At 45.8% G+C, this 144,179-nt stretch overlaps 2 protein-coding genes across 2 annotated transcripts in view; both read right to left on the reverse strand.

Annotated features, from left to right (window-relative positions):
- Positions 1-10,137: 10,137 nt before the first annotated feature.
- Positions 10,138-111,700, reverse strand: LOC119179557 (protein halfway). Its single transcript, XM_037430660.2, has 9 exons — positions 111,418-111,700; positions 99,565-100,028; positions 90,416-90,706; positions 88,930-89,059; positions 77,834-77,979; positions 68,151-68,341; positions 56,706-56,769; positions 29,306-29,497; positions 10,138-21,188 (listed from the first exon to the last, which is right to left on the reverse strand). Exons 2-9 carry the CDS (start codon positions 99,958-99,960, stop codon positions 20,946-20,948), a joined length of 1,653 nt encoding a protein of 550 aa, XP_037286557.2. The 5' UTR covers positions 99,961-100,028; positions 111,418-111,700; the 3' UTR covers positions 10,138-20,945.
- An 11,804-nt stretch (positions 111,701-123,504) lies between these two features.
- The window catches only part of LOC119180190 (uncharacterized), a 22,873-nt gene continuing 2,198 nt past the window's right edge, over positions 123,505-144,179 (reverse strand). Inside the window, exons 2-3 of the mRNA XM_037431332.2 lie at positions 141,351-141,465; positions 123,505-124,033 (exon numbers count right to left, since the gene is read on the reverse strand). Of these exons, the coding sequence (XP_037287229.1) occupies positions 123,911-124,033; positions 141,351-141,465 (238 nt within the window). The 3' untranslated portion in view covers positions 123,505-123,910. The remainder of the gene's footprint in view (positions 124,034-141,350; positions 141,466-144,179) is intronic.

Raw genomic sequence — 144,179 nt, forward strand, 5'->3', positions numbered from 1 at the left:
CCTCAAATGATGTCCATCCCATATCACCTTGTACTCCCTGATTTGGTGTATTCCCGTGAGCTCCTAAAGCAAGCCTACCTATTCCACGTTGCTTAATTTCTAATCTTGCTTGAACTTCTGATCTCATGCACAAGACCGCATTGCCGAACGTCAGCCCAGGAACCATGACCCCTTTCCATATTCCTCTCACAACATCATACCTATTGTAATTCCACAGTGCCCTATTTTTCATGACTGCTGCATTCCTGTTACCTTTAGTCATCACGTATATTTCGTGTTCCCTCAGATACTCGGTCCCATTGCTTATCCATACGCCCAGATATTTGTATTTATGTGTAATCTCTAGCGTGACCTCCTGTATTCAAAGCTCACTACCTTCGTTGTCATTGAAAATCATGACTGCTGATTTTTCCTTACTGAATCTAAAATCTAACCTATCTCCCTCATTACCGCAGATGTCCATCAATCTCTGCAAATCTTCCTTGTTGTTGGCCATTAGCACTATATCATCTGCGTACATTAATGCTGGTAGTGCCTGATCAATAAGTTTTCCTTGTTTGACTAAAGAGAGGTTGAAGCCCAGCCCACTTCCCTCTAATTTTGCTTCTAATCCTTGTAGGTACATCATGAATAATAAGGGTGACAGGGGGCACCCCTGCCTAAGCCCCCGTTTTACCTCTGCAGGCTTGGATACCTGTTTTTCCCACTTTATAACTACCTTGTTACCTTTATAGATACCCTTTAAAAGATTATTGACTACATGTTCCACGCCTAGTGTGTCCAGTATTCCCCACAATTCCTCTTGAACCACGCTATCATACGCTCCCTTGATATCCAAAAATGCTAGCCACAGAGGCCTGTGTTCCTTTTCTGCTATTTCGATGCACTGCGTCAGTGAGAACAGATTGTCTTCCAACCTCCTGTGTTTCCGAAACCCATTCTGCAGTTCCCCCAGCACCCCCTCATCATCTATCCACGCCTGCAGTCTTTCCTTTATAACCTGCATCGCCAGCCTGTAGACCACTGATGTCACTGTTATAGGACGGTAGTTGTTTATGTCAGCTTTGTCCCCCTTTCCTTTATAGATCATGCTCATCCTGCTAAGTTTCCATCCATCGGGAACTTCACCATCGATTATTATTGTGCTCACTGCCTCTCTCAAAGCCTGCTTAGACTTCGGACCTAATGTCTTTATCAGCCTAATTGGAATGCCATCTGGGCCTGTTGATGTACTACTAGGGACCCTTTTCTCAGCCCTTTCCCACTCTCGTTGTGAAAATGGAGCCATTGCACCACTTGATTCGTCCTTGTCTATTGTGGTGCATAAAGTACTTTGTTGAAATTTTTCTGTCACCCTTGTTCTTATATATTCAATAGCTTCGTCCCCTTCTAGCCTAGCACCTTGGGCTGTAGTTATAAAACTCTGCTCTAGGCTCGTCTCATTTCTTAGGGAGTTTAGATGGTTCCAAAATTTCGCAGCTGCCTTTTTATCTTTTTTATGTACTTCTGCCAGCCACTGAGCTCCGTTCCTTCTAATCTTTTCATTGATCAGAAGGGATGCATCCCTTCTACAGCTTAGAAAGGTTGCCCATTTTCTTTCAACTTCATCTGTCGGTTCACCCCGCTGCTTGGCATGTCTGTGTTCCCTAGAGGCTTCCTGACGTTTTGCTATGGCTCTCTTAACTTCCTCATCCCACTAACTTTTGGGTTTGTGTCTTCTTTTCCGGGGTGACTTCTCACGCGTCTTAGCAAGCTCTAACTCAAAGAGTCTAATTAGATTCGTGTATGTCCACACTGTCTTATTATCCTCCGTGATTACTTTCTCAATTTGTTTAGTGGCTATTTCAATTTGCCTTTCTGAATAAAAATTTTCCTGTAGTTGCTCATCTTGTCTCCTTCCCACTTTCACTGCTCTTCCAAAACTTAGCTTGATACGTTTGTGATCACTACCAAGACTTCTGGAGCCACCTTCATCTATGTGCATTCCCCTGAGCTTATCATACATCCTATGTGACATCAGTGCATAATCTATCGTCGACTGAAGCCTTCCTACCTCCCATGTTATTTGCCCTTCGCACTTCTCGGTACTGTTGCAAATGATCAAATCAAGCATTTCACACATATCCATGATCATTTTGCCTGTCGGGTCGGTATACCCATCTATATCTTCTATGTGCGCATTCATGTCTCCTAGTATAATTATCTCGCACTCTCTTCCTAACTCCTGAATGTCCTTTGATATACACTCTACCATCGCCTGGTTTCCCTCTCTGGCCTTTGCTCCCGTCCACAAGTACACGAAACCAAGGAGTGTCATTTGACCTGCCACTTTCCCTTTTAGCCATAAATGTTCCTTGCACTCCTGCTTGACACTTTGCCAGTCTGTACTTTTATGAATGAATGCCCCAATACCACCCCCCTTTCTGCTGCCTTCTGTTCTATTACAATATTCCCACGCGTAGTCCGGATTATTCGGAGGTTGTTCCATGTCCCTGAGATGTGTTTCTACAAAACCGTATACCATCGGCCTCTCTTCCCTTAGCTGTTCTTCTATCTCTTCCCACTTCAGCCTGTTCCTACCACCCTGCATGTTAATATACCCTATGTCTGAATTGGCTCGGCGCTCGTGGCTACGTCTATTTATGCCCCGGACTCTACCTTTTTTAGATATTGGTGCCACTTTGGAATCGTATCTGTCCATACCACCTGTCGAAGAGTCTCCCTGGTTGTTTTCCTCGTTACTAGCTATCCTGCACCCCGAAGGGCTCGCTTGCCCCCCAAAAAAGCTACTGCGCGTCCTGCAAGTCGCCAACCCACCTCATGACCTAGCCGCCCATCGAAGTGAATTCTGTCTCGTTGAAAACCCCCCCACCTATGCACCTCTCTGTTTATTTCCACCACCTCAAAACCTTTCTCTCGACTCATCCGCCACATCTCTTGGTTTGCGTTGACCACCGCTCTTTGCAGGTTGCTATCACGCACCGGTACCTCCGGTATCGTGCATATCACTATCTGTACCTTAGGAGAAGTGGCGCGCATGTCATCGACGCCTTTCGCCAGTGTGGCTGCTAGTCCTGCTGCATCTTCATTGAGGACATCGTTTAAACCGCCTGAAATTATCACGAGGTTTCGTCTATCAGCTGTCGTTTTGAGCTTTGCGCTCGCTTGCCTCATGACTGCTTCCAGCTTGCGTCCTGGGAACGCCCCTACTGCAACCCTCTTGTCACCTCTTACCCTCTCTTTGATGGCTTCTGTGCATCGATTTAAATCCGAGTTCCCGGCGATTATCACATGCTGTGACTTTTCAGCTGGATCGTTCTGCACCTGTGGGCTACTTGCACCTGTGACGCCGGCTGCTTTGTTCCCTCCCTGCCCCACCACTACCTCGCTGAAGCCTTGCTACAGTTGAACCGGCTAAACCTGTTTTTTCCAAACTTGCTCGCTTTTCCTTCTCCACCGTTCTGTTTGCCGGTTCCCTACTGTTCTCTCGGTAGGTCACTTCTTTGTTCAGCTTCGCTAGCGCTTCCTCGGCGGACTTCAGTCGTTCTCCCATTGCCCTCGCTTTCTCTTGCTCTGTCGCCAATGCAGTCTCGAGCTCGGCGATTCTCACCAGCAGTTCACTCTGGGCAACCATCATTTTCTCCATTTTTTCCTCGACCTCACATTGCCTACACTTCGCGTCAGCCTCTTCTCCATCCGCTTTCACGCTTGGGTCCACTTTCAAACCCACTCCACATCCTGAACACTTTACAGTCTTTTTAACCATGTCTTTCTGACACCAATTGTCCCTATACTCGATAATTACTAAACTCGAGCCCTGCACTTCGAAAAAAAAAAGAAAGTCTATGCTCTACTACAAAAATTTGCGTGTTCAATGTACGCGCACCTCCCCCACGGGGTGGCAAAAGAAAAAAAACAACAAAAAAATTTCGAACACACACACCCGCACTAACTAATAAATACCTGGTGTCTGGCCCCGAAAAAGCCGTACCATAAAATAAGTGCTACGAAGACTTTAACCGCTGCCTTATAATTATAAAGACAAGCTCAAAACATGCAAAAACACTTATCTGCGCAGTCGATCCGGAGCGCTCCAAAAGCACGCGTCCATGCGTACAGCGCCCCTTGCGGCATCGGTGCACTTCGGGGGCCGGTTTCCGTGAGTGCTTTTCACACCTCCCATTTTAGACAATCTAACGAAAGCGCTGGAAGCTAAGCAGGGAGGGATGGCAGGGGAAGAAAAATATACGTCACGCGCGCGTGATGACATTGAACGCTTTTTTTTTTCTTTTTTTTTTCGAATGCGTGGATTTCTCAGTGATCGCAGGCGTACGCGCGGACAAGTGGCGGCCTCCCGTGGCGATCTCTGTAATGACCGAGTGTGCCACACGGCCGGGCTAGAGAGCGACCATGTGGCACACTCGGTCGCTCTAGCCCGGCCGTGTGTGCCACGCTCAAATTAGCCAAGGGCTGATAGATGGGCTTTTTACGAGTGATTTTTTTAGCGTCTTCCGTCGTTTGTCGAGAGAAGGCAAATCAATTTTTAGTGGACTTTGATAATCTATTGTGAATTCGAGGCTATGCGCTGCGCTACATTTGGCTCGTGTGTTGCCGGGAGCCTCTACTACTGATCGGCAGCGTTTTCTGACCGTGCTCAAAAAGTGAAGCAGGTCCCCTTTAAAGCGGATATCGCGAGTAGCCACGAACGAAGGTGCATTTGCGAGAAAGGGTGAAAACGTTAAGGGTATTCATTGAATAGTTTCGTAAAAGAGTACGTTTCATAGAGGACTGTGCATGCGCAGATTTGTTCGGGTACCGGAACCCCGGTAACATAAAGTAGTATACGCACAAACTAAAAGCCTCTACTGTCCCCGATTCCTGTTCATTACTGTGGCTCAGAGTTGTGTTTCCGATGTAGAGCCATCAACGCAAAAGTTTTTCTGGGTGGAAAGAGAAGTGTTTACAACAATAGAAAAGAGTTTCATGTCACAAAAAGGAGTCGAAACTAATGGAGGCTACATTTATTCGACATCCCTCTGCGACGGACATCAATGACTCTGAGCGGAACCCACAGTTGATCATAAGCTGTAACCGATTCACCGTAGGCCCTCTTGGGTGACTACCACCATCACCTAACGTTCCTCACGGGCTGGTTCATAGGGGAACTACGTTGTTTTTTTATATTTGCTGATTTGAATAAAACTTTGATTATGTGTACTTGTTGGTGCCGTGGTAATATGTGCCAAATTATACAGCCGTAACTCATTTAGTTTTTTTTAAAAAACAAGTTTTAAAATTTGTAGCTGATTTCGGAATCACACTTGTGAACGCGGGCCATCCTGTGTATGTGGCTTCAGGGCCTACTCTTTTTCAAAAACCTCCACCGTTCCACATGGACGTATGCAGCGCGCACTTTCTTCTAGAAAGCGATGACAACGCCAGCACATTTCAGTTTTGTCAGCTGCATACAACGTGTTAGCCGTCCTTGACGTCGACCTTTACAATATTGAGCAACGAGGAAATCAATTCCAGGCATGTCAGATGCTTCACGCGCCGGTGGGTCGCAAGCAAGAAGCGACACTTACGCGCTCAGATAGCAGCTGTAATCATCGTTCAACGTGTCACTAGTAAGTTCAGACGAGCTATCACAGCTTCATTTCGGGTCGGATGACATCGCCAACTTGCTTTTCGCGCTATGTTTACGCTCTCTCCAGCCGTGGCTGGGTGCAGCGGATCTCGTGACGTCATCGGCGATTGATCTCATGACGTCATCCGATACCCACCGTGGATTATGGAGCCGCTCCCGGTTTCGGTTTCCGTTTCAACTCGCCGTTTATTTTCTCATTAAAAATTTCTGACGAGTGCCTGGGCAAAAGGAACCACCCTAGCTTTTAAAGGACTGTCAATACCATTTGAAAGCAGCATTACCTCAATATGGTCGAAAATGCACCGCAGTTTCCTTTTAAGCAGATCGCTTTTCCCTCCTGTAGTTGATCAAAAGATCTCCCCAATACCTTAACAAAACTATCAGTTTGAAGCACTGGCCGAAATTGATAAGGCGTAATCAATTATTTCACGTTCATATTTTCTTTTTTGATAAGACAACATACCTTAATCCGTAGAGCTTACTTATATGCTAGCGCATGGTTCCGCACTACAATTCGGTTTTCTAATACCTAAATATGTCAGGCGATTGGATTAGCGTTCATTATAAGGAAATCATTTCGTTACCTAAATATAAAGTCTCTGCTGGTGTACCAAAGCAGCCGTCTGCATTTCATCTATTTAGAAACGGCTATGCTGTTGCACAGAACTGGGATTTGTAACTACACGGCGACATGTTATCCTTGCGTAGAATTAATTTTTTTGGTGTAGAGGGTGTTCGGGAACAGGTTATATTTGGCTAGCTGCACTGTTTGGATGAACCATCACCTGCATACGAATCGCCTGTGTTTTAACAACGTATCAGACACTCAGGAAAAACTCGTTATGAAATAAAGGCACTTTTGCCACTCCTAAACGGTCCAGTCGACAACAGTAGTTTGGTTGGAGGCACCAACAAGTTTCACCAAACCCCAGTTCCTTCGCTTGGTTTCTCTCATTGTGAACCATGAGCGCCTTGCTTCAGCGTCCAATTTGGCGCCGCTGTACAGGTGGACTTCCAGTAGGTTATAGTTGTCACTAGTATTCTCAAATAACGACACAACGAAGCTGGTAAGGTCGAATACCGATTGAAATCGGGATCACGACACTCGCGTAATGCACTTGTTGAGCCCAACGGTGTGAGCGAAGCAGCTAGAATAAGAAAAATTGCCAGTGGTGTCAATGTCGAGATCTGATATGCTGGTGTTGGCCGAGATGAACTCGAAGAGAAGCGCCCAACACGATGAGGTTGCAGCTTCCGTTGCTTGTGTGACGTGCAGCCCGAGTTTGCGAAGCATTGTCGTTGCTCGGATGTAGTGGGTGGCAGAGTAGAACAAACGCTGATCCGGCTCGGATAAAAGTGAACCAACGAACGCAGGCATTGTTTAGCGCAAACTTGCGCGCTCGTCTCTTGACAAATATAGATCTCTGCATAGGCTCAGAAGTGAACTAGGCCTACAACCGTGGTGCTGGGTATGTAACACCCAAAGAAAACGCGTCCCGATGTATCCATCTGCGACAATGCTTTGACTTCAGGTGGAAGAGTTTGTTAGACAAAACTAGAGATACCGAAAACTTCTAGCTTCTTAAGGCGCTTGTTCTTAGTTAGGAACGCCAAGAAAGCTACCCAGTTTGTTGGGTACCACAAGGAGTACAAAATCGTGAATTCTTCCAATATTTCATCCTCTCCCAGTGCTTGCACGCAGCGGTTCAATATTGCCTCCAATACAATTTTAAAGCCATCCTGCGACTCACCAAGAGTGAGTTTCTTTAGGCCGACGCATTGCGAGAAAATCCGAGTCATGAAATGTGCAGTTCTTTTACCGCCACAAACCGTATCAATTATCAGAGTAGAGAGAGTATGATTGCACACGAGGGCCTTTTCGAGCAGCAGCGCTTCCCGATCTGCTCCATCACCGAAAAGGTGAAGATTTGTGAGCAATGGATTGCTCCCCACGTATTTCCTGAGCGTACCGGGTAGTCCATCTGTATTCCAGTTAGTCCATGTCTCAAGAGACTTCAGTGCCCTGTTTGCAGCCAAAGCATCAATAAATACTTAGACGGCTAGCTGTTCTCGAAACATGCATGAACACAGAGGGATGTAAAGTGCGTCGTAGTTCTTAGCAGTGTTGACACCGCGGCTACAAGAGTGTCTGAACTTGGATTTATCCAGCGATACAGCTCTTCCAGATATCGAAGCCTGAGAAGGAGCGTCTCCAATGTGATCTAGAGTGGAGTGCCATTTAAACGACACTCCACTCTAGAGCTTTTGTTGGTGGTGTTCTGGGGCAGTTGTTCAAGGAGTCCACGGATGTGTGCCGTCACCCAGCTATATCGCAGTGTGAGGCTGGTGACACACAGGTGGTTTCTGAGCAGCTATCGAAGAAAAACGTTAGACCGCTGAAAGTCTTCGTGTAGAGAAGTGACACATAAGATTCATTTGACTGAAACGAGACCAAGGACAGCGTGCCTCCACGTTGTTCCCGAAGCTGTATACCCGTGTCGGAGAGTAGCACATTGCAGATATGAAGGTAATTGTTAATCAGGCAAGCTCGATTATTGTGTATGGCTGTGGTCAGAGTAGCTGTGCATCTCAGTGAGAAATGTTCCTGTTTGTGTTTATCGGAAAAGTTATCTATCCTTTCTCCAAATTATCGTAACAATGGTTGCTCACTTTTCACAGAAAGGTTCTTCATTGTCTTCGTCTAACACTTTCCAAGCCGGCTTTCAGGCGAAGCCTGCAAGAGAGGATTGATAAACCGTATGTTTATTGCGTGCTCAGGGCTCACCCCAGGCAAATGCGATTGGAAAATTAATTTTAGAAGAGATGGAAATAGACTGACATGAAAATTTAGGTGGTCGTCAAACGAGTTTTTGCAGGCTGCGTTTTAAAAATCAGAACTACTCAATTCTCACGAGTTTATAAATTACGTCTCAATAAATGCCGTCGTGAGGCCACAGATAGCCTTAATTTGTGACACAAAAGTGACATCCTTACGAGGCGAATGGGGAGACAGTGCAAAGCCATGTGATCTAGAAAATGCTTGCAATGATTCCGATCCTGAGGCAGTGCAAGCCCCATGAAGTTCAGAAAGCTGTAGCATGAAAGAATGATTGTAACGCGAATTAAAAAAATGTGCTTATGTAGAGTTATGCACGCACTGATGTTGGCGCACGCACTGATGTTGATTTCTGGTGCATACCGCTGTAGTTACTTTGGGCACTGAAATGTCAATTACTTCTAAAATAGTCTAAACTGTGGTGGTTGAAGCACTATCAAGTTGTTAACGTGTTCTCATATCCTCTAAAACATACATTCCCGCTCCAGTTGAGAACCTGCCATTCTGTGCTGAACTTGGACAGTTCTAAGCCAAAAGATCAAGCAACATTGTGCATCGGCCTTGGACGCGGGGGCGTCAACGCGGTCGACGCGTGCCAGTAGTTGCTCGCCCTTTTCCTCCACAGGCGCGACTAGACGCTTTTGACGCGTAGGCGCGTGCATATACGCGTGCCAGTGGTTGGCACTTTGCGCTCCGTAGGCGCCGCTTGCCGCTCACCACACTTCCCTTGTCTAACCACTGTAGTGGAAACAACAGCGTTGTCTGCTAAATCGCCCATCATTATGATGCCCTGTCCGCAAACCACGTCGGGCAGCCAACGGGTTTCGCGTGGTTCCATACAGAGTATGTTGTGTCGAACCATGTGGTACTCGAAGAACATAGGAGAAATGCGAAGTTTTCACATCTGGAGTGTGAAAGTCTCACATTTCTATTCTCTATTATTTATTTTTAGAGCGACATAAGGAGCCAGAATTGCTCACTGCAAAAAAAAAAAAAACCTTCCATCCACGCCAACCCCGTTAACACTTTCAATTAGCACCTTCTTGGACTAGTCGGCAACTACTTACATAGGTTGAAGATGTCAAGCACATGCACCCAAGTCCCATTACCTTTTATTGTATCTGTGTGTTGTGTGCTTTCCACAAAAGCTTGCCCGTCGGCTGAAATAAAAGAAATAAAAAAAAAACCATGCTGTCGTGAGAAAAGAGATGATAGATTGATATGTGGGGTTTAACTTCCCAAAACCACTATGTGATTACGACAGATGCCGTAGTAGAGGCGCCAGAACTTCCGACCGCCTGGAGTACTTCAACGTGCACCCAAATATGAGCACACGGGCCTACAACATTCTCGCCTCCATCGAAAATTCCGCCACCGCAGCCGAGATTTCATCCCGCGAGCATCGCGAGGAAAGAGAAAAACTGTGATTGTGTCCTATATTTTCACATGTTTTCGAATTATTCATAAACTAACCCGTTCACAGACAGCACCCTGCAACACAAAGTATATTGGATTTTTTTTTCATCACTTTTACCTTACTGTTACTGCGTACAGCAGATTCACAAAAAACTTATAACCAAGTATGTCTTGGCCATAACTGGCTTCGTTTTGTGAAAGTGTAGAATAATAGAAGATCAAAAATGTCACTCCAAAATTAGGAACAAGGACATATGCTTTTATTTTTTCACAAAACAGGCAGCAATGCTAAACTTCAAGTGCACGTGGTCAAAAACAAACAAAAAAGACTCGCTAAAGGCAAATTTCAGAGCCCTGATGGAGCTAAAAGAGGAAACGACAGAAAACAATAGCTTTCTTGCAGCACGTGCTGAACGTGAGGTGCTGTGAGCAACTTCAAATTTGACTTTAACACACAATATAAGGAAAAAGAGAGCTACCCTTCGATTAAAAAAGGTTTAAACAAACTGAAAGGAACACTAGAAAGCTGAGCAATTAGCAAATAGCATACTTGTAAGAGGCTGTAGACAAAATGTACACAATTTTCTTGCAAGGTCGCATAGAAGGCGTTTTTTGTTTTTTTTTTTTTTCAGAATAAAAGTTGCCGTCATTTTGCGCTGCATGTTATTTTTTCAAATTTTACTTGTTCCACCATAAATTTACTGCATTTGTGCCACTACAGAAGCCACTGTAAGATGACTCTGATGGTCACAAACAACTACCAATACCTTGCATGAGCAATTACAGCAACAAGATCCTTGTTAACAGTGACAAATTAAAGCTTTTATGAAAAAATATTGACAGAAGCATAACAAGAAGTCAAACCATAAGAACTAACTTGAGCTAACTTACATGAAGGCAATATTCATACATGCTCAATCATACATGAATAACTTCTTCATAAAGCTTTTTGTGCAAGCTTACATATGGACTAATTCCCATGCACTCCATGTTCCAATGTGAGAGGATGAGACATGAACTATGTATCACAAAAGCAAAAAGCTTATGGGAGCAACTTGTTTCTGGAAATGACAGGGCTGTTCATGAAGGCTGCAAAAGTTAGGTACTAAAGAAAGAAAGGGTTTTTATCAGTAAATAACATCTTTCAGAGCCCAAGCGATGCCAAAACACATCACAGGGCACAGAAGAAATGAAATTACAAACTGTCATTACCTAACAACTGAGCAAACGAAACTTCCTCTTCGCGCTCAGAAATTAAACCTTCCCAACAAACACCATACCAGAAGTTTTGTTCACAAAATGCACCACCTTTTTCTACCATTACACCGGGCAAATGAAATGAAGTGAAGGTGTTAACAAGCCGCAGATATAAACAGTGCAAAAAAAAAAAAAGACAAAGAGGCCTTTCAAACAACACGATTTTTGTACCGCAGCGCTATCCTTAGCTGCAACTTTTTTTGGCACTGAAGCGAAGGCTGCTGAGCGAAATCACGTGCATCCTACCGCCAGTGAATGTAGTTTTACAATAGTGCCTGCATTTTCAACGTGAAGAATGAAAGTACCTCCTTTATTTTATCCGTGGAGCTATTTGAGACAAAACGCAGCACAGGCCAGCAAGACAGTTGTGTTTTTACAGTGAAAGCTGTTATGAGATCAAAACTCTGGTCCCGCACGGCGCCGTAGTTGTCCCCCGCCGCCACCGGTGTCTGTAACCACCATCACGAAATAAGAAAAAAACATAGCACCAATGGCACAGTGAGGCTCGAACGCGGGTCCGCTGGGTGCCAGCCCAGTATTCTACCACTGAGCCACGCCGGTGCTTGGGACTTGTTCGCAAACTTGCCTTGGACAGGCTTGATGTCAAGAAAGAAATTGCGTTGATATGAGTAATAAGGTCTTTTAGAACAGCAAGAGAACAACGAGGCGTCACACAATGTGAATAGCGTAACGAGTAGGTCGTCCAATGCTCAAACCCATTACAGAAGCTTGTTCTTGATCACCTATTAACTGTAACGCATACCCACTTTAGGCATAATTCTTCATCCTCGTCAGCCACTGCATGAACAATTGACACGTATTTCTTTCCAAGTGTTTAGCGGATACAAAGCTTCTCAGAAGAATAACAAAAAATACCATAGCGAATGCTGGTCTACTATCTAAAAATTATTATTAATGCCATAATGGGTACCCAGCAACTGTGCTTGCAGCAGTTACCGAATGCACACCGTTATGAGACATGCGCCAAATCGGACTACTTTGCGGAGGGCTACATGCGTAGAAGCTCTGCTCCCGTAGCTTTCTCTTCAATGCCAAGAAAAGTTGAAGCTGAGCATAGCCCATCAAATACCATTCATTTAAAACCAGAAAAACCTTGTTGGGCAAGTACCACTGATGTGGCTGCCCTACTTGCATTGTGCTCAACTGAGCACGACTATGTCATGGTTCTCTGAAAAACTTGAGCCTTTCTAGGCAGCCAGATTTTTCTTGAGCTGTCACGTGACGTGACATGCAAGAAATCTTTCTAACTAGCAAATACTTTGTACTGCTTCCACACCCGCAACAAATACGGCTGCCAGTTGAGTGTCTAAAACATATCACACACAGACGACCACTCGCAGTGCAGGGCCGTAAAAGTCCCACTTTCTCGAATTTGCTGTACAGCAAGATTTCGTTTCCAGAGAATACCAAGTTCAAATTCACGGCAGGAAATGTTGGTAAAGTGAAATGAAATCTTGATACATATAACTGACACAAACTTTACACACAAATGACCAGTCGCAATGCAGGGCTGTCAAAGTCACACTTTTTCAAATTTGCTGTACAGCCACACTTGTTTCCAGATAACACCAAGTTCACATTCACAGTAGAAAATGTTGGTAACCAAATAATAAAACTTGGATACACATAACTCACACGAACATGACAAATGATGCATACACACTGGGCACTGACATCAGTGTATAACAAAATATATATGTTTACTACAAAAGGTCTTTCATACTGAGTAAGGCTTCACTAAAAATGTTTTCCCACACAACAGTGGAAGGAAGACAAACAAAACTAAATTTTGCACCTTCAGAATGAATAGAACAAAAAAGAAATGAAAAATGATGATAGATAGCAAGTGACTGCACTGAGCCAAATTTGAACACAGCACAAGTAAGCAAATGAATGACTTAAGGCAAACCCTGTACACAGTGACACACAATGTCCTAGATTTCCTATAGTCATAATAAAGGTTAGAGTGCCATATTTACATGCAAAGAAAGAATTAAATCTGTGGTGACTGCTATCAACATTTCAATGATTTCTTAAACTTTGTTAGATTACCATGTTAAACCCACATCCCTCAGCACGAAGCCCGTCCGGTGCACTTTTGCACCGTCACGAACTATGTGCTTGTTGTGATTGTGCGTCACAACCACATGCTGATGCTAAGCAACAAAAGCATTCCTTTTAGTCAGAAAAGCACAAGCAGTGTATCGTGCCTATCTAGCATAACACACATAATGCGCTGCCTATTTAAGCTGTGCGGCTAGGAGCGAAATATTCTAATGAATTCACGGCCCAAATATTGTCACCCACTAGAGTGGAGCTCGAGCCGCAAATTGCGGCCAAGTGAACAAAGCAACAACTTCTTGAACTGTTGGCATGGCTTTGAACACCTGTCTCTTGAAAGAGTTATCTTGGAAAAAAAACAACAACAAAAACATCGCTGCATGCGAAGATGAATCTTTTGATGCTTCTGTAATAATCGGGGTCAGTGACATACAGCACAACAGGCACTCTGGACTAGACAATCACGCCACAATTATGAGAATGGCTTACATTTTCTTGAAACGAATGTGCATTCTTTAGTTTATAGTTTTTTTGTACATACTCAAGGTGAAGTAAAACTGAGCAGCTTTGATAATTCTGCCAACATCAATGCAATGTGCGGGAAACACATCCTTGAAAAAACGATCACTACTCTCAACTAAGGCGAAATCCTATACTTTCAAAGTAACATGGTGTGTGTTTTGTATGCTTTAATGGCACTATGGTGCCTTGATGAGCGTCTGTGAAGGTATGGACGCATCACAAAAAGGTGGCTCAAGTAACGATTTCATAAATCTAAATGAATTGCTTTAGAAAAAATAAAACCACTCGATTTTTACTTATTGGTTTTACATTCTGCCCATTTCAATATGCTTCTCACAGCCAGCATGAGCTAATTAGATAACAATTTAAAAAACAAACACGTCAAAAGACAGTGCTTACTCAAGGCAATTACGCCAACATGTATCAGTAATTGAATGCAAACAGACCCAAACAAAAAAAAGTGAGACATCTAACCTACAACACCTGCATATGGCAATCACATCAGTTTATTACAAGTACGAAAACAAGGATCGCTGTTTGCCATAAATGTAAGCCCATGACTGACAAAGGCCTTCAGTCGGTGAACTTGGCTCTACGTAACACGTCATCATGCATGGGCACCCGCACTTTCTAATCTTATCCCCACAGTCGCAACTAATGATGAAGTTGGCTGCCATGTGGTGCCCTATTGCTGTTCGCCCAAGTTCTCACTGAGAGCCGTGTGCCGATTTCATGTTAGGCCACTAACATGTACACTGAAAAAGTATGAGCACGAAACTTAACTAATAGTTTGAAGCACTGAGAGAGGTACATCCTAACGTTTGGTGTAAAAAATGGTGACAGTAGACTGTAACCGTTTGTAACAAAAACAGTGACAACAATACTAACACAATACAACATTCAGTACCAGAAACTGGCATGCTGCCATGCTTGGTACTAAAGGAATCAACAAGAGTGTTAGCAAATTGCAACGTTCAGAACAACTCACGACCACGGCACTGAGGCCATGCTTTGCATTGATTCGATTTTAAAAGTACTCGCTTTTCCAGTACACGATTTGTCACCATTAAGGTAACGCCATCAGTGTGCCTGATTGCTTCAGCATCAGCCAACTGTAAGCTGTCAAAGCGAACTCTGGGTAAACCAAATATTTACAGAATAAAGCCCTTGATGTGCTGTAAGCATTAGCACCACAAATGACGACAGCCATGCGACCACATTGTTGCAGACAGCACAAGAAATATCGACAGCAATACATCGTAGCACATCAAATGCTTAGTACAACAAAACACAACAGTGACAGCACCGTGATGTGTTTCTTAGCATGTAGAGCTAGGGGTGGCAATACCAATACATTGATACACGAACAACAAGCAGCTTCAACATAGTTGATAACTATTGTCAAATGCAACTTCAGAGAGCAGTACTGGCATTCCCTCCTCAAAAAGAGGGAATAGGATGATGACTCCACCAGCCAGCTCATGAACAAGAATATTCAATTGCAAAGACAGTCAAACACCTTGGGGTGTCTTCTCGTGACTTGAAGTGTCAGACTGTAGCTCATTACTATCTAAGGGACTGTTTGACATGTTCTGCACCGTCAACACTGGCAAGACGAATTCATGGGCCAGTATGGTAAAAAAGAACACAGATCTTGTGGCTTCTTCTATTCTGTGATATGCACTCATTCATACTGCTGACAGGAGTGAGTGCGATGAATTTCTGTAAACTGGAAGCCTTAGCTAGATTTCATCGACTGTCCTGCATTGAACAAATATCACGAGAGCCCCTCACATATTCAACGCCATTGACTCGCCAGTATCATACATGTGGCACAGTTGACTGAAGTGCCAATTATCAGAAAGAGAAATTCGAGGCTCAATCATACTTATATGAAGCTAATAAACAAAAGACAGAAAAACTGTACAATCTAAATAACACTCTACATAAAGGTACTGGGGGTGTTTCCTGTGTGTTCTTGGTGACAACATCCACACAACCGACACTGAACCATTATGCTATCAGGGTACAGTCACACAAAGTTGTAGCTGGCCTTAGGGTTAACAAACTGCTACATGACAAAAAACAAATTGTATGAATCGCCAGCCAAAAATAACCCGAAAAACAACATCATGGCTAGAAGAACAAGTTAAAGAACTTTTATAATTAGCAATAATTGTCTTCTAAAACAATAAAGTGAGACTCGCTCTGTTATTTGACAAACATTTCACACCGAGCATTTCTTTATAGAGAGGTAATCGCAAATGTCCAAAAGATGGCTGCAGAACTCTCCTAAGCAGGCTCCCTGCTAGGAGCAGCAATGCAGATGTCGATATCCACTGCGGCTATCGTGCATGTCTTTCTTGAACATGATGTCGCAACACCTGCCAATATTGCTCGTACAGTCGACTCTCAATAAATCGAACTTGAAGGGATCAGGAAAACGTGTTCCATTTAACAGGAGTTCCATTTACGGAGTGAACAGGGTTACAGCATTCAAGTAGAGAATCCATCATATTGGGGGCAGTTGATCCATTTAAGCAGCAGTTTCGTATAAGAGACTTTCTATTTACCGAGAGTCCACTGTACACTGCTGAAAAAAAGACGTCAAACACAACACCTCCACGGCCGCGTAAAAATGAATTGGCTGCATATCTCCGTGCTTTGCTGCAAAAAACATCGAAAGACGCTGGTCTTCTGCCTGAAGGCGCTGCGTGAGATATGGCACCATGTGGCAGTAGTGCAAAGAAACAAAAGTTCTTTAGAACACAGGGCCCCTGGTAGGTAACAACACCGCATCGTTTTAGTTAAGGGGAATGCGGCACATCAAGACCGAAAATCGGCAAAAAAATCCAGTTCTTGTGGACCTTCTTTTCCCGTTCCTCACATCATTGCGCACATACTTACAAAATTTCATACCCGAATATCATTAGCTTTTATCGTTATTCAACTTTAAAAAAACGAGAACGGGCGTCCTGCCCTTTAAATTGAGGGCGAATAGCGCAGATTTCGGCTCTATGATACGCGCGAACTACGCGCTCAATCGGTGCCATTTTGGTCCTTGTCTGAAAGGGCACATTTTCAGCCGTTTTTTTTATTCAGTAAGCAACATTGAGCATTTCCCCCAGCTCGAAAAAGAGGGCCTCATAGACAAAGAGCCACGCTCACTGCCATTGACTAAACGGCGTACGTGACTAAAATGGCGCTTCCCGGTTGGCTGGAAGCTCGTGGCTCACACCTGCATATGCATCCAGACGCCATTTTGAAAGGGTTACTGCTGTGACGCCTCGAAATCGGCAGAGCCTTCAAAAGCTTCTAATCGTATCGGCATGCCGAGAAATGCAAAGAAGTATCACACTGTGCACGCATTTGGTCTCCGAAAACGCAAAGGTCGTGGGAGAAAGTCTACGAAGTCATCAAAGCTCTCGGTTGACTCCGACGAACGATGTGGTGACGCTCTGCGGCCGTTCAGCAATGGTGCGACCGAGCGCGTTGCCTTTGACAACGATGACGGTGAAGCAAACTCTGGGCACCTACGAATTGATGCCAATGTAGTGACAGACGCGGAAGTCGAAGAAAATCGTGCCCGTGAGGAAGCGACGCTTGAGCGGCTATCATCGGCACCAGAAACAGCACGGAAAATTGACTCTTTCACCTCAAGTTGCAGTGTGGCAACTGCCCAGGACTAGGACGACGGTGCTCCTTATCTGCTTATGCATCTAGATATGCTACACACGATAATGGGAGCCTTTTGCTGCAAAACTTGCCACAGACCAGCCACAATCGTCAGAGGAGATCAGAACTATGGACTTGCTGCGAAAGTGTTAGTGTAGCGTGAAAGGTGCGGCGAAATTGCGAATGAATGGACTTCGCCCCGCGTGAAGGGCACGATAACATGTTATCCGTTTAAAGTGAATCTTCTCGTTTCGAGGGCGACAGTGGCTACCCGCAATGGCCAAATGAAAATGAATGATATTTTCGTGACAATGGGCATTTCACACTGCGGTATGCACCACAAGATATTTCAGCAGCATTTGAAGAATACGTTGATGCCGGCTGCAATGCGAGCGGCTGAGTCCGCTATGAGCGAATGTGTGGAAAAGGTTGCTACAATTTATGATGTGTTGTGCTTCGGCCGCCGGGGCAATATTACCATTAGCTATGATGGCATGTGCAAGACACGAGGCCATTCTTTCCACATCAGCGTCGGCACAGTCATTGAATTATTTAGTGGCTACGTGTTGCACTACATGGTTCTTTCAAGCTTCTGCCTAGGCTGTGAGGTGGGCCCAAAGCCACTATAGCCGAGAGGGCTATCAAGAATGAAAGGCTAACCATAAATACCAAAAAAATACGAACAGTAAAGTAGGGTGAATGGAAGTGGAGGTGGCTCTGATTCTTTTTGAAAGGTCGCTTGAACACCATGGCCTGCACTACACCACTATGCTGTCTGATGGAGACTCTCGGACCTTTTGTGCCATACAAGACGCCAAGGTGCAGAAGGAAGACTGCATAAATCATGCGCAGAAGAAGCGGATGGGCAGGCCGTTAAGAAACCTGGTGCAGAAACAAAAGTGCAATGGAAAAAGAGGCCTTGGTGGGAAAGGCAGGCTCACAGCTGAGCTGATCACAAGACTTAGCACATATTATGGCCTGGTTCTGAAATCGACGAAGGTGACGAGGGCGAGATGCCAAAGGCTGTGACGGCCACATACCATCACGTGACTTCTACTGACGAATGCTCGAACCACAGTCTGTGCCCAGCTGGTGAAAGTTCATGGTGTCGGCACAATGCCGCAAAAGCAAAAGGTGAGCCCGACCCCAGGCATGCTCACAATCTACCGAAAGAGCATGCCAGAGGCATTACTACCAGTTTATACCCGGCTTTCTCAAAGGGCCCTGCTTGAAAGGTGCGAATGGGGCAAGACACAAAACTCCAACAAGAGCCTGCATTCGGTAACCTGGAGTTTGGCCCCCAAGGAGCAGCATGCGTCCCTGTTCGCTGTTGAAGCAGCCCTTGCAGAAGCAGTGTTGCGCTTCAACACGGGCAATTTGAGTTGTGCAACGGCAAACTTAGGTCAAATGGACATTAATGCGACAAGCACTGCTGCAAGGAGAACGAGAAAAAAAAGACCACCGTCGCAGCATCGTCTGCAACATGAAAAGAACAGCCTCATTGGAACTCTGGAAGCTAGTGAAGAGGAGGCATGAGCACAGAATGCATTCAGACTATGCTTCTGGTGTGTTTTAAGGTTGTCTTGTTGCATCTTCTGCAATAAAAATGTGTGCCTACGTTTTTTCTTGATTTCTGAAAACAACAATTTTCATGTGCTTGCCGTTATGCCAGAGCAATATCTCTTGTTCTATCTAGATTATCATTACGATTTTTTTTTTCGTTTCAAAGTTAAATGGAGGGGATGTCGTCAAGTAAGTTCTATTATAATCATTTTCTGAGAAAAATCTCTAAAGAAATCTCTTGTTTCAAGTGTAGTTGGGAAATTTTTCATGTCATATTCAACATCCCACAACTTTGCTTCAAAATAGCCCAGAACAACTATTTATACCTTACTGAACACTGTGAACATCCTGAATTGGTTTTATGAGTTGCACATCAATCTGCAAGTTACTGTTAAATAGCTAATTAGACCTTAATTGAAAAATGATAGTTCAATATATCTTTAAAACTTTTTGTCGCAGCAAAAAAATAGATTTTTGAAATCAGCAGTAAAATCTACATAAGTTCTCGAACTTTGACTGAGGTACTCGAAAAAATAAAAGTTTTTGGAAAGTGTGGCATCCCCCCTTAAAGCTCCCGAATTGTTCAGCGAAGTGTAGGAAACACCCACTCTGTCATTATAGCATCGCACTGTCAGCATAGTGTGAACACTTTGTTCTCAAGGATTAGGTATTTATGCATTCAATAAATAAAAAGACACTGCCTAGCACTTGCATTGATGTTGCACCTCAGATATGTGTAATATTAACTTTTTGACTGACAATGTTCACACATATAAATGCAGCCACTAGATCAAAATAGGTGGGCATTGAGCTAGGGATTCAAATGAATAGTTCAACAGAAAGATCAACAGAAAGACAGAGGGACCAAAATTTCTGCATTGAAGTATCTCGATAAAGACTATGGTCTTTAAAACTCTCTCCAAGGGCACTTTCTCACAGGTCTCACAGTTGCCAACGATGCCTGTGAAAAAAAAAAAGGCTTTGACAGCTGAGGCATTGGCACCATGTCCATGGCAGGTCATCGTTATGCAGTGGTGCAGAATGACTCTAGGAGCACAGCTTTAAAAAAAACTCTCTCGGAGAATGAGTTCCCGCGTGCTGCATCATTATTAGCGAGTGAAACACACATCCCCAAAACAGCAACACCGTTGCACACCATGAATTAGACAATGCTTCGGAGGAGCATCTAGGGAGCCGATGTTGAGACTGGTGGTTGAATCTTGTCCCTACAACACAACTGCAACAGAGTGCAAAATCCATGTGGCTCAACGACACTGGTGCTATCCATGTCACTGCAGGTATGTTAAGCCATGCGACAGTGTTCTGGATCTTCTTAAGTTAAGTGTGTTGCAGCTAACACTACCGGCGTGTTTTGCAACATGTTCATGAACAATAGTCCTGCCTTGTCCTCGGGAACGACTCCTGGCACGAAGCCCCATTTAGATGGAGCGCATCTTCCTTGCACAGCAGTTTCCTGGTTAACAATCAGCTGACCAGCCTTCCAGATGACGAATCAGAGATGCTTGCTCACATTGTACACAGTTGGAATGGAAAGTTAGTGACTGCCCAATGTTAGAGATAAGAAAAGGACTCAATTTCAGTACTTTCGAAGCACATCTGCGGTCAACGATGATAGACTTCGCATCGTTCTTGCTACACATTGCAAGGATTCGCAAAGAATACCACAATGCCATCAGGACATAACAACCACAAAGGAGACCGACACAACAAAACATGTCATGAAGACATCACCATGAAGGCTACCCATGTGCAGTGTTGATTCATGGCACAAAGCAAAGACGACACAGCGTGCAGACACAGTGTTGAGACTTTCTGCTTTGGTGATTCTTTGCCGTCTTCTCATCTGGCTGAAAGCAATGCATGAATCTTCTGTAGGCACAACTGCACCTCACTTGGCGAAAATTCAAAGCAGCTTCCAGACTTTGCTCACACGAAGCTGAAGAAGGTGGGCAGCTTGCCTGTCCGCTTCTGGCGCCAATAGTCACGGGCCAGCTTGGCAAGGATGGCGATGATGGCAATGGCCATGAGGACGCTCAGTGCATCTAGCAAGCCCTGTGTCCAGTCCGTGGGCTGCGGGCACAAGTCCGACTTGGGCAGCGAGTAGATGGTCCTGCCCGCAAGGACATTAGGACTGCCATCCGAGCAGCGGATCTCCTCCACGTCCTTGACCTGGTCAAAGTGCACAACACATGTCGTAGACACTCAGGTTAATTGTCCAAAAATGTCACAGTCTCATATGTCACATCAAAGCAACAATAATAATAACATCTCGGGTTCAACGTCCCAAAACAAATATTTAGTTATGAGAGACACCGTAGTGCAGGGCTCTGGAAATTTCAACCACCTGGAATTTTTCAACGTGCACCTGAATCTAAGCACACGGGCTTGAAACATCTTTGCCTCCATCGAAAACGCAGCTACCGATGCCAAAATTCGATCTTGCGACCTTCTGGTTTAGTAGAGTGCCATAACCACAACACTACTGCGATGGGATGTCAAAGCAACGATATTTAACCAATATAAAGTTTGCAACATAGCATGTAGGTTGAGTTAAAATTTAGCACAGTCTCAGTGACACGAACCTGGCTGATATGAATTTCGGTCTCATATGAATTTCTGATACAATAAAAGCTCATTAATAAGTCACTTCTTACTTTGAAAGATGAAGTAATTCTAACATGTTCTTCAGTCTTGGACTTCAAATGCTTTGTTTAGTGGCATTAAACTCTCGTTAATTTGGCAGCAACTAGGTCAATTCGGACTACCCTGAGATCGCACTGAGCACTCAGCACAAGGTATGGTGGCACATAAGGCCGAAAACGACGTTCACCACCAACCAAAATGAGATGGCGCAGTCCACATTGCCATTGTCACCGTTGAGAATCGTACAGTATGACAAGAAAGCCCGAACGATTATTAACTACTAGCATTTACCACCATGTGCGGCATCTCATGCAGGCATTCAAAAAGCCGTGGTCGGTATCCACAATCGCATTCTTGGTGACCATGGCTTTAGTAGCTGCTTTGACTCTATTTCATTTACCAGCGAAAAAAAAAAATATATCATCACATGCACATAACGACGGTACATAATAAGGTCAGAACAATTTTCAAAGTAATTAACACCCAAGCGTTTTGCACCACGAAACCACTGTGAAAGAAGTTGAAGATAACGAAAATTGCGTACTTTTTGGCTACTCTTGTACAAAATGAATACCACTTTAATGTATCTAACAAGAAATTGAAATTGTGTTGGTATAATAGAAGTTTGGTTATTGCTTTCTTCAAGCTATGAATTACTCTGAACTTAGTTAATTTAGACATTTCTGCTGGTCCTGTGAAATCTCAGAGTTCGTTGTAGCAAACCTCAGATTAAAACTTTTTGCAGATTAGTGACTATTTCGAAAATTCCGCTTGATATGTCCATTGGTTTCATGCGAAAATTTTTCACTACTACAAAATTCAGAATACCGAATGTTTCAGAATATCTTATTGAATAATACTGCCCTCGTATTTCTGCAATACTTCTAAAAATAATGAATAGTGAATTTTTTAAAAACTTGGACGAATAGTGAATTTAAAAAGTGGCACTGGAAACAATGCCCAGTTCTGTCGTGCCACTACCATCATTAGAATGCCAGCATTTCTCTATGTGCCTGCCCTATTCAAATGTACAACAGCCCTATCGCTGTCACCTTCGCCTGTACTTGTTTCTCTCGTTGCCTTGGTTTTTGTGGTATCCGCCGCCATGCCCTGCAGAACTATGTTGGACAGCCACGGGACCGCTAACTAACTACACCGACTAGGTATCTCAAACAACTCTGTTTATTCTTAGTCCATGATGGTTAATATACACTGATGTCGGCTGACATCATAGGGCACGTGCACATGCGTCTGTGCATGCCTAGGGCTATTTATATTGTAACAGACATGCTGAATACAATATTCTCCCTCCATTCAAAACTTGAACAATCACTTGGAAAGAGTTACAATAAGCAGATACTACATAACACTCAATATCGTTCATAGTCTTTTAATCACGATGGTAATCTTTCTTATATCGTTGACTGCCTCAGTTCTGTAAGGTACCATGAAACTGAGACCCAAAGGTTTGACTGCTGGGGCGCATCATCGGAATCATTTGGCAAGTCACAACAGGCAGATGCTACAGGAGTAGCAGGCGACGGCAGGGTACCAGCCAATTCCAGGTTCGACCATCAGTTAGTTCGTAAGTGCCTTGACCACATTGGTCAATGACTATGAATGGGCTTGAGTAGCTGACAGCACCCTTAGACACATGGTCTGGCAGCCTGATTCGTGCCGGTTGACCTGTTGTTAGCAGAGAATGGTTTTTAACTTGTTGATGGTCCGTGTAGGTCTTAAGAAGCAGTTTATCTTGTGCTCCTAATAGATCTAGTTTAGTTCTGCAATGACAGGGGCGCAGGAAAATGGAAGGCTTCACTCCTGTAGTGGCATGCGGCGTGAAGCGGTAAACTTCTAGACATTCGTTGATGGCTTCCTTGAGAGGCCAACGTTCGTGTGTGCAGACCTAAACATACTCTTTGAGCACCCGATTAAATCTTTCCAGCCAGCCGTTCACTTGGGGGTGGTGAACTGCTGAATATATATGAGTGGTGCTGCGTTCCTTCAGAAAACTGTTAAGCTCGGTCTGTAGACTGAGGACCATGGTCCCTCATGATCTCGTCTTGGTATCCTTCCCTGCTGAAAATGCTTCGTAGGAAGAAAATAATTATTGACGCAGTTGCTCTCACAGTGAAGCAAACCTCTGGCCACTCGCTGTAGTAATCAACGGTCGTAATGGCGAAGCGGCAATCTGCATACACGTTCGCAAAAGGACCAACAATATTTATTCATGGCCTCTGCCATGGTGCTGATGGAAATGCAACTGTCTGCAATGGTGATGTCACTGGTTCTGCAGACTTGTCAACTTATTGGCATACACCACAAGATCCAATCAACTGCTCTACTTGTTTGCATATAGCAGGCCACCAGTGTTGCTCACATAGTCACTGTATGTCCTTGTTATTCCTAGTTGAGACTCGTGGGCTGCGTAAAGCAGTCATCCTAAGAGACATGAAGGTGCGATGAACTTATCTTCAGAAAGTAGGAGGTCTCCAATGACTGAGACCCCAGTCTGCACCCTGTAGAATGAAACTGCATCCACAGGCAACGTCTTTGCTGCAGGCCACGTCGAAGTCACCCACTTTATGACCTGTTGCAGCAGCTGGTCCTGCATTGTTTCAGCGACAAACTCTCCATGGGTAACGCATGGCGAGGCCACACGAACAGTCTCCCCAGTCTCTTCCTCCTCCATCTGAACTGGGAGAGGCATCCTTGAAAAAGCATCAGCAACTATATTCTTGTCAGCCTTTTGGAATTCAATTGTGAAGTTGTATGCCAGTAGTCTTGCGTGCCATCTTGCTATTAGGAACCGACGACGACCTACTTCCTTTGTACTTGGGAGTGTTGCCATAGCCTGGCGGTCGGTGCACAGAGTGAATAGATGGCCCCAAAGGTGCACTCTTTAGTGTTCGCATCGTCACAAGCATGCAAGGGCCTCTAGCTCCCTAACGGCGCACTTCTGTTCCTGTGGAGTAAGCCTGTGAGAAGCAAATGAAATCGTTATTGGCTCATCATTTCTTGTCTGTTCCAACACTGCTCCTAGCCCGATAGATGAGGCATTGGTGGCAATGATAATGCCACCCACAGGATCAGAAAGCTGTAAACATCTTATGGACAAGGTACTTTTTAGCTGCTCAAAACAAGCTTTTCTTGCAGGATTTCAAGTAAATGCAGAATGCTCATGTAAGAGCTCAAGAAGAGGCTTAACAAGCACTACATAGTCGGGTACGAACTTTGCATAATAGCCAACCATGTATAAGAATGAGCGCAGAGTACTGATATCCGTCGGTGCTGGTGCAGCCTTGATGGTGTCAATGGTGCTTTGCAGCGGCCTTATAGACTTATCAGAGAGCCAAGAAATTTCATTTCTTGAACATCGAAAATGCATTTGTCATTCAGCTTCAATCTAGACTTTGCAATCAAGTGCAACATTTACTTCAGGTTCTTGAAATGCTCCTCAGGTGTTCTGTCAAACACAATCACATCATCTACGTAGCACAAAATCTTTTTGCACTCTGCAAGATAGTGACCATCATTCTCTAAAACACAGAGGTGCCGATGCAAGGCCAAGGCAGACACTTTTGTATAGATACAATTCACTATCAGTTATGAAGGTATGCAGCTGTTGAATCAATCTTGCAAAAATACTTTGCACCGTTAAGTTTGTGCAGCAGTTCTTCCGTGTGAGGCAATGGAAACTTGTCAATGACAACCCCTTAGTTCTGTTCGCAGAGATCGATGCGAACTCTTATCTTGGTATTTTTTTCTTTGCCACTACTATGATTGGCGATACCCATTTTGATGTATCCACCATTTTTATCACATTATTCTGCTCAAGGTGTTGCAGCTCTTCACGCACCGCGTCTCGCACTGAAAAAGGCAAATGGTGTCACTTAACAGCGACAGGCGAGAACCCTTGTCTGATCTTGACCTTATAAATGAAATTTGCTGCCAGTCCTAGTTTTCTATCAAACAAGTTCGAAAATTCCCAGAAATCTTCAGTTTCAAAGCCTCGTGGCACTTGCATAATGTTAGCGCATTGCAGAGATATACCATTGATGTGCAGCAGCAAGGTTTCGATAGCGTCGACACAGAGGATGCCCGTATCGCCTTTGACGACACAGAAGAGTATCTCGGCGTGCCGGCATTGGAAGATGACTGCCGCCGTAAAACACCCCTAAATGCTTATTCTGCGGTTAGAAAATCGTACAGTGTCAATGTGGTCGGCTGCACAGGAGGGTATTTCAAACTCGAATACGTGACAGACAACATAATCGAGACAGCAGAGCTTGTGTCTATGAGGAGACATACGGGTACTTTTTGCACGAGAGCGTCCACATGTATTGGTGTTTTGTTCGGCCTGACGAGAAGCAACACGGTGAGGTCCTTGGATATTAGTGTCAACCTCTCGGACAGCAAGTGCCCGCTCGTCTGGCATGCCGCTCCGACATACACGCTGGAAATGTCCCTGTCAGCCACATTTGCTGAATGTTTTATCCCGCGCCTTGCATGTTTTGGAATTTGCGAGGTGCCGCAAAGACCCACAACGAAAACACGCTTTGTGCTGGAGAGATGGCATTTGTGCTTCTGTACGTTTTGTCGAGCTGCCTAAGAACACCGTCTGCTCGTTTGTTACACAGCTGTTTTTTTGCCATGAACTTAGTGGTCGTACACCAACGACGAGCTCCAGAAGCAGCACAAAAGGAATGTATACCCAGCACAGGCAGGCGACTCATTTGGTTGCATTTACAACTTTTGTGTGAATTTTTCATCTTTTACCTATAACGGCTTTTCGAAATAACAAATTATTTTTACCAGTTCAAAATATCAATTTATTTTTAGCAGTACCTTGAGATTAGTTGTATCACGATTTGACTATAACAAGCTTTCAACTATATTCCCAAGCTAACGGCCTGAATTTGAATGTTGCAAACACTTCTGTGCATTGCAACCATGTGATTTGAAACCGTCGTGCGGCTGCTGACAGCAGCGTGCTCTGGAAGTAAACACACAAGCACTGCACACGGAAACGAAACTACCCTGCTGCACACGATACCATGGCTGTCAACGCAATTATGCATCAGAGCTTCATAACAATAATGCAGCTACGATGGTATGTGGTTAACGCAGAGGTACACTAAAGGCACTAAAGTGGTAAAGGGCTTGAACCACTTCATGTTCCTGTTGTTCACTTATGACTATGGTGAAGTAGACATTTAGACTAAGTTTTCAGTTAGCAAAGATTCCATGTCTGATAGTGGCAATCAAGTACACCATCCCTCTCTGATTGCATGTTCCATGTAGGCCAGTACATTTTCTGTGGAAATAATATTGTTAAGTGCATACAGTAGAGCCTCCGAAAAAATTTAAAAGAAACTGCAGCTTCAACAGAAAAGCTATGCCTAGTTTTAATGGATTCTCATCAGAATACAAGAACGCTGTTCGTTTCCCGGTATACGAAACTTCTGTTAAGGGGATCACACGAGGGTGGTCCGATAAGTACTTCGCCTCACCACGAGAGCGTGAGGCCATCGCATGAGACATGTACTGACGTTGCGTACTCTTTCTTAGAGGGAACACATGCAAAGACCCAGTCCGATCGGGCTCACAGTTTTGTTTTGGCCACTTCAGTGAGTAGGTAATGTTCCTGTGTTCGCTTAAAATGAAAAAAGAGCAATATCGGTTGGTTATTATATTTTTATTTTCGGAAGAGACATCACACAGCGAAATCAAAGAGCAGCTGGATGCCTTCTGCGGTGAGTCTTCTCCTTCAATGGCAACCTTCAAAAACTGGTTTAACAAGTCTAAACGTGGTGAAACGTTGGTTTTTGATGAATGCGCCCAGAGCCCCGCAAACGGCTACAATGGCAGATAACGTGCCAAAAATCTGCGACCTCGTTAAGAAGTTATCGCCGCCACGTAAGCCTACTTTGCAGAACAGAAGAAAACTAGGCTTGTGAGAATATTCGAATGCTTCGAATATTTGAACAAACAGTAGAGTATTCGAATTCGCTTTGATTCGAATTTAAATGATAGAATATTTCGAAGTATTCGTCATGAACGAACAGGTGTACTGTACTAAACTGCATGTAACCACCTGTAAAGGTGGTTTCACTGCAGTATAGCGTTGCAAAGCCGTTAAAGCACCTCTTAAAAAAAATTTGCTCTGCCGCGAAGCCCTATTTCAAATTTAAAAGGGTTTCGATGAGGCGAAAATGCTGGAGGCCTGTGTGCTGAAATTCGGGTGCACGTCGAAAAACCCCAGGTGGTCGAAATATCCAGAGCCCTCCATTACGGCGTCTCTCATAATCATATGGTGGTTTTGGGATGTTAAACTACACATATCAATCAATCAAATTTAAATGGGCACTGCAACCCTTTTTGAGCATGGTCAGCAAACGTTGCCAATCTGTAGTTGAGGCTACCGAGGACACAGATGCTAAATATTATAGCACAGCACATGACCTGGAATTCGCAATAAATTTTCAAAGTAAGATAAAAAATTGCTCAATTCTCTTGGCAAATGACGCCACAATGTCAAAAAACGCTCGCCACAGCCATCGTACCAGCCATTGGCTGATTTGAGCATGGGGCGCTCAGTTGTTACGGGTGCCGCTGCGGGTTGCCACGACATGTCCACCCGTACATGCGAATTGCACTGAAAAGCCACATATTTCAATGCTTGCAAAGAAAAAAAGAGAAAGAGTGCTCAAAGTCATGGCACGCACATGTCGTATTTTCTTTTCCAATGCCATCTCCTGGCTTTCCTTCAAGCGCTTCCATCGCGACGAGAAAAGAAAATGCAATTGCAGCATGTGGTAAATCTTTGCGACTCCGCTCACATTGGACAGATTCTAAAAACTTTTGCGGCAGTTAATTCATAAGGCAATAAGTTTTTTTTAGTGAATCCATTTCATGAGTACTTGAAGAACTGTTGCAGGGTCCCTTTAAATGAACATATTATCCTCAAATCGATTGATCATTTGTAAGCTTAACGCTTGTTTTGCCGGGTTAGACAATCTAGCTGTAATGAAGAATGTTACGTATTTTACAGGTTATCACTTGCATCCTACTGAAAGTCAAATCTTACTTCTTCTCAAAGTTGTTTGGACTTCGTTTGAATGGAAGAAAATAAATAAAGCTCTTGCATAGAGGCCTTCTTTAAAATAAAATATTGCAGGTTAATAAGGTCTTCATAAATATGCCCATTATATTTTTACACAGCATATACTTTATTCCAACTCAATTTGAAATTATTTGACCAAAATCACTATTCCTTAGAATTTGCTTTGAACCTAAAATTCACTATTCGCACAAGCCTAAAGAAAACATTTTTTTTTTTTGACGGGATGAAGACGTTCGAGCACCGCCGGATCAAGTATATAGAGTTGAAAGGAAACAGGTAGAAAAGTAAACCAGCACCATTCCAAAAATTTTGTATTTATTTTCAAGGCTAAGTACTCATCGGACCTCCCTCATATTTTCTTGATTCTTCAGCTTTCAGTAAACGAGTCTACTGTTTATTGTAGTTAAAAAACAAACAATGCTAGTTTGCTGCTGATACAAAATCTAGAGCGATATGAATATTTCGACTTTGCCTTGAGATTAGTATCATTGCCTGGTATCACTGTATTGCCACCCACCTTTTTGTTGTCTTGAAGCCAAGTGGCAAAGCTGACGGTATCGCAGCTGCAGAGCCAGGGATTGCCACTCAGGCGCAGGTCGTCCATCTTGTGGCCGCTCAGCTGTTGGAGCACATGCGAGGCCAGTCGACTGAGACGGTTGTTCGTCAGGTGGAGCGCCATCAGCGACCGCAGAGAGCATGTGCCCACCACCTGAAATCGATAGTTGAACGGAAACCCGTCTGGTCAGGAACAGACATGAAGACAATTAAAACAACACACTGACCACGAAAAGAGGCAACTGAAAGCACACCATTTTGGCCCCCATAGGGGAGCCTTGTTCACAAATGAAAAATTACTGTGTGAGCAGTCTGGTTATGTAGCTTATAAAATGCGACCTAAGCAATGTGTGTAGGTGTGTGAAAAGTTTCCAATTACCACTTGCACAGAGAGATGCATGCGAGAGCAACTTTAGTCTAGTCTTAATTTTGAAAAGTGTCTTTGAAGAAAAATAAACGAATAAATGCGTGAAGTACACACTGAGTTGTACGAAGCTTGGCACAGCAAAGCTGGCTTATCCTCAGGTCGTCGTGCTGCAGCAAGTGAGTCACGACGTCAATGGCAATTGAATACGGCATGCTCGGCTGAGGAAATGAAAATCAAGAAACGGCGATAACGAATACAGAATACTTTTTTTATTTGCACACTGCCTACAGGCCACACTGCCTACAGGCCACACTGCCTACGGGCCAGAATGCCTATATGGCATATAGGATGGCCATATAGGCATTTTGTAGGAGGGGAGAAATCATAACCAGTAAAAAGATCGCGTTGCAGTGTTATATACAGGGCTTCACGTCTCCCTTGATTGATAGAAGGAGGGGCCTCTGATAGAATGGTGATCTCTCTCTCTTTCTCTGCCTGCCTGCCTGCCTGCCTGCCTGCCTGCCTGCCTGCCCGCCCGCCGGTGCGTCGGTGATTATGCCTATGTTCTTCGACGGACCAAGTTGTTCTCCCAACGCAAGCGCCGTTCCTTCCCAGCCGTGGCTGAATCTACACATGGACAGTGCCCACCGCCCATCATCTTCGGGCACCCTGTTGTCACCAGGAAAGGACTGGCATGGCTGGCTATTGAATTTAAAAACAGCAGCGACAGCGACGGTCTTCAATGGACACCGTGGCACGGCCGTGACAACGATGGCTTATGCCCCTTTATATATGCAGATTCTACTCCGCTGCCTTTCATCAGCGTCGGATCGGCAGGACAATTTATATATATATATATATATATATATATATATATATATATATATATATATATATATATATATATATATATATATATATATATATATATATATATATATGTGCAGGTTAGTGAAAAGAAATATGGTATTCGTAGCGATTACGTTTGTCTTGTCGTGCTGCCGTGTTCACATAACATTATATAATGTATCAGCGAATGTTTTTCCTTCGTAGGAATGTTATCATTATCGGGAGACGTTGAAAAATATACCGGGCCTACAAATGCGGAAATGATTAAGAAACTTCTTCAGACACAGAAGGAAATCTTGAGCAAACTTTTTGGAGTCAGGCCTCTTCTGAAGCAAGATTGGTTCAAAGGAATATTAGAATATCAACTATAAAAGAAAATCTGAATGAATTAGAAGCTGTCAAAAACGGACTAAACACGCTGAGGGCAATCTAAATGAAACATACAGAAATATAGATTCACTCAACTGGAAGGTAGATGATCTAGAAGATAGATACAGGTGAAATAACCTAATAATAAGAGACATTAGAGAAGAGGGACGTGAAACTGATGAGATTTTGATGGAAAAGTTGAATGATGATGCGTTTAGTGGCATCCTGAAACTCAAAATAAATTCAGTTGAAAGCTTACATCGCCTGAGTAAAAGAACTGGAGGTAGAGACTGTCCTAAACATCAGATTAGCTAACTTACGAGATAAAACTAAAATCTTGGGTCATTGTTCCATGCTTAAGGGGGGATGCTACACCTTCCAAAAACTCTTTTATTTTTGCGAGTACCTCAGTCGAATTTGGAGGGCCTATGTAGATTTTACTGCTGATTTCAAAAATCTAATTCTTTTTTTGCTGTGACAATTAGTTTTAAAGATATAATGAACTGCGACTTTTTCAATTAAGGCCTAATTAGCTAATTAACTGTAACTTGGATATTGATGTGCAACCTATAGAACCAATTCGGAATGTTCACAGTGTGCAATAAAGTATAAATCATTGTTCTGGGCTATTTCGAAGCAAAGTTGTGGGATGTTGAATATGACATGAAAAATTTCCCCATCTACACTTGAAACAAAAGATCCATTTAGAGAATTTTCTCCAAAAATTATTACAATAAAACTTACTTTACGACACATCCCCTGCATTTATCTTCGAAACAAAAAAGAAATCGTAATGATAACCCAGATAGAACAAGAGATATTGCTCCGGCATAATGGGAAGCACATGAAAATTGTCGTTTTGAGAAATCGAGAAAAAACGTGGGCACACATTTTTATTGCAGATGATGCAACAAGACAACCTTAAAACGCACCAGAAGCATAGTCTGAATGCATTCTGTGCTCATGCCTCCTCTTCACTAGCTTCCGGAGTTCCAATGAGGCTGTTCTTTTCTTGTTGGAGACAATGCTGCGACGGTGGTCTTTTTCTCTCGCTCTCCTGGCACCAGTACTTGTCGCATTCATGTCCATTTCACCTAAGATTGCCGTTGCAGAATTCAAATTGCCCGTGTTGAAGCGCAGCACTGCTTCTGCAACAGCTGCTTCAACAGCGAACAGGGACGCATGGTGCTCCTTGGGGGCCAAACTCCAGATTACCGAATGTAGGCTCTCGTTGGAGTTCTGCGTTTTGCCGCGTTCGCACCTCTGAAGCAGGGCTCTTTCCGAAAGCCGGGTATAAACCGGTAGTAATGCCTCTGCCACGTCTTTCGGTAGATTGTAGGCATGCCTGGGGTCGGGCTCACCCTTTGCTTTTGCGGCATTGTGCCGACACCATGAAGTTTCACCAGCTGGGCACAGACTGTGGTCCGAGCATTCATCAGTGGAGGTGACGTGGCGGTATGTGGCCATCACAGCCTTTTGCATCTCGCCCACGTCACCTTCATGCGATTTCAGAGCCCGGCCATAATATGTGCTCAGCCTGGTGATCAGCTCACCTGTGAGCCTGCCTTTCCCACCAAGGCCTCTTTTCCCATCGCACTTTTGTTTCTGCACCAGGTTTCTCAATGCGGTGCCCATCTGTTTCTGTACATGATTAATACAGTCTTCCTTCTGCACGTCAATGTAACCATACACCTTGGCGTCTTGTATGGCGCAAAATGTCCTAGAGTCTCCATCAGACAGCATAGTTGTGTAGCGCAGGCCATGGCGTTCAAGCGACCTCTGAAATAGAATTAGAGCCGCCTCCACTTCCATTTGCCCCGCTTTGCTGTTCGTATTTTTTTGGCATTTGTGGTTAGCCTTCCATTCTTGATAGCCCTCACTACTAGGCTTTGGGCCCACCTCCCAGCCTAGGCAAAAGTTGGAAAGAACGACGTAGTCCAACACGTAGCCACTAAATAATTCGATAACTGTGCCCACGCCGATGTGGGAAGAATGGCCTCGCGTCTTCCACGTGCCGTCGTAGCTAACGGCAATATTGCCCGGTGGCCGAAGCACAAGTCATCATAAATTGTTCTAACCTTTTCCGCACATTCGCTCATAGCGGACTCAGCCGCTCGCGTTGCAGCGGATGCCAGCGTGTTCTTCAAATGCCGCTGAAACGTCTTGTGGTGCATACCGCGGTGTGAGATGCCCATTGTTGCGAAAATATAGTTCATTTTCGTTTGTGGCCGTTGCCTGTAGCCACCATCGCCCTCGAAGCGAGAAGATTTACTTCAAACGGATTGCACGTTTTCGTGCCGTTCGCGCGGGGCGAAGTCCATTCATTCGCGATCTCGCCGCACCTTTCACACTGCACTAGCACTTTCACGGCAAGTCCGTAGTCCCGATCCCCTCTGACGATCGTAGCCGGTCCGTGGCAGGCTTTGCAACACAAGGCACCCATTATCGCGTTTAGGATATCTAGATGCATAAGCAGATAAGGAGCAGCGTGGTCCGAGTCCTGTGCGGTTGCCTCGCTACAACTTGCGGTGAAAAAGTCAATTTTCCGTGCAGTTGCTGGCGCCGATGAAAGCCGGTCGAGCGTCGCTTTCTCCCGGGCATGATTTTCTTCAACTTCGGCGTTTGTCACCACCTTGGCGTCAATTCGTAGTCGTCCGGAGTTCGCTTCACCGTCATCGGCGTCGGAGGCAACGCGCTCGGTCGCACCATCGCTGAACGGCCGCGGAGCGTCGACACATCGTTCGTCGGAGTCAACCAAGGGCTCTGATGACTTCGTAGACTTTCTCCCACGACCTTTGCGTTTCCTGCGACCAAATGCGTACACGGTCCGATACTTTTTTGCGTTTCCAGGCATGGCGATACGATCAGAAGCTTCAGAGTGCTCTGCCGATTTCGAGGCGTCACAGCGGTAACCCTTTCAAAATGGCGTCGGGTCGCGTATGCAGGCGCAAGCCGCGAGCTTCCAGCCAACCGGAAAGCGCCATTTCAGTCACGTGCGCCGTTTAGCCAATGGCAGTGAGCGCGGCTTTTCGTCTTTGAGGCCCCGTTTTTCGAGCCGGGGAAACGCTCAATGTTGCTTACTGAATAAAAAAAACAGCTGAAAATGCGTTCTTTCAAACAAGACCAAAATGGCGCCGATCGAGCGCGTAGTTCCCGCGTATCGTAGAGCCGAAACCTGCGCTATTCGCCCTCAATTTAAAGGGCAGGACGCCCGTTTTCGGTTTTTTAAAGTTGAATAACGATAAAAGTTGATGGTATTCGGCTATGAAATTTTGTAAATAGGTGCGCAATGATGTCGGGAACGCGAAAAGAAGGTCCGCGAAAACTCGATTTTTTGGCTGATTTTCGGTCCCGAAGTGCCGCGTCCCCCCTTAAGAGATCGAACATAAGCGTCAGTGAGGATTATTTTAAGAGGATTTTTGAAATATGAAAAAGTCTTTGGGCGTCTTCGCAAGAGGAGCGATCAAAGGGAGCAAAGGTTAAACTAATACATGATAAAATCAAAATCAACAATGTCCTTTGCGCATGTAATGAAGACACGAACGAGCGCTTCGAGTGTCGTGCTCGTCAACACAGTGATTCCTTTTGAATTTTTGAAAGTATTGAATGTGAATGCTAGGAGCATTTTAAATAAGGTCGAGAATGATGAAGCGCTAATTTTAGAACATGAACCGGACATTATGAATATTACGGAGACATCCCCAGTATTCCCCAGTGCATTTCAGCGCGCTGGGTGATGCTGGAAACGCTGTACAGTGTGTCCCAGTGTACTACAGCGCGCTGCGAGGCACTGGAACACACTGTAGAGCGTGGCCAGTGATGCCCATTGCGCTGAAACGCACTGAGCCACACTGTACAGCGTAGCCCAGTGTCTTAAACCACGCTAGGAGGCACTGGTCACGCTGCACTGTCTCTACCGCACACTGATAATGTTAGCGGCATATTGGTAGAAACTAGGCGAGATCGGCGCACTTTCTGTAAGACTTCATAGTGAATTGCGACATGTCGAGCGTAAAATTTACCGAATATGATGGTATTCTCATCTATGTGCTACACATATATAGCTTCAGTTTCTTTAGGCAATGAATGCGAGTAGGCTAAAGCATTCATATTGCCACGTTCCATTTTCCAAGTTTTTGTTATCGTCCGAAAACACCGCACGATTCTCAGCGCAAACCGCGCCTGCAGTTTTCTAGAAGGTTCCGGACTGTAGTAGATCATTTCGATAAGGTCACGCCCACTGTGCGAACGGTACAGATTGTTCTGGAACCTACGCCACCGCCAGCGATAACGCTAGAACATTCGGCGGCAAGAGTATAAATGCCGACGCGCTTCGCCGCTTGTCAGTAGTTGATCGAAGGCCGACGCTCCGTTCGCCGCTATCAGTCCGAGACTGCTATCTGTGCGAGACTGCTACTGTAATTGGACTTTCCTTTTACTGGGCACAGGTTCGCCCAAATAAATAATTAAATCCCCCACACGAAGTCTCCTGTCTTCGGCCACGTCACGACCCCGTGACATCTGGTGGAGGTGCTGCTTCGTTCATGTACCGGACGCCCCCGTCAAGCCGTGAACCCAGCCCACGTCGCGGAGAAGACACCGACACCAACCAGGAGCAGCGAACAAGCCGCCGACAGCAAGGGCTACCACCAGAGTACGGGCTTCTACCAGACAAGGCGCGGAAGACGAAGGCCATGACCGCGACTGCAGCGACAATGACAACCGCAGCGTCCCAGCCAACGATGGTCATGCACCAACCCAGGGAACCACCAATTTTCCATGGGTCATCGTTCGAAGACCCGGAGTCCTGGCTGGAGACATACGACCGTGTGGCCGCCCTCAACCACTGGGACCATGACGAAAAGCTGCGTCGTGTGTTCTTCTATTTGGAAGACACCGCAAGGACTTGGCTTGAAAATCGGGAGTCCACGCTCCGAACGTGGGATGTTTTCTGCGGCGCATTCCTTCAAACGTTCGCGAGCGTCGCTCGCAAAGAGAGGGCCGCTGCTTTATTAGAGACTCGGGTTCAGCTGCCAAATGAAAATGTCGCCATTTTCACAGAAGAAATGACCCGACTATTCCGTCACGCTGATCCAGACATGCCTGAGGAGAAAAAAAGTTCGTTTCCTCATGCGAGGGGTCAAACAGGAGCTCTTCGCGGGACTGATGAGAAACCCACCGATAACCGTCCAAGAATTTGTAGCAGAAGCGACCACTATCGAAAAGACCCTGGACATGCGCACCAGACAGTATAATCGTCGCCTGACTGCAGACTGCGCTGCTGCTCAAGCCAGTAACTCCGGAGACCTGCGTGAAACGATCCGAGCGATCGTGAGGGAAGAGCTGCGCAAGCTGTTGCCTTCGGCCCAGACTCAAGTGGATTCAATTGCCGACATTGTGCGAGAAGAAGTTCGGCAATCGCTTCAAATTCCCCACGCACCGCTGCCCGAGCCGGAAGCTATGAGCTACGCCGCTGCACTGCGCCACAACGCTCCTCCCCGTCCACGCCAAAACGCCGCCATATCGCACTTCCGTCGACAGGCGCCACCGCCGCCACCAACCCCACCGACGTCATACCGTTCGCCAGAGGCCCAGCGCAGTGCACCGAGGAAGACTGACGTCTGGCGCACCCCTGACCATCGCCCGCTCTGCTACCACTGCGGCGAGGCCGGACACACATACCGCCGTTGCCAGTACCGACAGATGGGACTGCGTGGCTTCGCCGTCAATGCACCGCGTCCACAGCCAGGAGAACAACCACGTGACATCGCCGACTACCTGACAGGAACTCGGTGGACACCACGAACCCCTTCGCGTTCGCCGTCACCCAGACGCCGCACGTCACCTTACCACCGGCAGTACTCTGGGCGGGGCCGGTCTCCTAGCCCGTATCCGGGAAACTAAGGGCAGCAACTGGTGGAGGTGCGGTTGCTGTGCGACGAACTACCGAAGATCCTCCGACGACGACGACGCCGTGACGGAGCTTTCCGAACACAACGCCAGCCAGGCAAAGCCCTGACGGCGAAAGCTCATTTACCGAAGGTGGCCTGACGACGCAGCATGGAAGCAGCGGAACAAGCCGACGCAGCCGTGACCCGACGCCACGCCCTAACTGTAATGCGAGACGGCGAACTAGCGACCTCGACGTTCTTATCGACGGCCACAGTGTGACTGCTCTCGTCGATACTGGAGCCGACTATTCTGTCATCAGTGGGTCGTTCGCCGCGAAGTTAAAGAAAGTTAGGACAGCTTGGAAAGGCCCTGAGATCCGCACAGCCGGAGGTCATCTCGTAACGCCTGCAGGAATCTGCACAGCGAGAGTCACCATTAACGGCCGTATTTATCCTACAGACTTCGTAGTCCTACAGCGTTGCTCGAGAGATGTCATCCTTGGCATGGACTTCTTATGCCTCCATGGTGCTGTCATCAACCTAAAAACAAAGTCGATAACGTTATCCACAGAAGAAGCACTACCGCCGCGCACACCGTCAGGACACCATGCCTTGAATGTGCTGGAAGAACAAGTCACCATTCCGCCTCGCTCAAGCGTCATTATTTCAGTCGGCGCTCCTAAATCACCTGACTTGGAAGGCGTCGTTGAAGGCAGTCAGCATCTGTTGGTCACCCGAAATATTTGCGTCGCAAGAGGAATTGCAGAGCTGCGGGGAGGCAAAGCAACGGTTTTGCTCACGAATTTCAGCAATGAGTACAAACATGTGAACAAAGGAACAACGGTCGCATATATCGAAGAAATTGTCAAAGCCACCAGTGCTTTCGCCCTCGCCGATTCTGCGGAACCTGCTCAGAGGAACCAAGCCCCTCCCATAGCTTTCGACGTCAATCCCAGTCTTCCGAACGATAAGCAAGAACAGCTCAAGACCCTGCTCCTGCAATACGAAGATTGCTTTTCGTCGTCATCGAAAATTCGGCAGACCCCAATCACGAAACATCGCATCATAACCGAAGAAAATGCCAGACCACTCCGTCAGAGTTCGTACAGGGTTTCGACGCGAGAACGTGAGGCCATGAAGAGACAAGTTGATGAAATGCTGCGGGATGACATTATCCAGCCGTCCAAGAGTCCATGGGCATCCCCCGTGGTGTTAGTGAAGAAAAAGGATGGGACCCTACGTTTCTGCGTCGATTATCGCCGCCTGAACAAAATCACAAGAAAGGACGTGTATACCCTCCCACGAATAGACGACGCACTTGATCGGCTCCATAACGCCAAGTACTTTTCGTCAATGGACCTTAAGACTGGCTATTGGCAAATCGAAGTCGACGAAAGAGACCGAGAGAAGACGGCGTTCATAACACCGGACGGCCTCTTCGAGTTTAAGGTGATGCCCTTCGGCCTTTGCTCAGCGCCTGCAACGTTTCAACGCCTTATGGATACAGTACTGGCAGGATTGAAGTGGCAGACTTGCCTTGTGTACTTGGACGACGTCGTCGTGTTTTCCTCGAGTTTCGACGAGCATCTTCGGCGCCTTGAAGCTGTACTTCAAGCCATCAAGACTTCCGGACTCACACTGAAGCCAGAAAAGTGCAGATTTGCGTATGAGGAGCTCTTGTTTCTGGGGCACGTTATCAGCAAGTCTGGAGTTCGTCCCGATCCACGGAAAACAGCCGCCATCGCCGACTTCCCGCCGCCCACTGACAAGAAAGCCGTGCGCCGATTTCTGGGCCTGTGTGCCTATTATAGGCGGTTCGTGAAAAACTTCGCCCGCATCGCCGATCCTCTCACTAACCTTACCAAGGCCGACGTGGAGTTTAAGTGGGAAACGCCGCAGGAACACGCTTTCCAGGAGCTTAAACATCGCCTCCAGACGCCTCCGTTACTTGCCCATTTCGACGAATTCGCCGAGACAGAAATACATACTGACGCAAGCAGCGTAGGTCTTGGCGCCGTTCTTGTGCAGAGGGCTGACGGACTTGAAAGGGTTATTAGTTACGCCAGCCGATCGCTATCCAAAGCAGAAGCAAATTATTCCACAACAGAAAAGGAGTGCCTCGCCATCATCTGGGATACGTCGAAATTTCGCCCCTACCTCTACGGCAGGCCCTTCAAAGTTGTGAGCGACCACCACGCATTGTGTTGGCTAGCCACCTTGAAGGACCCCTCAGGTCGCCTCGCACGATGGAGCCTGAGACTTCAAGAATATGACATTACTGTCATTTACAAGTCCGGCAAAAAACACTCCGACGCCGACTGTCTCTCTCGTGCGCCTGTCGACCAACCGCTACCCGACGACCCGGATGACGACTACTTCTTAGGAACGATAACTACCGACGACTTCGCTGAACGACAGAGGGCCGACCCGGAACTTAAGGCCCTAATAGAATACCTCGAAGGCAGGACCGCCGAAGTCCCGAAGATATTCAAGCGCGCACTTGCGTCGTTCTTTCTACGAAACGGTCTTCTACAAAAGAAAAACTTTTCACCGCTTCGAGCTAAGTACCTTCTTGTGGTGCCTTCAGCTCTGCGACCAGAACTCCTGCAGGCCCTTCACGACGATCCGACGGCAGGGCACCTCGGTGTTTCTCGCACGCTCGCGAGGATACAAGAAAGGTACTACTGGCCACGTCTTACCACCGACGTCACTCGTTATGTGAGAACATGCCGGGACTGTCAGCGACGCAAGACACCGCCAACAAGGCCAGCGGGACTTCTGCAGCCAATTGATCCACCTTGCCGACCTTTCCAGCAGATTGGTATGGACCTACTGGGGCCGTTCCCGACATCGGCTTTCGGAAACAAGTGGATTGTGGTAGCTACCGACTACCTCACCCGCTACGCCGAGACAAAAGCCCTGCCAAAAGGCAGTGCATCCGAAGTAGCTAAATTCTTCGTCGAAAATATCGTCCTACGTCATGGCGCCCCAGAGGTCCTTATCACCGACAGAGGAACGGCATTCACTGCCGACTTAACTCAAGCAATCTTGGCATACAGCCAAACAAACCACCGCCGGACGACAGCGTACCACCCACAGACCAACGGCCTCACCGAGCGGCTTAACAAGACGATCGCCGACATGCTGTCAATGTACGTCGATGTCGAACACAAGACGTGGGACGCCATTCTTCCGTATGTGACCTTCGCATACAACACGGCGGTGCAGGAGACGACGCAGATATCTCCATACAAATTGGTCTACGGAAGGAGCCCGGCAACGACGCTCGATGCCATGTTACCCAACGTCACCGACGAAGAAAACCTCGATGTGAGCGAGTACCTTCAACGCGCCGAAGAAGCCCGACAACTTGCGCGTCTCCGTATCAAGAATCAACAGACGACCGACAGCCACCGTTACAACCTTCGACGACGCTTCGTGGAATACCAGCCCGGTGAACGTGTTTGGGTGTGGACGCCGATACGCCGACGTGGACTAAGTGAAAAGCTTCTGCGACGGTACTTCGGACCGTACAGGGTGGTTCGACGGCTCGACCCACTTGATTACGAGGTTGTCCCCGACGGCATCACGAACTCTCAACGACGCCGATCGCGACCTGAAGTCGTCCATGTCGCGCGCCTCAAGCCGTTTCATGCGCGTTAACAAACTGAACTAGTGTTTTTTTTTGTATTATTGTTGTATCGTAATTTATTCATTGTACTTTCTTGCAATATTATTGTACTTTCATCTTTAGTTAAAGCATCGGGACGATGCCTTTTTTCAGAGGGGGGCAATGCCACGTTCCATTTCCCAAGTTTTTGTTATCGTCCGAAAACACCGCACGATTCTCAGCGCAAACCGTGCCTGCAGTTTTCTAGAAGGTTCCGGACTGTAGTAGATCATTTCGATAACATCACGCCCACTGTGCGAACGGTACAGATTGTTCTGGAACCTACGCCACCGCCAGCGATAACGCTAGAACATTCGGCGGCAAGAGTATAAATGCCGACGCGCTTCGCCGCTTGTCAGTAGTTGATCGAAGGCCGACGCTCCGTTCGCCGCTATCAGTCCGAGACTGCTATCTGTGCGAGACTGCTGCTGTAATTGGACTTTCCTTTTACTGGGCACAGGTTCGCCCAAATAAATAATTAAATCCCCCACACGAAGTCTCCTGTCTTCAGCCACGTCACGACCCCGTGACAATATGTTGACCGCGCGGGTCAGAGGCGCTGCCAGAACTTTTCTTGGGGGGAAAAACGACAACTTTGTTCCTGCAGGGGGGCAGGGAGCACAGAACTTATGCATCATGTTTTACCTATGCTTGCTCCTGAATGTAGGGGGCAAAGGTAGGGCATGCAAGAATTTCGGGGAAAAAGGTTCCAGCCCACCCATGGATGCCCCCCTTGGCGCGGGTGCGCTTTCCTTGAATTTTGATTGAGTTTTGTCAATGTACTTCATAAATGGCATCGATAGAACTGAGAATTCGCAACACAAAATGACAGCAATATCAGTCTGATAATCAAGACCAACCTACTCTAGCAGTGAGTCGTTGCGGCTCGTACCATAGAAAGCCGCACGTCCCCAGCCGCAGTTATCCACTGCATTGCCCAATCTTAGTGTTTTTAGGTTCCGATTTGTGTAATCGAAGGTGAAAATATGACCATTCATGGGTCAGTTATGATCAAAACTACATTGTAACGATTATTATTTTTTCTAACTGAATATCTACGATCTTTACAGCAACCGTGGCACAAGAAGTACGGCCGTAAGCCTAGTGGTCGTTTCGGCTAGAGCGAACTGCTGCGCTTGTCGTTCGCGGAACGTAAACAAGGAGGACAGAAAATACTTCCAAACTATCGAGGGGTGAAATCTACAGTGTTTAGAGAGCAGTTCAGATGAACGCTGTTTTATACATAAGTATGGCTAACCGCATAGCGAGCCACTACGATTGCCGTAACACATCTGCAGCTACGCTAACAAGCTTTGCAGCAAAACGTGCCAGATGGATGTGATCCAAGGCAACCCGCAAAGAATGAGCTAACAATCGCAAGTTTGGCGCGAGCACAAAGAGACGAAACACTGCGTAAGTAAACGACAAGTTCAAGATATAGGATAACTGAATTACTTTTAAGATGAAAAAAAAATAAGCTCACTCTCGTGTTTCAGGTGTGTAGCAGTGGGCAGCGTGTCTGGCTCAGAATACTTGATGTGTTAAGGTAATAGGTACGACTTCGGCTTACTTAGTTTTTTTTCCATTTTTTTTCTTTTTTCACTGCGTGCGTGTTCCAGCCTTAATTACAATGTGCACATGACCACAAATTTTAAACACAATTTGAAAGCCAGATTTCGGCCGATATTGGGTGTCCCAGCGTGCAGCGCCAGCGTGTCTCGTGGAGCGTGGCACTGTCCCAGTGACAGCACCACACTGGATACTGGTCCAGTAATCAGGTATGGCCCTGGGCCAGTGCCACTGGTTTTTGCGATAGGAATGGCTTAATAAAGACATATTAGACAGTGAGATAACTTCCAAATCATATAATATAGTTAGGAAAGACCGTAATAGTAGAGGTGGGGGGGTCGCATTGCCGATTCATGACAATATCGAATTTACTGTGCTTCCTGATCCTTAAGACATAGAGGCAGTCTGGATTAAGGCAGTTTTTAAAAATCGTGTAATCCACATAGGTGGTTTATATAGGTGACCAAATTCACCAGTCAAAGTTCTTTCCAGTCTCCAGTGCTATATGAATAGAAATATGCAATATAGTGATAATATTATACTTTGGGGTGACTTCAACCTGCCAGCCATAAACTGAAACGACTACTCTCCCGGAACGACAGAAATTTGGAATAGTGAAGCACTCCTTGAGCTGGCTTTCTGCTTTGTTTTAAGCCAGGTAGTGAACGACTATACAAGAGTCAGTACGCGTAGCTCATCCATCCTCAACCTTGTTTTAGTGTATAATCAATTGTTGCCCACACTTCGGGACTGTGAAAGTTGTGATGGTATCTCTAGTCACAAACTGGTAGTGTTGCCTTTGACTGTTTTGCCCACTGCTGTCAATCATCCCTCAAAATATGTTTTTGAGGGATGATTGCACATGATGTTGAAGTACTGGAATTGTTAGAAGACTCCTGTGAGTCTTTCTGTGAGTACTATAGGCATAATCGGAGCCCAGATTATCTCAGGAAATATTTTTCTAATTTGGTAATGTCTCGCATTGAACGCTTTATACCAAAGTGACTTAAAAAAACTAATGAAAGAAGTCCTTGGATAACAATTCACTTAAAAAGGCAAGTACAATAAAAACACAAGAACAATAAAATTAATCCTAGTGTACAAAACCAATCAGCCATTCGAAATCTTGGAAAGGATCTTAGTTTTTAAAAAAATCTAAACAAAGGTTTTTTTCACATCACACTTAAGGAAGGCACCTGATAAATTTTGTAGATATGTTAACCCATCAACAAAAGCTCGATCAATGACTCAGGGTGCGTAGTTCCCCACCGCAGTGATGACAATGGCGTTTTGCCTAACATTGTTTCACCATTCGACAGGCCACCTATAATAGACTTGGAAGAAAAAAGCCCAGGGCACGATGCTTTCCCTAATGAATTTCTGTACAGATACGCTGAATGGAATTCCAAATATCTCTCATTAATTTTTACGTCTTCCCTTCTCCAGGGTTCCTTACCCAAAGAATGCTAAATAGCTAAAGTGATCCCTATTCCTAGAAGCAGTAGTTCTGACAATGTAACAATTTATCGGCCTGTTTCAATTATCAGTACTTGCTCAAAACTGCTTGGACATATCATTTCCAAACATTTATTAAACTATATGAGTGAGCATAATATTTTATCCAACTGCCAACATGGATTTTGACAAGGTTTGTCTACAACAACCCAGCTCATCGAATTAGTCCATGACCTTTTGAAAAATATTAACTCACATGCTCAGACGGGTATGATTTTCATGGATTTCGCAAAAGCTTTTGATAAAGTGTCCCACAGTAAATTAATTAGAAAACTTGATGTTACATTCCAAAATCTTACAATCACAAACTGGTTTTCATCCTATTTTATTTCTGGTGAGCAATTTGTGGAAATCAATGGCACTAAGTCTCCTGTGTCAGCTGTTAAGTCGGGAGTACTCCAAGGCAGTGTCTTGGGCCCACTTCTGTTTCTTAGTTTTTTTATTTATAAATAACCTTCCGAATAAAATTGACGTTTCTATTAGGCTATTTGCAGATTATTGCATCATATACAATAAGGTCGGCACAATAGGCGACCAGATAAAATTACTCGAAAATTTACAGGAAATAAAAAAATAGTGTGATGAATGGCAAATGGTGCTGAACCCCCTGAAAACAGTAGTTATGACAGTCACTAGGAAGAAAAATTACTTAAATTATAATATTACACTGATAATCATGAACTAAAAAGAGTTGAACAACAGAGGTATCTTGCTTTCAATTTTACAAGTGATCTTCGCTGGAATCATCGCATAGATTATGTGTGCGCAAGAGCCACTGGAGTCCTATGGAGTCTTAGGCACCATTTGCCGTTTGGGACACAAGAAACTAAATGTTTAGCTTACAAAAATTTGAATGAACTAATATTTGAATACGTAAAAATTGTCTGGGATCCATTCTTGGTTAAAAACATATTAAAAATTTGAAAAAATTCAGCGTTTAGTAGTCCGGTTTACGTTTAATAAATATCGGTGGACAGATTCCCCATCTCAACTGTGTGCACTAGCGGAGCTACCCATGACTTAAGCTAGAACAAAACACAAATGACTTAAGTATTTTTACCTCATTATTAATGACCGTGTTTATATAAGATATGCTGAATATTTCGATATTTTTCATACTGAAACTTCTAGACATCGCCATTCAATGTTTATTCCTGCACCTTCTGTTTCCACCGATTGCTTTAATTATAGCTCCCAAGAGCTATCAATGAATAAAATTCGTTGAGTGATGAAGCAGTTTCAAGCTCATCTATAAATATGTTTTTTAAAACACCTAGTACATATTCTCGTTTGTAATTATTAATGCTTTATTTGTCTCTGCATGCTCTAGTGCATTGAATGATTAAGTTATTGGTTGCATTTTTTTTATGAATTCATCCTTGTCCCCTAATTTGTCACTTCCGATATTATTTGTTAACTATGTTCTCTTTTTAGAAGGATTGCTATGTTTTCATGTACTTTTTTTTCCACTCCTGTATTAGCCCTATGTAAAGGCTGACAGTCTCCCTAAGTAAATAAATAAATTTGTTAACTATGTTCTCTTTTTAGAAGGATTGCTATGTTTTCATGTACTTCTTTTTCCACTCCTGTAATAGCCCTATGTAAAGGCTGACAGTCTCCATAAGTAAATAAATAAATAAATAAATAAATAAATAAAAATAGATATGGCAGCATAATCGGTGGAAACAATAAATGGTCCTTCATGGAGAAATCAGTGCCACTTCTCAACAGCGTCAACAATAGTGAGGCATTTGAGCTCTGCAATGGCATAATTTAATTCATGGGTGAGTAGCTTACACGAGTGATAGGCAACCGCATGTTCTTCACCATTATCATCCCGTTGCTTCAAGACTGCACCGATGCCCACATTAGATACGTCTCAATAAAAAGTGCATAGCTTCTCGCAATAAAATATTTGTAAAATTGGCTTTTTAGTCAGACAATGTTTCATTTCCTGAAATGCTTGTTCACATGAGGAATCCCATTCCCATGGTGTGTTCGTCTTAGACAGTTTAGTAAGTGAGAAAACTATGTCACTGAAATGTGGCATAAACTTGTAGAAAACCCTGATGGTGCCTAAAAAGCGGTGAAGATCTTTCGGAGATTTTGGTCTTGGGAATCGCAATATAGGCGATACTGCACCGTGTGACACTCTGTGAGTCAGATATCCAATAAAATTTTGGGAAAAGTGGCACTTCTTCAGGTTGTGTTTTATATTCTGCATTTCTAGAGCCCAATAGAGCTTAGGTAGATACTCAAAAAATGTGTTGGAATACTTCGATATTTTCAAAGTAATTAACGACATTCTTCAAGTTTCTGATCACTAATTTCAAAGCTCTTTCGAATGTAGCAGGAGCATTTCTTAAACCGAAAGGTATAACAAGCCGCTCATATTGGCCATTCGGCGTGACGAAAGCTGTTTTTAGGATGTCCTCTGGGTTAATTTGGACATGCCAATAGTCTGAGATAATATCTAATGTCGAAAAATGTTTCGATTTTCCCAAGTAGTCCAGCACATCATATATAGGCGGAATAGGTTGGTAGTCGGGCACAGTGGTAGCATTATAGTTTTGATAATCAATGCATAAACGAGTACGTCCTTTGCCTTTTTTCTCCGCCAGAATGACAGAAGCCGCGTATGGTGAAAAAGATGGGCCCACTCCACCTTGCTAGAGAAATAAGACCACTTGCTTGGCAGTTTCCTCCTTGTCTGCAGGGGAGCATCGATACGGTGGTCTGTCCATAGAAACGTTGCTGCTGAAGACAATGCAATGTCGTTCATCCTCGATATATCCAAAGTCCATCCGAGACTTTGAGAAAATGTCCTCATAACTGTGAAGTACCACTCTCAAAGCAGCTTGTTGTGATGGTGGAAGATGCGGGATGTCAACGGATTGGAGCGGGGTAGTATTGGCGCTGAAGACACATTCAAGTTGAGTGAAAGGTTGAAAAAGTAGCCATTGTCCAGGCCTAGTAAGAAATCAGTCTTCATGCCTGGCAGAAGGTGTGCTTGGACTGCTCACTTTATGCTTCCTATTTCCAACTGTGTGTGTACAAGGCCCAAACTTTTTGTGGTTGAGGTGACTTGTTGGAACCTTATGCATGGATCCTTGAGCAACTACAGCTTGAATTTGCTGAACACAGCTTGAACACAACGTCACTGATACAAGTGATAGTGGCTCCTTTATCCAGAGTTACATTCACCAAGTGTCCATTCCCAAGTGCACTAAAACGTATCAATGAAGCTTTGGGCCGCCCTCTTCGTTTCCTTGCTCATCAGCTAGACCAGACACCATTTGACGAGGAGACTCATTGAGCCAGTGAAACTGATTTGGCAAATTACCAGATGGACAACTTCGACGCCCACTATGAGGAGTGCGCATCGAATCTGCGGGGATCCATCGTCGCGTAGGATAAGGCTCTCTTTGCTTTGACGAATGCTGGGAAGCATTTCTGTGGACAGAATCTTCCGTTTCAAGTGTAGCAGCAAGCTACTTGGCCGGGGTGGCAAGCGTTAATCCAGTGAGGCACCTTTCAATCTCCTCAGGTACACCGACGGTCAAGCCTGATACAAGACGGTTAAGCCTGATACTATTCGAATGTCCTTCAAGTCTGCGAGAAAACCTAGGCACATCTTCTCTTCAAAAAGTGGTGCCTGCTGTGCTGTTCTCTTCTGAGTCCGCAGTGTATGAACAAGCGGAACGGGTCACTGACTGGTGCAGCGAATCATGCTATCATGTTTGTTTTAATGCCTTCCCACGTATCTTCGGAAGCGAAAATCTCAATGAGGTACCAGCGAAATACTTGGAAGGTACCTTCCAAGTACTCGCTGATGCAGTCGATGCAATCTCGATCGGATCAGCTAGCGTTGTTTGCTTTCGTTTTTAAGAGACGCAACAACTTGTCCACAGGGACGTCATCTTCAGCCCCGGTATATTTCGACTGGCTGATCATCTTCTTTGATGGCCTCATGATACTGCTGAGATAGACCCTGTTGACTTACTGTAACGGATGATACATGGCGTAAGCCAGAACACCAGTTTGTTTTGACTTCTCGTCTTCCTCATCTTCCTTTCCTCCATTCACTTGTGAACTAGATATATATATATATATATTGCTGCATCCGAGTCTCGCTCAGTACGATGGCACAGTTGTCGAAAATGAAGCATTAAGGCAAGCACCACTTGTACTCATGCATCTTCAGCGTTACGTACCCGCCACCCAAGTAAAGCCGTTCATGCTTCTTTGGCCATGAAACCCACCTATCTGCCACCTCACCAATGACAGACCAGGGACGACGTCTTTGCCACCTTGTCATCTCACAACCTCCAAGTCCTTCGAATGCCGTCCAGGCCTCCTCAGCCGCTCAACATTCCTTCATCAGCACTGCGACGCCTGTTCACGCCAAGGCGTCGCATGGGCTTTTCTCGTCCGGGACCGCTATTAATGCTGCCATCTGTGTGGATCCTGTGAACTTGATTCTATCATCCTATCAGCCTCCCAGGGATGCCGTCCACCCGTCCTTGGCTATATGTTATGCCACCGTGAGTTCCAGAGCCACTGTGTCCTCCGCAGATGCCGGCTTTAGCTCGTCGTGCAGATCACCAACAGCACTGCGGAGCTGCTGCATATCATCGTGGAACTCAGCATCAGGACTAACATGTTGATAGAGTCGAGCTCCAGGCTGTCTCCAGCCCCCTTGCCAGCATTGTGCGCAATCAATGCCTAGTTGGCTAAGGCCATCTCAAAAATCTTTGAGGCCAGCCCACCCAAAAACCACCGCGAGCTTTGATGTTCTCTCACACAGCCCTCAGACCAACTGGGCTACTTGGTGTCGGCACACTCCGAGTTCTCGCCTGACGTTTCGCCTTCAGCCGCTTTTTTGGCAGTAATGAAATTCTGGGGCTTCCAAGACGACGTCTTCACATGGACTGAGACAGTCAACTACATGGACACCCCCCATGCTTGGCTGGGAGTCTGAAAATGAATAATTGCCATTGACCACCTTCGTGGTGTGGCCAAGGTATGGCATGCCAACGAAACCATCCGGTAGCTATCTTAGCCTAAATGGTGTGCCAAATCTCTTTCGCCCTCTTTCACATACCGGCGACCTTATCTCCCCAGATACAATCTCTACTGCGGATGAGGGCTTAGAGGCACATCGCCTAGACGATGTAGATCGGGCGTCCACCAACCTGCCCTCCTTTGGAGATCAAGCTCACACCTACTTCGACTCAGTCTTTACGACTGACAACTTGGACATTCCTGCTTTTCATTCTGAATTTCAGCCTGGAATTAACGATGTGTCAGTGTCTTTTGACGGCGTGCTCAATCTTATTTTAAACTTACATGACACCAAAAAATGATGCAGTCCCGATGGCATTCCGACAGCTTTCCTAGTTAGATATGCTCCTTGGTGTAGCTGATATCTTACACTTATTTTTAATAAATCTCTTTCCTCAGAGACACTTCCGTCCTCGTGCGAACGTGCTTCCATCCTTCTCTTATTTAAGTCGGGTAATGCTCAATTATTAAGCAATTATAGACCCATCTCTTTAACAACACATTCTTGTAAAATGCTAGAACATATTATTTTCAAACATATCATAGAATTCCTTGAAACGAACAATATTTTGAGCACTTTCCAGCACGGTTTTAGACGTGGTTTTAGCACCATTACTCAACTGACAGAATACGTTCATGACATCAGCAGCTGTTTAGACATAGCTGACCATGTTGATACCATATTCATCGATTTTGCCAAGGCCTTTGACACTGTATCTCATACTAAACTACAGTTGAGCCCGCTTATAACAAACCTGAGCCTGGCGTGGCATTCGTTCGCTGTATCCCGAAGTTCGTAGTAAATGAAACAAATTTTTAAAAAACTTGCGAGTGAAAACACACTTTCCTGCCCAAAACGGCCGTGATGCACGTGTTTCGAAGAGCAGAAGCAATAAGGGCGGTCTCGAGTTCAACTAAAACGGCAGGTTCCTCGTTCACCGAGGTCCGTGGCATAACCTGCATGAGGCACTGGCTCCAAAGTTTCGTCCTTCTCGCAATTCGATTCCTCCTAATCGCTCTAGCCGCGTATTTCATTCACAATGCCCTAATCCGTGCACGGTTCCACGGTGTCGGCATCATCATCCGCCATAATAAAATCATCGCAACAGATGTCCCACCTGCTCTCCCATGTCGAAGTCGATGGCGCGCTGCCACAAATCACCACTGCAGTGGCTCTGTTCGGAAGCTTCAGGCTCGGCATCGGGCCTGACATCGACGACGAAGTCGGCTTCGTGAAAACAGTTTCACATGCATGTAGCTGTCACCGCTGCCCATGAAATATTCATCATCTCCACAGCTGAATACCGGAACGTCCGAAGCGGCAAGTTGGCTGCCACGTGGTCAACAGCTATAAGCAAGCACTCCGCAACATGGCACCTAACGCGCGGATTATGCTCAAACCAAGCAGTCACATTTTCAACGTTTTGTTCAGAAGCAGGAAAAAGCGTGCAAGTCCTCCCGTCTGCCATCGTGAGCACACACGCACACCAAGTGCGAGCAAGATGTGCACACGCGACGCATATACCAGAACGCGTGGAACAGCTCTGGGCCCATTACTAGTCGGAAAACGAAACTAATTCGAGCCAGCGTGGCTGGCGTCGCAGAGCAGTGAAGACGGGCGAAGGGGTTGCGATCAAGAGAGGAGAGAAGATTTGCAAGAGAAGGGCAAGGAGTTGCGATAGAGTGAAGAAAGGGGAGGATACGGCGGGAGGGCGAGCTTGAAAACCAAACATGCGGGAACAGACAGGTCGGGTGGCTTGCTTGAAAGGTCCGCGAAACGCGCAACTCAAGCGTAGAAAAACATGAAAGAGTGCCATCGCGCGCAGAAGTCAAAGCACGACGGCCTGGATCAGCGCGCGCATCGGTGTTTAAGAAATCGGCGGCCGTAGTCAAAATATCGTTTTGGTGCGCTGGCGGGTTTGCGCGGCCCCACGATCTTTGATATTTCATGATTCATTGCCAGCAAATTAACAGCCATTTTTGCTTTTCGTGCTTTTGAATGTGTGCGGAGGGCATGCTGAGCCGAGTGCGAAGTGAGCGAGAACAAGTCCTCAACATGAAGCGAATTGCAAACTATCAGAGTCAGTGGGGTAGAGTACGTGCATGCACTAGACGCAGGCGATCAGATACAGCCGGTGGCCGATGATGTTGGCACATGGTCTGGTCCCTCTGGGCCGGCGATGCTAACGACAGTACCAGCGATTAAAAACAGGGTAGATGGCCGACCGGTCTTCAAAAGATCGGTGGCAGTGTGAAAACACGGGCCTCGCCTGGCGATGCGGGGTGCTCAGAGTAGCGGGGGGACAAAAAACGGGGAGGTGGGTAACAAAAAGCGGTCGGAGAGAGGGGCAACCAAAGGGGCGCGGAAGCAGGGTCAGCGTTTAAACGGAACCTGAAGGGACCAGGAAAATGTGTTCCGTTTACCAGGAGTTCCATTCACTGAGAGATGAACAAGTGTGGAGAATCCAAAAGTGAAACCAATTGAGTGAGTGGGCATAGTGGCAGCAACGAGGACACTATGCTAAAACGATGCCTTTTTTTGACGCAGCTCCTTGTCAGCCTGATCGGACCCTCGCTCTGCGCAAGTGCCGTTCCTGGTTTCAGCGCTGCATCGCCTTCTGACGTGCCATTCTGCCTGGAGGGTCATGTGGTCTTCGGTGGCGGCACGCCCCTGGACTTTCCTATCGCCCCCGTGCGCGATAGTTGCGACGTGTCCACCCGTGTGCCTTATCGAAGATTCCACTCCGCGCCCTTCTTCAACGCAGTCATCGATCTTCCAATCATCGCCAACGCAAGACATGCGACGTCCCGCAGCGAGGCTATAAAGGAACTGGCCATCAGCTTCAGCTTCAGTGGGCATAGTGGCAGCAACGAGGACACTATGCTAAAACGATGCCTTTTTTTGACGCAGGTATGTTACTTTTCTGACACGTACGTAGTCCGTAGCGATGACCGTTTTTTATTGCTGCTGCTCTGCCCACAAGTGTTTGTTTTGTCATGTTCGGATGCAGTGTTTTCCTTTAACAGTATTTTACTGTGTGGTGATGTCGAACCTAATCCCGGCCCCCCCAAAACTGCACCTGGAACTAATAACCGGCCGCATAGCACTCGTCCCGCTACTCGTTCATTCGGGAATTCTATTTCGACCCCTGAGCTCGGTGCACGTTCCCGAATAGCTGATTGTTCTATATCAGACAAACCCGATGTCGCTGCTTTGTTTTCACAACTGCTGGCTACTCAGCAGCAAATCGTAAGTGATATTGCTGACATTAAGCTCCGTTTCGACAACCAATTTGATGCACTCGAGTCTCGGGTATGTGCTTTGGAAAAAGCTTCCACGGGTTCCAACTCCAATTCTGCTTCTGTTGGGTCGCCTAACGCATGCATTGCCGAACTCGCTTCCAAGATTGATGATCTTGAGAATCGTTCACGGCGCAACAATATTGTAATTTATGGACTGGAAGTGGAAGCCTTCGAAGACGGTGGTTGCTTGGCAACTAAGATTGAGGCGTTTTTTACCGAAAGCTGCAGATTGAATGTCCTCAGATTGAACGTTGTCACAGACTCAGTAGACAGCAACTAGATCGTTCCCGTCCTGTTATACTTAAGCTTCTTGATTATCGGGATAAAATGACCATATTTAAGAACGTTGCAAAGCTTAAAGGTACTAAAATTTATATTAACGAAGATTTCTCTCCGCGAGTTCGCGCTCTGCGTAAAAAAATGTGGGACGCCGCAGCTCCTTTTCGTGATATAGGGTGTTCTACTAGTTTGAGGTTTGATTACATTCTAATAAACAAAGCTCGGTACTACTGGGATGAAACACTGAATTCCCTTGTCAAAGCACCTAGTCTTCCAAATAATTCCGATGCAATGCCCTTCCCGGCTGCATCCGGTTCGGAACTACGATCTTCTCCTGGTGAACCTTCCCCGGCAGCAGCGCCTGCTGTCTCCGGTTGACGTCGTCCCGGCAGGAATTAAAATTTCGTCCTTCTAAACTTAAACGCTAGGAGCGTAATAAAGAAATTGCCTAGCCTTCTCTCCTTTGTCTCAGTGTATTCGCCTCACGTCATCGGCATTACTGAAACGTGGCTACATGATGGTATCCTCGATTCCGAGTTCACTCCCCCAGGGTACACAGCAGTTCGCACCGATAGACTCGTGGAGAAAGGGGGTGGTGTTGCTCTTCTTATCCGTTCGGACTTAAAATTTGCTGTGATTACAGGCCCAGCCGACACCGAGTCTGTTTGGTGCAAGATTTGCCTCGAAAAATGTGCAATTGTTGTTTGCGTTTTCTATCGGCCTCCTGCCTCGAGTATTGAAACATTACAGATTCTTAATAACTTCATGTACGAGCGCAATTTTAGTGCGTCGAACTTCATTTGCATGGGCGATTTTAACGCCTCAGGTATCCTCTGGCCTTCCCTTACGTGTGATGGTCGCGAAAGTAATATTTGCAAGGAACTTATAGACTTTACAGTATCTTTTGGCTTAACTCAAATTGTTCATGGTGCCACCAGGTTGAATGCTGTTCTCGATCTTGTATTTTTAAGCTCCGACCTTTCGGATAAAGGCTTTGACTATGAAATAATTGATGGCCTGTCTGACCATCAGGCTGTTCTCGTTTCCCTCGCATGCGTAATCAGTAAATCGCGATATGTTTTCACTTCGTTTCCTGACTTTGAACGTGCGGATGACCTTTCTGTTTTAGACGCTTTGGCGGATGCGTACGATGACTTAGTGCTACTCAGCGCTTCAGGAGACATTGATACACTAACTACTACTTTTGAAAATCTAGTAAAATCATGCATTTTAGAGTTTATCCCTACAAAGACTAAAAAGAAAAACACTGATGTTCCCTGGATGTCCCGCGATCTTTTACACTTATCTCATAAAGTCCGAAGACTTCGGCGCTGCAAATCATCGAGCAATCCAGAAAGCATTATCAGGTTTGCTGAGGCCAAGAGAGAACTTCGAGAGCAGCAAAATATAGCTAAAGATTTCTTTTTTCGTGTTCAACTTCAAAGTTTACTATCCGACAATCCCCGCAAGTTCTGGCGCTCGGTCCTGCCTCGCGATGCTTCTTGTAATTCTTTCAAAATAAACGATAGAATCATTGATGATCCGGCGGAAATTTCGAAAAATTTTAACTCGTTCTTTCAGTCTGTCTTTACAGTCGACAATCTGGTTGTTCCTTCTTTTTCCACCTTGAACCCAACGTCTCCAATCAGTGATGTAGTGATCACTGAAGAGGGCGTGCTAAATCTCGTACTTAATTTGGACACTAAAAAGTGTAATGGACCCGATGGTATCCCCAACATGTTTCTCGTTTGCTACTCCCTTTGGACCTCTCAATACCTTACAATAATTTTCAATAAATCCGTAAAATCTGGAACCGTTCCCAGACCTTGGAAAAACGGCAAAATAGTACCTTTACATAAATCTGGTGACAAGCAAGTTTTCAGCAATTACAGGCCCATCTCTCTTACCCCTCATTCCTGCAAGCTATTAGAGCATATTATATACAAACATATTATTGCATTTCTCGAATCTAACAATTTGTTGTCTAGCTTCCAACATGGATTCAGACGAAGTTATAGTACTGTTACGCAGCTAACCGATTTCGTGCACGACATTTCTAGTAATATGGACATTGGTAATCAGGTTGACGCACTATTCATCGACTTTTCGAAAGCGTTCGACACTGTACTTCACTCTAAATTACTATGCAAATTAAATGCCATATTAAACAACCCGCAACTAGTTACCTGGATTTCTAATTTTCTTTCTGAGCGCTCGCAATACGTTTGTTATAACTCAACTGACTCCGACATTGTTAGTGTTAATTCAGGCGTTCCACAAGGTTCTGTACTTGGCCCGTTACTGTTTCTACTGTACATAAACGGTTTACCTAATAACGTCACCTGTAAAATTCGTCTGTACGCGGATGATTGTGTTTTGTATGAACCCATCGACTCTCCTGAAGCCCATTATCGTCTAAATGACTCATTTACTAAATTTTGTGAATGGTGTGCAACCTGGCAAATGAGTATAAATTTTAACAAATCTGTGCTTATGTCTTTCACGAATAGTAAGTCCCCTTCCTGCTTCACGTACTCGTTTAACGGATCCACCTTAAGAAAAGTAACAGAATACAAATATTTTGGTGTTGTTCTTTCTAGCAATTTATCTTGGTCTCAGCATATTAACCTTATCTGCACAAAATCTTTAAAAAAGTTAGGTTAATTAAGGCGAACACTGTCCCAATCCCCCAAAAGCACTATATTACTAATGTATAAAACACTGATTCGTCCTATACTTGACTACGCATGCCCCGTATGGAATCCACACAAGCAGGGTGAAATCGATAGAATGGAGGCCATTCAAAAAAAAGCTATCAGACTTATTTGTAACCGCTATGCTCGCTACTTTTCACCTTCCCTTGCCCTGTCTTCTCTTGAACTAACCACATTACGCATGCGCCGTCTAAAGGATTCTATGAAACTGCTTTACTGTTTTATTAACTCGGTCTATCGCATGTCCCACAATACCTACATCTCATTTGCCTCGCCGTCCACAACTAGAAGTAATCACCACCTTAATATCAAGCCTTACCATTGTCGAACTAACACATTCAAATTTAGTTTTTTTCCTTTCACTGCCGAAATGTGGAATCAACTGTCCGGTGATATTTGCTCCCTTCCACTGGAAAATTTTTTACTTGCCCTTGCTGATTTGCGTTAAGTGTTTTTTTGTTTTATTGCTCTGTTGATCTGTTTGTTTGTTTCATTCTGTAAATGCTCACTCCTGCCATAGCCCCAAATTGGGGGCTGCAGTATGTATAAATAAAAAAAAAAATAAATAATTATGCTGGAGGCAGTTGTTCCATTTAAGCAGCAGTTTCCTTTAATACATTTTCGTTTACCGAGAGTCTACTGTACTGACGCCTTCTCGCACTCTCCCCCGAGCATGCTGCTTTTGCCATCACCTCCACAACACAGTAAAGGCCGGCCACCAGAAACACATTTCACAGTCCATCAGATCAAGTGGCTGCGCAGTCGATTGTGTCCGGTGTGCAACAACCAAGGCTGCTCTCCTGACACATTTGAAGGGTTCATAGTGCTAAACAACATAAATACGAACAAATGCCCGTCTAACCAGCAGGCCAGCAATGCGTTTTTGTGGACCTACAGAGACCATTAATGGCAGTTTCCCATGCAATTTAGCAGTGTGGCCAAGAGTAATGTGGATGAAACGATGCTCGGGTGCAGGTGCATGCTCGGGTGCAGGCGCATGCTCGGGTGTAGGAGCATGCTCGGCTAGCATGGAGAGAGGGGAGAACAAAGTCAGATAAAGATCAGCCGACGACGCGAACAGATACTGTGTCTGAGTCTCGTTAATCACCTATATATATGTATGTATGTGTGTGTGTGTGTGTGTGTGTGTGTGTGTGTGTGATTAAGCATTGATCACAAAGTGAACTGTCTCTGAAATTGAATAAATACTTCTGAATACCATACAAATAAATATATTAGTTATATTTTTTCTCCTCACAAGACACCACTGCCATACAGTGGACCTGTCAAGCTAACAGAGCCCTTCCTTAAAAACTGAAATAGGGGCGGGCATCCCTGCCCTCCCCTCCCCCTTGATTTTAAACCCTGGATATATGCACCTTTACACACACAGTTTCAAGACACACAGTACATTCATTTGTTAATGCAAAAAGAATTTACCAACATAAAAAAATGAACCATTATCTCGTACATTTACTATGTTGTCATTTAAGGGCACAAGGTAATCCCCATACTGCCCATGCTTTTTTGGTCAATTTGAGGTACCGTTTCCTCAGTGACAAAAAGAGATATTCACATATTCCATACATCATTTTCTTCCAAATTTTCCAGCCAGCTTTTGCCAGAGAGTAAATATGGCATTTGTGGGTTTACAGAGTTGATGTTTAATCAACCCTACACACCTTTTAAGTTCACTGACCCAGCAGAAAAATTGCATGTGCAGTCTGCTCACATAAGCCTCTTTGACCTTTCAGTGGGAAGACGACCCTTACTTGATCAATAGATGAAATCTCATTGCCATGAACATCAAGCATCAGCAAACTGTCCCAGCCTTCCCTGCACAAAGGAAAGAAAAATAAGCAAGAAAATTAGGCATGTCGAGGCCTAAACATTCAAATATATTAAGTGACAATCAAAAGATAGTAAAAACAAGAACTCACGGCATATCCATGAAGTGAATGATGATGAGTGGGCTAAGCAGGGAGATCCTTTAGTGTTACCATAAACCACCCGTGACACTGACCACTCACACATGCAAAGGTATGACAAAGCTGTTTACAAGGCCTATCAGTTACAAATGGTTTGTTTTGTTGAGTTGTGAATTTCACTTTGCCTTCATTATTACTGCATTGTGGTATCGGATCTAGTCTAAAGTTGGTAGAGACGAGGTCTGGGCCCGTTCCCCTGATGGTTGTTTCCAATCATGCGATGTCCATCGTAGAACACATCAAGACCTCATGTACTCCACAAGGCAGTCGTTGTCCGTGATCATCATTGCCATAATCTTCATCGTCATCAACATCATCGCATATAGTGGGTGCCTTGAATGTGCTCAGATATGGGGAACAATGCCAACGCCGATGAACAAACCTCGACCTTAAGGAGGTTCGCCCCTAAGAAAAGATGATGGAGAACCCATTGCAACCAAACAATGCGACTTCAACAATAGTTGCATTTCAATTAAACACTGCTGCAACCTGATTAATATAATATATTCTGGTATCCTTTTAACCACCACTGCCATGATTCCTGCTTTCATTCTTGACAGCAGCATGGTTTTTGCAGAACGTCGTATTTGACATGAATTTATATCTGTATAGTTCTGTAGCTATTCTGACAAGCTGGGCAAGTTGAGCGGATTGGTAAAGTTAGTTGTTAGTGGCTGCACAGGGCTAAAAAGAGTCTCAGCTTCGCCACAGTAAGGGTACAATAAATTGTAACGAATGCAATATTGCAATGAATGTAATAGCAAAGCATTTGAATGTTATACAGTCGAGCACGCTTACAGCGAACCTGAGCATGACGCGGCATCCATTTGCTGTATCCCAAAGTTCATAGTAAATGAAACACAGCTTTTAAAAAAAGTTGCGAGGGAAAACACAAACTTTTTTGCCCCAAAAAGTCCATGATGCACGTGTTTCGAAGAGCAGAAGCGATAAGGGCAGTCTCGAGTTCATTTAAAACGGCAGGTTGCTTGTTCGCCGAGGCCCGTGGCATAAGATGCATGAGGCACTGGCTCCAAGGTTTCGTCGTTCTCGCAATCAGATTCCTCCAAATCGCTCTCGCCACGTACTTCATTCACAATGCCCCAATCCATGCTTGGTTCCGCAGTGTCAGCATCATCATCGGCGTAATTAAACCATCGCAACATAAGCCCCACTCGCTCTCCCAGGTCGAAGTCGACAACGCACTGCCATTACAAATCGCCGCCGCAGTTCGGAAGCTTCAGGCTCGGCATCGGGCCCGACGTCGACGAAGTCGGCCTCGCGAAAATAGTTTCACGTGCATGTAGTCGTCACTGCCACCCACAAAATATTCACCATCACCACAGCTGAATACCGGGATGCCTGAAACGGCAAGTTGACTGCCGGGTGGTCAACAGCTATGAGCAAGCGCTCCGCAACGTGGCACCTAACGAGCAGATTACGCTCAACCCAAGCAGTCACACTTTTGACGTTTTGTTGAGCGGCAGGAAAAAGCGTGCTAGTCCTCCCATCGGCCATCATGGCCACACATGCACACCAAGAGCGAGCAAGACGCGCACCCGCGACACACATTCCAAAACACGTGGAACAGCTTTGGGCCCTTTCCAGTCAGAAAACGAAACTAACTCGAGCCAGCGTGGCGGGTGTCGCGGAGCGGTGGAGACGGTCAAAAGGGTTGTGATCAAGAGAGGAGAGCAGATTTGCAAGAGAGGGCCAAGGAGTGGCAATGAAGAGACGGGAGGATGCGGTGGGAGGACGACCTTGAAAACCAAAACACACGGGAAGGAGGCAGGTTGGGTAGCTTGCTTGAAAGGTCCGGGAAACTCGCACGTAGAAAAACTTGGAAAGAGTGCCTGCACGCGCAGAAGTCAAAGCATGGCAGCCTGGATCGGTGCACACGGCGGTGTTCGAAGAATTGGCGGCCGTGGACAAAAAATTGTTTTGTTGCGCAGGCGGGTTTGCGTGGCTTCACAAACTTCGATATTTCGCTATTCGTTCCGCACAAACTAACAGCCGTTTTTCGGGCTTCCGCACGCGCGCGGAAGGCATGCTGAGCCGAGTGCTAAGTGAGGGAGAACAAGTCCTAAACACGAAATTAATCACAAATTATCACAGCTTGTGGGGTAGCGTACGCGCGTGCACTAGACGCAGACTATCGGATACAGTCGGTGGCTGACGATTGTGGCAAATGGTCTGGTCACTCTAGGCCGGCGACGCCAACGACAGTACCAGCGATCGAAAACAGGGTAGATGGCCGACCTGTCTTCGAAAGATAGGTGGCAGTGTGAATACACGGGCCTCGTCTGGCGATGCAGGGTGCTCAGAGTAGCGGGAGGACAAAGGACGGAGGGGTGCGTAACAAAAAGCAGTCGGAGCATAGAGGAAGGAAACAGCTTTTCTTCCTCCATGGGTTGGGGAGAGTGGCCACTAGAGGGTCGCAGAGGCAGGGTCAGCGTTTAACAATAAGAATGTACGGACAACTCGCTGATGCCTAATCGGTGGTCGAAATTGGTTTCTGGGGAAGTCGGCAGACCGCTGACTCCATTCTTTCTAATCGATCAGCGGCACCCGGAGATGTTAGTTGTAAGTGCGATTTTGTGTCATTTAACCAATGTATATTTTCACGGTCATGCGAATATTGTTCGATTTAAGCGAAAGGTCGTTTCAAGTGGGGCCGTTACATGTGGGCTTGACTGCATATAGTAAGGCGAGAAGCTAACTCCTTTAACACCCAACTTGGTATACCTGTGTAAAATATCAGTGTAATGAAACCTGCGCAAGCTAACCTAACGTGCTGTCCATCACTTCCGTGCCAACAGCGTATACACAGGTATAAGCTGTCTGTTAATGCCTGTCAACATACTGCATGTGCAAATGCACTTGGCTTATCAAAATACATACATTCAAACCTCATTATAACAATCAAAGCTTCCATGAAAATGTTTTGTTATACCCAAAAATGCATTATAAACGTATATTCCTAAATTGTACTTATAGAAAGCTTGTCTTCACTTGCTTTGTTATAACCGGTAATTCGTTACAACGGTGTTCCCTATGTAGAGATTTGGGTGCAAACAGTTCTGCCAGAGTCCCGTGACCCTCCTTTCATGGACTTGCCATAGGTCTTTTGAACAATAGAGAACTATCGATGGATTTCGTGTGCATGAGTCATGATTGTCGGCAGCGCTCACGTGCTTTCACTCACACCTTTTAAAAGATATGCCATTTGGAGCAATGTTATCAGCTGCAGGGCTTCATATCAAACCTTCACAATATCGGACATGGCAGAAACACTCTTCCGCTTGACTGTTCTCTTCTTGTCCTTTATCTTAACTTGCCTGCATGCAGCAGAGAAGAGATGGAGCAACGTTACCTCAACAGTACACACTGCCTTGACAATGGCAGTGTCCATTGTTGCCAATGCCAGCATGCTCTACAGCTCACTTTGCTCTCGCAGGCAACAATGCGGCAGAGCACAACACCAAAAGATGTTTTGTAGAGTGTCGAGCAAGCAACCACATCCCTTTTACGGGAGATCTGAAAAAAGCACCAAATAATAAGTGGCAATAGATGGTCCAGGACCAAGCAAATGCTCCCTTGACCAATCTGGTCTGGGGGGCAGGCACTTGTTCGGCATTATACGGCAGAGGAATTCAAGTGAAGGTTATGATAAAGACAACAGGACAGCGATGTTTCAAAAAGAAAAAAAAATCACAGCCTATTCACAAGGTCAATGATGATGAGTGAGCGAAGTGTCCGTCCGTGCATGCATTTGTCTGTTCCTGCATCTGTCCATCCGTGTGTCCGTCTGTCTGTCCATCCGTGCGTCCATCTGTCAGTCTGCCTGTCCATTCGTCCGTCCATCCCTGTACTGAACACTTTAAGTACCGCCATCTCTCATCTTTTCATTATATATTCATCATATACAAGTACCGCCATCCAGCAGACATTCTATGGACAAACCGGGAAGTGGCTACTACGACAACGATACAGGACATTCGACCTACGGCGTAAGGAGCTCCGCCCCTAAAAATAGCACCTGAGCCACATTCAGCAGCAACTTGACGGGGAATATGTGGCGACTGTTGTGGGCTCCCAGTAACAACAGCTCATCACTTGTGTAGTAGTTGAAATCGAATTACTCTGATGTGCTAACCCTTTCTGCAATATAGAATGATTGCTTCACAGATCAATTATACGATTGATTGAATGATCTGGCTTATCGGTGAAGGGGTAGAGCATGTTTCCGTGCTACGGTTGAAACCTGCTCGTCCGCACGTTTCTGGTAAAATGTGAGCACATGTGAGCATGAGACGCTGTGTGCGAGTTTCACGGACACTATATGAGTTCGCACACAGCGAGTTCACATAGTGAACATAGGAACACGAGTGAACATTTTTTAAAATTTATTAGCACCATTTTTCGTTCAACCAAACCCTCATTTAATCTACGAGTCCCGGCATTTTCTACATTTCTTTCCTTCCTTCCATTACATTCCACGATGCTTCCTCCAATCTGTTTCTTCCCTCTAGCCCAGAAACGCGATCTTGATCCATGTGTTCAGCAGTGCAACACTTTAGTTGCTACATGCAACAATGATGATTGTGCATTCATAGCCGAGCAATAATGTGCAAACGTGAATGACGGGTTACCTCAAGAACCTCGGTCATAAATAACCCTGCCATATAAAAAAGAACTGGTTGTTCACAAGCCCGTGACCGAGAGAGCACCAATAATTGGAGGAAGGCGAGTACATATACGCATGTGACCAGCGTACATTTGAGGACCTTATTCTTGCACATCAAAATTTCTTTCCTGTACTTTCCCTACCATCGCTTGCTCATCAACTGGCTTCTTGCGTATCAGTTTATGCCTTTGGTTTTTTAAATCTAGGTGAACTCGAGCTCTTGCCATACTACAGTCACTGTATCGGATCTTGCCAACGGCAAGATTCTGTTTGGCATCTCATACCCCAGTTGCTAGACTTTGGTGTAGTTGTTGCGAGACTGCCGCCAAAGTTGGCAGAAAAGTGTGCCCCTGTAGTTGTGGCTTCTCCGTGAGGGTTTGGTGTCATCCGTGATGCATTTCACGAGGGCGTGAGCTACGTTGGCCGTTTTAACTAACGAAATGAACGTAAAACGCGTGCTGTGTGCACTGCTGTGCAGTTAAGAGATCGTGTCTCAGAGCTGGGAAATCAACGACGCGTCATCCGTCGTGCATTTCGCGAGTGCGTGTGTGACGTAATTAACAGAATAAACCATACGTTGCAGAGATCAGGGTGCATTCTCTTGCTGTGTGTGCAGCTGTGCACTCAAGAGATTGTGTCTCAGTATTAGGGACAATGGGGAAACTGAAAAGAGTCGCAGCAAGCAATGTGCTGCCCCCCTCCCCCGCCCCCTTTTTCTTTTTTCACAGCTGATCATGCCGCGTCGATACCGCTCCACAACGGGGACGCTACGCTTCCCCTAGCTGTGTCAGCACAAGACATATCGTTCAGACTTGTGCACCTATGAAGAATAAACGTGGCGAGGCTGGATAATTGGGATACGTCGGATATGCTACAGCTATATACGTCTGGAAGGCTGCTTCATCGCCGCAGTTGGAGCGAATTAAACGTGACTCGCGCGTACCGCAAACCTGGACTGGCACAGCAGCGCACAGAGAAAAGTGATAGTGCCCCGACTTCTGCAACACGTTTTTCACATTCATTCCAGTAATCAAAATGACCAACATAGCTAACGCACTTGCGAAATGCGCCACAAACAACGCCAAACCCTCATGAAAAAGCCACAACTACAGGGGCAAATTTCTTTGCAAAATCTGTCAGCCATCTGGCAAAAGCCACGCCAAAGTCTGGCAACTGAAATATGAGACGCCAAACAGAACCTTGCCTTTGCCAACTACTTCTACATCTTGTACAATCAATGCCTGGGTGTGCGCACAGAATGAAGCCTACTCATTTTTAGTTTTTCCATTAGGACTCCGTCACGTCCACTTACGGTTAGCTCATTTTCTGAAGAAGGAGTTCAAGATCGGTAAGTTATTAATGTATTTACTCGCATAATCCTCGCACTTTTTTTAGCAGAAAACCGTTGCAAAGTTGGGGGGCGCGAGAACTACGTGGGGAAAACTTTTCACAGAAATGTACAAAGTGAAAAAGAAAACGAAGTGGCCGCAAATCAGAATTTTCAGGCCAGCAACTAACAGCAAGCTTTGAGAAGTACTAATTAACTCTTTCCTTACCGCGCCTATTCAATTTCGATCAATCTGATCGATGGGTTCAATTTGAAATTCCCGCGCCCCAACGCGCCGTATGGACATGAGGCGCCATCTGAAATGAAGCTCAGGAAGCACGCAACCCGTGTCAGTTTCCGTTTTGGTTTCCGGACACCCGCTGATTTTTGACCTTGCTTGGAAGATAAGCGAGCGCCTGGCGATAGCGGCAGCCATGGCGTCGTCGTCGCGCGCCGGGTCTGAAAGGAATCGTCGTATTTCTCGTGATTCTAGTGTTGTTACAGTAGATTTTTCGGATGAAAGTGGTAGCAGTGGCTCTGAAGAAGATTCCCTATCATCGGAGTTTAGCACCGACAGCGATGAGGCCCTCAACACACCGGGAACGTCATCGTCAGCTCGACGGTGAGTTTTTTTACGGGATTTATCGCGTTGTTGAGCGCCTGCGAGGGGACCGAGCGTGTTGTCACAGTTATTATCTCTATCCGCAGGGTCTCTACGTCCTATGGGCGCGATTCAATGCCTCCCGCTGCACAGCGCGTGCAGTTTTGTCCAAGACAGAAACCGGGAGTCGATCTGGGCATGGCGCGATGGAGCAGCGCTAGTCGGTTTCTTCGAGCCCTGGATTTCTTCTTGCTGTTTTTCTCAACGGAACTCGTCACAGCGATGTGCGAGATCACAAATAAATACGCCTGGGTGCACATTCTCGAGGAACCAACGTACTCGGAACGCGACGGATCGTGGAAAAATGTTTCCCCAGATGAAATGATGAAATTCATCGGACTCCTCATCTACATGGGGATAGTGCAACTGCCTCGCCTGCACCTCTATTGGAGCACAGCAGAGTTGTTTTCTGGGCTAATCCCACGTGGGGTTATACCAAGAAAACGTTTTTTCTCCTTCCTCGGTATGCTGAGCGTGACGGATCATGAAGCTACCATTCCCGCTACAGACGGCAAGCTGCATTGAATTGCTTTTTTACTTCGGCACATCAATGATGTATCTGCGCTCCATTTCCAGCCAGACCGTTACATTTCCGTCGACGAAAGAATGGTGAAATCCAAAGGCCGTTCGGGAATACGACAGTATCTTCGCGACAAGATTGTCAAGTGGGGATACAAGCTGTGGGTCCTCGCCGACTCCGATTCCGGCTACACAGTGCAGTTTAGTGTCTACACCGGGAAGCGTGAGACACCGAGCGTAAATGGACTCGCATTTGATGTCGTGACTAGCCTGTGTGAAATGTATTTTGACCAGGGATACACACTATCCATGGACAATTTTTACACGTCCACGTCTCTTTTTTTATACCTCCTGGAGCGGAAGACTCTTGCTTGTGGAACGACACGGAAGGATCGTCGCACGTTCTCTGCGGAATTGAAGGACTCCACATGGGAGAAAAAGGCCAAGAGGGGAGATGTTCGCTGGCTGCGGCATCAAGGCGTCCTGTATCTTCAATGGAAGGACAGACGCGTGGTGCACATGATGAGCACCGCCCATACTGCGAACAGCCATGTGACTGCAACAAGAAAACTAAAGGTCGCTGGCCAATGGAAGAAGGTCCCAATTAGGAAACCAAGACTAGTTGAAGAATATAATGCAGGCATGCTTGGAGTAGACAGGTCAGACCAGCTCATCGCATCGTACAATGTGTTGATGAAGTGCGTCAGGTGGTGGAAAACTTTGTTCTTCCCCTGCATCGACATCGCTGTTGTGAACAGTTTTATTCTTTTTGAGGCCCATAGGAGAGAGCACCCCGAAATTCTAGAACTGCACCGAGCGCCTCGTTACGACCAGCTTGCCTTCCGAATGGAGCTTGTGAAGCAGCTACTGGAAATTGAAGCCACAGGTTTTGGCAGCGCCCCTCCCCCTCGAGAGTCTGCGCACAAGCCAAAAGTGATGGAAACTAGGCGCAACTGCAAGTTCTGCTATGCGAGCCGCAAGGTTGAGCACAAGACGAGCATCTTTTGTGAAACGTGTGGCGTTTACTTGTGCTTCATCGCGACCAGAGACTGTTTTGGTGAGTGGCACCGCCACCACAAGAGATAAAACATTTTTGTGTGGTCTCACAGTTATTTACGTGTACTCTTGTAACCTCTGTGGTCTTTAGAAGCAACTACTACCTAACCAATGTATATTCAGAATTTGTATTGCCATCTTTTCGCTTGTTACACCCACTTTTTTTTTGAAAAAAAAAATTGTGTACTTGAGAATTTTTTTGTTTGTTATTTTTTTATTCTTACTGTGTAATAATAACTTCTTCTAAATTTATTGAAATAAATAGACCATTCATTCCTCTACATTTTCATGGGCTGCAGAGCATCTAAAATATTTTTTATCTGCGGATAAAATTTTTTTTCTTGCACCCTCAGAAAATTGTCCCGTAATCACAAGTGATAACTTTTTTTTTTTGCTGTGCAAACAATTTTTTATGTGTACTGTTGAAACTTTTAGGATAGTTAGCTATGTAAATATGCCACAAAACGTATATCTTGAATTTTTTTTTACTGAGATATTTGTGCTCACCATGCTTACTTTTCCACATTTTTTTTGCGGTAGTTGCGAGAAATTTGTTGTTTGGGATTTTTTTTTCAGCTATTGTGTTGCAAACACATGTTTTGTATTTATATCATTAGAAAGTGCATTTATTTGTCTACATTTTGGTGTATTACAATCAACAAAAAAACATTGTTATATAACGATAAACTTTTTTTTCTGCACCACATGAAAACGGGTCTTTTCCTGGCGGTAAGGAAAGAGTTAAAACTTACCTCAACAATAAAAAAACAGGTTCAACACAAGGCAAGATTTATTTGAGACACAAAAGGCCCAAGCAAATAGTCGAGAATTAGAATAGCGTACGCAAAGCTTGTGGGCGTTGCGAGCGTAGCAGTACCGTTCGTCGCTTAAAAGAGCCCGCAAAAGATAAGCATAGGACGTCAGTATTGGGCTAATGGCTATTTAACAGAATCGTCCGCAGTTCCCTTCTGAAGAAATAAAATTTACCACCAATCCCAGTCTTAGGCACACGGAAGGCCCAACACGTCTGGGTGGCTTTCAGCTGCCGTCACAAGTAGCGAACACAAAACTTGTCTACTTTGCAGGGCCTACCGGCAGCCCTGTTGCTGTTGTTTAGTGCATGATCAATCACTTTTAACTTGAAAACAGCCGTGTAGCTTCCGTATCGCCCCATAACGTAACAACATTACGAACACATCATACAAAACACGCTGCAATGCCCACTTGCCACTTTGGCTTGGCTTGGATTTGGTTGAATCGCGGGGCAATAATAGTACGCTCTATGCTTAGGAGATGGCGGCAGATGGCACACGTTATCATCATCAGTGGCTGAAACGAGCAGACGACATTGTTGCGGAAATTTTCGGGGGTGCGATGATTACTCGAGGAAAAAAATAAATCGTATTTTTGTTGGGCAATATAAGGGGTGCGAGAATTATGCGAGTGTGAGGATTACGCAAGTAAATACGGTACGTTCTGCAAACTCTACAAATAACTCCCCTCTGCCATTTCAAGAACCGATGCGAAATTCCCCCACTGCATGGTCTCCGGTATGTTTCTTGCCTACTTTGGCATTAAAGTTGCCCATCTGTATAGTATATTATACCTTTACTTTATTAATGGCCAACTTTACGTCTTTGTAGAAGCGTTCAACCAAATAATCATCATGGCTCGATGTAGGCGCATATACCCACAGCAGATCCACAGCCACCATACTTCTCCATAAAGAAAGCGAGAGAATCCCAATAAAGGGTGTAAGGCAGGGAGGAACGATCACCCTAATGCTATTCACCACATGTGTACAGCAGTATTTCAGGGCCCTAGATTGGAAACAGCTAGGGATAAGAGTTAATAGAGAGCATCTTAGTAACCTGCAATACGTTCATAACATTGCCTTGATGAGTAACTCAGAGGACGAATTACAGCTCCTGATTAGTAAATGGACACGGAAACAGAAAAGGTCTAAAAATTGATCTGCAGAAAACGAAAGTAATGTACAATAACCTCAAAAAAGAACAGTGCTTAGAGATAGGTAATAGTGCACTTGAAGTTCTAAAAGAATACCTCCTGTATTCTAGAATGCCCCTTCACTCAATGCTCCACCTTCACTTGAGAAAAACGATGGGAGAGATCTCTAGGCAGGGCAAGCCACTGCTTATCAGTAATAATCTGCTGCAATTCTTGAGTAGCGCAGCGTCATTTTCAGCTGAGCAGTGGCGCAGTGTGCAACTCTGTCTAGTGAAGAGAGAAAGTCGAGTCGAGGAGCGTTTGTGAATAGGGGGGTACGTGTACTTAGGACAGGTAATAACCGCAGAGCCGAACCAAGAGATTGAAATAACTAGAAAAATAAGAATGAGGTGGAGCACATTTCGCAAAGCACCCTCAAATCATGACTGGTAGATAGGCACTATACCTCAAGAGGAAGGTATATAACAGCTGCATCTTGGCGGTACTTAGCTATGGGGCAGAAACCTGGGGGCTTACAAAGAAGGTTCCGCTTAGATTGGGGACGACGCAGCGAGTGATGGAAAGGAAAATGATAGGTGTAAGCTTAAGAGACAAGAAGAGAGCAAAGTGGGTTAGGGACCAAATCGGGGTAAAGGATATCATCGTTGAAGTGGAGAAAAAAAACTGGGCATGGGCCGGTCATATAGCACATAGGCAGGATAACTGCTGGTCATTCAGGGTAACTGACTGGATTCCCAGAGAAGGCAAACGCACGAAGTGGAGAAAGGAAGTTAGATGCGCCTATGGGATTAAAAAGTTCGCAGGTGTAACGTTACAAAGGAAAGCACAAGACCGGCTTGATTGACAGATCACGAGAGAGTCCTTTGCCCTGCTTTGGACGTAGTCGGGCTGCTGCTGATAATGAAGATGAATTTGTTTACAACTGCGGGGCACTGGATTGTTTTGCGGTGGCACTTTTAATGACAATTCCCGAGGCGACACAAGTTTCACTTGACGACATCTGCATGTACTCACCCTTTTGAGGGCAGCATGAGTGACTTGATGCTGTTGTTGGCCAGCCGCAAGACGCGTGCCCGCAAGGGCAGATTCAGAGGCAACTCCTCAAGGCCCCGTCCCGTGCAGTTGACGTCTACAGTCAGCGACTCGGATGTGTTGCACGCGCATCGATCACAGAGTGGAAAGCCAAACAGGAATGGGTTGCGGCCCTGCATGGGCGAGGTCAGTTCTTATTGAAAGGCCAGTTCAGATCGCACACTTAAGCTTGCACAGCATGCCCTTCACCATTTCTCGAGTCTGAAAAATAAAAACAAATCAAGCTCCAGCATGGATGCAAAAAAAAAAAAAAAAAACTGGCCACGTATCTCCTTGCTTGGCTGCAAATGATGTCTTCTCTCTGGAGGCGCTGAGTGAGATATGGCGCCATCTAGCAGTAGTGTGAAGAAACTAAAGTTGTTTTTAGAATGCAGAGCTACTTTTAGGTGGCAGCACTGGGTCGCTTTAGTTAAAGCCCCTGAATTTTTCAGCACAGTGTAGGAAACACTCGCTATTTTGTTCGTAGCGTCGCATTGTCATCACAGCATAATAAACACTTCGGTCTTTAGGATTAGGTATCTACGCATTTTCTACATAAAGAGACACACTGCCTAGCACTTACATATTGACATTTCCCCTCGAATATGCATAATTGTTGCTTTGATTTACAATGTTCACAAGCATGCACGCAGCTACCAGGTCAAGATGGGTAGGCTTTGAGCACGGGCTTAATCTTTTGCCGGTTGGCTGCATCTTTGGACAGACACCCTCAACAGCCAGACAGGTAAAAAAGTTTGCATGAAAGTATCCCAAGAAAGGCTATAATCTTTAAAATGCAAATGAAGCAATGAAATGAGCTTCTCACAACAGCTTGTTATTGGTCCCTGGCTTTCCGGCAGTGAAGATGGCAACAACTCAAGTGTTCCTAGAATGCACAAAATGACCAAACTTTGAAGAAACGGATATTGCACATGGGCTCACATGGTGATCAAGATTGACTTCACTATGGGACATTACTACCATCATCAAGAGGCCCATTAGAAGGTCAAGTGTTACGTAGGCTATGTGGGCCCGTGTTTGAGATCTGGCAAACCTTGACTAACCCCAGAGACCGAAATTGGGGGAGAGGAGACTGAAAATATTACCGTCGAATCTCATTAATTCGAACACACTTAATTTGAACATCCGTTTAATTCAAACTCGTGATGATGTCTCGTAAAAGCTATGTGTATTTTAATAGGCGAAAACGCCCGGTAATTCGAACGCGCAAGAACTTGCGATAGGTAATTCGAACATACCGCGCTCCGAAAATGCTCTCAGCACCCTACCCAATCCCACAGCGGCACCTGCGACACTTCAACGCTGCGCACAAAGGAAATGAAAAGGAAAGAAAATGCTACGGTGTAATGTTTGCTCCCTCTCAAATGCCGATCTGCGACACGCCCGTGTCACACTTCTCCCTTTTCCATCCCTGCCACGTAGAGACCCTTCTCTTTCCAACGGCGTGCACGAAGAGAGAGAAGAAAAAAAAAGAAAGCTGTTGCTGGGTTGAATGAATGTGTGGTTAAAGGAAAGAAAAAAGGCACTATCTTCTGCAGCCCTTGCCCCTTGCGGGAGCACGGCTCTGCACTTTGGGGGGGGGGGGGGGGGGAGGGAAATCTCTCACATGTCCCCTTTTCCCATCCCTGCCACGTAACCCTTCTCATTTCAACGACGCGTGGGAAGAGAGCAAAAAAAAAATTGACACCGTATCTGCATGTTAATCTGCAAATGTCGTTGACAGACGATTGTCTTGCGTGTGGAGAGTGAACAAGACATTTATTTGATGTTCTGCACAAGAAAATCGGTGAATGGTATTCCGGAGACGCTGGGTTAAAGTGCCTCGAGCGTGCAGCGGAGGCGAACGAATGCATCGTCACGTCACACGTGAGACATGAGCGCAGAACCAGGAACCTGGAACCAGAACCAGGAAGCCATAAGTAAAGAGGTGAGAGGAAGGGAATCTGAACGCCCTACACCACGAAATGTTTTCATAATTTAACTTTTGAGGGTATACTAAAATATTTACACGCATTGACAGCAACCGCCAATTGGCAAAGTTAGTCGTTCTGCTGCTGTCCACCCCCCCCCCCCCCCTGCCCATCAAAACAACAAAAAATTCTAGGTAGCATTGGGACGAACGTTTACAGTTGGCGAAGCTGAATATAGCGTGCCTCTGTACAAATGCGCACTATAAATTTCACCTTTTCGACAGTATAACGTCTTAAAACTAGTTCAAGTCTAACGTAGTCTGACTAGAAATGCACCGCCCAAAAATAGAATTTGTGCTAAGGGGCATTGCGTGGATATTGCTAAAGGGGCGGTGTTGCTGACTTAAATGCGTGTACTTGTGTGTGTGTACATATTATATATATATATATATAAGGGAAAGAAGTGTATACCTAAGGGCTCGTTTTTTCCGTGTTTTGACACAATAATAATGAGATCTAACAGACAGTAATGCCAAAGAATGCACAGGGGAAGTTATTAGAACCAATAGAATGTAAAATAAGAAGAAAGAAAAGCGGGTGAAAAAATAACCAGCCGTGAGCAGGAAACGAACCTACGACCTTCGAATAACGCATTCGATGCTCTAACCACTGCGCTATCACAGCGGCCTTCCCTCTGTCCACTTTTTTGGGTCTATATGTGAATTTAGAAGTAGGAGTGTCAGTCAGCGCCCTCTATAAGCCACGCGACGAGTGTGAAACACTCTTTTATGTGCATGTGTGGCGTCACCTAGCACGTGAACTTATTACGAGCGGGCAGCTGATTAATAGTCCCTCGTATACAACCTAATGACGCCAAGTCTGCCAGTACAAGACCCTGGTTAATGAATAAGGGAAAGAAGTGTATACCTAAGGGCTCGTTTTTTCCGTGTTTTGACAAAATAATAATGAGATCTAACAGACAGTAATGCCAAGAAATGTACAGGGGAAGTTATTAGAACCAATGGAATCTAAAATAAGAAGAAAGAAAAGCGGGTGAAAAAAAATAACCAGCCGTGAGCAGGCTGGTTATTTCCTATTTCAGTGAGCGGCTGGTTATTTCTTCACCCGCTTTTCTTTCTTCTTATTTTACATTCCATTGGTTCTAATAACTTCCCCTGTACATTCCCCTGACAACAGCGCCACCGCCACTGTCACCCGCCGGAGAATCAGCCGAGGTGCGGCCCGGCCGCCTCCTTCATTCCACTGCCCCCTTCTAGGACACTGTACTGCGACAGCGTAGCGAAGAGTGGGAAGCTCTGCTACACAGCAGTTGTTATCGTCGTCTTTAGAAATTGTCGACGCTGGACATTTCTGCGCACAACTTCTCTTTCCAGGAGAATGCTGAAGCCGAAGTAGAAATGCTTTGCAAGCTGCGTGCGAAATTGATTGACTCCCTGCAAGGCAAACGTGTGCAGACGTGCATCAGCAATTACTTCAATTAATAACGGATGTCCTGTGATTTGTGAATAAATGTAAGCTTTCTTAAACTTCCCCCTCGTGCGTTAGCTCAATGCACATACGCCACTGTATGGAGAGCCCTTTGTTTATTTAGCTTTCATTAATTCAAGCTTCTTTTAATTTGAACAAATTTTCGGGCCTCTTCGAGTTCATATTATCGAGATTAGACTGTATTGACATAACAGCGTTAAAGAGCTCATTTCGCAGGAATTTCAGCATCGACTTCGTTGGTTGTGAGCTTGAGGTCATCATCTTCTTTGTGACCGAAAAATCGAGAAAGATGTAAATACCATGAACTATAAATATAACCAAACCCAGGCCATTTACATAACAAGCAGGTGTTTTGCCAGCAGAGTCACGATATTTGTTGAAACTGCTTTGTAAACAAACGCAATATGAATGTCATGCAGCCGAAGGGGTTTCTTTAACGCATCATATATTGCACGGCAGAAGCATAGGATTACACCAAGCATCAAAACACGCGAATCGAGCAACGAGAGGGTGTTCTTAAGACCCAGACATTGTAAAGCATTCAGACAAATTCAATTACCATATACAGCAGTAAAGTGAACAGCTGCATAGGTTTGCGTGTCGCCCTACATATATGTAGTGGGACCGCTGATTCACAAAAGGAATAATTACGGCGTAGTGGGTACCTAACAACTGTGACTGCAGTAGGCGTTCAACGACACTTCGAAACGGTCAATCTTGTGCGCACAATCATTCGTTTCCTCACGGCATGGTTGAGGTATGTACCGAGAACTGAAGCAAGCTAGCAGTAGTGAAAACGTCACAAAGTAGCGATATACTGCTGTACCACATGTGTACAGCAGTATATCTACACTGAAAACCGTGCAGAAGTGCTTCACCCTCCTAGGTAGCAAAATTTTTTCTAGAAATGGTGAGAAAATGTCAATTTTCAAAACATTATAGCTTCACGAGGGCGCAGCCGGGAGCCGTCTTCTTGGGCTCATCGGAAAGAACGCTTTTTTGTGTTCAAATTTCCTGCCTCAGCTGGCTTTTCCCTTTAAAAACAAGCACACAAAAAGTTAATATCTGAAGGTCGTCTCGAGGCCCCTAATTGGCTGTGGCCGCCATATTGCCCCAGGTCGTCTTGCCATTGACCCGATGCTCGCTCCTGGAGATCGTCGTCTGCTGCTTGTGCGTCGCGAGAACATGGCTGTCAAAAATCGCTACTTTGTGACGTTTTCAGGGCTCGACAATCACTTAGGATATAATTACGCTGTAAGCGGATGCAGGATCAGATTACTAGGAGCAGGTGCGCAGTGTACGAGAGCGGCGCGTCATCGGAGTCGTCTTTAGGCCAAACTCTGTTGAGAACGAGACTGCAGGCAAGAACGGCGCACTAGCGTATTCGTAGCGACGTGCTTCTTCTCAAGCAACGAAGCTGTAAGCGAATTCACGATCAGATTGCTACAAGCGGGCGCGTGGTCTACGAGCACAGCGCGTCATTGAAGTTGTCTTTAGGCCTAACTCCACTGACGGCGAGATGAACTTTGCGGGCAAGAACGCCACGCTAAAGCACTCGTGGCAACATGCTTCTTCACAAGCAACGAAGCACATCACTCGCTAGCTCCTCGGGACCACGGACGGGCATTTTACGCATCGGCAGCAGACCCCACTGTCAAGCTCATCAACCCCCTCCCCCCCCCCCCCCACTTCTATGGTCAAGGATTGCTTGGAAAAGCGGCTAGCAGTCTCGCGCGTCGGCATTTGAAGATGCGATAACAAGCGCAGTGGACGCCACCTTTTTGTCATCGTAGGTATGTAGACATTTTGCACACATTCACCGAACGCCGCCGGCAAGTGTATCACGTGCCAGCTGCGCTGTCCATGTGGCCGCACAATTAACGGTCATATGGAGGACTGTCAATAAGCTTTTGTGATGCAATTTAGACTTGCTTGGAGCCTCGCTTGGTATCGCCGTGAACGTCTATGAATGTTCCGAGACAATGAAAGCCTCGTAGATTAGCGTTCCTGTGGCCGGCCATATGATGATGCGTTTCAGGGCTAGAGTGGCAAAAGAGCATGTATAAGGCAGGGGCTCGAGTTTTCATATGCCGGACTCACGTCAATAAATAAACTGCTAAAAAATTTATGCGCCACCAGTTTTCTGCCATATAACTGTTAGTCATTTAAAAAGAAGGTGTAGGCTGTCATTGTGTGTGCCATTTTTCTTATGAAATAAACTTCTCTCTGTAAAAAAATGTTCAGTAATTATTTGTAATCAAGAAGTACCGAATTATGCTAATGACAGCATGAACACAAAAAAATAACTCTAATCATTTCAGTATATCCCCTTATTCAATTACAATCTATTCTATCAAGCCTACTTTAACACCACTCCTTCATACAGAGAACTTGGTCTCAAATCCATACTTGGTCTTTGTAGATAAAAAACCAAAAGGTTATGAAAAAAAAAGTATAAGCAGAAAAAGCACGCTGGGCAGAGGCCAGATGCCTGAGAAATCAAATATCACAAGACAAACCTAAGATCACAAGTTTTAGGTGTTTTGGAGGCGTGTAGAGAAGGTGAAACTTCAAAAGCAGTTTTCTCAATACCGTTTTTATGGCATTTTGCTCAGCTCGTGGAGCAGATATCTCGGCAACCACAGCACAGATTTCAATTCCATTTGTTTTGTAACGCTCCTTCAACTGTGCTTAGAGGGCTACGACCTTAGTTTTTGCATTTCACTCCCTAAAGAATTTTTCGTAGGGTTTCTTGTTTGTAGTGCAAGTGTGCTCATTGCAGTGTCAATGACGAAAATGTTTAACTACAAAATTTAGAGTCGCAAAAAAATTATTTTGAAAATGCACCCCCCTTCTGCATTCAGCATGTATGCTGAATGCAGAATTACGAACTATTTTTGTCATTTTATAAATCCACCAGCACTTCCACGAGGTTCAGTGAAGAAATAATTTGTACAGTAGAATCTCGATGATTTGAATTCGAAGGAAACATGCAAAATACTCCTATCATCCCGAATTCGCATGAACCAAAACAAGATACAGGTGATCATGAAAACGAATGACAACTTTATTGCGATCGATCACTTATTCTTGAAAAAGTCCATGATGTTCTTTCGCACTTTTCTGCTTTCATCGCCCTTCAAGAACGCTGCCTGAAAGACATAAAACCGTGCCACGGTTTTTTTACCGACAGTTCTGGTGCTTACGGTGCAGCGCAGGACATTGAGGGCTTCGTGGTTTTCCGACGTCGACGGCAAGTCACACACCCCGGCATCAGCGTCTCCTTAACCATCTCCTTAACCTCGTCAACCAGTTCTTCAATAAATTGCAGTCCACAGGTCGCTATGTTATCGTCCGCGGTGACGAAGTCTCATGCCGAAGCTTCAGTTTCGAGGTTCTCCCAACCTTTGATGTGCATATCAGCGTCAGGCTCTTCATTATCTTCTGCCAGAGCCGCATCTTGTCCCGAAAACATCCACACTTGCGAAAACAGTTCGTAATCGTGTCCTGCGTCACACTATCGCAGGACATCGCAAGGAAATGTGGCGCGCCTTGCAGACATAACGAACGCATCGGTCTTCCTGTATGTGGCAAGCTTAGGCAGTCCAAAAACTCACAAAGACGATACGAACACAGCAGTTGGAGCAGGAAAACTGGTGTTTAGGAGAGCCCCCATACCATGTGAAAACGGAGTTGCAATAAAAAGGAAAAAAAATTCCGCCATATCCATGAAGTGAATGATGATGAGTGGGCGAAGCTCCGGAGGTAAACCTGGTAAACCATGAATCCTCTGCACATTTTGCCCACTCGATTTTATTACATCGCTCCCCCTAGCGTACGTCGCCGCACTAAATCGAACGATTGCCTTCAACCAATGACACGCGCCATATGTGACATCATTCCTATTTTATAAGATCTCGCGTCTTTCATCAACTACAAGTACCGCTTTCTAGTTTATAACATCTTGCATCTTTTCATCATCAGCTACAAGTACCACCATCTAGTAAACACTACAAGAACTAAACGAGAGGTGGCTACATACAGGAGACGGTACCGCCATCTAGTGAACACTGCAAGAACTAAACTAGAGGTGGCTACATACAGGGGACGGTACCGCCATCTAGTGAACACTGCAAAAACTAAACTAGAGGTGGCTACATACAGGCTACAGGGGACGCACAGCCCACGCCCTAAGGAGCTTCGCCCCTAAAAAAAAACAATTAGCCGCCTAGAAAGCGCTGACGTACCTTGTCAGGCACGTGACAGGGCAGGAAACTAGAAAGACCACGCATGCCTGTCCATTGGTCTATTGTCCCTCTTCTCCTTGCAAACTCGTTTCCCAAGCCGCACACAAGTGGTTTTCCTTTTCTCGCGGAGGCATGGGGGCGGGGCAGTGCACAGCCCAGCGACGGGGAGAGAATGCAACGCTTTTTCGCTGTTTGCGCTAAAGCCCCATGTTCGTTGGCAGCACAAGAGGTGAAGAAAAGTGGGGTGCAAAAAAAATCCCCGCATATCCACGGAGTGAATGATGACGAGTGGGGCGATGCGTCCTTCAGCCCGCCCGTGCTTCCGTCTGCCCGTTCGTTCTTGCTTCCGTCCGTCCGCATGACCATCTGTGCGTCCGTCCATTTTTCCGTGCGTCCATCCATCCGTACATCCATCCATCTGTCTATTAGTCTGTCTGTCCGTCTGTCTGTGCATCCATCTAGTGAACCCTCCAACTACCGCCATCTCGCATCCCCTGTGGCACATGCCTGCTCCGCACATCCATCTATTCATCTGTTCGTCTGCTAGTCTGTCTGTTCGTCCATCCATGCGTCCGTACGTGCATCTGTCTGGTGAACACTCCAAGTACCACCATCCCCCATCTCGCATCGTGGTGGCTATGTACGACAACGACAGAGGATAGATGGACCCACGCCCTAACGAACTTTGCCCCTAAAAACCACCGGCAGTTACGGTGCGCTACTGGCCACTCCACGTCGCGTCGTTCGTGTGAACTGGTCATTTGCGCATTCGTATCATCTGCGGCAGCTGGGGAAACTGTTCTTATATGACAGAATTATGGCCTATTTTATATAATGTAGGCCATCCAAAACAACCTTAAAATTCCTATCATCGCAAAATTCACCTCAACCTTAATCGTGTCATCGAAATTCTGCAGTATCTCATTAGGTCTTTGTGTTATCGCCTTTAAATTTTTACGGAAGCCCTGTGAGGCAATTTTTACTGTCTGTGCCAATTTTCATCAACATCCAACACGAAACAAGAAAGTTCGTTTTGAAAGGCACGTCCCCCCTTAAGATGGCCATGCGCATGAAGCTCAATTGCACCATCGCGATCTACTCTTGAAGGCAAAGCTCAAGCATCCTCCAATTTTTTTAACACCGATGTCCTGGAGGTGGCTTCACTTCACAAGGCCATGTAAGAAACACAGCTTGTTATAACTATTGAAAGCATAACTTCAATTTGCTATACAAAAATCACCAAGTATCCACAAAAAGTCCTAGTTGATTCCCCGTATCCAGCATTTCACCATCAAAAGGAATGAATTGCATAATGTCAAGTCGCTGTAAGCTGTGATGTCTTAGATGTAGAATTCTTATGCTTTGTAGAAGCAGCACAAGAAGGGTACGTTACGAAGTTCATTATTAACTTAGTTACATTGAGAGCTAATTTGTTTCATCCAGTTTTGGCATTTTAACACATGATAGCAGTATAAAGCTTGTTTCACAGAAGCTCTGGTTTCGGTGTCGATGGTTGTGAGCAAAAACTCAGCGAAACAAATGAATAAATAAAAATATTTGGTTCTAGTGGGATTTTTACCCAGGTCTTCGTGTGGCAAGCAAGCCTTCTACCGCAGAACCATGTCTGTGCTTGTGTGTTTGGAAAGTGTCTCAGAAAAAACTGAACACGTATATCATGTTTAGCGAGGAATCTCTTTAATACACCTAACAATGCGTTGCTTAGAATCGTACCAGGCATGGAAACGTTAATTGCAGAGAGAGCTTTAAGGACCACAGAGCACTCAGCAACAACTAGTCATCGACATAAGCAGCAACAGCATTGTCAAAGTGTGCAGCTGCGCAAGTGTACACGTTGCCTCATCCTCAAAGGCTCAGGCCCCTCCCCAATTTGTTAGAGAACAAACTGTGCTGCCAAGAATGTGAGACCAAACTCACCCACCTTCCACTCGTGCGGCGAGGCACACTCAGTGATGACGACATCGTGGAGCTCAATCCCCGGCCCGTGATTGGCCACTCGTGAGGTGAGCGAATGCAGCAACTTGTTTCGGCGCTTGGCGAATTCCTCGTCGCAGCGCCACGGATTTCCTGGGAGCCGAAATTTCTCTCACTGCTTACCGTTCCTTCACAGTGGCACACAGCTGCACCATCAGCGCTGCATATCCACATTTTCTTTTTTTCGTTGGTGTCTCGTTATCAGGCACTTTGTGCTTCCACAAGTTTCACGTCACTGAAGCAAGCCAGTTGCTAGACATCACCGCGTGATTGTACTTTTGACCTAATATGCAACTTCGTTAGTGTGGTATCACATCACAGTGTGCCTGGAATATAGATAGCTTGTGATTTTTTAATTACACGTTACATAAAAAGAGCTAACAGAAAAAATGGCTTCTGGCGCATGGTATTCTTGCGAAATTCCCAGCCCATTCAAAAATTTACCTTGATGATGCAAACTTCAATTTGTACACAAAATAAATGTGACCAAAGACAAGCAGCCACCAATACCAGTCTGTATCTCAACCCGGAAAACATATGCTTACCTGATAGGCTGCCTATGGCTTATCCAATTCTTGCCAATGCCCAGATTTACACTGGCCATCACAAGAGGGCAACCCCAAACAGTTCGGAGGTAGCCCACAAAATGTGGGATACCTCTGAAGTTTTGTGAAGAGAGAGAAAAGCTTAGATGATAGATGGAAGCTCTTCAACACTAATATTGTATTCAGTCGCATAACGAAGCCACACACATAATAAACCCCCCACCCCCACGTAGGTTCTTGAATAAATTCCATGTTTTATTAAAGTATTTGTTTATTTTATTTCAGTGCAATAGCCAGTGCCATTGGCAATCGAAACAGGGTTAAATCATGCCATTATATCACAAAATAATGAGGCATTGAAAGTCAAAACATACTTCAGGAACCATTCTAAACAGGTGCCAGCAGCACGAGTGCGGACAACATCAATGAAAATTTAAAAATCGCGCCTTTTGTGGCAGAGCACTATCTGTCAAATGCAGAAGAAACCTCTTTGCAAACAGTGCCACGCAAACACAGAAGCATGAAAACAAAGCAAAAAACAAAGTGCAACCGTGCCAATACTATGCCCACTAACACCGCAACCACACCCACCACGCCACGCCACGATGCGCACCCGCAACCTGCCTGCCTCGCTATTCGACAGTGCATTTTTGTTATTTAGTTTCTTGTAGTGAAATTTCTTGGACACCCCTGGCGCAGAGCATGATCGGCCGGTACACTAGCTACATGGCTAGTATTAAACTTAGTCGAGCATGCGCTGGAGCACGAGAACCGAGTGGCCGGACAACTTTTCAGCGTCGATCCGTGTGCGTGCGTTACTGGAGAAAAAAAGAAGAGCTTTACGCTACAAAAAAAGTTCGTCGTGAATGCACAAGCCAAAGCGAGGACAGTTTCCTTTTGTGTTGCTTCGTAGTCCTACCACTGAATCAAAGGCCGGCCGTGGTTGGACCGACATGCGAAATTTTTGCTGTATAGCTCAGTGATAGTTTTTTATCTCCCACGTAATGAACACTCATTCCATATTGATGTTCATTTTTCTAAATAAAAAAAAAGGTGAGTACATTACGCAAGCAAATACGGTATTCCAGTCGTGAACAATCCAGTTGGCTCTCACTTCCGTTTCACAATACCATGGCATGAATTAACCAATTGTAGTGTTTGAGTGTATTTTATTCACCCATTGTGTTGGCTGAAACTGCACTAAACAAATACTGATACACTTTAGCATCCATTCTTCTTAGATGTGATATAACTGTGGAACAAACCACCAAACGCCATTGTTCTTTTAGAAGACGTCGCCAGTTTGGAAAATGCTATGGAGGCGCACTTACGAGAGTGCCAAATTAAAACTTTACAGTGATAAGCGAGATAAATGACTTCATGTTCACTGTACATAGTTTGAAAAACGTCGATTATTTCAAATTGTTTTGTACTGCACTTCAAGGATTATCTGATTTCATCAAGAAATGTCAAGTGTTACGTGAATTTATGTATCTTGCACATTTTTTTATGTACGTAAGTGTATCGTCCCCTCTGCTATGACCCTCTACAACACTTGACAGTTGACAGATCAATAAGTAAATGAATAAGCAACTTGTATTCATGACAGCTTTGTCAACAGACAATTGCAGTGCAGTGCACCTTTCTTGCTCTGAACACTATTCTTATGAAAGTGGCACAATACATGATTGAATTGTGTCCCTGTAATAAAATCACCTGAAGGCATGACTTTTGAAAAGAAAACAACAAAGTGGATCAATAAGAACACCAAGCTGTGGTTGGCTTCAGTTCATGCAATAAAGGGCAGCTTCATTTTCAGGTCACTTTTCCACATCACAGTACATTCAAACCTCATTAAAACAAAGTTACATCTAACACAAACATAAGTTTGTTATATCCGGAAAATCAAAACAAAGGTTTATTTTTAACACTATATCTACTGCAAGACTATCTTTCATTTACTTCGTTACGACGGATATTTTGTTATACAGTCGAGCCCGCTTATAACGAACCTGAGCGTGACGCAGCATCCATTTGCTGTATCCCAAAGTACGTAGTACATGAAACACAGCTTTTAAAAAAAGTTGCGAGTGAAAACACAAACTTCTTTTGCCCCCAAAAAGTTCGTGATGCACATGTTTCGAAGAGCAGAAGCGATAAGGGCGGTCTCGAGTCTATTTAAAATGGCAGGTTGCTCGTTCGCCGAGGCCCGTGGCATAAGCTTCATGAGGCACTGGCTCCAAAGCTTTGCCGTTCTTGCAATCCGATTTCTCCCAATCGCTCTCGCCACGTACTTCATTCACAATGCCCCAATCCGTGCACGGCTCCACAGTGTCGGCATCATCATCGGCCGTAATTAAACCATCGCAACAGATGTCCACCCCGTTCTCCCAGGTAGAAGTCGGCGACGCGCTGCCCAAATCGCCACCGCAGTTCGGAAGCTTCAGGTTCGACATCAGGCTCGATGTCAACGAAGTCGGCCTAGCGAAAACAGTTTCGCGCGCATGTAGCCGTCACCGCCGCCCACGAAATATCCACCATCTCCACAGCTGAATATCGGGACGCCCGAAGCAGCAAGTTGGCTGCCAGGTGGTCAACAGTTATGAGCAAGCGCTCCGCAACGCGGCACCTAATGCGCGGATTACATTTAAGCCAAGCGGTCACACTTTCCACGTTTTGTTGAGCGGCAGGAAAAAGCGTGCTAGTCCTTCCGTCGGCCATCATGACCACACACGCACACCAAGAGCGAGCAAGACGGGCACACGCGACACACATGCCAGAACCCCTGGAACAGTTCAGTCAGAAAACGAAACTGATTCGAGCCAGCGTGGGCGGGGCGTCACAAAGCGGTGGAGACGGGCGAAGGGATTGTGATCAAGAGAGGAGAGCACACTTGCGAGAGAAGGGCAAGGAGTTGTGATAAAGAGGGGGGAGGATGCGATGATGGGAGGGCGACCTTGAAAACCGAAACACATGGGAAGGAGGCAGGTTGGATAGCTTGCTTGAAAGGTTCGCGAAACTCACATGTAGAAAAACTTGGAAAGGGTGCCTGTGCGTGCAGAAGTCAAAAACGTGGCCGCATGGATCAGTGCACACGGCAGTGTTCGAAGAATCGGCGGCCATGGTAAAAAAATTGTTTTGTTGCGCCGGCGGGTTTGCGTGGCTTCACGAACTTCGATATTTCGCGATTCGTTCCACGCAAATCAACAGCTGTTTTCGCGCTTCAGCACGCGCACTGAAGGTATGCTGAGCCGAGTGCGAAGTGAGCGAGACCAAGTCCTCAACACGAAACGAATTGCAAATTATCAGAGTCGATGGGGTAGCGTACACGCGTGCACTAGATGCAGACTATCAGATACAGTCGGTGGCCGACGATGTTGACAAATGGTCTGGTCACTCTAGGCCGGCGACCCCAACGACAGTACCAGCAATCAAAAACAGGGTAGATGGCTGACCCGGCTTCGAAAGATCGGTGGCAGTGTGAAAACAAGGGCCTCGTGTGGCGATGCAGGGTGCTCAGAGTAGCGGGGGGACAAAGGACGGAGAGGTGCATAACAAACAGCAGTCGGGGCATGAAGGAAGGAAACAGCTTTCCTTCCTCCATGGGTAGGGTAGAGCGGCAACTAGAGGGTCGCGGAGGACGGGTCGGCGTTTAACAATAAGAATGTATAGGCACCTCCCCGATACCTGATCAGTGGCCAAAATTGGTTTCCCGGGAAGTCGGCAGACCGCTGACTCCGTTCGCTGTAACCGATCAGCGGCGCTTGGAGACGTTCGTTGTAAGTGCGATTTTGTGCCATTGAACCAATGTATACTTTCACGGTGTGGGGATCTGAGGCGCGCCCGCAACCATTTCGCGGGCATTCCGCCACACGGCCACACCCTTTTGCTTTCCCGCTTTGTTAACACCACGTGGCGATAGATGGCGCCACGTGCGGGCACGGCATGCGGTACGCGCGCGCCGAGGGAGCGCTCTTTTCTCCGTGGACAGCGCCGGGTAAGCACGTGTTTTCCTTCGTCCGCATCCCCTTTGGGAATCGCCGGACTGTAACCTGCCCGGGGTGGCCTTGGGCCCCTCGGCAGGCGTGTTTACTTGAGTGCTAGCTTCGGTAGCGTACGCTAAGCCCACAGCGGTGCCTAGTGCTTGAAGTGGTCGTACCACAACGAGCCGCACTTGCCGTAGGCCTACGCGTACGAGGTTTGCCCTAACACTCGCGACCAGGCCCAGTGGCCATCGTGAGAGTGCGCAGCAGAGCCGTGAGGGACCTTTTCCCGACCGGCGTGTCAAAGCTCGCCATTGCCAGCTGCGACGTGCTCGCGGTTTTCCCCTTATTGTGAACGTCTGCGTGCGGGTGCCTTTGCTACCCGCGTCCCGGGAACGGACGTTGTACTGTTGTTCGGGGTGCCGCCAGAGGCAATAAAGTGTTGTGTACTTTTGCATTAGAACACTGTCTATTTGCCGCGCCGCGCTAAACGCCTTATTAGTTGAGCGCACGCGGAGCGGTGCGCTACACGCGAGTAAACGGAGTAGCGGCCCTGTGGCTCGCTAAGCGTGAACCCACGGTGATCGTCCGCTGCAGTTAGTAGCGGGGTCACCATAACGGTCACGCAGATATTGTTCGTTTTAAGCAAAAGTTCATTTTAAGTGGGGCCGTTATATGTGGGCTTGACTGTATCTGGTATCGTTATATCGAGGTTTGTTTTAAACCTCAATCTTTGTTACTGAATGGGGCCAGTTAGACAACTCACCTAAGGAGGGAACACAGATTGTCACAGATTCCAAGTGTCGCTGGCATCGGTTTGCAACACCGTCACGTGACCCTTTCTGCCACCTTGCCAGCCGGCATCGTTCAGAGCAGTGACGTGGCTAGCATGGCGTGCGCTTGCAGGTGATTGTTTTTTTTTTTTTTTGCTGCTAATAAAAGTGAATGCTCACCGTTAAGTAACCTAAATATAAAGAAAGCATGACTTGATCTTTCGTAAGAGACCTTTTGCAATAAAAGTCAACCATGACAGAGCAGACGATAATGTTTACGCGGTTCTGGTTTCTGGAGAGAAAGCGGATGGCGACTCTGAACAAACAATTGTTCACAGTACATTTTTGCCCCCTTCGGAAGAACTGTCGACATGCCGGGAAGTGTGCTGTGCCAGGCTGTTGAAGCGGACAGACATCCGCAGCGACAGATGAAGTGTCCTTGATGCAGCGACAGTTTTTCAAGCCACCGGAAAACCTGAATGTACAGACTGAGTGGAACAATGCAAGAGGACGCGCGAACTTCGGAGTTACGCAAATAACATACGTGTGTGATCATCGTCACTTTGACCAAGCGAACGTTTGCCCCGCCTTTCAGCACACTGTCAATGGCCAAACAGTCTCGACTACACAAGGATAGGGGGACCTAAAGAGGGTGGGGGGGGGGGGGGGGGGCGGCACTTTTTGAATATTTCTGAGCATGACCTGACGCTTAGAGTAGAAAATGTCAGCACAAATGTAGCTGTAACATAGTCGTGACGGAAGCTGCCGTTAGCTCAATTTTTCAGATGCGCAACGTGCACGGAAAAGTTTGAATGCAAAGACAGAGCCGCCTGAAATGTTGAAAGCAGGGAAGTCGCCCTCACTGAAAGCTGCAGACGTCAACACAGGTTTGCTAGTGTCAAAGACTCACTAGTGTAGCCTAATTGTGTGCAAAACATGGAGGAAAGTATTTTTTTTAAGCTTCAACAAATCGGTTGTGCAGCTTCCACTGAAAGAGCTGTCAAAATAAACAAAAACTCAACTGCGGTTGCAGCTCTAAAGGAAAACGTGTGCCATGACGCTCTTACGGCATTCATGGAAGTGCCAAAAAGCAGCAGCTCAACTTTACCATTTTAAACTGCACAGCGCCTTTTTTCCGCCACACCCAGGCTTCATGCGCCTGTCCTGATTTTGATGGTCGTGTCTGTCCATCAATTCCAACTTCAAAGGCAGCTGTCAAGTTTAGGAGGGGCTGGAGAATCAAGCATTGTGCAGTGTTCTCAGAGAAAGCCACACTTCGTTGGGCTACCCCCAAGAGTCTATCAAGTGAGAAAAGGAAATGATTAAGGATCTTGAAAACTTGTTTCTTTTTTGACACTACCCCCAAGCAACATGCACTGACCTCAGTGAATTATGTGCTGTAATTTGGTCACATGTACATCTGCACAGCATCAGATCCCCTAGCAGGATTTCCCCATAAAATGTAGCTACATGTTTGCGTGTGAATTCAGGTACTCGAATGTGAGCGCTCTAACGGCAACGATCTTTATAAGGCGATTGTGTTCCAGTTTTGATTATTTGCTCCGAGCTTCTTGATATTTTCTTGTTATCCTGTGTTCCCAGCCACATTCATATGCTTCTAAGCTAATCTTCACCTATTAACTTAGAAATACTTAAATTTTTGAATCGCTTGGAATAAAATTTCTATGCGGCCGGGCAATGAGCAGTCCGCACCTCAATTTTTTTTTTTTTCGGCCACACATTGCTGTGTTGGGAACCTCAAAATAGTGAGTTGGCTCGTAAAATACAAATGACCAAATTATTCGTCCTGACAAGCTGAACAGCTAACGTGCCACAGCGCAAATTCTACAACAATGCATGAAATAAAAATATGTGCAAGCTTTAAACGTTTGTGAGTGTTTCATTCGTAGCGCTTTTTGTCGCTTTCAAATATAGGCCTGTTTATATAGAGAATGCCTAATCCATCTACTGCAGGTGCAATCGTTCAAAATGTTTATCAGTAAATTTCAGTGCATACACCAGAGGCCGTAAACTCTTTACCCAAGCACATACTCGTCCCATCAAAACAGCCTCAGAATGCAGTCCACCGCACCATCAGCACGCGGCCAAGAGAACCACTCAAACTTCGTGCTGAGATCCAGGCTGTGTCCACCTTCATTTATGCAGCGGTTGTAGCGGGGAAGCTCTCAATATGAATCTCGCTAATTTAGTTCTTTCGGATATGAAGTGCTCCAAGTAGGCAGCACCAGTTTTCGGAGACGGTACGCGGAAGAGACAATGAGCATACGACACACAACGTGCTAAGCATGTCACGTGACCAGATTGCAAAACGATCGCAGCGCCCCCATATTTTGGGAGACGGTGAGCAGTCACGTTATTTCTGTGGCAAGCCTGTTCAGTTTCTCAACTGGCTCCACCCAGTAACATTGACCTCGATATAAAGAAATTGAACATAACAAAATATTGGTTATAATGAAGTGAAAAGTAGTCTCACATGAATGTAGTGTGAAAAATAAATCTTTCTAACGAGAAACAAACGTCAATATAACACGGATATAAAAATATTAGTTATAACAAAGTAAATGAAAAATAGTCTTGCAATAGTAGATATACGGTTAAAACTATATCTATAAAACAAATTATTGAATATAACAAAGTTACTTTCATCTATGACGCAACTTTGTTATACAGTCGCCGTCCGATTTTTCGGACTCCAAAAATTCAGACTTCTTGGATATTTCCGACTTCAATAATGCAACGTCAGGGTTCCCATAGGGCTCATGCATTTTTACGACCAATTTTTCGGATGAATTCGCCCCTGAGAATTGGATTTTTTGGACTAAATCGCCTGTGTTCAGCCGCGCCACGAACTTGTAAGGGTGCCGCCATGTTAGAATTTTCGCCGGCTTGACATATCTTGGTGACTTGGGTTTAAAATGACTTTCCTGCCTGCGATATTGGAAAGCGAATGCCATATTTCAAGTTTCCAAGGCTGTGTTTGCCATAGAAACCGCGGCACCGGGACCATTTTTTCGTCGTCCGTCCAGCACAGTGATCAGCACTACCGTCATCGCACAGTACGGGGAGGAGGCGGAGTAAAGACTATTTTTCGCAGCCCTTGCAGCTTGCCAGCTTGTTCCAGTCGCCGTTTAGCACGTGTTCTGTCGGGTCGTATCGAGACAATGTGTGCTTTGCGGCGGCTATCTGCGGCATTGAATTTTATGTGCTGGAGCTCGACGCCATGGCTCCGCTATCTGTACCATCGCGAGAACCAAGTGGTGCGAAAAAGCATAGGAACTATACGACCATGACACTGGAGAACACAGCTGCAATTATCGAGTTAGTAGAGAGTGGACGGTAACAGCTTAATGTCGCCAAAGAATACCACCTATCAAATCAAACGGTATCCGGCTATGTCAAAAACCGAATGAAGATATTTACAGCGTTTGAGAATTCATACAACAAGAGCCAGAAAAATGACAGCAAAGGCGTACATCCAGCCCTTGAAGATGCTCTGCAGTTGTGTTAAAAGGAGTGTTGACAAAGAACCTGCCCGTGTCGAGAGATTTGTTGAAGGAAAAAGCCAACTCGTTCGCACTCAAAATGGGCATCGAGGATTTTAAATTCACTGACAAATGGCTTTGCGGCTTCAAGAAGAGGTATCAAATTCTGTTCAAGAAAGTAAGCGGTGAAAGCGGAGTGGTTGACCAGACTCTTGTGTCTGATTACCGTGTGACGAAGTTGAAATCCTTGCTTAAAGAATACGCTCCTTCGGACATCTTCAACTGCGATAAGACAGGACTTTTCTTTAAGATACTCCCGGACCGTACGCTAGCATTTTCGGGAAAATCGTGCTCCAGCAGGAAGCTTAGCAAGGAGCGCTTAACAGTAATGGTAGGTGCCAATGCCACCGGTACAGAAAAACTGCCTCTTTTTGTCATAGGGAAGGCGAGAAATCCTAAGTGCTTTAAGCCGGTGAAAACCCTCGCTGTGGACTATGACAGTAACTCCAAGGCGTAGATCACGCAGTCTTTATTTAAAAATATCTACGCAAAACTTGACCGCAAGTTTGTGCGGCAATGCAGGAAAGTCATATTTTTTGTTGACAACTGTGGCGCGCACGGTAGTGTGCCGAACCTTGAGGCCATGGGCTGGAATTTTCGCCGCTTAACACCACAAGCGCGCTCCAGCCAATGGACCAAAACATGATCCGAAACATCAATGCACGCTACCGTGCCCACCTGCTCAGCCGCACCGTCTTGTGCCTTGACAATGGAAAGGCCTACAAGGTCGAAATGCTGGCCACCATCCATATGTTGGCCGAAGCTTGGAAGGCAGTGAAAGCAGACACTATTGCACATTGCTTTAGGCATGCCGGGTTCGTTGCTGCCGAAGAGGCCGAGGTGAATGACCTGAACGTAGGTGATCCGGACCGCACCGATGGCGGGGAGGACCTAATGCGCGACCTGCATAGTGGTGGAGTGGATGTGCCTGCCACGATGACATTTAAGGACTTCGTTCGTGCGGACAATGACATTGTTTCGTGCCCAGAGCCCACAGACAAAGAAATTCTTCGCCAGGTAGTGCTGCAGCCATAGAGCGGCTCGGATGATGACGACGATGATCACCCGCAGCCGTCGGCAACGGATATCCCCACGCGGTGACACTTTTGTCAAGCATTTACGGTGACAATGTCACCATGGCGCAAATACGGGTGAACCAAATTGTTTCCAAGCGTAGTATGAGGCAAGGCAGAATCATGGACTTTTTTAAGCCTGCCTGATGCAATAAAGTTTATATTTTTGACAAAAAGGAACTTTTTCGGACTGTTGGATTTTTTTTTGGCCCACGTTCGAAAAATGGGTCGGCAACTGTAATGAGGCTTGAGTGTATGCCACGTTCCATTTACCAAGTTTTGTTATCGTCCCAAAACACTACACAATGCTGAGCACAAACCGTGCCTGCAACTTTCAAGAAGCTTCCTGACTGTAGTAGATCATTTCGATAAGATCACGCCTCTTCTGCGAACTGTACAGATTATTCTGGAACCTACGCCACCGCCAGCGATAACGCTAGAACATTCGACGGCAAGAGTATAAATGCCGACGCGCTTCGCCGCTTGTCAGTAGTTGATCGACGGCCGACGCTCCGTTCGCCGCTATCAGTCCAAGACTGCTACTGTAATCGGAGTTTCCGTTTACCGGGCACAGGTTCGCCCAAATAAGCAGTTAAATTCTAACACAAAGTCTCCTGTCTTCGGCCATGTCACGACACCGTCACAATATATAATTGAAAAGGCATTGTTAGGTGTCAAATAAGAAGCCATGGTGGATGTTGACAAATTTATATGTCATGGGAGAAGCTACTAGGTAAAAAGAAAAAGGTAAGACTTGTCAGCAGTGTGACAAACACAGCTCTCGTTCGTTTTTCTGCCCTTAATCTGCGCTGAATCAGTTCATGTTGTGTGGCTATAATTCAGTCATTCACTTTAACGACAGAAGCTTTCACGGTCATTTTCACGACTTTTGCAACTTTTTTTTTTCTGCCCTTAATTTGCCCTGAGAATTGTGTAGTGTTTTGGGACGATAAAAAAACTTGGTAAATGGAACGTGGCAGTATTTTGAGTGCAACCCATGATTCAGAGGGAGAGATTAGCAGATCGAATCGCACCATGCTGTTTGGCAATGGGCCACAGCCAAGCGAATACAGTCAAATCAAGTTTACCGGTGCTGCCTGACTCACCAGAGAGAGAGAAGTGCTCCAGCACAGTGTTGTTGGCAAAGGCATGCGTTGGAAGAGTGGTGAGGAGGTTCTGGTGGAGCCATAGCCACCTCAGTTTTTGCAGACCCTCCAGCCCCGGCACCGAATGCAACTGCACCAAATGCGGTCAAGCAAGTTTATGAAATGCGGGAGCATCAACGAGCAAGAGAAAACCATTTCCATAGAGCACCCGTATGACACTACAAATGTACATTTGTTTTGTGCTTTACGTATATTCGCTTTATTTTTCTTTCCAGAATGAACAACTGGGAGAAATTTTGGCAAATAGTAAATGCCCAATTCCAAAGTGAGGCAGAACACAAATTAAAGCTGTAATTAAAAGTCTGATGAACTAACAAAAATGGTGAAGTTTGTACCAAGTTTCACAAGGCTTAAAATGGCAAAACTGGACGATTATAAACTGTAATCTGGTTGATTCAACGTTTTTGCTAGGCTTGAGCTAAAATATTGAATTCGTGGTAATAAAACAATTGTGTTTCCAAGTACACAGAACTGCCACTAATATGCCATTGGCAAGGGAGTAGACAGGGGGTGGCAGACCAAGACTGTGCCCACGCCCCTCCTCAAAAATTTTTTTCACCATGGCATAGAGAGTGGAAAAAGACCAATTGAGAGGTGCCCTTCCTCCCAAAAGAAATTTCTGGGTACGACCCTGGCCATTGATACAATTCTTGTGAAGCTTATTGGCTTCTTCTTCTTTTCTTATTTTTAAAGATTTTGGTCCAAGTTCGGTGGGATAGACAGGGTGGTTGGAAGGTAACATACTCTGAAGAGCGGTTTGGAACTTTTGTAATACTTAACCAACTTTAGTAAAACAAACGTTATTTAGTTCCTTACAGTCAGAAAATTGTGACGGCTCGCGAAAATTCTGTGTAAGCACTAGCATTATTCACCAACTATTTCGTAAACTAATGTAGGTGTTTTTAACATACTTCTGCATTCATCTGGTCCGCTCTGAAAAATATGTCAAATTTGTCAAAGTGGTGCTGCTGTCGCATCCGCCAGTGGACCAAGACGAGCCACGGCGCATGCGCATGGAGTACACACATGTGCAGTAAACCACTATGCTCGGGCACGAACCACTCTCGCTCGCGCTCACTGTTTGCAGCATGTGAATATACGACTTCATATTCGCTGTAGAAAGAAAAATTCTGATCGAAAATGCTTCACAGTGTTTTCAACTTCACTTCTCCGTGATTAGACTCACTGACCGGTAAGTTTTCCATACAGCTAAAATATGGAACCATAAAAATTGGTAGTCGGTCCTTCTAAACACTAGAGTGCCATGAATATCAAACATGTCGCCATGGGATGTTAAGATTCTACTCAGTTTTGATTACCGGTGCTTCTACAAACATGCGCTTAAATCCAAATACATATGCCGGCAACTGCCCCTCCCCATCGCACTCCCCTCCGGACACCCATACGCACAAAGCACCCTTCTGACCTGATTCCTTGAAAGGTCCAGCGTGCGGAGGGCCATCAGACGTTCCCCAAAGAGTGCCAATGCTTCGTGCGTTGAGGCCGTCACATTCTCCAACTTGTTGTCCGACACGTTCAAATGCTGCAAGGGTGAACCGGTGCTGAACCACGACAGGCTCAGTTTCGGGAAATGGTTGTGCGACAGGTCCAATGTGTCCAGCACCTTGAGGTCTTCGGTCAGGTCAGCCGGCAGTGTGGTGAGCAAGTTGTGCGAGAGGTTGAGCTGCTTCAGATTTACCAGGGGTGTGAACCAAGCCTGCACAAAAATCCGCGCACATATAGCAATCCTAACACTGTCTTCACTAAAAAATACAATGGTTATTTTTTTGAGAAACTTGTCCATTTATAATGAAGTTTCCACAGCACTCACAAGTACAATGAAATAGAACATCACAGCAAGTATTCAAAACAGAACAAAACAACTACCCTGCCAAATTCATAGATTTGTTTCGTGTTCATTCAAGTGATGCCGGCAACATATTGTACGTATCACATAATGTGACACGTAAGTATTGGATTATCGAACCAGCAATGCGAGGAATAATCAAAGGCACAACAAGAAGAGATAGAAAGATGGCAGTGTAAATGAAATAAAACAGAAGCAGCTGATATACGAGCCAAGATTACCAGAAAGAAATAAGTTGCATGCCTCATGCAATTGACACAGGAGATAGGTGGTGTTCTAACAGAGCAACCTAAATGAACGTGAACCGAGATGGAGTTGAACTGCTCCCATTTTTAAATGCACATACATACCCCATAATGTGGACAGGGGGATAGCCGCCAAGGTAGCTCAGTCGGGAGAGCATCGGACGCATTATTGGAAGGTCACAGGTTCGGTCTCTGCCCACGGCAAGTCATCTTTTCGCCCAATTTCTTTTCTTCACATAACCATTTCAATTACTTTCAATAATATCTCCTATATTCTCTTTGGCATAATTGTCTGTCAGTTGACATTAGTTTTGTGTCTTTCCATACATACAAGTATCGAAGTGGCCAATGCATTGAAATGCAACTGCTATTGTATAACTTGTTAAGCTAGATGCTTACTAAGCATATAAAGTTATTACTAAGCATAATAATAAGGCTTGTCTTTCTCAGTCTTCACTCAGTGTTACAAGGCCGTTCAAGGATCACAGAATCATTTTTTTTTTTTTTTTCAATTATGTTGACGTTCTCGCCATGTTTTTTTATCATTCGCACCGTAGATAAAGCGACGAAACTTGCATCAAGGCAGTTGTGGCCAATTCAATGATTTGCTCCTTTAGTACACTGTCTTCCCTTCTTCACTTGTCGACCTTACGAGCCATTGCTAGCAAAGGCAGCACACTTGACGGGTCAAGCTATGCTTCTGGTGCATGGCGTTCGCAATCAACTCTAACCGTGCGCCACAGCTAATCGTGAATGCCAGCACCTTCTTGCGAGTGCTTGAGTTTTGAGTCACCTGTATACCTGCCGGTGCTCACTTTCCATTCTCCAGTATGCCAACGTCTACAAGCGGTAAGAAGTATGCAGAAAAATTAAAACTACATGAGATGATTACGAATAAGCAAAAATATGAGCACTGTGGCCATGTCTTCAAGATGAAGATGAGGCTGCAGGAATGTGGATCGTGGCGTTGGCTGGACAGAGAAAACCTGAAACTCGTAGTACAATTCCGCGGAAGTGACTAGGTTCACTGGTTGCCTTGCACTGAGACAAAATTTGGAAGCTTCATATGTCACCAATCATTATTGTAAACTATTGTACAGTGCGTAGAAAGACAAGGAGACATAAAGAATGCTGAAGACAGCCCTCATCAGCACTATTTTCTTCTGTAACCTTGTCATTGACGTCGCTGTACCCAACTTTATTATGGAACACCCACTGGGCTGTACCTAAACATAGCACCAATTACTATACTTGCATATACAGTGGGACAAGGATTATTCATAATGTTAGCAAAAAGAAACCTTCAGATACGAACTGGTCGCGTAGCTCACATCAAGATAGAGCACATTGTGTCACCGGCAGGTGATGTTTGCTATCCACCGGAAGTCCAAAAGTCTAGTGCTAAACTGTGCTTGTGTATTCACTTGCAGTTGGTGTCTCCATTTTAAAAAAAAAGTTATAAAATGTTAAATGTTTATGAACATCATTTGTTCCAAATTAGGTCCCAAAAACTGCTTATCAAAATCACCGGCATAAAAACATGTATTCAAGTCCCATGGTAGTGCGCTTTGAACTGGTTTAGAAGAGCCGCTGTGAGTATGCATTAAGGTGGGACGCGGGTCTTAGAATGGTGAAAAATGGCCAAAGAGTCGACTTTGAGAAAATGCGATATTTGAAATTTTTAGACCTATAAGTACGTGTCCTCAAATTGTGAACGCTGAATTCGATCAGTAAATAGGTTAAAATTGGTTATGAAGTCGCCACGGGAGCCGCAAAACAACCCACGGCAGGTCAAACTCGTTCAAACTTCCCGCGCGCGCCGCCGGCGAGGCAGTCAGCCAATCCCCACCATCTCGGGCTTGTTTTGAAGCTGATTCCTTTGTGCGCATTTTGTCACTTTTTAAAATGGTGTCGCTTAAACAGATTGGCTGCCCTCGCCCCTTTTCCGGAGCCCCCTTCCGGGCCGCTGATTAGCCGGAGCGCACGCGCACCAGGCGAGCCCCCTGTTCCTCGCTTCCCATTGGCTGATGCGGCCAAAGTTGCCCGCGCCTTTTTTTTTTTTTTGCATATTGTTCGTAGGCCGCCGGTTCCCGTTCGCGCACATTGTTCATCTGCTTCCCGCACGTGCGTGCTTGTGCTACGCGACCGGCACACCGACTTTCCGTCTTTTGCCGGCATGACTGGAGACGCTCGTCTAAAGAAGAAGAAGCGCCAAGCGTACGGCAAGAAACGGAGGCACCCGTGGAACGCCCGCCAGAAGAAAGCAGCCGACAACGTGCAGCCGATTTTGCCCGATGCCGCCGAAGCGGCGCATTCTGACGACGGCGCGCAGCCACGGCCGCTTGTGTCGAAGCGGTGCACTCTCCTGTGCCTTGCAGCAGCACCTCAACGGATTGTGTCGTCGTCGGATCATCATCGTGCACTTCCAGCAGCATCTTAGACCGCATTGACACGGCGTTTTATTCGGCGGACGAGTTTGCTGAGTGCGCGAGAAATGCAGCGGAAGGCATCACTCGCATCGCAGTGCGCGACGGAACATAAGTTCGAGTTACTAGATATTGATCTGGAAGATGGTGGCAAAGAAAACGGGACATAATTTGTTATTGTTGATCTGGCGGCGATGCGCTCGTTATTTGGACTTGTCGCGTGCCCAGAATGCGGTGAAAGAAGTGTCACTATTTCAAAGGCCAAGAAAGAGTACGGGCTGTGTTCGAAGCTCATAGTCAAGTGCGACAGTTGTGACTTTCGCGAAGAGCGTTTTTCATCCCCATGTATAGTCGACGAGACCGACGCCAAAATAAGGTCGTTTGAAGTTAATATGCGTGCCATGAAGGCCATCAACAGTATCGGCAAGGGGGCAACGGCTCTGTCGGACTTCTTCGCCGGGATGAATATTTTGCATCGAGGGCTTCACCACAAGAGTTACCAAAGCCACATGAATATAATGAAAGACGCCTGCTGTGCGACTGCTGCCGAATGCGAAGCAGCGAGCGTTGCTCGCATCAAGGAGCTCTATGCGGAGTTCGGCAACGCGCCCGGAAACGTCGACCTCATTTATGACGGCACCTAGCTTGCGCGTGACATAGCTCGCATATATGTGTTGGCTGCATTGTTGAGATGTATAGTGGCCTCGTGATAGACCATATCGTGCTATCGAACTTTTGCCTGGGAGGAGGAGGTAAGTTTATTTACAGAAAGGCAGAGAGGTCAGCCTGAGCGATAGCTTGCTCTAGCCTGCTACTCTACACTGGGGGAAGGGAAAGGGGAAAAGAAAGATTAATGAATGACGATGGTGGGATAGAGAGGTGAGTATGTAGTGTTCTTTCTAGCTGACACACATTTCATAGCCGCGCACATAGAGTCCAGTTGTTTCCAAAAAGGTTATAACTGCTCTTGTGACCGCAGCTGCACTGTTGATGCCTGGCCAAGGCCCCAACATGGTCTCATCAGTTAATGACCTACTGCGATATAGTTCAGTAGAAGAAATCAGTGTTCGTCGTTCACGTGCGTATGCTGGGCAGACACAAAATATGTGCTCAAGTGTTTCTGGCACATCACAGTGCTCACAATTAGGACCGGTGTCACTGCGACCGATGATATGTGTGTAACGTCTGGCGAACGCTACACCAAGACGAATGCGGTGGATCATACTTGTGAGTTGCCGTTTCAATTTAGGGGGCATGCGGAACCTCATTTCCGGGTCCCATTTGTGAAGTCGCTGGTGTCAGTGTTCCGGTTTGGTCCAGTGCTGAAGTGTGTAGCTGCGCATCACGCAGCGAAGCAGGGCGTTCGTGTCAGCTCGTGAAAACGCTATGCGTACTTCAGGGGCACTGCGTGCTTCAGGGGCACTGCATTTTTAGCTTCAGCGTCTGCCTCTTCGTTTCCCATCACGCCGCAATCAGCAGGAATCCACTGGAATGTTATAAGATGACCATTTGTTGAAGCAACCTGAATAAGTTCTGTGATTTCTATTGCCAAGCTGTAATACGGACCTTGCTTCATGATACAATTAATGGTTCGCAAAGCGGGTTTGGCATCACAGAAAATCGTCCAGGCTCGAGGTCGCTCTCTGGAAATAAATCTTATTGCCTCCCGGATAGCGACAAGCTCTGCGGCAGTTGATGTGATTTTATGGTCCACTTTGAATCGTCAAGCGATATCCATGTCTGGGATGACAAAGGCTGCGGCGGAGGTGTTTAGCGTGGTGGATTCGTCAGTGTACACGTGCAGAGAATCACTGTACTTTGTATAAATGTGATATAGGGTCAGTTGTCTGAGGCCAACAGAAGAAATGAGCGACTTCTTCCTGATTCCAGGTATCGTAAAAGAAACAGGTGGTTTAGGCAGGACCTATGGAGGCACTGCAGGGGCATTTGGCGGAGGAAACCTTGATGGTATAATGTTTTCATGCCGCGATATTACTCTTGAGAAACTGCAATCTGGGTGAGTGGCGGGTAGTACTGACAGTGGGTGCTGTCTGTGTCTGCTCAGCAATCGGAGGTGAACTCTAAGTGGCTCGCAGAGCATGTATACACTGATGGGACAAGCCCGAGCCTCTGCGATTGTCCCATTTGTTGAAGTACAGCGCGGTAGACCCAAGCATCTTCGTAAGCATTGAGCTTGAACACTCTCTATCGTCTTCACACAACTAGGTCTCATATGGGAGAGCACCGGCATGCTGTATCGAATGTATCCCACAAATAGAGCATTGTACAATTGAAGTAGCGATGATTTTGACAGGCCCCATCTTGCTCCTGCTACGTGGCGAAGAACGAGAGCAAAGCTCTTCAATTTAGATTTACGTACTGCGACATGCCTCGTCCACGATAGATCTCTGTGTACGACAACCCCAAGGAACTTGTGGTGCATTACAGCAGGTATTGCTGTCCCATTAATAACTATCGGGTATTTCGACATATGCTTGCACGTGAACGCAAGCACTGCGCATTTGTCTATTGAAAGAGTGAGCCCCTGACGTCGTAGATATTTGTATGTGATCGTCACTGCACGGTGTAGTCGAGCTCGTAATTGCGGACGAGTAGTTCCGGATGCCCATATGCTTATGTCATCAGCGTATGCACTGATCTTCACCGTGCTGGGAAGTTCTGCTGCTAGGCCGATCATAGTGACATTGAATAGGATCGGGCTTAGAACTCCTCCTTGGGGAACACCACGATGAACCTTATATCGATCGGTGTCTCCGTTATTTGTCGTCATGTAAATGGTGTGGTCCCTAAGGTAGCTAAAAATCCAAGCGTACAGTCGTCCACCGATGTCGAAATCTTCCAGTGCGTCAAGCATCGCATAATGCAGCACATTATCGTAGGCACCCTTAATGTCTAAGAAGACCGCCGCCACTAGTCTGCGTCGGCTTCTTTCCTCTTCAACGCTGGTGATCAAGTCGACCACACCATCAATGGCAGATCGGCCTCTTCTGAAGCCGTTCATAAATGCAGGAAAGAAGTTGTTGCTTTCTAGAAGCCACTCGAATCTTGACAGTACCATTCTTTCCATCACTTTTCCGACGCAGCTGGATAAGGCGATCGGTCTGTAGGAAAAAAGTGCATACGGACATTTCTCCGGCTTAAGCAATGCAATAATGCGACTGCATTTCCAATTAACTTTTGCCTGGCTTGCACCACAGGACCCAAGGAAGGAGAAGCAGGATATTCTGCCTGGCTCATTTAGCATGCCCCTCTATGCCAGAAGAATGTTGATTGTAATGCTGGCCAGATGAAAGTGGAGGCAGCACTACGCTTATTTGAGCGGTCACTTGAAAAGCACAAGCTTCGTTATACGACAATGCTGTCGGACGACGACAGCAGGACATTCCATGCACTCACAGAAAAAGCGGTGTACGGCTTCATAAAGGTGGCCAAAAAGGACTGCATAAATCATGTACACAAGCGTATGGAAGCTGCCTTACATACCCTTGTAGAGAAAAAAAAAAGCTCAAGGTGGCTCACTTGGTGGAAAGGGCAGACTTACGCAACAAAAGATAAAGAAGATCACTTCATACTATGGCTACGCATTGAAAAGCCACAGGAACGATGTTCCAGGTATGCAGACTGCTGTTCTAGCAACTTTGAACCACATGTCTTCACCTGACGAGGCACCAAAGCATGGCCTTTGCCCTGAAGGCCCTGAATCCTGGTGCAAATGTCAGAGAGCTCTTGCGAAAAATGAGAAGCCGCCACCACACAAGGACAGCCTGCCTGATTTCGCAACTGAGGCATTGGAGCCTGTATTTAGGCGGCTGAGCGACAATGCCCTCTTGCAAAGGTGCAGCGATGGGATCACCCAGAACCCAAGTGAGAGCCTGCACGCTATGATTTGGCAGCAGGCCCCCAAAACTCGGCATGCATCCTTGCGGAGCATTGAAAGGGCAGTTGCCGAAGCCATCAGTCGCTTCAACCAAGGCACAACCAAGAGCAACGTAAAAATTGCCGAGAAGCTGGGCTACAGCGCTGGCAATAACTTGGTGCGTCGCAACCTTGAGAAGGACAATGACAGGCTGCAAAAATCGCGAAGAGAGCCTCTCGACAGCAGTTCAATAAAGGAAAGACTTTCAAAGTGTCACAAGACAGCAGGGGACTCTGCTTACAGCCCTGGTCTGCTGTAAACAGTCATGATGGCAAATAGTGAAAATTTTTGCAAAAATAAATATTCTTGGTTTTAGACCTAAACATTGTGTAAATCTATTGTCTATCCAAGGACAACGTTATTACATGATTTTTTTGTGTTCCTTTCACTTGCAAGGCACTGGAACAACCACAAAGTAAAAAAATAATAATTCTCATGCTGAGTCAATGACTATTTTATAGTTCTAGAACAAGCTGTGAGTAGTATTCTGGGTGGGTACAGTGAAATTTAGCATGGCCATTTATCCTATAATATATAGCTACAGAATGATGTCATTAACATCGCTGTAGCTTCACTTTAGCAAAAGTTAAGGTTGCTAGAAACTTCAAACGTGTTTTTCTCAGTTCGATGTTTTTGCACATTGCACTCGGCCTTATGGGGGTTTTGTCTATGTTAAACTTGAGTGAATGCGACAAAGTTGGTATCATTTTATTCGCCTTGACATGATATAGGGGGTGATGCTATTTATATTTCTTTATCATCACTTCAAAAATTACCATTGAAGATTTAGGTGAGAGAAATTTATTGTAGTATAGTGACCATAAGTATTCGTCCGTTTTCTTGCTCATAAAATGCCTTCAAATGGATAAAAATAGCATCACCCCCTACAGCAAGTCTCCAGCATTGGGATTATGCATTCACTTTTTGGATTTAGCAAGAATAAATTGCCAAGAAGTCCCGTAAGAAGTACGCAATTAATTATGATTCAGGCCTTCATATTTTCTAAACCACTTGAAATATTAAGAAACAAATTAGATATTTGAAATCAACATGAAAAACTAGCTTAGATAGTGAAGTTTGGTTAAGTTTGAGCAAAAAATTTTTAAAAATTTTAGAACCCACGTCCCCCCTTAATTCACAAATTCACGACCTTGTTAAGAATGACACAGATTACGCAAAAAGCTGAAATTATGTGTTATAGATCCTTTGGACTTACTTAACACGCTCATTTTCCAAGTGAAACAGTCTAAAATCATTTGAGGGAGCCTTTGGGCTGTCATGATAGTCAGCCAATCAGATCTACCAAAGAAGCAATGGCTCTCGGAGTGATTTCGATCACTCCTGCTTTGCAGACTTTGGGCAAGAGATTGTACTGGGTTCATTTAATGTCAGCTGTTGTATAGTATCTTAGTTTACAAATTATTATTGTACAGTATTTTCCCATATCTTTGCTCACTTCACCTTTCTAATATTCAAGCCGAAAACTCCACTCTTTTCATTGTTAGGTTGTGCACTTCTATCAAAGCGCGAGTACAGTGTTATCACAAATAATAGAATTCCAGAATGTCCCATTGGTTGCAGAACTCAACTCTCACACTAGCCTTAGTGTCTCTATTACTCTCAAATCTCATTTTAACAGTCACACTTGCCACAAAAACACCTTTCTGCCTGATCTCATCCTGGTTCACAATGCACCATGAACCCACGAACCAGAATCACCCCTTTTCCACCGAGTTTGAAACCTGCAAATACAGTGCAGCTGCGGTTCTCCTTTGTTTCCCTTGTGATTACTGCTTCATCCCCGACTAATGCAGTTACACCATCTATTGATGTAACTGTTTCAGAACGGGAACACCATATTGTAAACACTACACTCAAACTTCATTATGACAAGTCACACCTGCCACAAAAATAATTTGTGATGTCTGAAGATTCAATATAAAGATAGGTATATGTGTAGCACTCTATCTAAGACAGAGATATTTTTCACTTACTTTGTTATAACCAAAAATTCCTTATATGAAAGTTTGAGTGAAATAGGTTGTCAGGGCCAGCGCTAGAACAGCTGTGGCGTGAAAACATCCCGGCGACGATTCTAACCTTGTCGACAGTCCGCAGCTGATTGAATGCCAAGTTCAGCGACGTCAGGCGACTGGCTCCCTCCAAGTTGAGCCCCTTGAAGCGACACTCGTGCAGCGAAAGAGACTCCAGCTGGGCCACAAAGCTGATCGATCCCAGCGCGAGGTCGGGGGCGCTCACATTTCGAAGTGTCAAGCCGTGGGGTGCCTTCTCCGGCGAGTGGACGAAGCATGCGTGCAGCTGCATCAGCTCCCCATCACCCGTGCAGGCCCAGTGGTGTTCGCCTTCGACCACGGTCCGGTTGACGCAGCCACAGGGGTTCCCCTTGTCGAAGTCGTCTGCTGCACCAAAGGCACTGGCGAGTGCGCACGATGACAGGAACAGAACGAGATACCTCGGCGACACCGACACAGCCATGATTGAGAGGCTCAACTGACAGTGAATGTAACAACAGCCAACGGGAGCCTGGACACCAGTGGCGTTACCTGCAAATAAGTTTATTTTGTTTTTTAAAGCTTCTTCTCTTTACTGTCAATCTTTTTCTTGAAGATCATTTCAAAAATTATCAGATTCTTGCTCCAGAAAACTTTATATTCAATTTACACTCAGACCTCACTATAACAAAGTATTATTGAAAAGGTGGCAGGTATCACAATTAAACTTAAGAGATACAAGATGAAGGTGATACAGCACTATGCGCTTACGTCCAGCCATATTGACGTATTCGTAGAAAGCTTCCATGAAGACGTGCAATAGGCAATGAGTATGGTAAAAACACAGTACACTATACTGATGGGTGACTTGAATGCCAAGGTAGGAAAAAAGCAGGCTGGAGACAAGACAGTAGGAGACTATGACATCGGTACTAGAAATTCCAGCAGGAAGTTATTATCAGAATTTGCAGAACGCAATAATTTACGGATCTTGACTACTTTCTACCGAAAACGAGTGAACTGCAAGAGGACATGAAGGAGCTCTATTAACAAAAGTAATGCAATGTGAGAGTTCACGTATAAACACTTGTTATGATTGAAGAAGCGTTAGCCGCAACAAGCTGGTTCAGGCAGGAACCCAGCAAGCACGAGCCACACGGACGTCTACGTCTTCTTTCACGCTGGCACAGAGCTGGCGCCACTATGCTCTGGTACAATAAGAACAAAATAGACTTTATAACTGAGTGCACACCCAGGCATCGTGCAGGATGTGGAAGTAGTTGGCAAGGTACGATACAGTGACCATAGAATGGTACGGTCTCGAATTCACCTAGACTTGAAGAAGGAACGACAGAAACTGATACGCAAGAAGCCAGTCAGTGAGCTAGCACTGAGAGGGAAAGTACAGGAATTCAGAGTCTTGCTTCAGAGCAGATTCTCGGCTCTTATTGAGAAAACCACCCTTAGCGTTGAGTATCATTACGGAGTGTGGAGTGGAAATTAAAGGTATGGTAGTTAGACAGGACACTAGCAAGCTGTCCCAGGAAACAAAGAATCTCATTAAGAAGCGTCGAAGCATGAAAGCCTGAAACACAATAAAAAAAAATAGCACTGGCAGAGCTGTCGAAGTTGATTAATAAGTGTAAAGCATCCAGTGTAATAAGGTATAACATGGAGAGATTTGAACATGCTCTAATGAATGGAGTAAGAGGAAACTTGGGATAGAAATAAAACAGATGTATGCACTTAAGGACAAGGAAGGCAGAGTAATTGCCAATACTATTAGGATGACTAAAATAGCAGAGTAGTTTTACAGAGATCAGTAGAGTAGCCGGGACAACCACGACTGTAATATAAGAACTAGCAGCAACCCAGGTGACATCTAACCAGTAATGGCACAAGAAGTCAGGAAAGCCTTGTAGGGAATGCAAAGAGGCAAAACAGCTGGTGAGGATCAGGTAACATCAGATCTGCTGAAAGACAAAGCACAGATTGTGTTAGAAAAACTGGCTACCCTGTTCACAAACCATCTCCAGACGGGGAGGGTATCAGAATCTTAGAAGAGTGCTAACATCATCTTAATGCATAAGAAAGGGGATGACCAGGACTCGGAGAATCACAGGCCAATCAGCTTGCTCTCTGCGTAAACACGCTATTCACAAAGGTATTTGCTAACTGTTACTAACAGAATTAGGATAACATTAAAATTCAATCAACCAAAAAACCAAGTAGGTACAGGCTACTTACTGCACAATCAACCACATTCATACTATCATACTATCAGTCAGGAGATAGAGAAATGCTGAAAATACATCCAGCCCCTATACATAGCCTTCATGGATTACGAGAAGGCATTTGCCTGAGTAAAGATATCAGCAATCATGCAGACACTGCAGAATCAGGGCGTCGACGAAGCATATATAAACAGCTTTGAAGAAATCTACAGCGAATCAATGACCACCATAGTGCTCCATAAGGAAAGCGATAGAATACCAATAAAGACGGGTCTAATACAAGGGGCTACGATCTCCCCAATGCTATTTACTGCATGCTTACAAAAGGTTTTCAGAGACCGAGAATGGAAAGAGTTAGGGATACAAGTTAATGAGGAGTTCCTTAGTCAACTGCGCTTCGCCAATGACATAGCATTGCCTAGTACCTCAGGAGATAAACTGCAATTCATGATTACTGAATTAGATGAGGACAGCAGAAAGATAGGTCTTAAAGTTAATTTGCAGGAAATCAAACCAATGTACTACTACATCACAAGAGAACAGTGAGTCAAGATAGGTAGCAGTGTACTTGAAGTTTTAAAAGAGTACGTCTACTATGGAGAGGTGGTAACCACAGAGCCCATTCATGAGATTGAAGTAACTAGAAGAATAAAAGTAGGGCAGAGCACATTCGGCAAGCATTCTCAAATCATCAATGGCAAGATTGCCACTATCCCTCAAGAGAAAGGTATATAACAGCTGCATCTTACCGACACTTACCTATGGAGCCAAAACCTGGAGGATTACAAAGAGGGTTCAACTTCAGCTGAGGACGATGCAGCAAACAATAGAAAGGAAAATGATAGATGTTACCCTAAGGGACAAAAACAAAGCAGAGTGTATCAGGGAACAAATGGGTGTTAAGGCCATCATAATCAAAATCAAAAAGAAATGATCATGGGCCGGGCATGTAGCGCAAAGGCAAAATAACCGCTGATCATGAAGGATCACATACTGGATTCCTGGAGAAGGCAAGTGGGTGAAGGGGATACAGAGCGTTAAGTGGGAAGATGACATTAGGAAGTTTTCGGGTACAAAGTGGCAGCAGCAAGCACAGGATCGAGTTGACTGGCGGAACATGGGGAAGGCCATTTTTGCTGCACTGGGCATAGTCAGGCTGAGAATGATGAAATTAGAGATCCTTTGTGAAACAACATAACGTCATCATTTGACACATGCAAGGACTATATAGAATAACATCAAAAGATCTAGGTAATCACTAAGTGTTCTGAAGCACTGAGAGTGGTTTTCCGTTGACACGGCAGTACAGGGCCACTTTTGTTAGCAAACAACGCATGGCATTTTCTAAAGGCCTAGGTCGTTTGATGTTACAATAAAGCTGTAACGAGCGTGTGAAACCCTGCCTAGCCTAGCTTCATTACCTCGCCAAGTTCGGCAAGTGGGGCGTGCTTGGATAATAAACACTAACGAGCGCTGCTCAGCAGTCAGTAGCTGTTATTCCACTACGCGTATGGGGTCGTCCTTGTTAGAGAGCGGCGCCTCGGCCATCCCTCTCATCCACGATCTTCAGGGCAGATCATGACACTGGCGACAAGTGCAGTCAACAAGTCCACCTATGCCATTGAAAGCAGCAAAGCAACGCTCCCCCCCCCCCCCTGTATCTGACACCATGCCGCAGTACGGAAGGCTCGAGCCGTTTGAGGGAGACGGGGAGCAAGTTCACGTGTTCTTCTGCGCTAACAACATGCCCGAGGAGAAACACCGGGACATTTTCCTGGCAAGTTGCGGAACCCAAGTCTTCAGTCTCCTGCTCGACCCCTTAAAACCGGCTACACCGCATACCAAGCCGCTCAGTGAGTTGCTCACTACACTGCACTCACACTTCAGTCTAGTGTCGTCCACGCTAATGGGGCATTTCCGTTTCAACAACCGGAGCCGCCGGGAAGGGGAGAGCCTCGGGCAGTTCGTCGCTGTGCTACGAGATTCGGCGAGTAGCTGCGCTTTCGGGGACCAGCTGGACTCGCTGCTACGGGACCGTTTCATTCTGAGGCATAAACAACCTCGCCATGCAGACAGGTCGCCTGAAACTTCCTGACCCCTCGCTGGATGACGTGGTGACAGCAGCACTGGCGATGGACACGGCGACAAAAGATGCCGGCGAGATTGCATGTGCCGCATCAATGGAAGCAGCGGTCAACAAGATGGTGGCAAGAGGCGGTAGATGCAGTCGCTGCGGTGAAGCCCACTTCCCTCACAGTGCCAGTTCATAAATTTGCAGTGCTTCACGTGCAGAAAAACTCGGCAGCTTGCACCAGTATGCCGAACGGAGAAGCAGAGCAGCGGACCACAGCAGCAGCCTAGATCAAGCCCAGGTTCCCCACCAGCCTGCGATCACAATAGGCATCGCAAGTGGCGGCGGGGAAGTGCGGCAGCAGGCTCGGTTAGGTTCCTTTGTGGCCAGGCTCAACGTCATGACCGCGGACCCGCCTACTTTCCACATGTGGCACACAGGCCTTGTCCCGTCGTCTGTGCCGCAGTACCTATTAACCTTTAAAGTTTGCGGGCGCCCCATTTCCATGAAACTGAACATGAGAGTCAGTGTGTCGGTCATGGCTCGCAAACTTTTCAAAAGGACCTTCCCCGGAGTGGCGGTCGAGGCTTGAGGGGTCATGCTGTGGAGTTACTCGGGAGAGTTTTTTTAGGTACAAGGCCAGGCCCAGGTCAGCGTTCGTTTTGGCAACAGGGAAACAATCTTTCCTCTTTATTTGAGTACGGGGTCGTCACCGTCGCAGCTCGACAGGAATTGGATTTGGGCACTGGGTGTTCGGCTGCCAGAAGGCCATGTCCAGGAAGCAGCCCTACATGGCGTATAAGACATCCCGAGCCTCCTAACAGAGTTCCAGTCACTGTTCAAGCCTGCGGTGGGCACATTCGCCGGTATGACTGCTGGCATTCATGTACTCGTGGGAGTCCGGCCTCCGTTTTTCAAGCCTCGCCCGCTGCCGTTCACACTAAACGCCGGGGTCACCCAGGAGCTGCAACAATTACAGCGAGAAGACATCCTCGTACCAGGCAAGACTGCCGAGTGGTCGGCTCCCTTTGTTCCAGTTCCGAAGCGAGATGGTAGTGTCAGAATCTGTGGAGATTTCAAGGTTGCGATCAACCCTGTCGCTACCGTTGCAAAGTACCCCCTGCCTCAGATTGAAGATCTATGGTCAACTTTGTCTGGCGGCCAGAAATTCACAAAGCTCGACCTCAGAGACGCATATCAGCAGTTGGTGCTCCAGGAGGCCTCACGGAAGTGCGTCAAGATATCGACCACTATGGGGCTTTTTCAGTATACGCGTTTACCATTCAGCCTGGCCTCGGCACCAGCCATCTTTCAGAGAGAGATGGACAACCTCTTCAGGGGCATGAGGCACGTGGCAGTGTACTTGAACGATACCCTCGTCCCCGGTATTGACGACGGAGACTACATGCACAATCTGCACAACGTTCTGGCCCGACTTCACGATGCTAGTCTCAAACTCAAGCAGAAAAAGTGCATGGTTACGGTTCTTAGTGTAGAATACCTGGAACACGTAATTTCGCAGGCCGGCTTGACTCTGGCCCCTCGCAAAGTTGAGGCTGTTCTGAAAGCGACAAAGCCCCGAAACAAGAAAGAGCTGGAAAGCTACCTTGGCCTCACCAATTTCTGCAGGAGGTTCCTGCCCAACCTTTCTGCGCATCTGCAGCCAGTGCACATTCTGCTTCGAGATGACCAGCATTGGGCGTGGAAGAAGGAGCAGGACGTGGCATTTGAGCACAGTAAACAGCTAATCACCAAGGCACCTGTACTGGTGCACTTCGATCCAGCCAAGCCTGTGGTCCTTATTGTAGATGCATGACCATACGGTGTAGGGGTCGCCCTAGCACACAGAGACAAGGATGGCCAAGAACGCCCGGTGTCGTTTGCTTATCGTGGTCTTCACACATCAAAACAGTGTTACAGCCATCTGGACAAGGAAGTCTTCGGCCTCATGTTTGGCATCGAGCGTTTTCACCAGTACCTGCGGGGCCGAAAGTTTGAGGTAGTCTTGGACCACAAATCACTGCTGGGGCTACTGGGACCAGGTGGTTCCCGGGCAGTTATCACTTCGAATGGTGCAATGGGCCTTGAAGCTGGCACCCTACAGCTACCAGTTGATGTACCGTCTGGGAAAAGACCTGAGGCCTACTGATGCCCTAAGCCAGTTGCCGCTGCCAGATGTGCCTGCTGCTGTTCCAGAGCCAGCTGAAGTGCTCATGCTGTAGCATGCGTACCCAGAGGTAATCTCCAGGTCTGCTGTGTCACAGGCAACCAGTCGGGACCCGGTCCTGTCCCACTTGGTGAAGGCAGTATCCCGAGGGGAGTAGTTGGTGCAGCAGCCCTACAGCCACAAGGCCACTGAGCTGGGTCTCTAGCAAGGATGCTTACTTTGGGGTTCCAGGGAAGTGATCCCATAAAGTCTCAGGTCCAGGGTCCTGCAGTTGCTGCACGTGGGGCATCCTGGCACGAAAAAGACAAAGATGGTGGCCCGGTCCCACGTCTGGTGGCCTGGACTAGACCAGGACATCGCTCACATGGTGCAGAGCTGCTAAGTCTGCCAGGCACATCAACGGGCCTCGCATCATGTAGAGATCACCCCATGGCCATTTCCACAGAGGCCCTGGTCCCGCCTTCACGTGGATTTTGAGGGCCCCTTTGAAGGCCACTCTTCCTAGTGGTGGTTGACACATTCTCAAAGTGGGTGGAGGTTATACCTGTCACCACTTTGTCAGCAGGAGCAACCACCGCAGCACTACAGCAGATCTTTGCAGCCCAGGGGCTGCCGAACATCATAACCTCCGATAATGAGCCCACTTTCGCTAACGCAGAGTATCTGCCCTGGCTGACAAAGAATGGAAACCACTGAATCATGTTTTCAAACGGGGCAGCTGAGCGGGTGGTGCAGACTATTAAGGACAAACTTAAGAAAAGCCAGGTTGGGTATTTCCATACGCAGGTAGCCTGCATACTCCAGTATCAGACTACACCTCATGATCTCATCGGCTGTACCCCCTGTGAGCTTTTGCTGGGATGGATGGTGAAGACACCGTTGGACATTCTGCACCCAGACCTCCGGTCCACGGCGCTTTTCAAACAGCTGAAACAGAAGCTCGCATACTCTTCCAGTATCAGACTACACCTCACGATGTCATCGGCCATGCCCCCTGTGAGCCCATGCCCCCTGTGAGCTTTTGCTGGGACGGATGATGAAGACACCGCTGGACGTTCTGCACCCAGACCTCTGTTCCACGGCTCTTCTCAAACAGCTGAAACGGAAGCTGGCTGCTGACAAAGGGTGCCGTCCTGGGCCATTGCCCGAGCCTGGAATGCAGGTATTCACCAGGAAATTTCATTCTGGCCCACCTTGGTCTTCGGGACAAATAATATCACCTGCAAGCTCCTCCTCTCTGCTCGTTAGAGTGCAGAATAGAACCATATGGCACCGACATGCTGACCATATGAGGGCTAACCGTGGGACCGGCTTGCTTCCACGGCAGCACCAGTTGTGGCCAGTGAAACAACAATTTCGCAATAAACATGTGCCTTCAGTTGAACCATCGACAAGTTCAGTGCCATCTCTGCCAACAACGGCAGAGTCTCGGGAGGAATCAAGAGTGGCTCGGGCAGCACCTAGTTCTACCGCACATAGTCCCTCAACACCTGTACCCAGGCGGAGCATTCGACGAAGAAGGGCACCAAACCGCTTTTCCCCTACCTAAACCAACGTCGGACCGGCTGGGACTTGACTTTTTTATTTTGTGTACAATAACTGGTGGTGAGGGGTGTAACGAGCGTGTGGCGCCCTGCCTAGCCTAGTTTCATTAACTTGTCAAGTTTGGCAGGCAACCAGGGTCGTGCTTGGATATTAAACACTGACGAACGCTGCTCAGCAGTCAGTACCTGTTACTCTGCTATGTGTGTGGAATTGTCCTTGTTAGAGAGCGGTGCCTCGGCCCTCCCTCTCGTCCACGGTCTTCAGGGCAGATCGTGACAAAAGCTGGTTTCAAAATTGGTGCTGAAGCAGCGTCGAGCATAATTCCCCTTATTTCTAAAGCACACAACGTAATATTAATGATGTGGAGCTTTTCTGTAATGCAAGGGCTAATGCAGTCAAATGGCTACATAATATTTTTTTTATTATTTTATGTTGTTCTTTGGCCAGATTGGCCCTTCCGCCACAAAGCAGCACACATCACCAACATAAATATTGCCGCGAACCATGCATTGGGTTTGTTTATTTGTGTTTTGCTTTTTCGGCCTGGCTGCGCCGGCCTGTGCTATCACTGCTTTCACAGCATTTCAAACAAACGCTATCACAGCATTTCAAACAAACGCTATCGAACAGCGTTTCGAGCGTTCCGAACAAACGCTATCACAGCGTTCTCGATACAATTCGACTATTCGAGAAACCCTCGCGCCGAGGGATATACATTCCCGCACAGCCGATGCCGCGACATTCGATCCCCGACGCTCACTAGCGTGCACGTCGTTTTGCCGGCCGCTGCTTCGCCGCCTGTGTATTCTTTCAGTTGTTTGGGGAGCACAGATTCGCTCCAATAAACTTGTTTTCCTTATAGACAACTGCGTCGTCCTTTGCTGCGTGACATCTGGTGGAGGTGCGGGGTACGTTAACCCTAAGCCATTGCCAAGCCGACAAGCAAGCCCAACACGACAAGCATGCCCAACTCGTGTCAGCCGCCGACAGCAAGGCCTTCAGCCAGAGTTTGGACTGCTCCCGGATAAAAAGAGGAAAGAAGACGTAAAAACCACGATGATCAACGCAGGCACCATGACCAGCGCTACCAACCCTCCCGTCGTTCTGCAACAACCTCGTGAGCCCCCATCATTCTGAGGATCTCCTGATGAAAACCCAGAAGAATCGCTGGAGAAGCTGGAGCGCATCCGCATCTTTAACAGGTAGGATGACGAAGAAACGTTTCGTCATGTCTTCTTCTATTTGGAGGATGCAGCTCGAACGTGGTTTGAGAACCATGAAGGCTCCCTAACCGACTGGACTGTCTTTAAGAGCGAATTCCTCAAAACGTTCGCTATGGTTGTGCAGAAAGAACGAGCCGCCCTTTTGTTGGAGACGCGAATGCAACACCCTAACGAAGGTGTTGTACTGTTCGCTGAGGAGATGAAGATGCTGTTCCGGAGAGCTGACCCCGAAATGGCAGAAGAGAAGAAGGTGCGCTTTCTGATGCGGGGAGTTAAACGAGAGCTCTTCGCTGGACTCATCCGCAACCCTCCTAAGACCGTCGCTGAGTTCGTCGCCGAGGCTTTGATGATCGAGAGGACCTTGGATATGCGTTCGCGGCAATACGATAGACCACTCAACACCCTTTCGGTGAGCCCGGTAAACGCCTCTGGATTGGCGACGGAAGACTTGCGGGAGACCATCCGCGCCATCGTTTGCGAGGAACTGAGGAAATTGTTCCCAGCAACGCCGCAGCCCCAAGTCGCCTCCCTCACTGACGTCGTCCGCGAGGAGGTTCAGCAAAACACAAATAAACAAACCCAATGCATGGTTCGCGGCCATCCTGGGGATCGTGTGTGGGTTTGAACTCCCATTCGACGACGTGGGCTCAGTGAGAAACCTCTACGACGCTATTTCGGACCCTACCGGATTCTACGACGTGTTGGCGAAGTAACGTACGAAGTGATCCCCGATGGTGACTCCCGTACATCACGACGACGCACGCGGCCCGAAGTCATCCATGTGGTTCACTTAAAACCTTTCTACGGACGATGACGAACTTTTATTTTAATTTGTTTGGACTGTCCCTTATGTTAGCATCGGGTCGATGCACTCTTAGAGGGGGGGTAATGCCGCGAACCATGCATTGGGTTTGTTTATTTGTGTTTTGCTTTTTCAGCCTGGCTGCGCCGGCCTGTGCTATCACTGTTTTCACAGCGTTTCGAATAAACGGTATCACAGCGTTTCGAATAAACGCTATCACAGCGTTTTGAACAAACGCTATCGAACAGCGTTTCGAGCGTTCTGAACAAACAGGGTTTCGAACAAACGCTATCACAGCGTTCTCGATACAATTCGACTATTCGAGAAACCCTCGCGCCAAGGGATATAAATTCCTGCGCAGCCGATGCCGCGACATTCGATCGCCGACGCTCACTAGCATGCACGTCGTTTTGCCGGCCGCTGCTTCGCCGCCTGTGTATTCTTTCAGTTGTTAGGGGAGCACAGGTTCGCTCCAATAAACTTGTTTTGCTTATAGACAACTGCGTCGTCCTTTGCTGCATGACAATATTAGTTTTGATGACCAACAAACTAGACAGTATACTACATGCATTGTGGGTGTTATGTGGTCTAAAATTAGTCCCTACAGTAGCGTGTAAGTAAAACATACGTGTTAAATGTATAATGATTGTGCCATGACTGCTTACTTAAATAGATAGAGGGTGCGTTCATTCTAATGCACGCATTATTAAATCTTTTGGTGCAACAGCCTGGCAGTGACACTAACAATAAAGTGAACTGTAAAATTGCAAATTTGCACATATCACCAAAATATTGTGTAAATGGCATACTTAGTGTAGATTTCTCCTAGACTTTCTCCTCTCAAACTGCATAGAAACTACATTGTAATAAATATGCAGCACTTGTAATGGTCAAATAACAACCTTGATTGGAATAAAAGAAAGTAGTTAGCAGAAAATTCCTGTGAAGTTGTCCGTACAACAATAATGCCAGTCTGTAAGTTAAGCATGTTAAGTACAGTGAAAGAACAATATACGGTTTGCTGAAACACTATTCATAAGCAGGAAAACTCGCTACAACGTTCAAAAAACGCTTACACGATGTCTATATAGCATTAATTGACCCCGCGCTCTGATCGGAATGTTAATGTGTACATCAACTTATGAAGATGAAGTGGGCTTGTTGAGGTTAGGCAGCTCTGGTATATCCAGGTCTGGTTGCTGCCACAACACTCGCGGATACATAATTCCAGCTAAGAAAGTTAACCCGCAGAATGTCATGCACGAAACCGATATCCCTTCGTGAAATTAAGCTAGCTCTTGCATCGCTATTGTCTCTTTGACCCATGCAGACGAGTCCTTTAACATTTCGAAGGTGAATGATGTTGCGCGATAAAGTTATCTGTGGCGCAGCCAAGCACAAATGCACTGGCAGTGTGACGTTTGGGGACAACTCGATCGCGATAGAGCCAGATCCAGATGAAACTCCTCGATCGCGTTTGAGTCCCTTTCGCAGCTTGCGCAAAACGAGACAATGGCGACCGAGAAATCTGATACCGATTGGGCGCGACTGTGGTCGCGGAACTACCGCGTTACCCGCTGCGCAAACGGCGCAACAGGTTGCAAACGCAGCAAGAGATTTGCAAGCACCATTTCGAAACTGAAGGCAGGATGGATTTCTTTTTTTCCCGCCCGCCGTGCCATTATCGTGACAGCTGTCGCCAGGTTTCATCCACACTACTAGGAAGCATCCCCACAAGAACGACGCCATCGGAATGCGCTCTTGTGATCGTCGTCGCAGTCCTTGAAACACCTGTTGCGAGCGTATCGCCAAGGCTTTTTCATTAGCCGTCTTCACAGCCGTAAAAAGGCCGGCTCGCCAAAGACGCTCAGAACCACGACAAGAGTCACAGTTTCCTACCTGGTATAATCCTTCGGCGATCCTTGGCAGCAGCGACGAATCTCGATAAGGCGTTCCATCGGCAGTAACGTAAACAACGTTGTTGACCTCACCGACCCCCACGTTTTTTTTAGAGTAATAATCAGCCCGGCACTGTAAATTGAGAGCTTTAACACACACTGTATTGGTCACCCATTACGCAATACGTTCCGCTGCGATAGGAAGAGAAAGATGGAATACATCCTCTCAAGTAGAAACCAAGTTTACAGTTGAGGCCGACAGCGAAACAGCAGCGATAGAACGACCGCGGCCATTTTGATAAACTACTGTCGATGTTTGTGCGGTGTCCAAAAAAAGTTAGGACCTGCAATGGTTTCAGTTTCGTTTTGAGCTTACGAGTGAGCCAGATAGCACTATCGGCTGGACCACGCGGCTGTTAGAAATCTGCCTCAGATAGTGTGAATTAAATAGGAAGCACAAAATTATCTTAGATCGTGCAATTAATTGAAAACGCGAACTGCTACTAACGTTACGATGCCTACGATGATACTCTAACGGTTTCATGCCGGGTGTCACACAAACACTTTCGATCGCGATAAATGTTGATCCGGATTTTATTTCTTGATCACGAAAAACGACAGTCACGGCTGCGCCTAGCTATGTGATGTGAACTAATCTGAATTTTGCTTAGAAATACAATCGAGCCTCACCCGGACAATGACCCCGATTGCGATTGAAAATGGTGGTAGTATTCATCAACCTGTGTATCAGCAATCTGTGTTCTGTTATGATAAACCTATGTTGCTGCTAATACCGCGTTGTCACACGGTCATTTTTGATCGCTGTCAAAGCCGATCAGGATCAGGCGCACTAGCACACGATCACAATATTTATTCGGGATCAGGATCAAGACGATCACAATCGGTAATCTTATGATAACGGGCGACTTCAAAGTAATGTTCCAAAAATTACAAAGCCGCTTTTGACAAGAATAGGTCTAGTTACTGATGCTGATGACCTCAGATGGATGGCGCTCACTCACAGAGGGGAATGGGCCAAGAACCGGGCGGCAGGATACTTAAATGAAACTAAAATGAAATAAAGCCAATCTGAAAAATTAGTTTAGAGATAAAACTGCCAATAAACAGAAATGGTTACTGAGCAAGCGGTCAAACCATCTCTTGTTCCTTACAGACACAGCTACGAATTATAAACTAAACATCTGAAATGGTTAGAGTTCACTAGAACGGTAATCTTTTAGTTGCATTGATGTAGTCAAACACAGTGGAGTATATATCCGTGTGGCAGTAACTAAATGAAGTGCCGCCAAGTGATGAAAGTACTGGTACATTTACTTGTATTCCTACCTTTTGTAATGGGGCTTCTGACAATCTTTTTTCTGATAAAAGAAACGACGACAGAATAAAAAGAAATGTTCAATTGTTTCAATTTTGTTGCGAAAAATGCACAGCGGTGACGCCTTGAGTCCTGGATATTGGCCAGCAAGCCTCAATCCCCTAGGACCTGTTTGTACAACTTGTATTCAGATAGCCGCCGGTACAGCGAACAAAAAATATGTGCACCTTGTGGTGCTTTAGCTAATCATAATGAATTCGATAAAAAAAATTAAAAAACAACCCTCTCCATGCATGTTTGTTTCAATTTTAGTAACTAAATAAGGAGTAGATTTCAGCTTATAATGCCAACTGTGGGTGCAAACTGGGCATTTCATTTTTTTTTTAACTGCGTTCTCTGGCTGAATTTATCACCAGAAGATGAAGGCACAATTATCATCAGCCTGTTCTAAGTCCACTGCAGGAAAAAAGTGCCCTAATGACCTCCAATGTACCCTGTCTTGTCACCATGTCCAATTTTTAACATCCACACGTTGCCCCTATGAATGGAAATATGCATGCATGTTTACAAATGGCAATTTGCCTAACCCTCTTTCTGTATCATCAGGCATTCCACAGGGCTCTATTCCTGGGGCTCTTTTATTTATATTATATGTTAAAATTTCCGCAAGCTTGCTGCTGACAACTGCGTTATTTATTGAACCATAACTACTGCGGCGTAACTACATAGGACGGCGTCCATGGCAAATATACTTCTGCGCCCCTCAGGATGATGATGGCAGTGATTTTTTTCCTTTTATACATTACTGTTCTGAGTACAAAAACAGCCATTTAGCTGTTCGGGCAAGCAAATGAGCTATCTATTGATTGATTGATTGTTCACTATAGTAGAGTAAAGCTGTTTTGCAAGTCCACGTGCCGTACAACACCAAAAGTCCACAAGATTGGAAAAAAATGTGACAGATCAAAAGGACCTTGTCGGTCACTTGTTGTCGTCTCGCTTTTCATGAAATATGCCAAGTTTGTAAGTTATATTCACCCACACAAAATAGAACGACAAAGTAGGCATGTAAACAGTTCTGATCGTTTTTGGCTACATCACCATAAAAATTATTTATTTACATTTTCTCCTTCAGTCAGCCTAGTTTCACAAACAGTTCATGTGCACTGGCATCTAGAGGCAGCAAGAGCTAAGAAATCGTGACCAATGTCTTCGCTGTGACTTTGTGCCCCAATTATTGCACCGCGAATGCAAAAAAGCAGAAAGTTTTTTCACATTTACGTTTTTACTTCAAGGATAACGTACATCAAGATGCAAAGCTGATAAAGCTAGCTAAGCGACTTTGTCAGCAACTAGGAACGCAAATGTTAATTTGGTGAGCGACAGTGAGTTTACGGGCCTCACTTCCCTCTTCACATGAAGACGCAAAGACCTCATAGTTGTCTCAAAAGTAACTCAGGGACTTTATTCCTCATAGTCAACCTCATGCATGCTGATCATGAAAAATGCCGTGGGGAAATTGCCGATAAACAGGAAAATGAGGAGAGAAGACACAATTAGATGGAAGAAAGCAGTTGCTGATTTGAAAAAGAATAAAACCCTGACGGAAGCCTATACTTCTTTTTTAAGTTTCGTTCTTTCATACTGACACCTGCCCATTAAAGCTTGCCGTAAGCTTGGAGACTGACTTTTCGGATGAAATGGTAAAGAGCTCCTCAATTGCAACTTTTCAGCAACAAGCCCATAGGCAGCCCTTTTCCTTTAAATCTTTTACCAGGGTTATATACATGTTGAAGAACCAGGGTGGTTTGTGCCAAACCAGAAGATAACGAATATTTCAAGCTATAAGTTCAGTGGCCAAGCTAAGAGGCTAGGGTGGTTCAGCCTTCCACCACGGGGATGTTATTCCATCTGTACTTTTACATATATGCACGCACATACAAACACATGCAAGGTGCCAAATAAAGCGAACACTGAACCAGAAAGTTTTCTCCAGAATCCTGGATACATATGTTCATTATTAAATCCTGTTTCTGCAGAAACAGGCTTACATCAACTTATTTATCTCATTGTTCTTCATGGGCTTCATTATGAGCATGGAGCCAACGGGCTCCTTGCTTATATGAGCCACAGGCTCTCAAGAGCCCTCGGCTAACAGAAAATTGCATTTCGTTTTGTTAAAAGAAAGGAGCACTATTTAACAGGCAAAAGGATTCTCTAGCCCCTTCCAGCTGGTACTAGGGGAGACAAAAGCGAGAAAGAGGATGTTGGAACAACGTGGCGACATGTCCCCACTGGTTCTGGACTTGTAAGGGCGACCTTCCCACGAAAATCGGGCCACTAGTGCCCCGCTTGAGTCCTCAGGAAGCCCCCGAGCACATTTCTCCTCTCGGCTGCCCCTCTCAAGAGGCAATTGTACCCCCTTGCCCCACCCTAGTTACATGTATAACTAACCCTTCTGACCAGGTACTTCTATAATAATACCTCGACCGCATCCTACAATGGTATGGTGACTGGCTTATGTTTTTAAACCCTACCAAATGCAAACTCGTCATCTGCACTTCTCTTATAACATAGTTAACACCCCTGTTGAATCAGTAACCACTTATAAAGACCTTTGAGTCACTTTACCCCACAATTCGTCGTGCAACCCTAACATTGCTAAGGTTACATAATCAACTAACATCATGCAAAAACTACTTCCTAAAAAGTCGATAGCCAGGTCAAAGTTAGAATATGCATCTCCCGTCTGGAACCCATCTGACATTGGCCTCGAAATTCTCTAGAAACCATTCAAAATTGTGCAGCTACTATATTCATTCGTTCTTCTTACACATACGGCAAAAACAGATACAACATTATGTTTCATCCCTGAAAGGCAAGTGTAACTTATCACCTCTGTCTTTTCACCAGCGCATTTCAAACCTCTCATTATTTCATAAGTTCTCTGACTCCCCCTTCGTCACTCTCCTCACATTATCTTTGCACCCCACATACCTATCTCAGCGCAGCGGCTATGCACTACAAGTTTTTTGTCCACATGCCCGTACTAAAACATTTTTTCTAGTTTCTTTTTTCCCAAAGCAGCAAAAGACTGGAACAGCCTTTCCCCCAATGTTGTCGCAATCACCTGCCCATCAAGCTTCATGCACAGCATTTCAAATGTAACTTGACATTATGACAATGCTATCAATTGTAACCCAGCCGTTATGTAATACCCTCTCGGGTTTCTTTAGGAAAATAAAAGTGAAATTAAATTGCATGCGCTCCACAGTGTCCACTTACAGCACTGCAAACAGGCGATTGCAAGAGGTCTCACAGCTGCTAGGGTCAGAATTTGGCAACCAGCAAACCACTATTGATCAGGCACCACAATGATCGAAGAAATGAATTCGAAGGGCACCTGGCCCTGTTGCCATTAATTATACAAAATTACCCCAGCCGTCACAAAGCGTCCTGCCGAACAACCAAAGCGTTGGCATTCACTTTTTTTTTCCATATATGCAGTGTGCAAATACACTAAAACCTCGTTATAACAAAGTCACACCTGCCATGAGAATACTTTGTTACAACAAAAATTCATTATAAGCATACATTTGTAGCAATGTATCTATGCCAGAGCCATTCTTCACTCACTTCGTTATAACCAATAATGCATTGCAGCTGAGTTCGTTATATTGACATTTGAGTGTAATCAAATAAACACTCTGATACACACAGTTAAGGAAAGAACACGACCACCAGGCAGGTAAGCATGGACTTTATTTGACACATCATTATTTGTACGCGTAGTAACAGAGGTGACTAAATACCACAATGAGAAAATACACCTTAAAAGGCCAAAGTAAACGTACATATATGAGCACAGAAATAAAAATGCACATACAATCTTTGTCAGTGGCATTTGGATAATGGTGTGCCCGCACAGATTGGCTCTCCTCGTCACAATCGCAGACTCGTCGAGATTTCTTTTCACGACAGGCCTGTCAGTTTTGTAAAACGTGAATCCTCACCGTACGACATATCACAGAAGTTCACACGCACAGACAACACAGCACAAAACTACAAATATTTACACGCAATAGGAACAAATGTGTCACTTAGGATAAAAAAAAAATGAAAATTTCACAGTCCTTGAGAATGTTACTGGAACACTATTTCAAAACTTTTTATTTTGCCAACTATGCGACATCACACTCTTAACAAGCATGTGAAGAACGGGTGAGTAAACGCAGGCTCCCCCCTTTATGTCCAATACAAAATAATTTTCATCCTAGTTTCAACAAAAAATCGTGTTACTGGGCGGGAATAGATTTCGCAAAGCCCATATTACAATTTGTGTAATGAGAAAACGCGAACGCAACAGTGAACTGAAGAGATTCCGAATTATATGGGATCACAGAATAGTTGTGCCAGACTACCGTTGCTGGTTATTCGGCACCTTCGAGCATTGTTCTAAATAAATTTAAAACAATATCACTAACACATGTATATAATCTATGGTATCTTGGGCTGAGAGCTAACTTTCTTTGCACTTCTCAAAATAACACGACTCGGCTACCTTCGAATGTAACCTGAGAACACATCAGTATCTGTGCAAATACAAGCCCACCTTTACGAAAGATGTTCAAGTACGCTGGGATATTCACTACTGGTGAACAGTGACATATAAAACAATAAACGTAACTAAGAACACTGTGCAAGTCTCTTCAATGCTGCGTTCATGAGCTTCCATGCAGTGATTATGTGACAATCACCTTCGTACTGACACTAAAGGCCCTTGTGGGCTTCAGCAGCTGTTAAAACACATCCCAATATCTTTTGCAGGTGACGTGAATATTAAGGGACCATTGTAAATGATGGTTACAGTTGCTGAGCTTCAAATAAGCAGTACAGTTCACAATACATATCTAAGAACGTGGAAAGTTGGCTAACAATAGAAGAAAGCTTCATAGGCGGGTTCGCAGACATCTCAATTTGTGAGCACGATAGAAGACGCTGTTTGTATTCCACATGTAATGAATTATTATTTCGGCCATCCTGTTCCGCCAACAGAAAACACTAAGCTTCATTGGGAATTCTTATCTCCCCACTGATATAACGACGCAGGCGTGGTACCAAAACCACGAAAAAACTACCTTATTAAGAAAACAAAGATGAGCAGTGCAGGTACTGAAGCTCTCTATGTGCTGTTAAGAGAGGTGCTTAACTGTATGGTGTTTCTACAATGAGAGCACATATTAACCACTATGCGAGTGCTGAAATAGCCACGCAAGTACTGAAATGTGGACCCTTGACTTCGTTTGTTCTCGTTTTCGGCATTTTGCCTGCACCATGAACACATATTCAAACGTGAAATCTACGCATGTTCAGCAATATGCTCAGTGGAGGTGATCCCATCACATTTCAACAGTGATTATAGAAGGACTACACGGGTGTGCCCCAATGTCTTGACACCATAAAAAAAACACACGCAACACTCTTTTCGCTCCCGTTTAGAATCCTATTGTCACAACACTGCTCAGTAAAGAGCTTTTTCTAGCTGTTGAGAGTTGCGAGTTCCCAACACCGTTTTTACACCTGCCATGAGTTCCAACGTTACAACACGCTTTTTACACCTGTCATAGGTTTTAACGCTACAACATGCTTTTTACGCCTCTTGTGAGTTCTCAAAGGACCCTTATTATGCCTGCTGTAGGCTCTAATGACAGAGCTTTAACTTTATTAAAAAAATACAAGCATCTCTGTAAAAATCTGCTCAACAATGTGAATCAACAGCCATCATTAAGCGCCAGCTTGTGTATTCGAGTTGAAACAGAAAATTATGTATTGCTTCCCTATGACGCTGCTTTACAATTGTCTAAAGTTGAGGATTTTAAAGATGGACAGCATGAAGATGCTATCCACATAAAGCCAAAATCCCCGCATTTAGGAAGTCGTAAAGAGGGCTGTTTGTACAGCTAATTTCCTAGATAAAAAAAAGAAACACAATGGACATAAGTTTTCTCTGCTTTCGGGAGATCTTCCCACCTGCGATGGCAGCATACCCGAAGGAACAGTCACAACCAGATAATATAAACTTGTAAATGTACAAGAGCTTTGCACTAATATACTGCCTACATGTGGTCATTTTTCGAGCAGGGGCAGGTTTTGGATGCGATTGAGCTGGAAGATTTCGGGAGAACACGGGTCCTCAACAATAGAGAGACTTGTGTATGCCATGAGAAATGTTGTTATATCGATAACGTAAATTGCATTGCTACGTACTTCCATGGCTTTTTTTTTTTTTACAATACATGGCCATGCTGTAAATAGCCTCAGAAATGACATCATGGCGAAGTCGAAAAGCAAGAAGATCGCATAGCACTCTACCTTGCAATGCTTGTACACCTAAACCAAATGGTCTCCATGTAAAAATCTTCCGGTACAGCTGCAAAGAAGAATGGCTTCAATCGTATTAAATTCAGGCGCAACTGCAACTATCGCAGCGTCCAAGGTCGCTGTAATGAGTGAAGAAAACGACGACAAAGACGGAAGACAGCGGGCCAAAGCGTCGGACGCAGGCGATCCAGGTTTCGGCCAGGGAACACGGCTCTTCATGCTACTGCCGTCCAGATACCAGCTGGGGTGGCGTTGTCGGCACAAGTACTGCATCTCGGGGCACGGCCTGGCCTGCTGTTCTCTTCCTTGCCGAGGGCATCGTGGATCTCGGTGAGGCGTCTCCCCGGTCAGCCATTCGGCACAGCAATGAACGTGGCCTGGCTAATGGTCACAGTTGCGCCGAGCATCGCGTCTCGACGCAAGCTGTTCGCTGGACGGGCTGGCCATTTACACGCATGGAGCATCGAGTCTCCGGTGCTGGTTGACTGCTCCGTAGTCGCACCCACGCCGTCAAACGCCGTCGTCACCAGAGCGTCGTCCATCGACAAGTGAGCGCATTCCACCGCGTTTTTTCACCGCCTCCTGCCCTGCACCTCATCGGCGTCTGTCGTACCGCCGATCTGGCTCTTAGGTTTTCGTACGTTCTTACTTGAACGCTAATTGGTCATTTTTTAAACGAAGCTTAGTTCTCTCTGTTGGTTGTTCGTACCTTTTGTGCCTCATTGTTTTCTATGTTTCTTTTCCGTGTTCTGTCATAAACGTCGTGTGTGTTGTTACCGCGTCGTCTCAAAGTCCGTTTCTCCTCGCACGACACGCAAAACAAGCGTTGATGAACCTTAGCCCCGATAAAGAATAATTTTCATTACAATATTATGGCGAGCCTGCAAGAATTAAGCTCTTCTTTTAAATATATTTAAGAGCGTCGCCTTGTTTGTGTGCCGTGCTTAAGGAATGAACCCGGAAAAATAAGCACCGTTCTGTGAACATAGTAGGATTTAGGTCGAGGAAGAAACAATTGGTTGTAGAAACAGTTGGGTGCAAACTAACGCAGGGGACAGGAGCGTTGAGGTTGTGTGATCGTGAGGGCAGCGAGATTGTTGTGGGGGAGGGCTTGACCCACTATTGTGATAGCCGAATGGGCACGATGGTAGATGCCGCCTTGGACTAACTCGAAACAGCCATGCGCCCTGGCTTTAGCACAGTTGGTGATGCAAGAGCCTTAGGTCGTGTGAACGATCACGCTAAGCTTGCGGGTGAACGTGGCTTGACGGGTGACGGCTACAGCAGCAGCAAGGACATTGTAAGTCAAGCAGGGCTTGGCAGTTTCTGTTCGCGTTCAGTGTAGACGCGTTGCAGTTTGGAGGACGTTAGGCATGAGGGCTCGAGAGCTCTGCGTAGTTTCATGCGACGCTTCCAGAAGGATATCAAGTGAGCTGGACTTGATTATTTCAATCTCTTTGAAGACTTGAGTCAAGTTACGCAACCTATGCTAAGAGACTGAATAATTTGTTGGAAATTAAAAGTAGGATTATTAAGATTCTATTATTTGTTAGAGCATAGCAGATGCTCTGCAGGTAAATCTTCCTGCAATCATTATAATTTGATTGAACAGAACAATCACATAGGGAATATTTGTTTAGACCAAAGTTAAGCGCATTGGAATTCAGCGTTCGCTACACAATGCTAAATGTATCCTACCTAGAAAAGCGTTCAATCAGCCAAGGAGTGTCACTACGACACTGAAGGAAAGTGCCACAAGTTCGTTAGAAGAGCTGAAACATGCATTTGTAAAAGCGTGATTTCAAAAATATCAGGCCACTTGAAATCATACATTGTTTGGTATTGGTTCTTGTTGCCCGTATGCATGTCTTCATTCTTCTGGACTGTATCATTGTAAAAACAAGTCGGATTGTGATATAGAGACATTTCTGGATAGGCCAAAGCTCAATTAACACCTGTTTTCATTCATCATCACTGTGTTGTGTGAGAAAAGTTATTTTCTGAAACAACTTTCTTGTGTGGGGGGTTATTGTGATGAGTGAAGAAAACGACGACAAAGACAGAAGACAGCGGGCCAAAGCGTCGGACGCAGGCGATCCAGGTTCCGGCAAGGGAACGTGGCTGTCCATGCTACTGCCGTCCAACTACCAGATGGGGTGGCGTTGCCGGCACGAGTACTGCATCTCGGGGCGCGGCCTGGCCTGCTGTTCTCTTCCTTGCCGAGGGCATCGCGGATCTTGGTGAGGCGTCTCCACGGTCAGCCGTTCGGCACAGCGATGAACGTGGCCTGGCTAATGGTCACGGTTGCGCCGAGCATCGCGTCTCGACGCAAGCTGTTCGCTGGACGGGCTGGCCATTTACACGCATGGAGCATCGAGTCTCCGGTGCGGGTTGACTGCTCCGTAGTCGCACCCACGCCGTCAAACCCCGTCGTCACCAGAGCGTCGCCCATCGACAAGTGAGCGCATTCCACAGCGTTTTTCCACCGCCTCTAGCCCTGCACCTCATCGGTGTCTGTCGTACCGCCGATCTGGCTTTTAGGTTTTCGAACGTTCTTACTTGATTGCTAATTGGTAATTTCTTAAACGAAGCTTAGTTCTTTCTGTTGGTTGTACGTACCTTTTGTGCCTCATTGTTTTCTATGTTTACTTTCCGTGTTCTGTCATAAACGTCGTGTGTGTTGTTACCGCGTCGTCTCAAAGTCCGTTTCTCCTCGCGCGACACGCAAAACAAGCGTTGACGAACCTTAGTCCCGATAAAGAATAATTTTCATTACAGTCGCAATAATGCAGAGCAAGTGAATGATATCAGGACTTTCCTTCGTCATTCTCCAGTTTCTGCACAGCGTTACCGCAGGAATAAAACGTGTTCGAGTGTGTGTCTGCAATTCGGAGAAATGACATCAATAATGTCCAAGAAGAAATGTCATTACTAACAGCAATTCGTTATAAAATGACAAGGTTGGTGCGTGAATTCCCACAGTAAAAAGAACCAAAGACTTGGCAGAACCATTTACGATTTTCGCTTCATAGTTTAAATTTTGTCACTGTAAACGAGCGGTATGGTTCGCTACCTTCGCTCCACGGTTCCAGAGAACCAGTGACAACACACTAAGCAAAAACAGTTTAAATCTGGTGCAGACACATTTTTTCGCGGAAACATCAGCAAACGAGCCGTGCAAGCAAAGTTGCCACACGACAACTTTCTCCTGGCACTGCCCGCCTTATAAGAGGTCGCTTTTACCGAATGAACACTTTTGCTAGTTTTTCTATCGATTCCGTATGTACTGAAAAACTGAAAACTCGGCAACAAAAAAGAATACACATGGCTCATTTCACAAAATATACACTGTGAAAGTTTTCACCATTGAAAGAGAAATGAAATAGCTTGACGAGTGAAGATTAAGATTAAACTTTTAAACAATGTGCATTGCTATACATATTTCAAAAAGAGACTTTCACACCACGACATTAACGTGCTTCTCTGCAGTTCAGACATTAAAAAATATGTGTGTAACATAATTCAAGCTCCACAGTTGCTCTAACAAAACTTATGTGCCTGAATGAATGGTTCTGAAAAACCCACAACTTATTAAATCCCACAAGCAAGAATCCAGTGTCTATTCATATATGTGCCCACATGTGCACATACGCTGAATGTGCATGGTTTGAATGTAAAACTTCCTCTCTAACCGTAAAGTATGGGTATTATGAAGTATCAGCTATGATAATTTTACTGAAGAATAACTACAACAGCAACAGAGTATTGCAAGGTGTGTTTAAAACGAAATTTCCGTTAAAACGAAACCACTCTTGAGTCAAGCTTCACTTTAATGTAATGTTAAGTGGTTGTAAATAACAGCAAATATGCAAAACACAGCAATTCAACATAATTATAAATGATTGCTCTAGCCATAATCTGTCCGTATGTCCAGCACAATCCCCAACAGACTGCTAGAAACTGAGGCTACTCGAGTGAGAGACAAAACTGTCAGTTCATGATTGGGCACAACGTCGCTCACACCCCAAATACCATTATTTGAATATGGCTTGCACCAAACCCCCTCCTTGAAAATGTCCCCTTCCCCAAAAAATGACTGCAATATAAAGTCTGTTTTCAACCCCACATGTTTCTTTTTCGTACGGAAGTAGACCGGTTTAGTGTACTAGGCAAACAAAAGTGATGCAAGATGAATTCTGGGGTTGAAGTGCAAATACTACATTGTAACAGCAATTCATCGACGTTACCAGATGTACGAAAATAACAATGCTGGGAATATTGTCTATCCAAACAATTCAATGCCATACAATAAATAAAAAGCAACAGAGGATTGGTAGATCTCATGCAAGTAAACTCGGCTCATAAAGATTAACAAATGAGCACCCAGTTAGTGTGACCAAGGCTGGTTCCCTAGGAACATGCACCTGGCCGATCTCATGCGTAACACTACAGTCGCTCTTGTAAACTCATCCAGCAAATCACAAGCACTAGCAAATCAACACTGATTTTGCACTAGTGAATGAGTAATCCTGCAGATACAGAAATCACTTGTGGGGCAATATACATAGCTAAATGAAGATGTCACTTTAAAAAAATGGACAAAAAACAATCTTGCATGCAAGAACAAAAGGTGCCCAAACAGACTGGCCCATGAAAACACCGGCAAGACAAAGAAGAAGAAAGCAGATCAAGCGGCTGGCAAACGAGACGACCAGCAGAGCCAACTGCCATGCCATGCCGAATCTCCCAGCCAGATGTAACAACCTGCAGCAAAGAATCAGGTGAGCTTGTCGGTCTCGGCCGTGTCCTGTGCGTCACCAGACGCACCGCAGCCCATGGCTTGGACCGGGTACAGCCCCGGCTGCGATGGGAAACGTTGAATGTGCACGGGATTACCCCCCTGGGAAAAGAAAACATACAAAAGATTTTCTTTTACCTATTACAACAGATGAGAGAAGCAGGCGCACAGTGCCAGCCTTAGGCAAAGGGACTAGAACAGTTCCTTCACATTTCACTCAATTGATTCAATTCATGACAGCATGCAACAGAACTTAATGTTTACTTTATGGCATACGTGGCTGGTCACGGCCAAGTGCTTCAAGGTGCCCTAGTGTCCTAATTTGCATTCACACAGTAAATATCGAGTGCTCTTTCATCATGTTGCGGAGTGACAAGATTGAGGAATAAAAAAATACCAAGGCACACGTACGACAGAACACACGTTTAGCACACTGCTCTTAGGTAATACGTAGTGCTCTCTCCTGGATCGCCATGTCTCTCACATCACATGAGAGCACTGTGGAGCTTTTGCGTGCCCTTAGCAACTCTTGCGAGAGCTTCAATATTTTCTGTCGTTTCACGGCGGGTCCCAGCCGGCTTCATTATCGTATCTCGCACCATCTGAAGTACCGATGTTTCGTGGCTTCAAGGATGACGTTGACGTATGAATGGCGATCATAAATGCGATCATAAATTTTCGGGCGTGGCTTGTGTCATGCCACGCCCGAAAATACAAAATGGCTGATAGCCACCGACCGCCTATGCGGTGCTACAGAGTCATGGCCCAAGTACGAAGGTGTCGAGCCACATTTTGGCATCGCGTGGAGTCACCGGCTCATTGCTGTTTTTGGTCGGATTTGCCATGACACCTGCGTGTACAACAAGACAAGTACCAAAAATGGAAATCAGGAAAACCTCCTCAAGGGCGAAACTGTACAATGCAGCTCATCAACCAGAAGCAGCTTGGCTGCTATCTCTCGAGCAAACAGGGGAACCAACTTGATTTCTTCGCAATTGCAGCGGGTGGACCTGCTCCCCCAAGTTTCGGTGGCCGGATCAACGTTACACCCCCAGATTCCCGACAAAATGTCTGACACCACCAAATGCAGTCACTCTACTACAGGTCATCGTCATTGGCGAGCTTACTGCTTTTGTGCAAACCGGAGCTTTGCGCACGGCGCTGCATAGACACCATGCCCCAGCCAACCTCCTATGGCCTGAGGCACCCCTGCATGTCCTTGATGGCTGCGTGTTGACTGTCAGTGCGCTTAACTTTTACCTCCAAAGCATAGCCGGGAGCAAGTTTCTGGCCGGCGTTCTAATTTTCGAGGACCTACCGGCTAGTATGATCATAGGGGGCTGATTCCCTCCTCTCAGGTAAGGTTCGTCTTACTGTAGATTCCGCTAGAATCAACCTTGACTCCTGGTACCACATCAGACTAAAGGCCCCGAATACATAGGCCTCAATCACAAGTGTCTACTAATACCAAAAGCACCTTCTGTGACCAAACGGATATGAATAAATATTCTAGCTTTCCGGCAGTCATTGGCTGAGGATGTGAACGTTTCGTTCAAGGAAGCCAGCACGAAGACCATGGATGCGCCCCAGACAGGCGGAGCCAGCATTAGTCATCCCAGCAACCACAGGTGCCAGTCTGTCGACAACGACACACGCTCTATTCCGACATCTGGTTCACCACCACAGCGCCCCATAGATCAATATGAAGCGGCTGTAACCACTTTCAGACTTGCCACGGACTCACCCCAAGTGGTCGCCATCATTAAATTTGACACTGACCGATCCGGCAGTGAGCAGTTTAATCAAAGCAGTGAGCTGCCTTTAGGAACATTGGATAATTTCGGCGCAGAGGGCTGCTATGGCGACGTTCACGCGTGCGAAAGTTATGCAGAACCACAGGCCACCACCTTTCGTCCCAGTTACCACAGATAAAATATTGCGGAGACGGCAATGCAGATGCTGCTACGCTGAACTTAGACCACTTTCCGCAGCTTGCCCAAAGTTGCGCACCTTCTACACTGCACAAGCATCCGTCTACTGAGCCCACAGATGTGAACGACTACCAGCGCCCCTAACTGCAGCAACAGAACACTCAACTAAGTGTACTGCGGCCACATCGAGGCAGGCAAGGTCGCCCACCCGATTGCTTGGCAGCTAAGCGCACCGGACAAAGACGCCCAAGGCACAGCCAACACCGCCCACTTGCGATGACAGTTCAAGGTACCCGGCGTGTGGGCCTTCAACGACTACTGCCGCACAGCCAATGTCGTCCACCCAAATGCATTTTTGGAGCTCCCCACGCAATTTCGCAGCGTGGCAGAGTGTAACATAGATGCAATGGCAGTTGGGCTTGGGTGTGCTTGCTGGGATAATTAGAGTTGGAGAAGAACAAAGCCAGAGAATAGAACAGCTGACCCGTAGCAAGGGTGCTGTCTCTGTGTCTGCTTTCTTTACATCTGTTATTAAACACCATTTAGAAAAATTCTGACGGTTAAGCGTTCATTGCTGACTCAAGCAAAACAGCAATACCACTCCTGAATTTCGACCCCTGGGTGGTTTATGAGCACTTCAAAATGAACATGTCACTATTCAATACCACCAGAAACCTGGTCTAGCCAATAATGCTATTTATTATCTCATAATATTGTTTACCAAATTATATTTCTCAATAATCATAATGTGTACAACACAAGAACTTTTAACTCATATTTGCCAGACCTGTACATTCTGCTTTTAAAGTCTGATGAAAACAATCAAATTAGCATCGTCGGCTAGATAAGCTCTGGCAGTCTTGCCACAAACATTGTTTTTGAGTTTGATAAAGGAAAGTTGCCGAAAAGCATCATAAGAAACAGGCTTTCAGGTACTGCATATTCTTTGTCCTCATTCATATGACAGAAATTTACTGGAACATTTGAAACCTGCAGAAGAAACCTAAACAATCGTATCGAAATTGATTAAGTAAACCCATTTAATAAAGAAAATACAATATTTTTTCATAAGTCACAGCTCCATCAATACGTAATTCATGGAAGTAATATTGCACTGATCCACACCACAATTAGGTACAATGTAACGGACATTTCTCTCGTGAACCCTCGGTAATAATAGGCTTATATCCATTTTACTGATTTTTTAAGGAATTAAAATGAGATATTTACGTGCATATTTAAAATTTTTTCAAAAAGTCTGAGCTAATTACCCGTACACAATTTCATTTCAGGAAAAAATCATCTACAATGTTGCGATGCTAAAAGAAAAAGAACTTATTCTTCATAATAAAAAAAAGAAACTAATCACTTTAGGAATACTGAGAGACCATGTTCAAGCCTCCAAAACTCTTCTTTATTCACACTTGTGCCAAAGCCCCCCTGCCTAGACCCAAGCGGTGATGACGAGTATTTACAGGTGAGAAGGCAAATAATACGAATAGTGCTAACAGTACGCAGAGTGCTCACAACTGCCCGCGTGACGAAGCGGCCAACCTGGCGGCGACTTAGATTTGTGAGAGACATCGCACAAAAGGCTTTAGATGGGAAACATCGACTAACTGCGAACCACGGTAGCGACGATCAGGAGAAACGTCAACGGGAGTGATACGATAGTTCACATTGGATGTTTGTTCGTTAATTATGTAGGGACCAAGGAATCTCGTCTGAAACTTTTCACAAAATCCTGGAACACGAGTAGGCGTCCAAAACAGAGCTTCGTCGCCAGGACGGAAAGAGACATCGCGATGAGCGATGTCATACCGCTGCTTGCGGTCGTATTGACTGGCTTTGGTACTAAACCGAGCAAGTTGCTGACAGTTTTGAAGTCTCGAAACGAGCTGGTCAGTGTGCAGAAGAAGGAAGCGTTGATCGTGAATGTCGCCGAACGACAGTAAACAAGGTAGAAGGGCGGGTACTCAGTAGTATGTTGAATGGCGGTGTTATGAGCGAATGTCACAAATGGTAAAATTTTGTCCCAAATGCCGTGAGCTGGCCCAATATACATGGATATCATTTTAATTAGTGTGTGATGGAAGCACTCTGTGATACCGTTTGTCTGAGGATGGTATACTGATGTGGTCTTGTGAACTGTGCTGTAATTTTTAAGCATCTCTTCAACTATTGTAGTTAGGAAAGTCTTGCCACGATCGCTTAAGAGGACAATGGGTGCACCGAGACACAAGACAATGGTCTCAAGAAAGAAGGTTGCCACGTCAGACGCTGAACTGGAGTGTAGAGGAGCAGTCTCCGCGTAACGCATGAGGTGGTCAACGGCTGTCACGATTCATCGATATCCTGCAGCTGTTACTGGAAGAGATCCAACCAGGTCTACTCCAACAACGATTGGTTAGTAGCTATGCAACTAACCAATTATGTGATTCTTCTCTTGGCAAAGTGTCTGATTCTGGTTTGGTGTGTTAAAACTGCTACTGCAACTTGTTTTTACGGTTAATATGCTTTCTCACAAACAGTCTGATTCTCGCCTGTATAGTTACAACTTGTACTATTATTTTTTAGCTCACATTGTATTTACAGAAGAAAGCTTGTATTGTGTTTCTTTTTAAATGCACCACTCCCCTCTATAATGCCTCTTAAGGGTAATTCCAAATAAATAAATAAATAAACATCAGAAGGTTCCTCTGGACATGGCATTGGTTGCAACAAGCCAGCAGGAGGTGAAGTTGGTCGCTTGCGCCGTTGGCATAGTGGCCTCTCCATCTTGCCACAGAGGTGGAGAGGCCAGGCCAGAAAAAGTGGCTCCCAATGCGACTGTACGTTTTGTTAAATCCCAAGTGGCCAGCTGTTGGGTCGTGGTGAAAGGCCTTGAGGACCTGCGCACAAAGCAAACGTGGAAGAACAGGAAGCCAACGGTGCCCATCATTATTGAAAACGTATCGGTGTAGAACGTTGCTTTCAGTCTTGAATCGCTTGAGCTGTCGGCGCAGCCTGGCATTAGGTGGCGTAGACTTGCTGCAGAGGCCTTCAACAATGCACTTGCAGTAGGAATCTTGCTGTTGATAGGAGGCCAACAGAGTGTATTGAGTGGAAGACAGTGGCCCAACAAGGGTGAATTTTGATAACGTTAGTTGACGCGATGCCTAATCATAACGTGACGAGACATGAAGAGACTTGCTCGGACTAGATGGTAGCGGGAGAAGGTAACGAGCAAGGGCATCGGCGTTGCAATGTTTTTTCCCTGGTTTGTACACGACGTCAAATGTGTATTCTTGTAGCCGAAGGACCCAGCGACCGAGGCGTCCGGACAGGTTTCTTTACAGTGACAACTAGCACAACGCGTAGTGGTCCGTTAGTACGATAAAATGGCGTGCGTAAAGATATGGGGGGAATTTCTGTACGGCCCAAACTACAGCCAGACATTCCTGTTCTGTGATCGAGTAGTTTCGTTCGGGATCCATGAGTGCGCGGCTGGCGTAGGAGATTACTCTTTCTCGACCAGTTGTGTCACGCTGTACGAGGACGGCACCAATGCCATGGCCACTAGCGTCGGTGTGCAGGCGGGTAGGGGCATGCTCGTCGAAGTCACAGAGGACTGGGTCAGATGTCAGCACTGCCTTTAAGGTGTTAAGAGCGATGTCACAATTCGATGTCCAAAAGAAGGCTGTTCCGGACTCCACAAGCTTGTGCAGTGGCGATGCAATGGAGGCGAAGCCGGGAATAAAGCGGTGGAAATAAGATGCGTACAATGGAATTACCCTTTGTTTCAATACGATGCTCTGTAACGGACGTGCGCCCGAGAAAATTGGCGTGGACGTCGAAAGTACTGTGTTTTCGAAGTAGCCCCAAGAGATCCTCCTCTTGCGCCGCAAAGAGATCAGGATTTATGATAGCAATTAAAGCAGTGGTCGTCGTATGGCCTTCGTTTGCAACAGGCGACATTGGTACATCGTTACGAAGGGGCATGAGGGCAAGAGGTTCAGTGTCAGCGAAGCAGGCCAACCAGGTACCTTGAGAGAGAAGAGGTTGCGAAGATGTAGGGTCGCGGGCAGTGATCAATGCTCGGCTGTCACTAAACCTGACCGAGCTAGGGGCAAGAACGATCCCACCATATATCGAGTGATCACATGGAGCAAGCAACACATTCCCATTAATGATCGTATCTGACGTTAACGTCAAGACATTCTCGTTGTCAGGTGGAATGGGGCAATCGGCCGCTGTGACAAAATGCATTTGGCAAGTATCGTCATCAGATGAAAATTCCGTAGACATCATATGAACTAACCGATGATTGCATGATATTACAGCTGACGCTGATGAAAGAAAGTCCCACCCCAATATAAGTACATGTTGACATGACAGCACTAGAAACGGAACATGATGAAGGATGCCATCGATAAAAACTCTCACTGTGCACACACCGACGGGCCATACAAGTACTGCATTGGCATGCCGAATAGGAGGTCCAGTATACGGAGTCTTCACATTGCGCAACCGAGAAGACAGTTCAGTACTAATGACGGAAAATGCCGCACCTGTGCCTACCAATACTTCAGTCCATACATCTTGAATACATACTAATAGGACATATGAGGGCCACTGCGGAGGTGTTTGGCTCGTCTCGAAACATGCAGCTTTCACTCCCAAAGCTTCACTTCTTAGTTTTCCGGGTGGTGGCCCAGGGTCGAGATAGTTGGTCGTAGAGGCGAAGAGGAGCAGCACATCAGTGACGGAAAGCGGCGACGTGGGATACGAGAAGGATCGGCTCTTTTTGAAGCTCTGTGGGGATGGTGAGCGGTGTTCGTACCGTCGGTTGGGTCGACTGTTTCGTGGTATCGGACCAGGCCACTGGTCTCTTTCATAGCAATTGCAACCCCGCCTTTCATCCTGTTGGGGGCGCCGGCAAAAACAGGAGATATGACCACGGATTCCACAATAATAGCATACAGGCCGAGGTGGCTGCCAGGAGTTTGGAGGCGGAAGCGACGACCGTGGTGAGAGAGCACTCATCGATTGGTAAATTGGAGATGTGTGGGGTGGTGTCTGAGAAGAAGGTGCCAGTACCGCAGCCTGTGCATAAGTTGGGTGGCGTGGTACCTGAGAAGAAGGCGCAAGCGCAGCAACCTGTCCATAAGTTGGCGTCAGTACAGGGTCATGCCTGGGGACTTCGGTAGACCTCATGGCAACAAGTTCTCTGATGATGTTGCGAAAGCTGCTGCCAGGCGATGGCATGCGGAGCTCAAGAGGGGAAGGCACAGCTTGTGCTTGAAGTTTCTCTCGTATGATGGTGCGGATCAATGCACGTAGCTCGCTGTCAAAGGGTGCGCTCAGATGAACCGTGTTAGGGTGCAGACGTAGCAGATGGAGCTCATGAAGGCGCTGACATTTTGTGACAATTTGGGAGACAGTAGCAGGGTTCTGTACCGCAAGCACGTTGAATGCCGCAGCACCAATGCCTTTGAAAAGATGGCCCACCTTCTCAGTTTCCGTCATTGATGTTGTTCACTAGACGAGGAAGGGTGAGAACATCTTCAATATACGTGTACGACTTGCGGTTTTGCTGGACACGCTCCGCTAGCTTCTTCTTCGCAATGTCTGAGCAAATGGAAGCGTTCGCAAAAATCTTCCGTAGCTGGTGTTTAAATAAGGCCTAATCAAGAAAGTACAGTTCGTGATTAAAGAACCAAGTTTTTACGACACCGGTCAGGTAAAAGGAGACGCACGTGAGCTTCGCATATTCATCCCAGTGATTGAGGCACTCGCGTGGTCGTAATCCTGCAACCAGTCGTCACCATGAAGGCCAGTGAATACCGGTGGATCCTTCTGCGGCGTGGTGAACTAGCAGGAAGGAGGTGCTGTCGGGGCAGACGTCGTGGGCGCTGCCGTAGAAGAGCCCTCATCTTGTGACATTGCCGAGACCGGTTGAGGCAAATGGCGACCGGAACGAAGCTCCAGGGGTCTACTGGAGTTAGAGGCAACGGTAGAGCGAGAGGACTTGGTGACTGGACAGCACAATCCACCACTTAAGACACAATGTTCAAGCCTCCAAAACTCTTCTTTATTCACACTTGAGCCAAAGCCGCTCTGCCTAGACTTAAGCAGTGATGATGAGTATTTACAGATGAGAAGGCGAATAATATGAATAGTGCTAACAGTATGCATAGTGCTCACAATACTTAGAGATTTTTCTAAAGCTTTCGATAACTTCCAGTTCATGGTGTCCGATGTGTTTCATTGTATCTCATCATCATCATCATCAGCCTGACGACACCCCCTGCAGGGCAAAGGCCTCTCCCATAATGGGCCAATCGACCCGGTCTTGGGCTTTTCTTTGCCACGTTATACCTGCGAACTTTTTGATTCTGTCGGCCCACCTAACTCTCTGTCTACCGTTCGTGCGTTTGTCATCTTCGGGAAATCAGTCAATTAACCTTAATGACCAGTGGTTATCTTGCCTACTTGCTACATGCCTGGCCCACGTCCATTTTTTCTTGATTTCAACTATAATATCCTTAACACCAGTTACTTCCCTGACCCAATCTGCTCTCTTCCTCTTTCTTAAAGTTACACCTATCATTTTTCTTTTCCATGACTCGCTGCGTCGTCCTCAATTTAAACCAAACCCTCTTTGTAAGCCCCCAAGTTTCTGCTCCGTAAGTAAGTACTGGCAAGATGCAGCTGTTATATACCTTCCTCTTGTGGGTTAGTGGCAGATTAACGTTCATTATTTGAGAATGCTCGCCAAATGTGATCCACCCCATCCTCACTCTTTTAGTTATTTACTTTCACGGCTCAACTCTGCGGTTACTACCCGTCCTTAAGTAAACATATTCCTTTAAGACTTACAGCGTCTCTCCACCTATGCCAAAGTGCTATTTTCTGCCGAGACTGTTGCACATAACTTCAGTTTTGCGCATATTTATTTTCAGACCTACTTTTCTGCTTTCCAAGTCCAGTTCTGTAATCATGAGCTGTAATTCGTCTCCTGATTTACTCATCAAAGCAATGTCCTCAGCGAATCGCAGGTTAATAAGATAATCTCCATTAACTGTTATCCCTGACTCTTCCTAATCTAGAGTCCTGAAAACCTCCTGTAAAGACGCGATGAATAGTATAGCAGAGATCATGTCTTCCTGCCTTATACCCTTTTTTATTGGGATTCGGTCACTTTCTTTATGGAGAACTATGGTGGCTGTGGATTTACTGTATATTTCTTCCAATATGTTCATGTAGGGTTCTTCGATGTCCTGACTCCGTAGTGCCTTCATTACTGCTGATGTCTCGACTGATACCCCTGTCACACGAGCACTTAAAAGTCTTTTAAGTAAGCGGTCTTTTTCCGAAAAGGAGTTCCTGACAGTAGACACACGGCACAGAGCGAACTCCTTTTCAGAAGCGGTCTTTTTCGTAAACGGCGTTCGTCAATCTCTTTTACGGCTCTGAATGAGTAGCCTCGAAACCAGTGGGCGCCAGCAATTTTCGAGTGGTGGGAAAAAAAGAGCGAATGCTTATTTTTCTGTCACCAAAACTCATTGTAAAAACAAATTTCATATCCTGCAGAAGGTGTAATGAACTCTTGTAATGGTTATTTCCTTTTCTACTCTCGTAAGCAGCTACAACGCGTCGGCAATATCACGTGGTGACACTCGGTCTTGCGCTGCTTTATCCTCTCCTTGGCGGCTTTTGCAGCGTCTGCCTCGCTTTCCAGAGCGAGAAGGCAGGCCGTGAGGCTTGCGATCCTCACTTTTTCTCCCGTACGGTCGCCCATAACGTGTCGAGAGCAGTCGAGAGCAGCGAAAAACAAATACGGTAAATAAAAGCACAGTGGTGCCAGACGGACTTGTGCACGTCGCTAGTTATGAGAATGCTTCCTTATCTAGTGCAAAAAACATTCACATTGGTCTTTCTTCATCTCTTATTCTTAAATTTATTTGAAGAAACGAGCAGTGCAACAAGTCTTTAATTTGTACATCGTGATACATCGTTTAATTTTCATTGCTTCTCTTCTAACTGCTAGCGCCACGCTTTCGCTAGCGTCTTCGAACGAAAACACTAAAAGAAGATTGTTGCTGCCGTGTGTCTGCGCCGCAAACACCTCTTTGTTAAAAGTCTTTCAACTTCGTAAAAGACCGCTTACTTAAAAGACTTTTTGCGCGCCCGTGTGACACAGGTTTGAGTCGAACACCTTCTTGTAATCTATGAAGGCTATGTATAGGAATTGGTTGTATTCTGTGCATTTCTCTATCACTTGATAGTATGCATAGGATCTATTATGGAGTATTTTCGTTGACTGAATTCTAATGTTGCCTTAATTCTATTAGCTAATATTTTTGTAAATAGTCTGTAGAGAACAGATAGTAAGCTCATCGGCCTGTGATTCTTCAAGTCCTTAATGTTTTTTTTCTTTCGAATCAAGATGATGTTGGCGTTCTTCCGAAATTCTGGTACCCTTCCCGTCCACAGACGATTCGTATATATGGTGGCCACTTTTTCTAACACAATTTCTCTGCCATCTGTAGGTCCTTATCAAAACTAGTGGCTTTGCCACTTAGCATTCTTTATGGGGCTTTCCTTTTTTTACCTGTCGAAAGTGGAAGGATGCTGAATTCCTCTGGGCTATTATTGTTTCTTACGGTGTCATTCTAGTTGTTTCAGCTTCAGTACAGCTTTCTGTAGAACTTCTCTGCCACCTCGACTATGCTATCCATATTGGTTATGACATTGCTTTCCTTGTCCCTTAATGCATATATCTGATTTTCGCTTACGCACAAGTTTGCCTTCACCACTTTACAGCTTCTGCCGCTTTTCACAGCTTGCTTGATTCTCTCCCTGTTATACCTTCCGATATCGGCTACATTATGCCCATTGATTGACTTCGAAACCTCCACTAGCTCTATTTCGACGGTTGCATTTGAGGCTTTTCGTGCTTTATTGTCTAAGACGTTTAGACTCCTGGGATCGTTTGCCAGTGTCCTGTCTAGTGACTGTACTTCTGACTTCTGTTGCACGCTCTTTGATGATACTAACTAGTAAGATTATCATTCATTGTGTCAACGTTAACATAAGTTACCTCGTTTAGAGCCGAAAATCAATTCTGAAATGAGACTCATTGAATTCCTCTACTTTACCTCTCACCATTAGCTCATTGACTTATTGCATATCGGTTTATGCCTTTGCTTTTTCAAATCAAAGTGTACACGAGCTCTTAGCATTTGTCACAGAACGAGCGCTCAAAAAGAGCGCGCCGCCAACTCTTCGCGACGGAACGCTGGAGTGACGCCGCGAGGTCAACGATAAAAAAAAAGAAAGAAAACAAACATGCAGACTCCCCGGGTGCGACTCTCTCCCTCGGAAGCGTAGATTCGCCGACGAACCTCCTCACCCCACAACAACGGCCGAGCAAGCACTCCCTCTCCCTCGGAAGCGTAGATTCGCCGACGAACCTCCTTACCCCACAACGGCGGCCGAGCAAGCACTCCAACTTTCTAGATGGAAAGGGGCGTGGTGAGGCCGGGTTGAGTCATCCATCGCGGACGGCCTTCGAGCCGTCTCGCCCTCTCCCCAGCCTTCGCTGTGTATCGCGCCGACGAAATGACGAGAACTTTCTGGAATCTCGCGCGCAGGGTATTTAATCGAGCAGCCGAAGTGAGAGATCAGGAGAAGACGGAAGTTAGCGCCAGAGCGCGTAGGGATTCCGCCGTGTAGTCAGCGAAGGTTTTGTCCGTGGAGACAAAGCAGGAGAAGAAGATGATGATTTCCACCTGAGGGGTGACGACTCGAGCTACAAGCAAGAGTGTGTGTTTACCGCTATCGAGCGAAGACGCGTGGCAACAGCTGCGTGTGTGAAGCCGACGTGTTTCCGGCGAAGAAGTTTGAAGCTTGGAGAGTGGCCTATTGAAGACGTGAGGTTTCCTGGAAGAGAAACTTCGGGGGCCGCAAAACGACAACAACGCTGGACTTTGAGTGAGTGATTCTCGGAAGAGTATCATTCAGACTTTTGTTCCAAGAACTTTGGACTGAATAGGTTTCCTATCTCTTTAGTCTTTAAGTGTCTTGGTTTTTCAATGCATGCGACTGCATTGTAGTGTGTATTGTTTGTCTGTGTCCGTTGGTTCGAGTGTGGCTGATTGTACTGTGTAGTACGTTGTTTAGTGGGTGACATATTGTATTCAACTATTGTGGAGTGTGCATACTTGTGTATTGTTTTTGATCTGCCATTATTGAGAATATAATTCTGTTTTGTTTATCAACTCTCGGCTCTGACTTGTTCTTTGGGCCACAGCCGGCGTCCGCTGGCGCGCCAAAAACGACCACTTCTAAATTGTCCATGCTTTCGTGGTGCGGTTCGGGGGGCCGATACTTCGGCCCTTGGAATTAGCCCGGCAATCGCCTCCCGAATTAACGGGACCTGTGTGACAATTAATCTGGCGTCCGCGACAGGACCTTTTGGTGCACAGTGTGTCCAAAGTAGTGAGATAGAGCCTCGAGTTGTGTATAGTGCTATCGGAACAATTTTGTGTGTTGCTCAGTGTTCTCGTTAACGAGTGCAGGAGAGTGTTCCGACAGACTGATTTAGGCAGATACTTTTTGCACGCGGCAAGGTTTTATTTGCGACACACAATGGATCTCGAAAAGTTAGTCGCTCTTGGTGAGAAGATGGGTCTTTCTGGCGCCGAACTACGGAAGTGGGTCACCCAGAAGGAAAAAGAAGAAAAAGAGAGAGCCAAGGAAGAAAAAGCAGCTGAGTTGGAAAGAGAGAGGTTGGCAGCTGAGAGAGCCAAGGAAGAAAAAGCAGCTGAGTTGGAACGAGAGAGATTGGCAGCTGAAAGGGCGAGAGAAGAAAGAGAAGCAAAGGAGCGACAGCTGAAGGAAGAAAGAGATGCAAAGGAGCGACAGCTGAAAGAAGAAAGAGAGGAAAGGGAACGGCAGCACGAGATGAAACTCGAGCGGCTCCGTTTGCAACAGCGAAGTGAAACTATCGTCCAAGCTAGAGTTGAAAGCAGCGAACGGGAAGATCATGGCTCCCGCTTGAACCCAAGCAAGCTGCTCGTAGCGTTTGATGAAAGGAAGGACGACCTTGACGCGTACCTTCACAGATTTGAGACGATTGCAAGGAGCCAGAATTGGCCGGAACATCAATGGGCAACTGCTTTGAGTACTTGCTTGAGTGGTGAAGCGCTCAGTGTGTACGGTAGGCTGACGCCGACTGATGCAGCCAACTATGCAAAGGTGAAAGCTGCTTTGCTGAAGCGATTTAGATTTACTGTGGAAGGATTCCGGGACAGATTTCGGACAGGAAAGCCAGCTGATGGTGAGACGGCTACGCAGTATGCCGCCCGACTTTGCCATTATTTCGACAGATGGATTGAACTTTCAGGGACAGCGCAGGAGTACGATGAGCTTAGAGAGCTCCTAATTAGAGAACAATTTCTTACTAGTTGCCACCCAAGCCTGTCGCTGTACTTGAAAGAGAGGAAGGCTGACTCACATGAAGGCATGCTTGAATTGGCTGATCAATTCTTGGAAGCGCAAGGTGGCACTAATTTGGCCAAGGTCAAGAAGGATTGTCCCGAAGATTCGAAGAAATTGGCTCCCGAAGAAAAGAAGCGTGCACCAGAGAGCATTGCGCGATGTTTTCTGTGTAACCGAGTGGGTCATCGCGCGAAAAACTGTCGAACGATCTTTACGAGCCCTACGGTAGTAAAATGTTTTAAGTGTGGTCAGACTGGGCACAAAGCAGACGCATGTCGAAACGGAGCGAGTCAAACTCACCAGGTATCCTGTGTGCAAGCGGCACTGAAATCCGGTAATAATGCCGTCACAGATGGATTCGCAGAGTTGAAAAATGGGGAGAAAATTCCTATTGTGGGTGCTGTAATGGCAAAACAGCCAACCGGTGCTACGAAGGGAATGCCAACGCTGCCTGGAAAAGTTGCGGGCAAGAAGGTTACGGTGTTGAGAGACACGGGTAGCTCCACGGTTATCGTGCGGAGAAATTTGGTACGGGAAATTGAGTTGACAGGCAGAACGAAACCGGTTTGTCTAATTGACCGTACGGTTTGGATGCTTCCCGAAGCAGAAATTGAGGTTGAAATCCCGTACTTCAGCGGGAAGGTTACTGCTTTATGCATGACGACCCCCCTGTACGACGTTGTCATCGGAAACATCGACGGGGCGCGAGGACCGAATGATCCGCAATGTTTGGGAGAAGACCCTAAGATAGAGCCTTCGCCAATCCAGCGACCGCGAGATACAGTGGAGGAGCGGCCCGTGACGGATCTCACTAGAGCCCAAGGTGAAGCGGCGGCACAAGAGACAGTGAATGAGAAGATGATCGTGTTGAATGAGTTCACGGGCCGTGCAGCTGGACTTACGTCGGCAAGACCTCAACCGACCGACAGTGTAAAGGTGACGGAGTCGGCCAGCCAGGCCAAATGTCGGGACGTGAACAAGCGGGTGAATAACCAGGCAGGATCGGTTGAGCGTCATGACCCGTTAGCAGTGTCGGAAGTGACAACGATGGCTGAGACGCCGCCTCAGATACCATCGTTGGAAGGGGCTCGCCGGAACAAAACGAGCAAAAACAATAAGAAGAGATCGAGAGAGCACCGCAAGAAAGAGCGCAAGCGCCGCTCGAAATGCACAGGATAGGTGCTGAGGCGGAATCGAATTGTGTTTGGCAGGGCTGAGTGCTATATGTTGTGTTAATGTTCTTGCTATCCTGTGTCACAAGTGTTGAAGTGTTTGTGCTGTGACGTGATGTATAGTATTGTACAATTGTGGTAATGAGAGCTTTGTATATTTGTATTGTTTGGAATATGTGATGGAGCATTGTATTCATGTACCTGTGGCTATACTCTATGTGTTGTGAGATTGAATTGCAATGTACAGTTGTATTGAGTGATCTATTGTGAATGTGAAGTGTCATGAGCGACGGTTTGTGTTACAGTCCTTCAGAGTGTGTGGTGACTGTTCGTGCTCGTTTGTGTGGTTTTGAATATTATGAGATAATATTCTTAAAGTGGGGGGCAGTGTCACAGAACGAGCGCTCAAAAAGAGCGCGCCGCCGACTCCTCGCGACGAAACGCCGGAGTGACGCCGCGAGGTCAACGATAAAAAAAAAAAAAGAAAGAAAACAAACATGCAGACTCCCCGGGCGCGACTCTCTCTCTCGGAAGCGTAGATTATCCGACGAACCTCCTCACCCCACAACGGCGGCCGAGCAAGCACTCGAACTTTCTAGATGGAAAGGGGCGTGGTGAGGCCGGGTTGAGTCATCCATCGCGGACAGCCTTCGAGCCGTCTCGCCCTCTCCCCAGTCTTCGCTGCGTATCGCGCCGACGAAATGACGAGAACTTTCTGGAATCTCGCGCGGGGGGTATTTAATCGAGCAGCCGAGGTGAGAGATCAGGAGAAGACGGGAGTTAGCGCCAAAGCGCGTAGGGATTTCACCGTATAGTCGGCGAAGGTTTTGTCCGTGAAGACAAAGCAGGAGAAGAAGATGATTTCCACCTGAGGGGTGACGACTCGAGCTACAGGCAAGAGTGTGTGTTTACCGCTATCGAGCGAAGACGCGTGGCAACAGCTGCGTGTGTGAAGCCGACGTGTTTCCGGCGAAGAAGTTTGAAGCTTGGAGAGTGGCCTATTGAAGACGTGAGGTTTCCTGGAAGAGAAACTTCGGGGGCTGCGGAACGACAACAACGCTGGACTTTGAGTGAGTGATTCCAGAAGTGTATCATCCAGACTTTTGTTCCAAGAACTTTGGACTGAATAGGTTTCCTATCTCTTTAGTCTTTAAGTGTCTTGGTTGTTCAATGCATGCGACTGCATTGTAGTGTGTATTGTTGTCTGTGTCCGTTGGTTCGAGTGTGGCTGATTGTACTGTGTAGTACGTTGTTTGGTGGGTGACATATTGTATTCAACTATTGTGGAGTGTGCATACTTGTGTATTCGGCCATTATTGAGAATATAATTCTGTTTATCAACTCTCGGCTCTGACTTGTTCTTTGGGCCACAGCCGGCATCCGCTGGCGTGCCAAAAAGGACCACTTCTAAATTGTCCACGCTTTCGTGGTGCGGTTCGGGGGGCCGATACTTCGGCCCTTGGAATTAGCCCGGCGATCGCCTCCCGAATTAACAGGACCTGTGTGACAGCATTCTATGGTCACAGCATCGTATCTTTGCCAACTACTTTTACACCCTGTACAATGTGTGCGTCTCTCATAATCATATCGTGGTTTTGGGGCGTTAAACCCCACAAATCAATTAAGCAACCCTGTACACGCCTTCGTGAGCACACAGAATTAAGCCCACTTCATTTTTAGTTTTACCATCAGGACTTTGTCTCGTCCAGTTACAGTTACCCCATTTTGTGAAGAAGATATTCAACATCTGTGAATTATTACGTCTTGCAAACTCTACTAATAACTCCCGTTTGAATTTTTAGAGCCGATGCCATATACCCCAACTGAATGGTCTCCGGCCTGTTTCTTGCCTACTTCGGCATTAAAGTCGCGCATCAGAATAGTATACTGTGCTTTTACTTTATTAATGGCTGACTCTACGTCTTCATAGAAGCGTTCAACTAAATGATAATTATGGCTCGATGTAGGCATGTAGGTCTGTACCACCTTCACCTTGTACCTTTTGTTAAACCTAATTATGATACTTGCCAACCTCTCACTGATACTATAATATTCCTCCATGTTGCCAGCGATATTCTTGTGTATAGGAAACCCTACCACAAGTTGTTTTCTGTCAAGTAATCCACAATAGCATAAGATGTGTGTGCTCTTCGGCACTGTATAAGCCTCGCGTGTCCTCCTAACATTGTTGAGCCCTATTACATATCATTGAACACCCTCTAATTCCTTGAACAGCACAGCTAGACTAGCCTCTAATTACTTGAACAGCAAAGCTAGACTAGCCTCACTAGATAGCATTCTAGCATTGAACGTGGCCAAGTTCAGATTAATATAGCGGCTTGTGTGGACGCAGAGATTCTTAGCACCCTCTGCTACGTCGCATGTCTGACCGACACCTTGGACAGTTGATTCATAGCCGCTGGGGACTGAGGGGCCGGGGTAATCGTTGTATTCATGGGACATTTTTAAGCATTCTCTTCTTATTAAGTCCAATAAAACCAAAGCTACACTTTTCAGAGCAACAAATCAAGCTGCTTCTGTCAGTGCTACTCGTACCTTAGGAGGAAATGCTTCAGAAATTACTAACATTGTTAGAACACTCAGAGTCTATTTTAATGAATTCGTATTCTGGAATTATATTCTGAATGTTGACTGGCTGGAGAAACTACCAGAAAGTGCTGGGTGCACGAGAAACAAATTCAACATGCCAAAATTGACGATCCAAAGCGTTGATCACCAGTGATTATTTGAATAGGCATGGTAATGAAAGAGCGAAGGGTGCCCCAATTTTTTTTAACAGGCGTGTTAAAAGCCGTATAAGTTACTTACATCTCTGGCTGCTTGCTGATTGAACAACTTGCACAGCAGGATGGTCAGGGTGACGCCCACAAAAAGAAACATGATCCCACTGCCAGTGGCAATGATGCCGATCCACGTGGGTATTCTGCACAGCAGGAGAACATTCCAAGCTTGAAGAAACAAAGGTGATCGTAAGCTTGTACCTCGCTCAGCACACAGTTGTCACCTTTACGAAAGAAAAAAAGAACATAAACACATGTCAAATAGCCTCGCAGGTGAGGGGTCGAATAAAAGTGAGGTGCTGTTCTTTACACTCCTCAAACCCTTTCGTCTACTTTTCCACGTAGGAAAGAGTCTCATTCTGACAAACTTGATGCCTTGAGGTAGCGTATGAGGAATTATCGGACAGCTCACACATGTGGCGCTGCAATACACCAGCCTTTCAAAGAGCGTTCCACGCTTTCCAACATGGCTACAAACGGCGCTTACTAGCATTCCCGTGTTTAAATTCACATATATGCCCCATAGAATACACGAGGATAATCGCTGCTGCAGGTGAGTAATTGCATCATTGGACGCATTATTCGAAGGCTGCAGTTTCATTCCCGGCCAGCGGCAGGTTGTCATTTTGCCAATTTTAACTTTTTTTTCATATTTCTATCAGAATTATTACAAATAACGTCCCCTAAACTTTCCTTAGCTCGATTGTTTCTTGCTTTTCATTTACTATTGCATAAAATGGAAATAAAGCAAACCTTTGAAGTTCCCTTCTTTCGTTCTCATAACTTTGAGATGAAACACAAAAGAACAGAAAAAGAAGCTGCTGTGATGGTCATGCTCGTCTGCATGCTCATGATCTTCTCCGATTACAAGCAAGGAATCAGGAAAATAAAAATTAGAATAAGTTGACTTTTATTCAACGTTCTCTTTTCCTCAGCTCCCCCCTTTTCTTACATGACGCACAGCAGATGCTTGAAATTTACTATATAAAAAAAACTAAAAAACAATAATTTTGAATAAGGTCTGAATGGTGTTGCCATCTCTATGCTTTCATCGGTAGCATTAGAGGTTAAGGACCGTGTTTCTTCTTGGTTTTTCTTTCGGCAATAATGACAATATTCACAAGAAGATCAATTTTGGCACACAACATGACATCCCCTTCAATGTGAAGCATGAACAGAGAGGTAGTTTGAATACTATATACAATGCTATGTTATTTCAAGAGAAAATGAAGGATTACGATAAATTATCGCCACTTATGTATGTATTATGTGACAACAATAACAGAAAATGACAAGATTAGCTAATTGTATTATACTCATGTCGTGCACCGCCCCTTCTTTCGCTTGCCCATGCTCTTTAGTATTGTAACCCATGAATCATGGAAATATTCATCATCTGATCTTCAGGAAGCTACTACAATGGCTAATGCCTGAGCAGCCGTTAAGAGACAAAGTTTTGACAACAGGTATTGCGCTCACAGACGTGCATAGGCATATTCACGGGGAAGGGGGGGGGGGGGTCAGTCAACCCCTTAGTAAGCCGAAAGGGTGAAGGGGCACGAAGTTTGCCACATACATTGACTTAAGGGGGGGTGGACACCTTGTCGTTTATGCAGCTCCGTAGCACTGCGATGATCCCCCCCCCCCCCCCCCCCCCTGAAGAGAACCCTAGCAATGCCTGTGCTGACATGTTAGCTTTCCTAGCTGCAATGAGTAGAATATTCTAAGTCGCAAGCTTCTGAACAAGGAGAAGTTTGCAATACGCAAAAGCAGAAACACATGGAAGCAGACAAATTATCACAATAGATAAGGGAACGGGTTCAAGTAGTCTATCCTATAAGAGCACCTCAGCAGGTGACTCGCCCAGATAAAGCTGAGCTGCTGCTATCAGCAGGGCTGGCCATGACAACCGCATTTTTCACATTACGCAAGCTGGCAGGGCTCTGCCCGAAAATATCCTCTGATAAAAGCAAACCTGGCAAGTGCGCCAAAAGCATGAGCTTCCTTGTGCAACCTGTGCAGCTTGCATACGTAAGAGCTTTTTATTTTACATGAAAAGGATGAACTGGACGGTGCGCTAATGTTCATACAAGGGAACACGAATCATAAAAATCAATGAAAAGAATGCTCATCTGCCAGTGCACATCCAGCATTACAAGCGTGCTCTGAGTTTCTGAGGGATAAATATTTTAGGCAAAAGCCAATAATAATACCAATGATAATAATAGCAATATTACTAAGACCACCCATAAACTGATGGAAGCTTTTTATAGTTAATTATGAAAGAGTGCTTGTTTAAGCCAAATGACCATTGCATACATAGATTGTGATATGAGGCTCCCATGCAGCCTGTCTACAAAGCCCGACAATGTGATTACCCCGGCGACCACATGAGTGAATGTGCATACATAATAATAATATTATTTGAGGTTTTATGACCCCCCACCGCAATATGTTTGTGAGGAATGCCATATTGAAAGACTCCAGAAATTTTGGCCTTCTGGTGTTCTTTAACGTGGACTGACATCTCACAGTAAAGGGGCCCCTGGCATATTAACAGCAATGAAGAATACAGTTAGTAGGATGTTCGGACTTGTCCATGCCATCCTTGCCTTGTACAGTTTGAGCACAAACAATTTCCCCTTGAATGTATAAACCAGCTCGCCCTTTGGAAAGTGTAATGAACCAGCCTGTGAATGAAAGGTTACAGACTGGAATAATTCACTGTAAAGTAAATAGCTCCTGCTTGGCTGTATTACAGGCTAGCTATTTTGAACAATAAACGAACATTCCTCTGTTGTGTACAGCTGGCTTTCCCGCAATGTTCTCGGCCAGGCTTGGGCCACTGAACCACCTG

This window comes from Rhipicephalus microplus, chromosome 7 (genome assembly GCF_043290135.1).
Source record: "Rhipicephalus microplus isolate Deutch F79 chromosome 7, USDA_Rmic, whole genome shotgun sequence".
Classification (NCBI taxonomy): Eukaryota; Metazoa; Arthropoda; class Arachnida; order Ixodida; family Ixodidae; genus Rhipicephalus; species Rhipicephalus microplus.

Excerpts from the sequence above, each read along its gene's own strand:
- LOC119179557 (XM_037430660.2), bottom strand. The coding sequence starts at position 99,960 with ATGGCTGTGTCGGTGTCGCCGAGGTATCTCGTTCTGTTCCTGTCATCG. Across the intron at positions 56,770-68,150 it reads CTCATGCTGCCCTCAAAAGG|GGAAGGCTGGGACAGTTTGC; the intron begins GTGAGTACATGC and ends TCCTTTGTGCAG. Across the intron at positions 21,189-29,305 it reads GGCTTCAAGACAACAAAAAG|GTCAAGGACGTGGAGGAGAT; the intron begins GTGGGTGGCAAT and ends CACTTTGACCAG.